This window comes from Sciurus vulgaris, assembly GCF_902686455.1.
Source record: "Sciurus vulgaris genome assembly, chromosome: 1".
Taxonomy (NCBI): Eukaryota; Metazoa; Chordata; class Mammalia; order Rodentia; family Sciuridae; genus Sciurus; species Sciurus vulgaris.
In genome coordinates, this window is record NC_136461.1 from 11,124,204 (window position 1) to 11,238,708 (window position 114,505).

Sequence of the window (114,505 nt, forward strand, 5' to 3'; positions counted from 1 at the left end):
GGGTTTGCCCAAGGTCACACAGCCAACCAGTGGCAGAATGGGGACTAGAACCCAGGGCTCCAGCCTGCCAGCCCCCCTCCCCCACGGGTGCCGGCTAAGACTGGGCCATGTGGGGGTGGGGAGCTTGTCCTTGCACCTTCACATTCACCTTCCCAGTCCTTGGAATTCTGCTGAAGCGGAGGAAGTCCAGACAGCTCCGAGACGTGTGGTGTCCTCCCTGGGGCAGGCTGTCCTTCCCAGCTCAGCCCAAGCCCATCTGCCCTGGGACCTTCCACTGCCCACCCGGGCCCTCCTGCCACGCTCACTCCTGGGAGGCAATGCCAGGCGGTACCCTTCACACCACATCCCATCTCCTGTGGTGTTTGGGGGATCCAGGAGAGGCCCCCCTCCTGCAGGCTGCCCCACTTGCTTCCTTTCAGCATCAGACATTCTCCAGCCCTGAGTATCCGGCGGCTCTGGGCGCTGGAGCGTGAAGGGGAGATGCTGCAGCCTTGACCAGAAGATTAACCAGCAGGCGCCCAGGGCACCAAATCAGACCAGTGCCTGCCTGGGCAGTCCTGGGGCGCTGGGGACACTAGAGGGAACCATGTGTGTAAATAACCCAGGGTCGGCCTGTGCGGTACCGCATGCCTCTGAGTGTGTGAGAGTCACTTCTGCCAAGGGCCATGGGGCAGTTTCAAGGCAACTGTGACCCTACACCTGGATTTTAAAGGTTCGGTGCGATATTGGCAGGCAGAGATGGCACAGGGCTCTCTGTGCACAAAGGTGTGGAGGCAGAGACGTTTGGGGACAATCAGGGCACTGGCACATATGATATGTGGGAGACTAGCAGGAGAATGTGAGGCTGTGGACAGGGGCTGGCCTTCCTGAGGTCCCTAGAAAAGGCAGAGCTTGACAAGCAGAAGGAACAGCTGGGCGCCTGGGTTTGGACCCTGCCTGCTTCCGTAGCAGCTGCTTGGGAAGTGTGTGGGGCCGACTGGCCCAAGGCCCTCAACTGGACAGTGGCTGCAGCCGAGGCTGGCTGGTTTCATTCATGCAGCAAATACTCCCTGAGCACCGTGCGCCAGGTGCTGTCTGGTGCTGAGGCGACCGTGCCAGTGGGGCAGACAGGTGCCCGCTCGCTGGAGTTTACGGCTCTGGTGGAGAAGGCTGGCATCTATCCAGTGATGACGGGCGTGCAGAGAACCACAGCCCGGGAAGCGCCAACGGAAGCGCCCTGAGAATGCAGGAAAGCCCTGACCTGCCTGGGTGGGAAGCAGCCCGGGCAGTGGGACTTGGCCCGGCAGAGATGGCGGCCCCCAGGCAGAGGACAGCTCAGGCAGCCGGCTGGAGCGGGGAGGACGGAGGAAACTAGGGACAGGCTGTGGCTGTCACAGAGCCCCAGGAAGTCCCATGACGTCCCTCCTGTGGGGGTTTCCCAGTGGACCTCTCTGTTTTTCGGGTGCCCTGCATGGAGGTCCTGGGAGGCAGAGTTTGGGTGCTCTCCAGGGAGCCTGAGAAAGAGGCCCTGACGGGCCTCAGGATGTCCCCACTCTCAGCTCCCAACTGGGCTGGACTTGCAGGTCAGATAGTCTTCACCTTCACCCCCAGAAGCCAGTTGGACTAGGCAGCTGGACTAGGAGGACAGAAGGTCAAGGTTGTCTGATGCAGGATACAGAGCCTTCGGGCATCTCCAGGTTTGATGGAAGAGACACAGCCACTGTCTGGGCCCTGGGATACAGGGGAGAGACCTGCCCCAGCCCTGGGGAAGCCTCCACCTTGGGGGGACAGAGGCCCACGGAGCCCATCCCTACAAAAGCCTGGCCCATGGCTGGGGATGTGGCTCGGTGGTAAAGAGCTTGCCTAGCAAGCATGAGGACCTGGGCTCAGTCCTCAGCACCCCACAATCGAAACAATAAAATACCTGGAGAGGACTGCTTCAGAGCGGCTGCTTCCTGACAGGACTCAGGCCTCAGGACCTCCACCGGCAGGCGGGAGGCCAGGTCCAGAGGCAGAGCCAAGTTCTCAGAGCTGTGAGTGTTGTGCAGCCGGTGGCCACCACGGGGCAGCCTGAGACAGTGTCATTGGAGCTGCTTTAATTTCCCTTCCTGGGCCAATGACTCAGAAAGGACCACGCTGGCAACTGGACCCAGCCAGGGCTCAGGCCTGTGGCGCCCGGCCGAGGGCAGGGGACTGAAACCCTGTTGGCTCTCACCACGCTCTGAGTTCTAACGTGCTCCAGGGCTGTGGCTGCCCCAGAAGAAGCCCCTTTCCTAGCAGGCGGCACCATAAGGCTGCGTTCACCGGAGGGAGGACTTTTCCTAAAGGCCAAAGCCTCCACACGGGCAGACAGCACCCTGAAACTTGGACACCTCCTGGTCCTGCCCCGACTGCTCAGATGTTAGGAGCAGACCAGGGACTGTCACCCCAGAGCCAGTGGACTTCCTGGAGTCTCAGGTGCTACTTCTGCAGTCCTGGCCCTGCCTGGGGGTCCCAGGCTTGGGCCCTTTCTAGGGAGCCCGAGAAAGTCACAGGCTGACCTTGAAACAGGCCCACTCCCAGCTGTGGGCTTGGGATCAGGGGCTTCGATCCCGGAATCAGATGTCAGATCACAGTCCTTCCCAATCGATGGGCTAAGTGGGTCCCAAGAGGAAGGGACAGAAGTGCACATTCCCAGTCTGATGGGGGAGACAGAGTTTCAGGGAGCGCCTGAGTCTGACGGAGGAGACACAGCCACTCTGCCAGGCCCTGTCCTGAGTACTGGGGACAGCAGAATGAGACCAGCCCTGCCCTGTCCTTCCAGTAAACAGGCACTGAGCTGCCCCCAGCACTAGGACAGACACTCAGCTCCTGCAGAGACCACCACGGGAGACAGCCCTGCTGGCCTGGTGGGGTTGTTGGTGGGAGCCTGAGGGGCAGTTTCGGGTTAATGGAAGCCACAAGCACCATCCTAGAGGTGGAGGCCCCGTCTAAGCCTCCAGTAACCCCAGGAGGTAGAGCCACACCGGCTACTCTGGGCCATTTTTAGACTCCAGTATTCTCTATTGTGACCCCGGGCAACTCCAAGCCTGGTAACAGTGGCCTAAGGACAGGTGGCAACTCCCTATTCCTGCCTCTCGATGTTAGCCCAAGTCAAGCCTCCCCCATCAGTCCACACCACACGCGCCTGTCCTTCGAGTCCTACCCGCAGAGGTCCGTGTGTCTTGCCCCTCACCCACGGCTTCCTTCTTAAAATACAGACTGAAGTCACACCTGCAAGGTGCCCAATGTCCAAACAATGGGATGTGGCCCAGACCAACAGGTGCAGTCCATCCTCCTTGGAGACTGAAGCTGGTGTTGGTGGACTATGGCCCACTGCCTGAACTTTAAATAAAGTTTTATTTAAACACATCCATGCTGCCTGTTGTCTATGGCTGCTCCACCCTATAACACAGGAGTTGTGGCAGGGATGGTGTGACCTTGAAGGTGAAAATGTTTGCTCTCTCCCCTTTTGCAGAAAAGGATTGCCAATGCCTGACTTGGAGTCTGGCAGAGGGACAGGCATTAACAAGCTGGTGGAATAATTTGGTGAATAAACTTAACAAATCACTAGAGGTGCCAGAGGGGGACCTGGGGGCAGGAATGGAGACCTAGGGTGAGAGACTTGCTGTTTCTTCTCACCTCCCACCCTTAATACTCTTGGGGCAGGCCAGCCAGGGCGGGGGGTGGGCAGCTCACAACAGCTGGACCCTCTGAAGGGCCCAGAGCTCCTCCCGAGTGGTGTTCATGCCAGGCAGGGCTGAGGGTTCTGCTGGAATCTGCAGGTCGGGTCAATGCCCTGTCCTCCCGTCACGGCTTCCCCTGGCCTCCCGGGGTCACAGTGCCTTTACCTGGAGGCAGGCAGGAGCAGGAGGTACATTTCTTTTACAAACAGGAGCACAGCCCCTCACGTTTGAGGAGCAGGTCCTCCACCTTCTTCCATGTCTCTGCAGGTAGATCTGTCCTGGGAAAGCCCCTTATGGCGTTTAGGATGCCGGGTTTCTAGCCCAGGACTCGTGTGGGCAAGTCTGTGCCCCCTGGGCCTCAGTGTGTCCATCTGTAACCCAGAGGGTAGAATGAATGACTCTGTGAGGTCCGCCAGCTGCAGGCTGGGGCTCGCCCCACCCACCTGCAGGCCTTGGTTTTTCTCTGTAAAGTGGGGAGATGAATACCGGGTCCTCCCACACTCCTGGGGCTGGTCCCAGGCCATGGAGATCACAGATGGGAAAGTGCTCTGAGCTCGGTGGAAGAAAGGGAGCCCTGTGAACCTAGGGGCTTATTACCTGGAAATCCCATCAAGCATGGGCGCGGGGCCAGGGGCCCTGGCCGTGTTTTGTCTGACCAGCAGAGGGCACTGTGGGGTAGGGAGCCTGGGCCACATCCTGAGCAGGAATCCCCTTGCTTTTACCTTGCCAAGGCCCTGGGGGACACCAAGCTTATAGCATAGGGTGTGGGGACATAGTTGTGAATGAATGTGAGGGACCCAAGGTACCTCAATCAAGTGATGGGGTGGTGGGTAAGGAGGATGTGGAGCAACCTGGTCTTAACTCAGTGAGTTGGGGGTGAGATGGGGCAGGTGCTAGGCAGGCATAGTGACCCCTTGCTTGGGAGCCCACAGGAAATTGGGGAGAGGTGTCTCACCTGAAGCTCAGGTCAGAGGTCTGGGCTGGCAAGCCAGAAGGAAGCACAAGGCAGTCAGGCCTGTGGGCTCTGGGGCCTCGCTGCCTGGCTTTGAATCCTGAATTTAGAACGGGGCCTGACCCTCCACGCTCCTAAAATGTCATATGTCAGTGGTCTAAATGTTGGTGGCGGAGGCCACCAGAGGGCCGTGCCTCCTGGAGTGTGGTGAGGAGAGGGCTGGGAATGAGGCCACCTGAAGATGGAAGAGGGGCTCAGGCTGAGAAGTTTGGAGGAGGGGAGCACAGCCGGAGGCAGGAAGGGTGGTCCTGGGGTCGGGGAGGGAGTGTGAAGGAGAAGAGGGTGGCCACACACTGGTGCTGTGCCCGCCTGGCTCTCCTACGGAGTCACCCCTCCAGCCCACTCCTCTGTTGTGTGCCCTGGGGCCTCTCTGAGCCTCAGTTTCTTCCATAAAATGGGGAAGGAGCCCCTATGTCACAGGGTTTGAAAACTTCCCTAAGACAGCCCAGATCTGGAAGCAACTTAAATGCCCCCCACCATCTTCTACTGAAATCCCCTTGGTCCACTAGGGGCTGGAGCTGGCTCTGTCCCCACAGCCACTGGGCCTTTTGTTTAGGAAACCAGTCTAAGAGGAAACCCCCAAAACAAACAGAGCCCAGCTGGCCTGCCCTGCCCGGCCCTGCCCAACCTCCCAGCCCCAGAGCAGGGGTGGGAGGGGCGAAGGAGCAGGGCCAGCAGAGGTGTGGGGGCAGCAGGGCGGGAACGGGGGCACTGGCAGAGGGCCCGGGACACGGGACTCTCCTGGGAGGTGGGATCTCCTGTCTGGAGGTGGGACGGTGGGCACTGGGGTCCTGGGGAGTGGCTAAACAAACACATCCAGGGAGCTCCCCTGCGACCCTGAGGCCCTAAGTCTGGTAAGGAGCCTGAGTCCCCTGGGGGATGCGCCCCCTCCGTGGGCCTCAGAGGCCTGTTGGGAGGACAGAGCCAACGGTGGGGCTAGCAGGGCAGAAGGACGCAGGTTCCAGGCAGGTCCTGACAGAGATGGGCAGGACCACCGCACATGGGCACCAGGAAGCCGGGCAGCAGGAGGGGCTGCAAGACACTGGATTCGGCCAAGACGGCAAGTTCCCGGATCCTGCACCTGGGGGCGGGGCTCCCCGTGTGCACCGCGCCTCTGGAGCCCCCACCAGCCTCGGGCCCATGGGGAAACCGAGGCTCTGAGGCCGCGTGCTGGGACTCCCGATTCCATCTGCCTCAGAGCGCCAGGGGGTCCTGCCACAGCGGCTCTCTACGTAGGAGGTGGCGGCCAGGACGGGGCGGTGGGGTTTCACCTGGGGCTGGCGCCTCTGGGGACCTTCGGTGACGTTCCTGAGCCTAACTGGCCTGGGTGGAGGTCAGGGCTGAGCAGGACTAAGGGTGAGCCTCCAATCCTGGAGGGCTGTGGGTGGAGGGCAGGAGGCATGTGACTGGTGAACCCAAAGAGCAGGGAGATGTGGCTCTGGGGACAGTGGCCACTTCCCCTTCCCCAGCCCTGGGGGCCCCCGAGGTCAAAGAAGGATGCTTTCTCCCTGTCTCCCCAGTTATCCCTTGGAAACCTCCTCAGTGCTGCAGAGCGCCTTCCTTTGGGGACTCACTTTTTTGGGGACACAACTCTGCAGACCTTGACACACTGGTGGGCCGGGGGCCTGGGCTGCTTGTGCGTGTCTGGGTAGACGTCCCGTGAGGCAGTGTGGCCTGTGCCACCCCACAGAGAGGCTCCCACCCTGGTCAGGCCCTGGTCCCCGGCTTTGGGTCAGAGAGCCCCATCCAACTTGGAAACAAGAGCCAGACTGTTCAGGCTGAGGGGGCGGAAGGGGAGGCAGGCGGGGAGGCAGGCGGGGAGGCAGGACTGGACTCCGAGGGCTCGGACTCCCAGCCTCCGGGGCTCCCTGGCAGGGGCTTGTCAGGTGTCTGGGGCCACACTGCTGGCTCCCTCTGGATGGGCCTGAGCTCATTCTCAGCTCTGGGAGCCTCTCCTTGGACTCCGCCCTCCTTACAGCCCGTCCCTCCCCTGCCAGCACTCTGACCTTTTCCACCACCATCTGGAACACCTGGGCTCAGCTGCCTGCCATCTAATTTGCACCTTGGGACCCTTCCTCCTGTTTTTCTACCCCAGCCCAGGCTGGGTGGGAGGGCCTGCTGGGTAGGAACAGGGAGAGCAGTTTGCTGAACTGGAAACTGTGGAGAAACTCTGAGATTTTGGACCAAAAAGGGAGATCCAGCTGTGGCCAAGTGAGTTAACCTCACGTCTCCGGCCAGGCGGCTGTGAGCTGTGGGTTTGCTGGCGTACATTTAACCTGGGGAACATTTGCTGTTACTGTTATTGGAGGGTGGCCTCACATGACCTGTCTTCCCCCTCACTTCTCATGAAGGAAACTCAGGCTCAGAGAGGGTGTGGGTCCTGTCCTGGGTCACACAGCGCTCTGAGATGGCTGGGCTGGTGCCTCCCCAGGGCGGGTCCCTTGGGGCAGGCTCCATTGTGCTCTCCCCAGCAGGAAACCGCTGCGCTCAGCACCCTGGGCAGCGGAGAAGAGGAACGAGTTTGGCTACGTGACTGGCCCTCCCCAGAGGCTGAGCCAGGGCCAGTGCCCGGAAAACAACCTGCTGGGGTGGGCAGAGGGTGGAGGCCTCCCGCTGGAGAAGGGGAAGTGGCCCAGGGCCTTCCCCCGGATGGGGCTGGGAGGTGGCTTCAGGGCCCTGTGCCCCCAACCTGCCTGAGGGGGTGGCTGGCTGTCTCGATACTTGTGGCCTCTGAGGTGCAGCGGAGCCAGTAGGCACACATGGTACCTGGGGTGATCCTGGCAGGATGCCTGCCACTCCTGGCTCAGGCTTATGGGGATCAGGGCTCAGCCCTGCTGAGGGCCCCTTGGCTCCTGGGGTCCTGGTACCTGCAGGGCCAAAGCCCAAAGCAAAGGGGCTGAGCCCCTGAGGAGCTGTCCTGCCTCAGAACTCCGAACTGGGAGCAAAGCGGAGTCCCTCAGGCCTCCCAGAGCCACGGGCTGCCTCCCCTCTGCACGCAGCGCTGACTTGGGGCCGGGAAGCTAACTGGCTGTGAGGAGAAGGCCCGGCAGGCCTGGGGAGCCACAGCTAGGCCAGGGACCCCAGGGAGGGTGTTGGACGTCAGACCCACCGGAGCCAAAAGGGAGCCACTGAAGGAGGCAGCACAGCACAGGAGGGCATCAGATGAGGCTGCTGAAGGGCTAGACTGGGAGGCTGGGAGGCCAGAGCCAGGTGGGTAAAGTCCTGGCCAGACAGGAGGCCACAGTGAGACAGCAGCAGGGGGGCTGGAAGGCGGAAAGAGGAAGAAGGTGTGATGGAGACGCCGTGGATGAGGGGAAAGAGGAACAGAAGCAGGAGGGCAGGCAGTGCGGTCAGGCTGCCTGGGCCCTGGGCCTGGCTCCCCCTCTTCCCAGCCGCGTGGCTCCCGGTGGACCAGGTGGCGTGGTTGACCCCACTGCCTCGTTCCCTGAACGTGAAACAGAAGTGCGGCTAGGAGAGAGGGCACCTGGGCCTCCGCCTGGACACCCCAGCACTGCCGCCCTGGGAGTGGAGGCCCAGAGCCTGCTGGCTGGGCCCAGGGACCCAGGGAACTGCTTCAAGCCTGGGGGCTGGCAGAAGCGGGGCCAGCAGGAGGCAGGTGTCCTTTGAGGCAGGCTGAGGGGCCCAGGGTGGGCCTGGGAGCTGGGGTTGGCGGGTGTGGGGCGGAGCCTCGCCTGGGGACCTGGACACCTGCGTTCCCACGGCCTTATCAGTGGAGGCTGACTCTGCGCCGTGACCCATTGCTTAAGGAAATGAAACTCGGGAAGACGACCAGCAGAGAACACCCTGCCCAGATTACAAGATCTGCCCCAGCAGGCAGCCGCAACCCTGGACCCAGCTGTGACCGTCTCCTGCTGCCACAGTCGGTGACTGCCTCTACTGCCTGCCCTCGGAGAGAGAAAGACAAGGGCTGCAGCACAGACGGCTCCTGCTGACCTGGGGCTCCCGGTCTCCCCCAAGGCCCTCATTTCCCATCTCTAAAACGGGGCTCTAGGGCGCGTGCTTCAGATCACCGGTGGCAAGAATAAGAGACCCTAAGCCGGTGAGGTGACACACGCCTGCAATCCCAGCTGCTTGGGAGGCTGAGGGAGGAGGAACACAAGTTCGAGGCCAGCCTCAGCCACTTAGTTCGAGAACCTGTCTCGAAATAAAATAAAAGGAGCCGAGGGTGCAGCTGAGTGGCTGGGTGCGCCTGGGTCCAACCCCCGATACCACAGGGGAACGAGTGGGGGGACCCTGCGTGGGACGAGGGGCATACGTGAAGTCCCTAGAACTTCTGGCAGCCGGCGGACACTCTGATCTTACACAGCCCCGAGGGGCAGATTCAATCTACCCACCACGCGAGGGGGGAGGCCGAGGAGAGGGGCGGCGGAAGGGGCTGGTTCACGACCACCCTGCAGTTCTAACCCCCCAAATCCAGTTTTCTTGTTTTAGATTTTTATTATATTGATGTATTTTTATGTGGTGCTGAGACTCGAACCCAGGGCCTCACACGAGAGCTCTACCGCTAAGCTAGACCCCAGCCCCTCAAACCCGTTTCCTCTGCAGTGTGGAAGGATGGGGGCGAGCGGCAGGTAGAGAACCATGTGCCCCTCACTTAACCTGAGAGCGAGGACACGCCGGTCGCTCCTCCCATCTGCCCTGGCCTCCTTCCCCGCCTCTCAGTCCCACTGAAGGCAGGCCCTGGAGGGGCCCAGGGAGCTGCTCTCTGACCAGCACCATCCCGGGCTGCAAGGACTCGGGGTCTAGCCTGAGTCCTGTCTGCCTTAGCCACAGTCTGCCTCCTGTCCAGCTGCCTTCTGGGATGACAGACACCTCTCATACCCCGCCCGTCCCACTGCTGCAAAGGAACAGCTCACAGCCCTCCTCTCCAAGGCAGGGTCCCCTCTGTCCCCTGCCCCGGAGGGGGAGCCACGGGCCTTCCCACCCAGGGGGCTGCTGTGGGCCAGGTAGGACTTGGTCAGCGGCTCCCAAGAGGGACAGGCGTCATCCCCCTCCAGTCACACTTTCTGCTGCCCAACCCGGCAGGGCCCGGGCCTCAGACGCTGGCTGGAGTCAGGCAGAAGCCAGCCAGCCCGTCCAAGCGCACCTGGCCAGGTGAGCAGGCCGGGAAGCCAAGAGCCAGCTCATCGCTTGGGTGTAAACAGCAGCCAGTGGGAAGTTGGCAGGCGCCTCCTCGGCCGGCCCCCAGCCCCCTCCCCGGAGCCCCGCCCGGGGGAAGAGGGTGTCCCGACTTGTTGGAGGAGTTGACGTCCCACACCTGAGCCCACGCTGGGTGTGTGCGGGGGTGACTGACAGGGGCCACAGAGAATCTTTGTCTTCCAGACCCACCCCTTCCTTTCTCTCCCTGGGTACTGGGAAGCTCCGGGGCTGGATGAAACCCCCATCTCAACTCCCCACGCAGATGCGTCCAGGACCCCCGCCAGCAGAACGGAGCCAGGACAGGCAGCACGGGACGGTGCCCTGAGCGGGTTCCCTTGCTCCCTGCTGCCAGCAGTCGAGAACTGGGTTCCTGGGAAGAAAGACCTGCAGCCTTAAGATTTCCAGAAGGAGAAAGAAAACATATCTCTACCGAGCTCTTGACCCAATGCCCCAGTGCCCTGGCACCTCCACTTAGAGATGGGGAAACTGAGGCTAGACCTCCAGTGTCAGGAGGGCTTGAACTTTCTTATGTGTCCCGGCACGTAGAAATACCTTCGGATGTACTTGTGTAATGGATGGACAAGGCTCAGAGAGGGCAAGTGACCCAGCCAAGACCACACAGCAAGAAAAGAACTTGACGGGAATCAACCCCAGGCCAGTTTGAATCCTAAACCCAGACCCACCCACTGAGGTGGGGGCATCACACACACACCCACGGTGTGCTCCCACACTTCTGTCCGAGTGTGGCCCACACACAACACACCCCCAGTGGGGCACCCGGCCCACTCACGCCACTCAAGCCCGGGTGCAGGGTTCTCCCCCCGCCCTGCCACCTCCGGCAGAGACACAGACTTCCTTCTGTGCTGGCCTCACACCCTCCTCTGTCACCACCCCCTCCTCCACACCCGCAGCAGGCAGGATGGCACATGCCCGCTTCCACCCCCACAGGCCTGCTGCCCTTTCTGCCTCGCTGGGCCCCAGTGGCCGCACGGGTGCCACACCAGACTCTCAGGAGAAGGCTGGAGACCCACAGAACACCGACGCCCGGTGTGCCCACAGGGTGGGACGGAGGCAGGAGTGGCAGTGTGCAGCCCGCACTAGGGGATGCCTGGGTGGTGTTGGGACGTGGCTGCCAGCAGGGCCATTCCAAGATTTGGGGTCCTCTCCCTGCTGTGCCACATGGTTTGGTCTCAGGGAGCAGCTTAAAGTGCAGGCCAGGGGCCAGGACTCCGGAGCCCACCCAGGCCTATGTGGGACCCAGCCGGGGTCTCAGGTCCCTGGGCAAAGGGGCAAGGGACTTGCTGTCCAGAGCAGGACGGACCTGGAATGAGTCCCTCCCACTTCTCTACTAGCAAGGGGCCCATGGGGCAGAGGTGGTCAGGGCGGCTCCCAGGCTCATGGGAGGTGCAGATGGCAAGTGCCCAGCCCGCTTGAGACTCTTCACACGCTGTTTGATTTGATCTCACAGCAACCTGAGGACATGGGCACTAACACATCTTAGGTACCAAGATTACTCCTATTTTCTTTTTGGGGAAGTACCAGGGATCGGACTCAAGGGCACTCGACCATGGAGCCACACCCCCAGCCCTATTTTCTATTTTATTTAGAGACAGGGTCTCACTGAGTTGCTTAGGGCCTCGCTTTTGCTGAGGCTGGCTTTGAACTCACGATCCTCCTGCCTCAGCCTCCTGAGCCGCTGGGATCACAGGTGTGCACCACTGTGCACGGCATTATTCCTGTTTTCTAGGGGCATAAACTGAGCCCCAGAGAGTTAAGGCCCTGGCCCCGGGTCCCTGACCCCAGGCACATAGCGGGCACCCCTAGCATTTGTTGAGAGGATGGAGCTGAAGGGGGACGGGACCTGCACTAGGGCAGGAGCCCAGGATTTGAAGCGAGGTCTGGTGTCAGAAGTTTGTGGGCTCCCGGCCTCGGCTGAGCTTCCTCTGCAGCACTGGGGCCCACACACCAGGCAAGGCCGGCGCCTCACGGACACCCAGGCGAAGTGGCCTGCCTTCCAGAGCTCCCTACTGTTTCCTCTCCAGGGAGAACGTGAGACCGCCAGGAACCAGCCCAGCCCTCCCAGCCTGGCCTGGGCGTCATCCCGCCACACGGAAGTGATTTCAGTCACTGATGACAGACGAGGCCACTCTATGGCCAGGATGGATCAAGACAAAGCATGGAGACCACACTGCCATCGTGTCTGAGTTGGGACAAAAACATCAACACGCTCCAAACCACACACACGACCAAGAGTCCTCTCTCTTGGTGGCATGAGTGACAGCAGCTTTAGCATCCATTCATTTCTCTTCCCTTTCAGATAAAAGTCACTAAGCTCCCCGTCACGGAACCAGCTCTGAGAGCAAAGCCCCTCTTCCTCGCACCCTTCCGGAGGCAGCCAGCCCAAGCCCTGTTGTGCTCAGTCCTTCCTGGGACCCTGTGCTCAGACGCCCCATAATTCCCCAGGTGTACATCCTCCTCCGTTCCCACCACCAATCAGCCCCCTGCGCCCGGGTAGGTGACTCTAGTGGCCCGTGGCTGGGACCCTGCATGGAGTCTCACAACTGAGCCAGACTCGGTTTGTTCAGCCCATTTCATTGATGCCTCCGGAACCACAGCAATGAGTCAGCCCCAGAGCATCAGCCTCCAGGGAGGCACGACAGGGCCAGAGAGCAGCCTTGATCTCCTCTGTCCCCCGAGGCCAATTTCCAGCTCCCTGGCTGCAGAAGGAGGGTCAGCTGCTTGCTGGTCCTGCCGACCGCCGTCCACCCCGCCCCAGCCCCATGCCGGGCATCGGCATCTGCAGGAGAAGACGGAGGCAGGGAGGGCCTGGGCCAGGAGCCCTGGGTCCAGCTCTTGCCTATGCCTCTCATTTGTCATGTAACCTGTGCTTCCGTTTATCCAGCAGGACAATGGACTGGGCGAGGCCCAGTGGAGTGAAGGACCTGCCCCTCCTGGGCCCACTTGTTCCCTTGCCACGAACCCGTCAGTGGGCAGGGCAGAAATCTTCTGGCCTCCCCTCTGCCTTGGTTACCTGAGGGTTAATCCTGTCTTCACCTTCTAGAACGGACATCGGGCTGACCTGAGACCCAAGTGAGCGTCTGGGGGAGCCATATGTCCCCAGCCACTGGACCCCTGGCTGGGTAGGGAGCAGTGTTGCTCTGACTGTTCCTGAGAGCTTCGAGTTCAGGGCTCCGTGTCCTTCCAGCCCTGTCCTTCCTCGTCCCCTGGATCAGGGATCACATCCAAGCCAAACAGGACGGTCAGAACTGAGCCGGAGGTGGCCCAGGGCCCACAGAGCCTCGGGGCTCCTAGGGAGGAAGCGGTGGCAGTTGAGGAAGACGGTCTCTGTAGCTTCATTCAGCTCTAAATCCTGCTGTCTGGTGACAGGGGATGTGGCAGTCTCCTCTCTGCCCCAGGCAGGAGGAGAGGAAGGAAGCAGGAGCTGGGGACAGAGGCGTGAGCCAACCGGGGTGCCCTTTCAAAACAGGAATCCTTTGCTTTCCCTGCAGCCCATCTCTAGGAGGGAAGAGAGAATTCAGAAAGCCTGCTGGCTCCTGGTCACTTCACGCTACAGTCCCTTTTCTCCCTCACACTCTGTTCACCCTTCCAGGCCCTTCCACCTCCCCTGTCCCAAATGTCCTCCCCTCTGCCCAGAACTCCCTCCCCTCCTGCATCCCCTTTGCCTGGAGATTGCATCCGTCAAGCAATGTCACTTCCTCCAGGAAGCCTCCCCTGGTTGGATCTTGGAGTACCCGTGTCTCCCTCTGCCCCTCCCTCCCAAACTCCACCACACTAGGTCGTAAGGCATTGTCCGTGACCTCCCTCCAGGGTAAGCAGCAGCCTGGCTTGTTCACCACTGAATCCCCACTGCCTGGGATGAGCCTGGGCATACAGTGGGTGCCACATACATGTTTGATGACGAGTGGCCACAGTGATGGAAATGCACACGTTAGGGGCCAGAGCTGAAAGCACGGTTTTGGTGGCAAAGCTCCGAGCAAGATTTTGAGATTAGGGTGCCTAAGACAAGTAGAGAGGGGGTTTGCCCTGACCTAGGCACAACCTGGGCAAAGGTGGGGAGAGGGCAGTGGAAAAGATGCTTTGCTGGGGCTTCTACCTCGAGCAATGCTGGACAGGTGATTTGGACCAAGGCTCCTGCTGAGGACAGCTAAAGCCCCGAGAGCAATTTAAAAAAATCAATCATCCTCTTCAGACCATTGAAGGGTAAGTGGGTAGAAACCAGGCAGCATGGCGCGCCTGCCGTCCCAGCAGCCACTTGAGAGGCTGAGGCAAGAGGAACCCTTGAGTCCAGGAATTCAAGACCAACCAGGGCAACACAGTGAGATCCCGTCTCAAAACAAAAACAGAACTTAACAAGGTAGCAAAGAATTTTCTAACCAGAATTCAGAAGGCAAAAATCCAGAGGAAAAAGGCCAGTATCCTAGACCACATGTTCCCTGGAACATTCGCCAATATGAAAGAAAGAGCTTTGAAACCAACCTGGGGTCTTGATGACCTCACGGGGTGAGAGAGGCAGGGGAAAGATAAACCCAGCACTAGAGTGTGCTCAGCGGTAGCATGCTTGCCTAACAGGCAAGAGGCCCGGGTCCGACCCAACACCACAGGAAAAACGAAAGGAAGGAAGGAAGGAAGAAGGAAGGAAGGAAGGAAGGAAGGAAGGAAGGAAGGAAGGAAGGAAGGAAGGAAGAAAAGAGGTAGAAAAGATGAAGAATCTAGCCCTCTACATCACCCTTAGATTAAAATGTCCTTAAATAAAGGTGAACCAAAAGAAAACCAAAACACAAACCCAGTCACATTGGGTGATTCAAGAAACTCAGCCCTCAAACATGAATTAAAGTGCTTTGGATTAGTAATGACCCCAGGTGCCTGGTAGACACAAACAAAAAACTTGTCTGGGGGGAGATGCTAGCATCGAGGCCTCAAATTACTCCCACAAATAATTTTCAAATGCACAAAGATAACCAGGTGTACAAGGAGACAAGACCCCATGAGCAAGAATCAGCACAAACAAAAGACAACAGAGATTGACCACAGTGAGTTCAGATAGGGGGATTATCAGAAATTATGACCTTAGAGTCACAGGCTTATGGATCCTCATGGTCAAGCTGATCTTAAAATTCACATGGAAATGCAAGGAACCCCTAATATTAGCCAAAAGAATCAGGGGGAAAAATGTGGAGGACTCAAAACTCCTAATACCAAGACTGCATGCAAAGCTACAGTAATGGAGACTGAGCAAGACTAACCTTGAGACAGACAAATAGACCAATAGACTCGAGGGCAGGAGAGATAGCTCAGTGGGTAGAGTGCCTGCCTCGCAAGCACAAGGCCCTGGGTTCAAGCCCCAGCACTGCAAAAAAAAAAAAAAAAAAGAACATACTTGAGAGTTCAGAAAGAGACCCACATGTTGGTGCTCAATTGAATATTGACAAGGGGACTAAGAAAATTCAATGTGGGAGGACAGTTTTTAACAAATTATCCTGGGACAACTGGATCTTTACATGTGAAATAATGAAATTGTCCCCCTACCTCACACCATATACCCCAGTACACCATTAAATCAAAACGAGGGTGGAGGCCTCGGGAAGGAGGTTAATGTCATTCTAAGATACAAGAGAGTTTTCTCCCTCTTTCCACACCCCAGTCCTAGCCTCCTCTCTTTTTTTTCTTACAATAAGAAGATAGCCATCTGTGAACAAGGAAGAAAGTCCTTATCAGAATCCAATCATGCCGGCACCCTGATCTCAGACTCCCAGCCTCCAGAAGTATGAGAAAACCTTTCTGTCTCTCTGTCGCTTAGGCCAGCCAGTCTATGGCATTTTTGTTAGAGCATCCCAAAATGAGACAATATCCTTAGTCGTGAGGAAAATATAAATTAAAACCACCGTGAGATTCTGCTGCTCGCCCACTGAGATGGCTGCACCAACAGCAGGTGTGGTTAAGGACTTGGATAAATGGGACCCTTACATACATACAGAAAGTGGGCCAGCGATTGCTAGGGTGAGGGGTGACAATGAGGTTTGGGAGGATGGAATGTTCTAGAATCAGACTGCACGAGGCAGCGCTCTACCACTGAGCCGCACCCCCAGCCCTGTATTTAACAAGGTAAATATTATGTATGCGAGTCGTACCTCGGAGCCAGCGCCAGCGACGGCCAGCTAAGGGGTGTTCAGCGCTCACTACGCAGCAGGTCTCCTAAGTGCCCCCCACATCCCTCCAGGCCTGGCGCTATTACTTTTCCAATTCACAGATGAAAACTGAGCCAGGGGGCTGGGGACGAAGCTCGGTTGGTAGAGCGCTCGCCTCACAGGCACAAGGCCCCGGGTTGCTGAGCCCGAGAGGGTCACTTACCTGAGGTCAGTTAGGAAGTGCAGTCGGGATTCAAACCCAGGCCGCCTTCTCAAGTCCTGCTCCTCTGAGATCACCAACTGGTCGTTGTTTGGAGAGCCTGACGGGGGGAGGACTTGCCCAGGTCCCCTGCAGCCCTGCGCCCAGTGGGGCCTGGGGCCAGGACCCCGCCCAGTCGGCTCTCAGCATCAGGGTTTCTGGGGCCGAGGGATGACCTGACTTTCTAGACATTAGAGGCCTGTTCTTGCTCTGCGTGTCTGGAGGGAGCTCAGGGAAGTTTGCTCGGAATAAGAACACGCGCCACGCATCCCAAGCCGGACGCAGAGGTACCCGCCCTCTGTGCCGCGTCCCAGTGAACTTTCCAAAGTCCCTGTTTACCTTGCTCTTTTAACTGCGGCTCATTTGGGGGTTCGGAAATGTGATGAAGGGTCTCGGGTATAGCTCAAGGGTAAAGTGCTTGCCTAGCATGTGTGAGGCCGTGGGTTCAAGTCCCAACGCTGAGAAAAAAAGATAAAACAGAGACGGGATGAAAGCTGCCCACGGTCACACAGCTAGTAAGTGGAGAAGTGAACATTAACTCAGCCACGCGGGCTTCGCATCTGAGATTAAGCCATCACCCTTGAGTGGCTGGGCCAGGATCCCCGGCAGATCCCAGGCCCTGGCTGTCACTTGATTAGCCCCATAGAGGTTAAGAGAAAGACAGGGGAAGGAGTTTGGGGAGCCTGGGGCAGGATTGTGGGGTTGGGGGTGGTCGCCTGGCGGAGGGGAGTGAGGTATGCCAGGAGGGGTGGGCAGTAGGCCCAGGGCCGGTTCCTGCGTCCTTGTCACCCCCACAGGCGAGGCCCCAGCTCACACCCCTGCTTCCTGGTGACGCTCCTTCTTCGCTGGGGCTGCCAGTGGGGGCTGCGGGACCCCCCTTACAGCACAACCCCGCCTCAGCCGGTGCCCACCCGCCTCGCCCGCCAGGCGCACAGGAGGGGGCGCCTCTTCCCGGTCCCCACGGGCCCCCTCCTCCTGCCGTGCTCCTGGCTGCAGAGGGCAGGGCCGGCACATCCAGGGGTGGTCAGCTGCCGCCTCAGCATGGGCACGACGCCTTGGGGCTCCCCCTGGGGAGGGACCCCACTCCTGAGTCTGCCGCTGGCCTGGGTGGAAGGGCCCCTCCTTCTGTCTGGCAGCAGCACCCCAGACCTGGCTGGGGAGGCTTCTCAGGGAGAGGGAGAAATGGGGACCCAGGTGCTGGGACATGCCTCCTGGTGACCGGTCGTGCACACGTCAGATCCCACTTACCGAGAAGAGAGCGTGTGGGGTGAAGAGAGGGAGTCGGGAGTCCAGCTGCCTGGGTTTCAATCCCAACTCAGACATCAACTAGCTGTGTCACTTTGGGCAAGTCACTTGACATCTCTGAACCTCAGTTTCTCCACCTGTGAAAGGGCACATGGGGAACCAGGGTGTTGATTGCACAGTGCTCTCAGCAGCACTTTCTGGCTGTTCTAACTGAATGCTAGATCTTGTCACCTTGTACTTGCCTTCTGAGCAAGTGGCAGACAAGTCCCCAACCCTCCTGGAGCTCACAGACAAACTGCAAATAAGGATCCAAATACAGAAATAAGATCCGCACGGCGCGATGGTAGAGACTCTGGGAAGGAAGAGTGGAAGTCCGACATAGAGTGTAGGAGGGGTGGGGTGTCGGAGAAAACTGCCTGAGGAGGTGACAGTGAGCAGATGCACCCCAGATGAGGAGGTCGCTGTGGGACAATCTGTGAAAAGAGTGATTCAGGCAGGGGAGCAGCAAGTGCAAAGGTCCTGGGGCAGGAATGAAGCAGCCTGCTGGGAGCAGAAGAAGGCGAGCTCACAGGGGACCCTGGTCACTGGATGCCAGTAGTACCATCCCACCCCCAGTTGTGACAAGAAGGTCTCCAGACAGAGACAAATGTCCCCGGGGGGTAGTAAGCCAAAATTGCTGCTGGCTGAAAATTACTGTGTGAAGGAGAACGTGACCAGGGGGGCCCTACAGGCCATCAGGAGTCGGGTGACGAAAGGGGTCAAGCTGGCCCTGGCCTGGCCCTGCACCAGCCTTCCCCACGGTCCCTCCACACTCCTGGGACCCCTGTCACCCCTCCTGAGCATGCTCTGCCTCCCCAGGACTCCCCACCAAGCCTTCCCTCCCAGACGGCCTCCAGTCTGTTACACAGACCTTCCAAAAATTGCCTTGGGGGAGGGTGGTCCACAGAGCCGCCCACCAGAATCACCAGCCACAGAGTCTGTCCCTCGGTCTCCCACTCAGGGGACGGGAGTGGGAAGCCCCAAGGCTGAGCAGCCCTTTCCCTGCACCTGGCCCGTCCCACCGCTGGTCTCTGGGTCCCTCCTGTCCCCCCACTGCCCACTGGGACACCCTCCGGGGCCCCGGCTGGCCGGCCGCCCTGTGCCGGGCTCCCTCCTCTGTGCCGGGCCCTCGCCCGCCCGCAGCCTGGCCCAGGCCCTCCAGCCAGGCCCCCCCAGCCGTCTCTCCCCAGTGGCTCCAGTGGTTTGGACCAGCTCGGCGGCCTCCTGCCACATGACCTCACTCCCCACAGGCGCACTCTGCACGCGGGCCGCGCGAGTGAGCTCACACACACACACAGGCGCACACGGACACGTGGAGCAGACCTGCACCCAGCTGGGCTGGGTGCTGTCTACCCGAGGAGGCCCCAGCAGAGGGGCAGCACTCAAAGCCACATGGGTGTCCTCAGAGGGCGAGCTCAGCCCAGACTGTCCACGGCCTCAGCTGCCCGGCCTCTGCACAGGGCAGGGGCCCCTCTGCGTCCTCCTGCCTCCATCTCTCCTGGGGCAGGGGGGCTGATGGGGTAGGATGCTGCCCCTCTCCAGGTGGACCCACCATCTCCTCTGTCCCCCACCCACCTTCTGCAAAGGTGGCCAAGCTGGCCGGGAGCTGGACCCCCATCACCCCGGGAGGCCGTGGGCGTGTGCCTCAGTTTCCCCTTCGAACAGGAGGCTTGCCCGTGGTCAGCCTGGTGCAGGACGGGCACCGGGATCCTGTGAACAGCCCCCTGCCCTTCTCTGACCCCTGCGGCCCCGAGTCTGGGCATGGGGACCTCTGCAGTCAGCCCCCCACTGACGGTCTGTCTCCAGGAGAGCTTCCCAGCAGACTTGGGGGTCGGCAGGAGGGGGAGCCGGCTGCTGCCTTCTAATTTAGATTCCTGGGTTTATGGCAGGAAGCTGAGCTAGGCTGACGCTGTAATTAAGGCGATTCCTGAGGCCGCGGGAGGAGGCCAGGAGAGGAGCCAGCGGCCCCCACCTCAGAGCGCCCTGCTGTGGAACTCCATTCTGCATCCCAAGAAACCAGAGATGGGCATCTGCTTCCGCAGGGTCACACAGCACCCAGGGGGCTCCCTCTGCCAGCTGTGGTCCAGCCCAGGGAGGCAGGGAGTCCTGACGCGTGACTTCTTTGTTCCCTCCGCCCTGGACCCCAGGCCCATCTTCAGAGTCCCCCTCCCCCTGCATTCCTGAGGTGTCTGGGCAGAGTCTGGCCAGGGCTGTGGCAGGAGGGGCAGCTCCCACCCAGGGGTCAAGACCAGGGCAGCAGCCTGGGCGTGGGGATGCGCTGGGTCCGCGTGGCCAGAAGACCTGAGGCTCAGCATCTCCGACCCTCCCTCCCATCCATGGGCCCAGGGCTGAGAGTAAAGTCTCGCTCTGCTCCCGCCAGTGCCCTGGGCCTCAGCGTTAGCATCTGTGTAAAGGGCACACCGTCTGTGCAAAGGCCAGCTCTGCTCCTGCCCCAGCTGGGCTCAGGGGCTGTGGGAGGCCCCGCCAGAGCTCTGGGTGACGGTGAAGTCACCAGCCCCACGTTTCATCCCCCCGCAGGCTCTGTGGCCTCCCTCTCTGGGCCTCTCAACTTTCCTTGGTACGGAGAGGGCTTCGGGGGAGCGAGGGTCTCGGACTGGAATTTCACAAGCTGATCCCCATCCGACGTCAGTGAGCAGGCCTGGGTGGGTTGTGACATTTCGTTTTGCCAAGTTGGGACGGTGTTTGGGACATTGTCACGCACCAAGGCACAGGAGTAGCAGAGGTGAGATGGTGGCTGCACTCCAGCGCTCAGTGGCCTGTCCTTCCCACTGGCTGGGGACACCTTTGTCCTGTGGGGCTCTGGGCTCCAACCCTGAGGTTGTCAGTTTGGGGACATGTGTGTCTGCATGTTCAGGTGGGGAGGGTGCGCTGCTGGGGCTGAGGAACCGCAGCCTGACTTCCTCCAAGAAAATCCTGGGGTCCAGGTCCGGTGGCAGGGCCAGCAGGGGGACGGGCACTCCTGTGACTGGGGAGAAAGGGGACTTTGTGCCCCAAACCGAGCCACCCCCAGCCTCCCTGCGTGCCCGGGCGCTCGGCCAGGGATGCAGAAACCCACGCAGCAGAGTCAGCCAGGCCTCTGCCGAAGCTGCTGCCCGTCCCTGGCCGGCCATGCCCTCCTCCAGCTGAGGCCAGACATGCGCAGCGAAGGTGCAGATGCCCGCTGGGCGGGGCTCGGCCGGGGCCTTGCCTGAGGAGAGAGGGCAGTTGGGGTGACGGTGCCCGGGCTGTGGAAATACCCCAACAAGCTGGGGGCCAAGAAGGGCGGGCAGATGACAGTCCGGATGTCCCTGTCCACGCCGCCTGGCCAGCCTCATGACCGCCCTGGAGGGTCTGCTGACTGGCCTCGACCACAGAGGATAAACAAAGGCTGAGTAAGGGAGGCTCAGAGGAGGGACACTGTCAGCCCTGACCCCACAGCTCCAGCCTCCGCAAGTCCTGCCCCTTCCTCCCAGCTTCCAGGAGACTCGGGGACGCTTTGGAGAAGAGCAGCTGTCCCCAGACTTGGGGACCCTTCTCTGGGTGCACATCCACCAGGGTGTTGCCCACCACCTTCCCCGCTAGTGAAGATCAACGGACCCCAACAGAACAGGGCGGCTCTCAGGAGGTGTTTAATAAGTGCTCATTGATATGCTGGGTGACCAGCCGGATGGGCCTGTGTGCCCTCAGCTGTCCCCCAGGCCTGTCCTTCAGGCACTTTGGCCTTCTCTGTCTGGCTTCCACTGACGTTGTGTCTCTTCCCCGGTGACCCTGGGAGTCCCCGGGGTTGACTCCTCATCCTAGGGGGGACATGGGGACCCGGGTGCACGCTCTGCTGACAGCCTCCTCCTCAGGCCTCCGGTGGCCTGTGTGGAAGGCCAGCCACTGGGCTGGAGTTGTCCGTTGTCGCCTCATGGGGGAGGAGGGTTGGGCTGGAGATGGCCCCGGGTGGTGGCAGCAGGGCCTCACTGTGACCCGGGGCCCCGCTGGGGGGACTGCCAGCTCTGGAATGCACAGCCTCTGCCATCCCCTCCCTCAGACACGGGAAGACACAAAGCCCCGTCCTTTGTGGCAGCAGGGCTAATAGGATTGGGCGGGGGCGGGGCGGCCTCTGGTAGGGAGCACCCCCCTGCTCGGCCACAATGGGCCCCGTGACATCATGCCGCCCCCCGCCGTGATGTCAGGGGCTGCCACAATGGACCTTCCCAGACGCCCAGCCCGGGGGCGGGACAGATGGCTGGGATGGGGCCGTGGGGGCGGGGCGGGGACACCTGCAAGCTCGGTGGCTCAGGCTGGGGGTGGCTCTGAGGGACGGGACAGACGGCGGCAGGGCCAGGCGGGCAGTGGCTGCAGCCCACTGCGCAGAGGGGGGCAGAGAAATCCCCATGTCCTTCAAGTCCCCACCCACTGCTCTCCGCGGCTGGGACGGGGAGTGGGGGAGCCACTGACTTGTCCCCAGCATTTGGCAGCAGAGGTCTCTGGAGAGTCTGGGAGGCCCGCAGGGTGGCCTTGGTTTCCCCAGGCTGGGCGGGCCGGGGATCTGGGTGGCATGGAGAGGACAGCAGCTGTGGCTGAGGCTCCCTGAGCTCAGACGGCCCGGGCCGGCCCTGGGGAAGGGCCCCTCCGCCCAGCAGGAGACCTGGTCCCCAGGCTGCCTGTCCCTGCCAGTCCAGTGTGGAGGCTGCGTCCGTCCACCGCTGCCCGCTGGGAATGTGATGCGGCTGCCGAAGCTGCTGGGCGCCGCGGCAGAGGGGCGGTGGGTCCCGCAGGGTGGGGTGCGCGGCAGCTCCCAGCAGCCCGGCCGGCCCGCGGGGAGCCTGGAGGCCGGGTTTGGAGTGAAGAGCCAGACCCGGGCGGGAGCGGGGCCTGCGCCCAGGGATGGGGCGCCGCGGTGGGGAGCGGCCGGCGGACCTCCTCCAGCCCTGCGCGTCGCAGACCGGCCGCTGAAGCCAAGACGTCGGCACAGGCCCCACAGCCAGCGGACCCTGCAGCAGGGCTGGGCGTGGGGGCGCAGCCCGTAACCCCGCTGGGGGGAGGCTGAGGTGGGAGGATGGCCAGTTCAAAGCCAGCCTCCGCAACTTAGCGGGAGCCCGTCTTAAAATTTAAAAAATTATAAAATAAGAAGGTCTGGCAGGGCAGTGCCCTTGGGTTCAATCCCCAGTACTGCGCACGAGCGCGCACACACAAAAACCCCAAACTGCCTTTTTCAGCCTCAGGCTCTTCCCACTGGATTGTGAAACTCCCAGGGCTTCCAAATGCCCCTCCAGGGCAGGTGGTGAGATGGTCTTTGTCTCATATCCTACTCTGTCACCTCCTAGCTCTGGCATCTTGGTCTCATGACTATGACCTCGCTGAGCCTCAGTGTTCCCATTCATTAAATGGCATTCAGTGCGAATAAATTCATGCCTTGCAGGGTTGCAAACCTTCAACAAAACAACATGAAGCCAGGCGCAGTGGCACACACCTGAAATCCCAGAGGTTTGGGAGGCTGAGTCTGGAGGACCACAAGGTGGAGGTCAGCCTCAGCAACTTAGTGAGAGCCTATCTCTAAATAAAATATTAAAAAGGGCTGGGGATGTGGTTCATGGTTGAGCACCCCTGGGTTCAAACTCTGGTACCAAACAAAAAAGACAACATAAGTCTCAGGCTTGGCCCTGTGACTGGCACATAGTAGGTGTTCAGAAATGTTTTCTGTGGTTCTAGCCAGCTAGCAGGAGCTGAGCCATCTGCAGCACAAGGAGCCCCTCCCCAGACCTGGTCAGACAATGAACAATCTTCCCTGGGCACCCCCAGGACCTCAGGTCAAGCCCAGTCCTCCTCCGTTTTCATTTGTCCATTTATTGAGCAAATATTTATTGGGAGGCCAACCAAATTGGGGAGCCAGTGATCCGGGATAATGTGCAGCACGGCGTGGCGGAGGGCCCGAGCTGCAGATCCAAGTGCTTTCCAGGTGCAGGCCCCTTTGCTTACCTCTGTTCCGCGGCACCTATTTACGGCTCACCTGCCCATCCTAGATCCTGGGCCGCAGCCAGGACTGGGCTGTGAGCAGGGAGGAAGGGCAAGAGCTGGCCGGTTCCTCTAGGATTTGCTAATTAATTGGGGAGTCGAAGGCCAGTTCCTGGCGAAACTGTTTAAACTTGCTACCCGGACTGGGAGGCTCGGGAGAGAGGGCGCCTCCCCTCCCAGGGCCCTCTAATTGCTGCCTCGGCCTCTCTCAGGGCTGTGCTGGGTGTATGAAAAGACGGCTCAGGCCCTGCAGCTCAGAGCCTGGGAGGGCAGCAGGCCCACTTCCCAGCTGGGAAGACCGAGGTCGCTGGTAGCAGGGCTGGTGGCCTAGAGCCAGCGTGGAGGCAGAGGGCCTGTCATGGTCAAAGGAGGCCCAGGTGTGGAGCGGGGGTTCGGGCCCAGCCACAGGCCTGGGGTCAGGCAGGCCAGTCTCTGGGCACTTCCCCTGCCTCGCACCCGTCACAGGCTCCCACTAGATCTGGCCCGGGCCGGAACCTCCTCCGGGAAGCCTGCCTGGACCCTCCAGACTGGGTGGGGTGCTCCCCGCTGGTTTCTGTCACACCAGCTCCTCTGCTGCCTCTGTGGCCCCCACCAAGCTCACATGGACAGAGAGGGTCTTCTGCAGCTCGGTGGCCCCAGTGGCTGGCCTGGCACAGAGCCAGAGATGACCACTGAGGGAAGGGACAGAGGAACAAGCACTCCAGGGGCCTGGGGTCTGTGGCGGTGCGGCCTCCATGTCCCCAGAACCTGCGCTTCCCAGGCCTGGGCTAGTGAGGTGCCCACCACAGGAGGGAGGCTGGGCACAGCCGCGTAGTCAGGCCTGTGGCGCAGGCGAGGGACTGCGATGGACCTGGGCAACCTGGGCTCCACCAGGCTCCCTCCTTGTGCCTGTGAGCAGATGGCTCTGGCAGCCTCAGCCGCGTCTCCAGCCTCAGTGTTCAAATCCGTAAGATAGGACAGTAGCACAGTAGCCCTGGAGGGTCCTGGGATGGCGAGGCAAAGCCCTTGGGTGCCCTGGCGGGCGGCAGACCCAGGGTGGGGGCGCTGCTGCGGACCTCATAGCAGGCGTCTTCCGCCCCTTCCGCCCCGGGTGGCTTTGTTTGCTTTTTCACTCATGAAGTTGACTTTGATCACTTGGTCGGAGCTGCTGGCCAGGTTTCTCCGTCTCTGATCACTTTGGTCGGAGCTGCTGGCCAGGTTTCTCCGCTGCTGTGAGGTTACTTTCTTACTTTCTCATTCTTTTCTTTTTAAATTTTTAACCCTTGCCCTGCTTCCGCACTTCCTGTCTTTCTGCAGGACTGGAGGCTCGGCCACTGAGCCTCATCCTCAGCTCGTTTGATTTTTATTTTGAGACAGGGTCTCACTCAGTCGCCCAGGCCGGCCTGGGACTCGCTCCAGCCTCAGCCTCCCAAACCCCTGGGCGTGCTGGCGTGTGCCACCGTGCGCCACCGTGCCAGGCCGTGCTTCCCGGCTGAGCCACTGGGCAGGGTGCGGGAAGGGAGCCCCACCCGCCAGAGGGAGGAGGCTCTGCAGGGGCGGCAGGGCCTTCTTCTGGGCAAAGTCCGTCCTCTCGCTCGCACTCGGTCCTCGGTCTAGGTGGCCGTGCGTCTCCTTCCGTGCCGTCTCACGTGGCTTCATTGCTCATTTATTCCAGGCTTGGTGCTGGGTGCTCCTCGGGTCAGCTGTCTGGCGACCTGGCCCACCTGGGTGCATAGCCCTGCCTCCCTCCCTGGCACTGGGAGAGGCTCCCAGCTCCGACCCGGGCTCAACCATTTCTCCCAGGAGCCCCGGTTCCTTCGGTGGGAGATGGACGTTGAGGAGCCCAGGCCAGCGCTGGGTGCGCTTGTTATGTAGGGGAGCGGCCACATTCCGGCCCGCTAGGGGACAGAGCTGGGCTTGCTTCCATTTAAAAATTGCAAGTTTCCTCTTGGGTCAGTTGTGGGGTCTCTGGGGCCTTGGAGCAGGGGTCCAGGCCCCCCTACCCTGCGCAGCCCCAGCCCTACCTGACACAGGCCCGTCTCGCTGCTGCTGCTGCTCAGTGGGCTGGACCAGCGGGGAGCCAGGGCAGAGCAGCCGTGACACCCCAGGGCAACATGACACCCCAGGCAAGCGGAGCACTCCTGACTGCCGGCGTCTCTTCTGTCTCCCCACAACTGCAGGCCGAGTCGGGACGCTGCCTCTACCAGGGTCGATCATCACGCCTCGTGCTGCTTAAAATCTTCACTGGCTCCCTGTTGCCCTGAGTGGAAAAGCCCCACTCCTGGACCTGCCAGGCCTTGGTGACCTCTGCGGCACCGCGTGTCACCACCTGGGAACGCAGGCCGCCGCCGGCTCCCTTGCACAACACCCAGCGCCTGCCCTCCAGCCCCGCCCCTCCCACCACCTCACGGGCTGACCCCTCCCATTCCCTCAGGCCTGGCCCTGGGTCGCCTCCTGCAGGAAGCCCTCCTGCAGGTTATCTCTGCCCACCTGGCCATTCCCTGGTGGCCTGTCTCAACCCCTGCCGAGCTCTGCCACCAAGGGCCTCTGACACTCAGGGCAGTGGCCTGGAGCAGCGGGGAGGAGGCAGGCCCCGGGACTCGTTCATTGAGGAATTTGCTGTGTGGCTTAGGGTGAGGGGTGGGATTGAGTCGCCCTGTTCGCGTGGCTGGGGGCTGGCCCCCTCTCCCAAGGTGGCCCTACTGGGTGGGAGAAGGCAAAGGGGAGGTCAGTTTGGAAAGTCACAAGGTCTTGGCGGGGGCTCCTCCCCAGGGGATGCTGGGAGTGCATTGAAGCTGGCTAAGTGCTTGGCTGCGTCTTTCGCAGGGGACGAGGCCCCGGTTGACATCCCTCCGTCTCCTCACCTATGAGAAGTGCATCTCACTGGGATTTCCAGCTCTGCCTGCAATTCTGGCCTCTGAGCCCAGCTTGCCGTGTGGCCGTGGGCAAGCCTGGTCACTGGGCTCAGGCTCAGTTTGCCTCTTCTGTAAAACCCGTAACAGACCGCTAAGCTCAACAAGCCAAAACCTGTGAAAAGCTTTGGTAAACCCCGGAGCTCCAGCCGGATACCTGGAGACTATTTCAACAACCCTGCGGAGTCGTGTGGGAGGGAGGCCCCCAGCTGCACCCACCGCGCCTGCCTCTCAGCCCAGCCCAGGCCTGGAGATCAAAGGTGATCGGGGCCTGCTGGCGTGGAGGCCGGGCCTGGCGGGGCCTGCGCCCTGGCCCCCTGCCCACCTCCCACCCACCCCTGTTCCCAGAGCGACAGGACATGCCCGCCTTACGCAAGAAGCTCTGTTTAAACGCTCAGGGTTGGTGGGGAGCCCGCACCCCCAATGCCCGCACCGGAGGCCTCTGCATCCCCAGCACGCGCCCAAGACCGAAAGCCAAGATCAGTTTGAAACATCTGCAACTTTATTCCAGAGCAGAAATAAGTCATTTTCTAACAATAAATATAAAAAAAATAATAAATTAAGGTTCCAAAAAATATCCAACAAAACAAAATCATTAACACTGACATTGTGGGAATGTCTAGAGGGCGGGAGATGGGGTGGACGGGCCGAGCCCCCCAGCCTGGGCGTGTCCCACCCAGGCACGCTCTGCCCAGCCCTGGCAGGGCCCTGCCACACACGCATTCTCTCCATGAAGTACAAAATATATATTTAAAAAACCTCAACACAACCAAGCGTCCTGAAAGGGCCCCGGGAAAGCAAGAGATCGGCCTGTCCCACCCGGCTGAGGACAGGGCCGGGGGTCTGCAGAAGGCACTGAGGACGGAGCACCACTGCGGGGCTCACCCAGCCAAGTTCAAGGTCTGCCCCTTACAGCAAGGGTGGGGCTTGCGGTGGCCACCTGCGTAGGTGGCCAGGGCTGACCCCCATCTCCCAAGGTGGCTTCTCCCAGGTGGGAGAAGGCAAAGGGCAGTCAGTTTGGAATGTCCCTCGTGGATGGCCAAAGGTCTTGGTGGGGCTCGCCCCAGGGGATGCTGGGAACTGGATGGTGCCTGCTAAGTGCTGGGCCACGTCCCTTGCCAGGGACAAGGCCCCGGCCAGCACCCCCGAGCGCCTCGTCAGTCCAGGGCAGGATGTCATCCACGAGCCCCGCAGAGGCCTCAGGGTGCCACCAACAAGAAGGACTAGAAATAAATAAGGTCCCTGGCGGCCGACCGCAGCGCTGGCAGGAAGGCCACTGGGTTCCTTCAAGTACTCTTGGCCGAGCGGGCTAGGCCAGGCTCAGATGGGGATGCCCACCGTGTTCACCTGGTCCTTGAGGCCCAGCAGGCTGTAGGCAATACGCTTCTGGTGGCCGGGCAGCCGCACACCGATCCTCTTGATGTCACTGGGGCAGGGAGGCAGAGAGGAAGAGCTAGGGGTCAGAGCCACGGAGGGAGGCTGACGGGGGAAGGGAGGGTAGCGGGGGCAGGAGGAGACCCAGGGCGCCTGTGGGGCGAGAGAGTTCCTGTCAGGGAGCCCGAGAGGAGATCACCATCCACAAAGTTAGGACAACCACTGAAGCACCCACTCTGTGCCCGTTTTAATCTAATCAAACCTTCACGATTATCTAAGAGGTAGGTGCTCTTTTTACCCTCTTATTGGCAATTCAGGAATTGAAGCTCAGAGAGGTGGAGTGACTTGCCCAAGGTCACACGGCTCATTGGTGAAAGAGCTGGGGATGAACCAGTGGTGAACAAATGCCTCCCCTCCCTGGGGAGCTGGGGAGCTGAGGCCCCTTCTCCAGGTAGCATGAGGCCACTGCCAGGTGACTGGTTTCCAGGGACTCTCTAAGGCTGGTGCACAAAGCCCTCCACTCAAGGTCTCTTCCTATCTATCCGTTGCCTCATTTCGTCCTCTCTCTCCAAGTTCCTCTGCTGGCAACTGAGGAAGGGCTCAGGAAATCACCTGCTGAAGGACCATCCAGCCCTAAAGCTCTGACGCAGAGCAGGACTTGCAGGTCACCAGATCCAGGGACGAGGTCGCCCAAGGCTGCCGTCTTCCCTAGTGGGCACCCCATTCCCTCCCCTACCAAATGGGATGGCAGCGTCCTACGGCAGGCAGGCGACCCGAGACTGGCAGAGGGCGCGGCTTCAGGGCTAGGTGGAAAGCCGTTCCCAGGAGTGCCAGCCTCTCCCACCGAGAGAGGTGCGGGCTCCCTGCCTCTCCCCCGCCACGCCCCCCATCCCCTCGTAAAACCACTTATGCTCCCGGCAGCCCGCAAGCAGGCCGTTGATTGCTAACTTTGGGAGTTTTCTCCTCTACTGTCCTCACCCATCAGCCCAAACCCATGAAAACACCCAGGTTTTTACAGCCGTCTCTTGGCTGTAAACGGAGCTAATTATATGGTATGAGCTCCTATTTGCAATTCCGGAGACATGACTTTCCCACAGGCTCCAGGAACCCTCCGAGAAGTGCTGAGCAGGGAAGGGCAGACCCAGGTGAAGGAGGTGGCTGCTCATGCTGCAGCAAGAAAGTCAGGAGTTAGACTTTAGGGAGAACTTCCAAACCTACCACTTGAGTGACACTTTAAACCTACATAGCTGGGAGCATTTTCCCACCCCTAGAGGTGTCACAATGTGGATGCTGGAAAAGCACTTATGGAGAGCAACCAGGGTGGTGGCACACCCAGAAAAGGCAGAATCCTGGGCGACCCCAGACTCGCTGAGCTGAAGTGCTTAAGTCTGCATGTGATTGGGTCCCAGAAGACAGTGACACTCAGTCTAAGAGCCACCGGGTCTGTGAGTTCCAAGAGGACAAGAGTGGAGGCTGGTTCCCTCACACGGCCACCCAGGGGTCCTGGCACAGGCCGGGTCCTCGGGGAGGGTCTGCTGAATGCAGAATGAGCAGAGGAATGCTTTGTGAGGACTGAGCCCCTGCCCGGGCCACTGGGGCCCCTCTCCCTGGCCACAGCCGCTCTGGGCTCCTCCGAAGCCCCGGGCGGGTCCGGCCTGGTCTTCGTGCCTCGGTTTCTTTCTGTGTAGAAGCGGCCCAGCCCCCCACTTTCGCTCAGTCCCGAACCTTCCCTTTCTTTCCTAACCAGGAGCAGAGCGAGGCACTGGGACCCCAGTGCCTGTGACCTACCGCAAATCCCCCAGCCTGCCCCCCAAGCCGGAGCTTCCCCTCAACACGCCACCTCTGCACTGTCCAGTCTTCCTCCCGAGCACTCACAATGCCAGTCCTGGCCCCAGGAAACTCCAAGGCCACATGCCCAGTGCACACCTACCGTGTGCGGCTCTGGACGCTAGGAGGGGGCACAAGAAATGGCCTCTGGTGCCCGCAGGTCAGTCCAGTCCTGTGCCCTGTGGTACTGCTTCTGTACAGAGCCTGTGTTGGTGGCACAGGGGACCTTGAGCCGTGTGCCTGTGCCCCAGCTCACACGCTAGTCACCACTCGCCGTGGCCTTGACACTGGGTGTTTTTGTGGGGTACAACACCCACCTGTCTCATCACCCCTCAAAATAACCATTTAGAACCACTAGTCTAGAAACCCGGCCAGCGGAGCGAGTGGCAGGCCCTCGGAGGGGAGGAGGGAGCAGAGCCGGGGTGCTGGGGCGGGAAGCAGAACCCTGAGCCCCCCGGGCAAGGGCCCACCTGCCGCCAGCTCCCGAGAGCGCTCTGGCCTGTGTAGACAACACACTACAGACTCTGAAGTGTGTCGAGATCCCCACTTACTCGGGAAGAGTCAGAACAAAGGGAGTCTCTGAGCAACTGAGTCAGAGGGCCCAGCTCTGAGGCCACCGCAGGCTGGCGGGAGGAGGGGAGCTCGGTGGCTTCCTGGCTTGAGCCAGCTCCTCCTGCACAGCCGCACGCGTGCAGCACAGCCTCCGTCCATCCAGAGCCCTGTCCCCGCTCGTGGGAAAGGAATTGGCGAGGAGCACCCCAGGCTATTTCGGGACATTTCCAAGAACATGTGTTTCCTGTAACCCCTTCTCGGCCTCAGCTCTGGTCACCAGGAGGGAAGCTGCACTGTCCTGCTGGGGGACCCCTGGAGGGAATGAGGGGCCTGACCCAGGTTCCCAGGGAGAGCTCGGGAACCCAGGCATTTGACCCTGGTCAGAAAGCCAGGGGGACATGGACAAGAAGGCTCCAGTGAAGCCCCTACTGTGTGCTGGGCATGTCCACCACCTCAGACCCGTGCAGGCCCCCCCACAGGAAATGGCCACTGAGGTCAAAGTGAGCCTAATGTGCTCAAAGTCATCTGTTAGGAAGAGGTGGGACTGGAACCCAGGTGTGATGGCAGGACCCTGCTGTTGGCTGGGGGCAAGAGAGACCCTGGAACCTGTGTCCCCTCTCGGTGTCCCTGCACCTCCCTCCGGTTAGCTCTGTCCTTGCCTGATTCCCATTGTAGGCTGTCCCCCAGGGGCTGGCCACGCCAGCAGGTTGGAAGCCCCACTGAGCAGTTTCCAGAAGCCCCAGAGAATATTCAAGCATGAGTCCAAATCCCAGAGCTTGTGTGACCCAGAACTGTGGGAGGCCAGTTGTCCCCCCCATGTGGTTCCCAAAGCCTCCCAGGCCCAGGGCCTGCTCTGGACAAGACCTTGGACCCTGCACAAACAGGGCTGTCGGGACTCACCACTATTTTTAGAGGCACAAAAGGCTGAGAGGATAATGTCCTCTCCCTGCAGGGACCGGAAGAGGTGGCCCTGCCAAGGCTGTGCTGGGAAGTCACAGTGCTGGGCTGCAGAGGGCAGGGGCAGCCAGAGGGGCCGCCAGAGGGCGGGCAGACCCAGGACCGCAAGCTCTGCAGGCTGAGCCGCAGCATGGGGGGCTCCCTCTCCAGGGCTCCTCTCTGCACCTGTCTCCCCTGCTGGTGGGACGTGAGTAGGCCCTACTGCCCTGTCCTAGTGCGGACGGTGTCCCAGGCTCCTGTTCGGTCCCCCTGCCAAGCTCTCTCCCCCAGAGAAAGAGAAGCAGCGAGGGAGGCGTGCCGGAGGGTAAGGAGTGGACGGGGCATCGCAGCCGCCTCCAGGGAGCGGGGCGGGTCGGGTGGGCGCTACTCACTCGCTGGTCATCTGCACCACTTTCTCGATGGCCGTGTAGCCAGCCGCCATGAAGTGCTCCGTGTACTGCTGCATCTTAATGGACTCCAGCCACTCGGACACCGTGCGGAAGGGCACCCCCTCGGAGCCGCTGGTGCTAGGCAGCCGGATGGACACCCTGGAACAAGAACCGCCCGCCTGCGGGTGAGAAGCCGCAGCGCCCAGCCTGTCTGGGCCCCAGCCCCACCGCTCCCTCGTCTGGGCAGTTCACGCAGCTGCCCGAGCCTCGGTTTCCTCATCTGGACAGGCAGCGGCACAGCGGAAGCGGTCAGCCTCCACCTCTACTGCTGTTCCCCTGATCCCACCAGCAAGACCACCGTCAGGACCCCAAATCACTAAGTGCTAGGAGCAGAGACTCAGGGCCTGGGGTCACAACCCCAGCCCCGGCCACTGACCAGCCACAAAAGAGACGTAGCCCCGTGTCTGTTTCCTCATCTACCAGGGATGATTTCGGGACCTCTCTGGGAGGAGGTTCCGACGACTTAAAACACGTCAAGCGCAGAGCGGCGACGGCACAGGTCCCAGGAAGCTGGTGTCTCCCGCCAGTCAGACACCCCGCCGCCTCCACGGGAAGCCCACGCGACTTCTGAGCCCCCTCGCCGCCCTGACTCCCCCAGCTGTCCACTACACCCAAGTGGCTCAGGAGTCCCCAAGAGTGAAGCTGGGGGTCACCACGGGCCAAGGACGTGGGACTCACCGGGGGTCGAAGTCAGCCAGGGTCTTGAGGGAGTCGGGGGCTCGGATAAGCTTGTCGAGGATGCTGACGATGTCAGCGAACTTGGGGCGGCGGGCGCGCTCCTGCTGCCAGCATTGCATCATGAGCTGGTAGATGGCGGACGGGCAGTCCATGGGCGTGGGGAGCCGGAAGCCGTCGTTGATGGCTTTCATCACCTGGGTGGGAAGGGAGGGTCAGGGTGGGCCCACAGGAGCCACAGGGATCAGGGCACAGACCCCGGGACCCCGGCACAGAGGTGGGAGGGGGAGGGAGGGAGCCCCAGAGGCAGACGGGACAGACCTCCTTTGTTAGGTCCAATGCCACCCTCAGAGCCACGCACGGGCCAGGGGCCGGGGCTGGCTCCAGAGCGCCAGGGAGGAGGTACTGCAGCCCACCGTGCGCCCGGCGGCCCGGCCCCCCTCTGGACGTCCCTTGGCGAGGGTACTGCTCCTCACCACGCCCGGGTCAGAAAGCAGGCTCGTGGACACACATGCAGACGCACGTGTGTGTGCACACACCCCACCTCCTGCTCCTCATCTCTGTACCCTCTGCGCCGTAAGCAGGGACCAGGGCTGGCTTTGGCCGGAGCCCCGGCACAGCCCCCCTCTCCACTGCCTGGGCCCCAGTTCTTGGGGCTGGCGCTCGGTCAGCCCGGGGAGGCCGCCCACCTCGTGGTTGGACAGCTCCCAGTAGGGCCGCTCGCCATAGGCCATCACTTCCCACATGACGATGCCGTAGCTCCACACGTCGCTGGCCGAGGTGAACTTGCGGTAGGAGATGGCCTCAGGGGCCGTCCATCGGATGGGGATCTTGCCGCCCTGCAGCGGAGCCGGGCCCAGTCACTGCTGTCCCCTCTGGCCAGGCCTCTGGGGCAGAGTGAAGGCAGAGCAGTCCCCCTGCCCCACAGGGACAGCCCCGCTCCCCACTCACGCTGGTGGTGTAGGTGGCCTCGGGGTCGTCCTCCAGCACGCGGGACAGGCCAAAGTCGGACACCTTGCAGACCAGGTTGCTGTTGACCAGGATGTTGCGGGCGGCCAGGTCGCGGTGCACGTAGTTCATGTTGGCCAGGTACTTCATGCCCGACGCAATGCCCCGCAGCATGCCCACCAGCTGCAGCACGCTGAACTCGCCGTCCTTCTCCTGCCCGGGCACAGCCCTCAGCTGCCATGGGGCCCCGAGCCCACCAGGGCACCAGGCCCAGCTCCCTTGCCCACCACTGCCCACGTCCTTGCCCGCCAGCGCCCGCGTCCTTACCCGAAGGAACTTGTCGAGAGCCCCGTTCTCCATGTACTCTGTGATGATCATCATGGGTTTGTCTGCGGGGCGTTGGCACAGGCGTGAGGCAGGCAGGCCAGGCGTGGGGCGAGGTGGGCGCAGCTGTGGGCAGCCCCTCTGCCCCCACCCTGTGTCAGGCCCCTAGGGTCCCCCAAGCCTCACATTTGGAGACGACACCCTCCAGACGGATGATGTTGTGGTGGCTGAACTGGCCCATGATGCTGGCCTCGCTCAGGAAGTCCACACGCTGCTTCTCGGTGTAGCCTGCCTTCAGGGTCTTGATGGCCACGGGCACCTCCTTCTTCCCTGAGGACGCCTTCAGGGTCCCCTTGTACACCTCCCCAAACTCTCCTGTGGGCGGGGGGCAGGGGAGCCCAGTCAGCCTGGGTGCCGGGCAGCTCCACCCGAGTCACCCGGCGACAGGTGCTCCGGCTCACCTGCTCCAATCACCTTCTGCCGGGTGACACAGGACGGGTGGATCTCGGTGGTGAACTTGAGCACAGCCTGGTTGGGGTCTTCGTAGGTGTGAGGGTCCACGTATGTCTTCAGGGGCTTCAGCTGCTCTGGAAGGGGAAGAAGGGGCAGGGTCACAGGCAGCTCAGGGAGGGGCCCCTGGGAGGCGAGGCCCCTCAAGGAGAAGGAAGAAGCCCCGTGATCAGGCGCCTGGGAGACGTGGGCCCGGCTGTGGGGCCGGGGCCTTCTGGCAGAGCCCTGCAAGCTGCCCGGGGCGCCCTGCTGGCCTCGCCTCTGCCCCTGAGGGTGTGCTGGGAGGCGGGGCCGCAGCTCACCTGACTTGGAGAAGTAGACGTCCTCCGAGGGCTGGCGGCCACGCAGGCTCTTCCTCCTGAAAGAACCCACGGGGACCCCGACCTGGGTCAGCGGGGCCTGCCCGGGCCAGGGCACCGCCTGCGGGGCACTGACCACGCTCAGTGCCCTGCTCAGTCTGCTCTGGGGCAGGGGGTGCGGGAGCCAGAACAAATGCCAGCCAGGACTCAGGCTTTGGCATCTGCCCCGTCACGGCCCGTAAGTGGCCACAGCGAGGGCTGCCCTCACTAGGGGGCCAGGCCTCCTGCAGAGGTAATGCCCACGGGGTCCTGAGCCCCCCGTGGTGCCAGGCACTGCTCAGCCAGTCTGGCTCAGCACACCCCCACATCACCAGGGGGCCAGGGACCAGGCTGGACTGGAATCCTACCTGCGGTGGATGAAGAAGCCGATTCCTGCCAGCACCAGCAGCAAGGTGACGCCGACGGCCACGCCGCCAATCACTGCCATGTTGCCAGAACCTTCTGTGGCTGCTGGAAAGATCAGCTGATGACAGGAAGCCCCCCACCCAAATCACACAGCCCCACCCTCGCTGTACCTAGGACACCCGGGGTCTCCTTCGTGCTGGGGTTTGCTCCTGAGGCCCGTCCCGGACCTCCCTGTGGGCCTCATGGCAGGGATGGTCTGGAGTGGGCACTCAGCTCTGGCTCCGTCCGTAGTGCACAATCTGAACTCAGGTCTGCCAACACCAGAGCCCCTAGTGCTGCTCTTTCTCAGGACACTCCTGAATGTGCCTCCCTGGTCTACGTCCCACTGCAACCCTGCCCTCTCCCCACGAGGGGACAGTCCACGCAGGGCCGTCCCAGGCCCCGCTGACCAGGAGATTCGAGTTTCTCAACTTGGATCCGCCCCCCAGCCACGTCCTGATGGCTCAGTTTCAGAGCCTTGGGAGGACATGTGCCCGGGACCCTCAACTCACACAGCGTCTGGAACTCGTGCACCTTGCTGCCAGCACCCTGGCCCTCCTGCGTCAACGCCTGCACCTGGACCAGGTAGGTGGTGTCCGGAGCCAGGTCGTCCAGGGTCACAGAGAAGCCCTCGGTGCGGCGCACGTTGTAGCTGTTGGAGTCCCCCTGTGGGCGGGCGGGCAGGCGGTGAGGCCAGGGCAGGGCCTCAGCTCAGCGCCCCCAAGACACCCCTCCAGCGAGCTGGTCCTGGTCAGCACCTGGAGGCTCTTCTTACAGAGGAAGACACTGAGGCTCAGGGAAGCGAACTGACTCGCTCAAGGTCACAGTGAGGCCAGAGCCAGGACTCCCCCCAGGGCTGTCCGTCCCGAGACCCTGCCTTCCCCGCCCCGATGCTGCTTCCAGGATCCAGAGCACGCCACGGTCACTGCCGAGCTGCCCTGGGAGCCCCTCCACGGCGAGGCTGTAAACATCTATGTGGCCAGCCCACCGCCAGTCCTGGGCCCGGCCGGGGCCAGCACAGACCCCTCGGCGTGCTACCTTCTTGCGGTAGGTGACCTCGTACTTCCACACACGGCTCTGCTGTGGTGGTGGGATGCTCCAGGTGACGCTCAGTGACGTGGTGCTGCGGCCTTCCAGCCTGACCTTGGGAGGCTCTGGGCAGGACAGAGGGTGGGGAGGGGCATGAGCAGCCACTGCGGGCAGGGGGCAGAGGACGAGCAAACCGGCTGCCCCATGGCCCAGGCTCTCAGGCCCCACCCTGGACCCTGGACTGCCAGCTCTAGAGCGCAGATGGCAGAGCCCCGGGGCCTCACACGGGCCGGCACAGAGGTGCCTGCAAGTACTTAGAAGAACATAAATAATAAAAATGAAGCAATTGCTGAGTCCCGTCTGCGAACCAAGCCCTGCTCTAAGGGCCTTAGAGATAACAGTTTATAAATCCTCTCAATCGCTGTTATTCTGCCCACTTCACACATGAGAAAACTGAGGCCCAGAGAGGCTAAGTAACTTGCCCACCGTCACAGAGCTTGGAAGTGGCTCAGCGACATCGTGTTAAACTTCTTGTTCTTCTTGTGGCTGCCTATCTCTGAATGCAGCCACCACCCTGGCACTCACCTGTCTGGTTGATGCTGACGCTGGCAGTGCGGAAGCTGCGGCTGGTCACCAGGCCCGAGACACCGTTGCGGGCCTCGACAGCGAAGGTGTAGTTCATGTGGGGCTCCAGGTCACTGACTGTCACGCTGGTGCGCGTCAGCGCGTGGGGGGGCTCTGAGTAGCGCACGCTGGCCTCGCAGGGCCCGCACTCGCCGGACTCTGGCCAGCACTGTTCGCAGGTGACACTGTAGATGATGTCTTCGCGGCCCCCGCTGTCCTGGGGCGGCGTCCACCGCAGCTCCACGTTGGCGCCCATGCCCACGGCGGTGAGGTAGTGCGGGGCGGAGGGCGGGCCTGCGGAGGGGCAGATGGTGTCAGCGTCCGCCGCGCCCGGCTCACCCGCCCCCTGCCCCGCGGGACTCACGTGTGCAGGGCATGGACAGCGGGTCCTCAGGCGCCCGGAAGTAGCCCTCCTCGCACTCGCAGGAGCTGGCACCCTCGAGGGACGGCAGCGTGTGTGCTGGGCACGGCAGGCAGAGGCTGTCGGAGGCCTCGGACTTGAAGAATCCCGGTGAACAGGCTGCCAGGCAGAGAGGGAACCAGCGGTCAGCCCGATGCATCCCCCCACGGTCCCCCTCATCACCCCTGATCGCAGGGCCAGGTGGTCACCACCCACCCACCACCGGGCAGCAGGGAAGCAACTGCATTCGCTCCTCCACGGTGTCTGTTGCCTGCCCGTGACCGCCACCCACCTGATCAGCCAGCTCAGGGGCTCCCCCACCCAGGACCGGCCGCCTGACCGTTCCGGGCCGGCCCTCCAGGAAGCGGGAAGGCCAGGCCCCTTGCGCTCTCTCAGCTTCCAGGGCCGAGTCATTTCCACCGCTCACAGGGCAGCAGGAAGGAGCTCTTCCTCCCCCGGTGGAGGCTCCACCCTGGCCCAGCTGGCCAGGGGCTCCTGCACCTGCCCCATCCTGCCCCTGCCCGGGCCCCTTCCTGATCCCACAGCAGGAAGCGGCCCAGACTCGGCGCACCATCAGGGGCTTGGGTGGACGTGGAGCGGCCAGAGCGGGGTCACCCCAGAGACCTCTCCTCACCTCCCTGCAGTTGCCACCCTTAGCTTATCCTGAGACACTGCCACACCCATCATGTGGGTCTTCCCCACAGCGTGGGCCCAGGCGGAACATGGGTCCTAGGAGGACAACAAGGGCCCACCTTCAGGAGCACGGCAACGTCCATAATAGAGGTGGCTCATGGGACAGAGAAGGGAAATGACCTATCAGGGATCTGAGGAGTCAGAGGGGACATTCCAGCTGGGGTTTAGAGGCTGCATAGGAGTTCCACAGCCCAGAGACTGTGGGAGGTAGTTAGGGGTGGGACAGAACATGACTAACAGAGAAGGTACCAGCGGCTCTGGGGACTCAAATGGAGGAAGCAGCAGACTATGAAGCAGGCAAGTGACCCTGAATGGCAGGCCAGAAAGTAGACTTTACCCTGGGGCCAGTGGGGACCGCTGAAGGTCTGATGTCAGAAGTGACTGACACTCAGATCTGCACTGCCAGGAAAAATTCTTGGTAAAGCTGCCCAAGACCTGGGGCAGCCTGGCCCTTAATGGCCTGAGGACACCCCCCTCCAGGAAGCCAGCGTTGAGCACCATGGCCTGCTCGGGGTGAAGAGCACTTGGCTCTCACGTGTGGCCCTGGGTTCAGTCCCCAGTGCTGCAGAAAAGACACAGGTGACCTGGCCTAGGCACAGCTACAACCCACACCTGGCCAGCTCGCCCTGGGCGGCAGTGGTGCCACGCCCCTGCCTGCGCAGTGCCCTGTGTGAGCAGAGGCAGAGAGGGGGACAGGGAGCAGCAGCTCTGCAAGCTCAGACTGAGACCCCCAAGTCCACTCGGAGCCAGGGTGCACCCTGTCCTTGGCAGTCCCTCGAGGCAGCCCGGCCCCCGCCACCGTGGCCCGGGGCCAATGAACAGCCTCTCCTATCCCCTCTGCCCCCAGCACAGGCCAAGAGCTTGGGCACAGGGGGCTGGGGACACGCAGCAGGACCATGGAGGCCCAGGACCAACGCCTGATCTGTGCAGAGCTCGGACCCCCAAGGACAGTGGGCATGCATGAAGCGCCCACTGTGTGCAGGGTCTGGGCCAAGCACGTCACATCCGTTCGGTCCTCACAGCACAGCCTGTTAGGCACGGCCACCAACACACACCTCATTCTTCAGGTGAGAGAAGTGATGCTCAGAAGCAGAACAACTTGCCCAAGGTCTCCAAGCTCCCCGGACATGACACCAAAATGTAAATGGAGGATTCTGGCTTCAACCTCTCTCCTCACTGCCTCCCTGCCCAGGAACGCCCCGATTTGGAGTTAAGAGAAATCAGCGCTTTGCAATAAGCCCAAAGAGAGAGGAGCCGACGCCTGACCTGCTGCGACAGCCAGAAAATTCCAGGACTCGTTTCAGATCCCCTCCCAGGGGCACGTCTGTGTGTGTGGAAGAGCGCAGAGCCCACGCCAGGGGGCAGGGGGATTAGCTAAAGTGGCCCCCTGGAGTCCCAATGTCTTTGAAAGTCTCCCATTGGATTTACAAAATCCATGTGCATTTCCATTCTCCCCCTCACATACACAGAGCTCTCTCCTCCCCCAAATCTTCAAGTTTAAAAAATGAGACTCCCGGAAACCCAACTCCCCAAATGCTCTGACCTGACCACTGGGACCCGGGTAAGCTGGACCCGTGGTCCAGATCCGGGGGATAGGGGCCTGGGGCAGCGGGCCCGGCCCCCAGAACCACAGCCACCCGGGCCCTGGCTCGCCCGCTAGCGAGTGCACCCCAAGCCCCCAGCTCAGGCCCCAGACACCTGCAAACCCCCGGCTCCCCCAACTGGCCACCCTGTGCTCCCAAGCCCCTCACCCGAGGCCAAGAGGAGGAAGTGGGGGAAGAGATGGGTTCCATTCTCTGGCTCCAAAGCCTGGGGGTGGCCTGCCTGCTGCCGGCAGGAAAGAGGGAATTTGGAGAGATTTCCGCTGCGGATGTGCCAGATAATACAGCGGAGAGGCGGCGACAACAGGGCATGTGCATGCCTGACCAGAATGTGCTGCCCCTCCTCCAACCCCGAGGGCCAGGATCTCCCCGGGCAGGCGGGGAGTCTGCACGTGTTGGGGTCCCAGAATTCAGGAGTAGGACACCGGCAAGCTGCAACCTGGCATTCTGGCAGGCGAGGGGGGAGAAAATCACACACACAAGGGCACCCATGCCCACCATCCCTGGGCCAACCAACAAACTCCTATGCATCCTTCAGTACCCAGCTTAAGCTCCTCCGCACAGCCCTCCCGGACTAGCTGCCCCTGGCCCCCGCGGGCCCCATTAAGGCATCTGTTACTCAACCTCATGTTTACCAAACAGAAAGGAGTGCGTCCTACGGGTCTGGCACAGTGCTGGGACGGGAGAGGGTGATGACACAGATAAACATCTTTCAATTCCAGGGGAATTCACAGCCTGGCTTTCGCATGTCATTTGAATTATTTCTGCACAAATTGGGATCCTCGTCGAGACTGGTCGCCCCAGAAGCAGGAAGGGAGTCTGATTTAGGGTCTGGCACGACAGGATCTCATCGTGTCTCTTGGCCGCCTGGCTGGGGGCTGCAGCTGAGCCTGTGCTCGGGGGCCACAGAGCTGAGCAGCGCCACACTCAGGGACTCCCCCAGGGGCCATACGCTTGGACACCCCTGGCCTGGCACCAGAGCCTGGTTTGGCGCACCCTGGCATACCTGTGTGGAGCGTCTCTGGCCCCAGCTGCCTGGCAGGCCCCGGCCACCCCAAGCAGGGGAACTGGGGCACGGCCGCTGCGCCCAGGCTGCACCCTGGTTTTTCCAGTTCCTGATGCCCGCCCCTCAGGTGGCAGCGTGGGGTGACTCAGGGACAGCCACCTTCTGCATGATGCAAGTCCAGCCCCCAGCAGAGCCCCTCCCCCCAGGCCTGGCCACCTCCTAGGCCTCAGGTGGCAAGGTCCTGGGGTTAAGAGGTCACAGCGGCAATTCACTTAGGGCCAGTCACCTCCCCACGCCAGGCCCAGAGAGTGACCACGGGCACCACCTCCGCACAAAGATGTGGAGCCTGGACTTTGTGCCCTGACGGCAGCAAACGAGTGACCTGCGAGTTCCTGGCCCAGCCAATGGGGGGATCGATAACTTCGGGCCCTGGTGACTTCCTGCTCCCCAGCAGACCTGCTGTCCCGGCGGAAGGGGATCCATTCCCAGGGCCCGTGGCTGCCAGCACCCTGCCCCTTTCACACGCGCCCAGGAATGAGCCACAGCACATTCCTCCACTGCCGCCTCTTATCTCCCGGTTGCCCTCCCGCCTTCCGCTCCAGGGACCCACTCACCTCCGGTGAAGGAGGGAGGGCCAGCCTGCCCAGCGGAGCTGCCCGCGCCCAGGCTCCCCACGGTGTGAGCTGAGGAAGGGCTGGCCAGGCGCAGAGGTCAGAGCCACCAAGGGGTGGGGGCGGGGCTGCCACCAGGATCTGCAGGCCATGGAAGTAAGGCCAGCACTGCCCAGGGAAGGGACGGGCCTGTGAGCCCCCAGCCAGGCATTGGCCACGTCCCAATGAAGTAGGGGTCCTGCAAATAGCCCAGCCAGGACCCAAGGCCACCCTGCCCAAGGACCACCAGCACCAGAGCTGTCCCCTCCACTATGGACTCAGCTAGGCCTGGGCCCCTCAGGATGTCAGGGCTGTGACCCCCCCTCCTCACTGCACCCAGTGAGCCAGAGAGTCCACAGCTGACTGAGCCAGAAAGCCACGGGAGCTGGCGCTGACCTCCAGGGGCCAAGCTCCTCCAGAGCCCAAGTACTCATTTTAGAAATGGGAGAACAAGGCCCAGAGGGAACTCGCCAAGGTCGCACTGCCTGTGGGTGGAAGGACACACAATCAGGGATGCCTAGGGACAGCAGACTGCCCTCCTCGTGCCAGGTCCCAGCTCTCTGGGTCACTATTTCCTCTCTGGGCCTCAGTCTCCTCATCTGCAAAATGGGGATAAGGTCCTCACCCTCTCCGGATCGTTTTGAGGAATGAAGGAGGTCCTGCATGAGAAATGTGAAGCACGGTGTGAGGAATGGGTGTCCCCACGTACTAAGACGGTGAAACTGGAGTCGGGTGGGACATCCCCAAGGGGCTGGCCTCCCAGCTGCTGGGCTGTCTTTGGCCATGGCCGCTGGCCACCTGCTCACCTGGCCAGCTATCTCCCTGGACTGAGGCGCCAGCCAGGGCCCCACCAGTGATGCCAACACAGGAAGCAGAGACAAGGCGGCCCCGGGGGATGGCGGCCAGCCGAGTGACTCCACTGTCCCCTGGGCAGAGCCTGCAGGGGGGCTGGAGGGAAGAGGCTCATTCCTGACATAGCTCCCGGAGCGGGCTGGGCAGCGTGCCCACCTGTCCACCAGAGGCACCTCCCAGGTGCCTCCCTCCCGCTATTGCCCACTTAACCCTTTCCAGGATCCTCTGGGCTTCCTGGGGAGAGACCAAGCGACCTGGACAAGGTGCTGGGTGGCCTTGGCACACCACGCCCCCCTCTGAGCTTGTTTATCATCAGTAGAAGCCCCGGGGGCAGAATCTGGGCTGCGGGCCCAAAGAGGGTCAACGGGGAGGGAAGACCCCGCCCCTCCCCTTCCCCTTACAAGGCCCTAGTCCCGTGCACCAGGACTGTCCCGGGGCCAGGAGCTGAATCAGGGATTCCAGAGGAACTGCCCATTTCCCATCCCATTTCCTGAACATCCTGCAGCCTGGCTGCCAGGATTCAAATCCTGACACAGCCACCTCCTAGCTGTGTGACGCCAGGCGGGCCTCTTGGCCTCTCTGAGCCTCGAGCTCCTCGTCTGTTGGGTGGGAATAAGAACACCCCTGGCAGATACAGGGCTCAGAAAGCACTTGTCTCCGGTGGTCACCACCAGTTTCCAGGGTCACAGTCAGACGGCTGTTCCGAGTGTGCAGCCAGGCTGGGGATTCCCGGCCACGGGGGAATGGGTTGGGTGGGCAATAGGTGGCCGGCAATTGGGGAGGGTCCCTCGGCGAAGTGAAATGTCCTTCTAGGGAACTGGTCCTCCCAGCCAGGGTCCTGACCCCCACCTCCAGAGAAGGGGAGCGGCCTGGAGAGACCCCCCCACCGGCTTCCACTTATCTCTGCTGGGCCTGAATCACAGGCCTGCAGAAAGTTTTCAGCTGCCCCTCCCCCCACCCCGCATTCTTGTGCGAGGACGTCATGTGGGAGGAGCCTGCGCCCAACTGGTGCCCCCCACCCCAGTCATTGTCTGGAGCTGGGAGTGAGCATTTGAGGTCACCTAAACAGGGGCCGCAGGGGGAGGGGGCCCCGGCACCGGGGAGCTGGGAGGACCAGAAGGGCCGGCGCGGAGACTCCACATACCGCACGCGCAGGGCCACCAAGATGCCTCGAAACTTCTCTGAGGCTTACGGGCTGGGTTAAGCAAGATTCTGAGGATCAGCCTTGGGGACCCTGTCTTTCTGACTTTGAGGACCTCCAACGCATCCACCGCTTCCACTGGTCGGCTGGAGGTCAGGCACCGGATCTACCGTGATGCCAAACCTTTCCACTTTCCTCACGGGAAGCCCCAGGCTGGAGCCCAAATGAGGTTCACCCGAGGTACCAGCAGGAATGTGCAGGGACGAAGCCAATTTCCCAACACCCGGCTTATCTCAGCAAGAGGCTCTCAGAGAGAGGGACACGTGGGCCTGTGAAGGTCGCCCGCTTTCCCCAAATGCCCTGCCCCACGGCCACTTCCAGAAGGCCTCATCCCTTGAAGAGTCACCTGGCTGTAGATTTCCGCTGTCACAGGCCTGGCCCTGCAAAGCGTGGCCTCCTTAATGTGAGCTCACTGATGCCCAGGCCCTGTTCCCAGAGTCTGATTTAACTGGTCCCTTTTCTAGGCTCATCTGTGTTTGTGGCCTGGGGAAGGTCAGGCGAGAAGGGTGGACCCCGCGTCCCCCTCCACCGCTCCTTTCACGCAGACCTGGTTCAGAAACTTCCCAGGTGAGTCTAAGGCAAAGCCTGGGTCCAATTCAATGACCTCTAATTACCAAAGAGAAGTCTGAGGCCCAGAGAGGTTAAGTAACTTGCCTAAGGACACACAGGGAGTTAATGACAGAAATGAACTAACTCCTGGGACTATTCCACAGAGCTGGTGCAGAGCAGATACTCAGGAACTATTTGTGGGAAGCACCAAAAACAACAGCTACGCTTAAAAGTATGTGTCAGGCACTGACCTAAGCACTTTATGAGTATTAAGTCATTTGATTATCATAACCACCCTACAAGATAGATACTAGGATCATCTCCATTTTACAGAGGATGAAACTCAGGCACAGACAGGTTAAGGAAACAGCCTGAAGTCACACAGCTACATGCAGAGCTGGGATTGGAAGCCAGGCTTTCTCTCTTGAGAGTCCTGCCTCACAATCTCCATGCAGACTGTTTCTCAATTCGTTCAGTCTCCATCATTAGGCTAATCCAGTCATGAATAAGGAAACTGATGTATGCAAAGGCCCTGCAGCTTCCAAGAGGAAACCACCACATGTGCCCCTGCCCAGCCACCCGGGGAGCCACCACTCACCCTGGCAGGCGTCCTCCACCTTCTCGTAGCCTGCCTGGCACAGGCACTGCCCAATGGGCACCAGCCACTCGCCATCCACCGCACAGTGCATCCGGGGCTCTTCGCCGCCTGGCGGCACCACAGCGTGGTCCACGCAGGTGCCCGCCACGGTGGCCAGGGAGGGGGCATCGGAGCCCGCGATGGTCTCGGGGAAGCGGGCCAGGCCCTGCAGCAGCTCGGGGCACTTCTTGTAGTAGACGCGGACCGACAGCAGAGCCACGCAGGCTCCGATGTCCTGGAAGGCCAGGTAGAAGCCCTTGCGCCGCAGCGGCCCCACGGAGCGCTCCTCCACGTTCAGCTTCACGTTGCGCGCCTCGAAGTCGCTGCTGACCGTGATCTCGTCGGGCGCGATGGTGTCAATCTTGGTGAACTGGCGCTTCTGGAAGTTGGTGCCATAGTCCACGTCAGACTCGGCGTAGTAGAGGTTGAAGGTCTCCTTGCAGGAGCTGGCGCCTCCCGGGAAGCTGTTGCAGTCGCGCACGGTGAACTTGAGCTCGATGAAGATGCGCTCCGCCTCGCCGCGGTACACCCAGTTGGTGCGCAGCCAGTTGTCCTGGTCGCCGGCCACCACGTTGCACACGGAGTACATGTAGATGGGCATGTCGTTCATGATGTTCTGCATCAGGTCCCACTGTGCGGGGTGGACAGGTCAGTACGGGTCGGTGCCCGGGGACACGGGCCCAGGGGGGACAGCAGGGGACCAAGGGGGTGACTGAGGCCTGGAGAGGAGCACCAGGAGCAGCGGAGACAGGCTGTCACCCTTGGTCTTTCTGACCCTAATGTCAGGGTGCTGAACCTGAGACCCTGAGCCCGGGGTGGAGGGGGCTCTGCGTGACCTCAGGCAGGTCACTTAAGCCGAGGCTCAACGTCCCCATCCCTATAACGGGTGCAAGACCCCCAACCTCACAGGGCTGCTGTGAGGATAAATGACAGGATGTCTACAAAACGCCAGGCACAATGCTTGGCCAGGAAGCCATCACTGCATGATCGCTGCTATCTGTCACTGGTCACGTGCCACATGGGTCAATGTGTGTGAGTGGCAGGGGGGAGTCAGAGCGGCGGGTGAGCCTCCTTCATCCTGTTTTGGCCCAGAACAGACCAACACATATTCTCCCCTCCTCAGAACAGAGCCCAGTCTCCTCTAGGAGGGCCTCCCAGGCTGGGCCAAGCACCTCTCCCTGGCTCCTACCGTCCCCACATCCCCTTTATCACAGCGCCTGGCACACAGTGACGCCAGATTCTGAGCTCCTTGGAGCAGGGCTGCATGTGATCCCTCTCTATCCCAGGGCCTCCGTGGCAGAGCAGGTGCTCAGAGAAGTCCTGGTTAAGTGGCCGAGTGACTGAGTGAATGAAACCAGAGGGGACAAGGAAAGAGACTGGGCCGCACTGGGTGACGCTGGCCCAGGCCCGAGGCCTGCAGGACACTCCAGGACCCCTGAAACCCACTCGGAGCCACGCACGCCCCAGGCCTTGCTGGAGCTGTGTGGAGGTCACCAGCTCCAACCAGCTGTGGGAACTGTTCCAAGGAGCCCCCTGCAGATCCCGCCTCCCTGACTCAGGGCACCAGGACAAATTCAGCTGGACCCCACTGTACTGAGGAGGAAACGGGGGTCCCCAGAGCAGCAAGCAGTTCTTCCAAGGTCCCAGGGCAGTCACAAGCAAAACTGGGCCTGCAGTCCTGGTCACAGAGGGGCAGCCCGGGTGAGAAGGAGAAGCAACAGCAGGGATCGGGGAGCAAGGCCAGGCAGGAGCAAACGGCTCCCGGTCCTGGAGTTGTGGGGCGCCCTCCTCCCGCACCCCTCACCTCCTGGGCTGGTCTTCGAGATGGGGAGCCATCAACTCTATCCCTCCCCAGAGGCTGAAGGAGGAAGCCAAGCATTCCCTCGGGCCATCGGCCCTTCTGGGGCACCCCCTGCCAGCCCCTCAGTGTCTCCCCAGATCCTCGACCTCCCGGCCCCTGCCCTACCTTCCCACCCCAGCCAGCGCTGGCCTGGAGGGACTGGACTCAGTGCAAGAGGCAGGACTGAGTCGGAAGCGCGGCCCGGCTGCTGGATCTGGCCAGGCCCCAGCCTCCCTGAGTCCCAGCATCTCCCTCTCTCAGGGGACCTGCCGCCCTGTTCTCACACCCTGTTCCAGCCCCGAGGCCGACTTACCCCTTTGCCATAGGGATGTGTGAGCCAGCCAAGTTCCCCTTTTGCTGCCGCAAAATCCAGCAGGACAACTGCAGGAGAGAGAGGAAGGGGTCATGAGAGGAGGACCAGGACAGAAGAGGGGAGAGGCCTCCCAGGAGCCCAGAGACCTGGACCCGAGAAGGGACGGGACTGTGGAGGTCACACAGCAGGTCGGGGTCAGGACTGGGCCTCCCCTCTCCCAGGCCAGGGCTCCAGTCACACTGTCCCCTGAGGCAGCCCCGGGCAGGACAGAGACTCAGCCCAGCGGGAGAGCAGCAGCTGGGCAGGGAGCTGGGGTGAGCAGGGTATTGAGTAACGCCCGCCAGCCCCTCTGCTTCCTTGAACAAGGCCCCCCCGCAGCCCTGCACACATGTGGACCTTGGGGACACTGGTTCAGGGACTCTGGTGTCTGCTCCTGTGACATCCCCCTGGCATAAAACTCCCCAACCCAACCAAGGCCGTGCGGCGCACACATGCGCACACGCATGAACACACGTGTCCTGCGGGCTCCATCAGCGAGCTCTGTTAACAGGTGGAAAGAGCTCTGGGGGAGGGGAGGGCTGGAAACGGATCTTCCCACTACAAAAGCCACAGAGCGGGCGGGTAAAGCCCTGAACCCTCAGGGGCCTCTAGGAGGGGCCCAAAGGTACACACAGCTGCGAGGTCCCCTCCCTGGGAAAGCTGCTCCCGCTGCCCCTGCCAGGAGTGCCTGGGGAGAGCAGGGAGGAAAACCCTGGTGGGGGACTTCCAGGCCCAGAGGGACCAGGTGCCAGGGCCAGGCAGAGGGACCCACTGCCAGGGGCTTCCCTAGAGCCGGCCCCGCCCCAGGGCACCTCCCAGGGTCCCCCCGCTTCTGGCCCAGTCAGTGGCTGCAGCCAAGACCCAAGATACTGGGCCTTCTCCATTTCCAAGTGAAGTCCAGGTAGTAGCAACAAGGGCCGCCCTCCCTGGAGGCCAAGGAGTTGGGGAAACTGAGGCTTAACCCTACAGGAGCCCCTGCACGCAGAGGGTAAGGCCTTAGGCGGAGGGGAAGGGACCCAGGAAGCACTTCTTTTCAGCCTGGGAGCCTGAGAACTGGCCTCCTCCAGCCCAGGGCCGGGGAGACCAGGCAGGCTGCAAGACAGGGTACCTGTTTGGGAAGCCGGGAGGTGTGTTGAGGCCTTGGAGGCCTTGAGGGCAGTCTGGAAAACCCTTTCCGGGGGCTGGGAGTCGCTCAGCAGCAAGGCACTGTGCAAGGCCCGGGGTTCAATGACCAATAAAAGGAAAATAGTATAAAATAAAAAGGCCACCAGGCATGGTCACACACACCTGAAATTCCAGCCGCTCAGGAGGCTGAGGCAGGAGGATGGCAAGTTTGAGTCCAGCCTGAAGAACTTAGTAAGACCCAATCTCAAATTTTGAAAAAGGGGCTAGGGATATTGCTCAGTGGTAAAGCACTCCTGGATTCAACCCCCAATCCCACAAAAAATAGTGATATAATAATAAACAGAGAGCAAGCCCTCCTCTGAGGTGAGCCTGCCCTGTCTGTACTGCAGGCTGGAGATCTGGCGTGAGGCCCTGCCACCCTGATCACTGGCCTCGTCCAGATCTCTCTAGGAAGGGTCCAGCAGCCCAGCCAGGGAGGAGGAAATCCGATGTGGCACCAAGCCCCATGGCATAGGCGGGGGTGGGGGCAGCTCCGGGGGAGGGACAGGGATTGGTTCAGACATGTCCAGGGCCCAGCAAACTCCACTAGCAAATGGAATGTTCTAGCTACACAGGAAGGAATCTAGGGGTTCCTGACTCCAACTGGGTAGGGAGGAAGACAACATGGATGCCCCTGGGGGCACGCGCACGTGCCCAGTGCGCAGGAACCTGCAGTCCACACCCCAAGGAGTGAGATCATGGCTCCCAGGCTCCGAAGGGTTAACCTGGCACGGAAGCCCCGCCCCTTGCAACCTGGTCCTGGCTCTAGAAGTATCTCAGGGCTCAATCTGAGAAGAAAAGAAACCTTCATCAGGAAGGAACCTCCCCAGGGGCTTCCAGCCCCAGCCCCCACCCAGGAAATTCCCTAGAACCAACCACCAGGAACAGGGGAGCCCAGCCCGCCCCTCGGTCCTGGCTGGTTCCTGATGTATAGGGCTCCTTCCCTGAGCTCCTCCAGGCCCATAGGCTGGGCTTCCAGGGGGAGCCTGAAGCCCTTCAGCCACCTAGAGTTTCACTGAGAGGTTGGCCCAGTTGGCACCTTACCCATTTACCCTCAACCCCCTCGCCACCCACCCCTGGAAGAACTGCCTTCTACCTGAAGTCCCTCCATAAAGGCCACCCTGTGGTCCACATTGCTTTCTTTTCCCACAAATGCAGTACTAACACCCACTATCCCAACGCCCTCTCCCTACTGCCCCATCCCTCTGTACCCAAGACTAGCTCACCCTAAAGCCTAGGAAAGCAGGGGGCCAGGACCCTGGAGGGAAAACGGAAAGGGTGGAAGGGTAGACCAAGGGCAGAGGGGGCCCCTGCGGAACTAAGAAGCCCAGGGCTTTCACTGGCAGTGCCTGTGGTCAGCCACGCTGGCCACCAGGATCCTGGTGCTAGCTTCCCACCAACATCTACCATGAAACCAAGGGCAAGCGAGAGACCCTTGCCCAGGTGCTGGGTCTGACCCTCTGTGCAGAGGACCCTGGCTGGCAAGTCAGGCCTCCTCAGTTTCCCCTCCTGTAAAGCAGGGTGGACTCAATGGGCAGGAGGAGAGGACCCAGCAGGCTCCACCTGGGCCTCCAAATGCAAGCATGGGGCAAAGAAGAGAGAACCAGAGCAGCCTGGGCAGACAGGCCTGGGTGCCCTCCTACCTACCCTCCTAACCTCCCCACGCAGACACAGCACAGCCAGTGGGAATCCCAAAAGGAACCCAGGGCTGGGGACACAGCTTAATGGTAGAGCGTTTGCCTTAGCACGCACGAGGCCCCAGGCCCCGGGTCCAATCCCCGGCACCAAAAAGAAAAAGGAAATGCAAGTAGCAGCTGCCAGCTGGGTGAGGAGCCCTGCTCTCATCCTGAGTAGGCACAGACCCTAGGAGGCTGCTCACATGTCCCCACCCGGTTCAGAATGCACCCCTTTCCCCTCTGACCCATGCGGGGTGGCAATGGGGAACTGGACTAGTGGCATAGGCCGGGAGAGACGCACACAGGCAGAGCGCAAGGCAGTTCCAGGCTCGGGGAGAGTGGCTGGGGGTTGGGGCCCAAGTAACAAAACAACCGTTTAATCCCCCCACCCCCTGGCAGCCCAGGATAGAGGCCTGTACTGATTCCAGCTGTCTCTCCCCTTCTCTCCAACCACAGTCCCCCTGGAGGAGGGAGGACCACGAGAGGGGGGTACCCAGCGTCGCACCGCTCCCCACCAGAGCTCTGAGCTGGGACCAGGGTTCTTGTCTGCCCAGGGACTGAAACAGGGATGTGACCCCCAAACGCCCAACCACCCGCCCCCCAGAGCGCTGCTCGGGCCTCTTTATCCTCCCAACGTGGAAGAGCGAAGCCTCCAAGACCAATTTGGAGGCGGAAAAAGATCGCCAGGCTCAAGGCAACCTCGCACCGGCCCAGGATTTCCTCCGGGCTTCCCCCTGGTGGAGCCTGCGGGAGCCGCGCTCAGCCTGGGCAGGCGAGGAAAACTTGTTTTCTCTGTTGGGAACCGCAGCCGCTCTCGGCCGGGTGGACAGAAAGGTCCTCGGTCAAGGGCAGGGCCCCCATCCTTTCAGCGACCCTAGCTGAGAGGCAACGCCCCCATCCACACACCTGCCCCGCCCTGGACAAAGTCTCGGCCCCTCACCCAGCGCGGCTCCAGAAAACGCTGGGGCGGAGGTGGGTGATTCAATCCCCCACCCCCAGGTGTCCCGGCTCCCTGGTGGCCCTGGGGTGACGACTCCACACCTCGGGAGACCGCGCCCCCACCTGCCGCATTTCCTCGTCCTGAGTCACCCCTTACTCAGAACACTTGACTTTGGGACTTCCTGTCCTCTCTCCCAGCTCCCCTAACCTGTCCCGGAGTTCGGGACTGCGGCTTGGGAAGGAGGGAAGGGCGTGCGTGGGAAGGGGCGACCCCAATCTTTCCCCGTGCTCACTCCTGGGACTGGAGGCAAGGCGGAGCTTGGAGAAAATCTCCAGGAGCAGGAGCTACTTGAGCCGGGAGCGCCCTCCTCCAAAACGGGGGCCTCCACAGATGCCTTCGCAAAATCGGGACAAGGGAGTTAAGTGAATTCAAGCCACTAAGAAGCTGATCCCACGGAAAGACCCCCTAGACATCCCCTTCTCCATGGGACCCCCGCGCCCCGCGCCGGGACGCGTTCCTGAAGCCGGCTGCAACCGCGTGGCCCGCGCCGTGTCCCTTTCTCCCAGGCCTCCAAGTCCCGCGCGCCGGAGCCGAAACCCCTTGGTCTCCGTAGCCCCTATAATCCCGGCGAGGAGCCCCAGGCTCGTCCGGATCGCAGCCCGCGCGCCCTCCCGACCGCAGCGCGCCGAGACTGGGCAGCCCCTGGTCGGTTTCCAAAGTTGCGCGCATAGGAGTGCGCGCTCCAGGAGGAGCAGGGGTCGAGGGGTCCCGGCGCCGGGCAGGTCGGGCCTCCGCGCGCACACTCACCTTCCTTGCCCTGAGCCGCCGCGGCCACCAACGCGCAGCCCCACAGCAGGGCGAGGCAGGCGCCGGCTGTCCGGCGCTCCATGCTGCGCTCCTCGCTCCGGGACAGATCCCCGGCGCCAGGCTCCCGCACGCCCGCACGCGCGTACGCAGGCCTCGGTGTCCGGCTCGCTCGCGCCCGCCCGCCCGCCGGTGTGCAACCTCTGCCCCTCCTGCCCCGAGTCCTTAATGGAAGTTGGGTGAGAACCCGCTCCTGTTCATTCATGCCCCGCGCTGACGTCAACGAAGCCACGCCCTCAGGAATGTCTTTAAAGGGGCCGGGCTGGCATCGGGAAGGGAGGGAGGGAAAGTCCAGAGAGGTTTGAGTAGGACTTTGGGGCCCTCTGGACTCGCCGGGGCCCCCCCAGGCGCTCCAGAGGTTGCGCGTCTCAAAGCACCAGCGCCCCCACGCGCTAGTCCCCGGGGATCTCTGAATCCGGGATGCTCGGCCTAGACGTGCGCTGAGCCATCCCTCTCTCGTCCTTTGCCTTCCAAGACTGAACTCAGCGTTGGCCTCAGTCTAGGCAGAGCTGGGCCGGAGGTTCAAGAAGTAGTTGCCTCTCTAGCAAAAATCCTGTGAGAGGAGCCCTGAAATAATCCGGATGACTCTTCTCTTGGGACCTCTGAAGGGCGCACCAGACCTCTGAAAGACAGGGAGAGTTTTTGTTCAGGAGCGTCTAAGCTTACTGTGATCCAGGAGCAGCCCTCTTCTGGGAACAGGTCAGACATGCCTATCTGATTTAATGCTCTTCTGGGAGGCAGCCATCATTGTCCCCACTTTTTAGAAGAGAACTCAGACTACCAGAGTTTGTGCCCAGGCCCAAAGATTACACAACTCCCAGGTAATAGAGGCAGGATTGGGGTCCGGTGGCCTCTGCTTTAACCCCTGCTGCATACTGGGGAACGGTGGCTGAGCTTAACACCCTTCATCCCGTGAACCCGGCAGGAAGAGCAAGCTGGTATGTTTTGACACTTTGGGGGACACCTGCCTCCTGCCTGTCCCTTCCAGGGGCCTCTCCTCAAAGGTTCCTCAAACATGAGTTCACAACCTCCCCTCCTGACAGAAGTGACTGGGGAACAAATGGGAAATGTCCTCTCATCCACCCGGCCACCCCCAGATGCCTATTGCCCTATCACCATTTGGCCAGGGTGGAAGGAGCAGCTGTAGCAAGCCTGGTTTCCCAGGCTTCCCTCTTCCCATCCCCTCTCTGACCCCAGCCTCTCCTCAACTCCATGGACCCCTGACACAGCAGCCACACTGGGCTACTCAAGTACCTGGGTCCTCCTGCCAGATGTGGACAGTTTGGTCTTGGCCTCTGCCCTTGAGAAGCGGGTCTGGACATCTCCCCTGGAGGGGGAGAGGAAGGGTTAATTATGGGTGTTGGGGTTAATTAAAGCCTATGATCAGGAAGATGAGAGGGGAGCCTGGGGCTTCCGAGGGAGAGCACAGGAGTGTGTGCGGGTGAGCATGAGAATGAGTCTGTGTGTGCGAGAGTGTGTTTGAATGTGGATGTGGTAGATGTAAGTACTGATGTGTGTGTGTGTGGACACGTGTTGGTGTGTATGCATGTGTGAGTGTAGACATAGTGTTGGTTTATAAGTGTGTGTGAGAGTATGTGGCCATGGGAGGAACTGTACATGAGTGCATGTGTGAGTGTGTAAAGTTGTCTTTGAGCCTGGGCGTGTGTGTGAATGTGGGTGCCGACATACATATGAGCGTAAGAGGGTTTGTTCTGAGGGCGCTGTGTGAGTGTGACTGGGAACTCAGGCTTGGACAAGTCGTTTCTGTTCTCTGAGCCTCTGTTTGCTCATCAAGAAGAGGAGAACCTCCTTGGGAGAGCTACTGTGAAGATCAGATAAGGTCACGTGTGCAAGGCACACAGGCAGGATGACAGAAAGCGCCAGTTCAATCTCAGCTGTTATTACTGGTACACGCGGTTCAGCAAAAGGAATTCACATCTGGAGAGGGCGGGGCATGCGTTGTGCACAGGGCTCTGTGGATGGGCACATGTGTGTGCATAGTAGGTGGTATGGGTGAGCGTTCTGCATGTGTACTGCATGTGTACTGGCTTACAGAAGACTTCATAGGAGTTGTTTATAACACTCCTATGTTACATGCCACTTGCAGGTTCTGTATGTTGACACATTCCAGAGGCCAAGGGTGTTTGTAGAAATTTGCTGAATGAACTAATGGCGAAGGGAAGTGTGGGTGTGTTCTGGTGCCCTGAAGCCTCTGCGTGCTGGTCCTTTGCGTGGCATGTGTGGGTTTCCACATACAGCCCCAAAACCCTGGACCCACGAACGCTACTGTCAGGCAGGCCCCCACGGCTGTGGCTTGTGTGCCCGGCAGTATGTGTTGGAGCCAGATGGTGCTCACTTACAGCAAGTGGCGTGAGCAGGGGCCTGTGGGAAGTGGGGTATGTGAGGTGGCAGGAGGGTGTGGGGTGGGGGAAGCTCACTGGCCTTCAGTCACCTACTTGGTAAACTTCCTCTTTTCTTGTCCCAAGTCAGTCTCTGGCTCTGGGTGACTGGATGCTAAGGAGGAAAGTTCTCCAGTGAGTCTTACAAAGCCGCACAAAAATGTGGTATTTATTGTGACATAATCAGCTCTAATGGAGATGGAATTACCTATAAAGGCCCCAAAAAGCCCTCAGGGCCTAAGAGCCATTGCAGCGGGCACGTCTTTGGTACAGGCAGGTAGAACCTGAGTGTGTGTATGTGAGAGAGAGACAGAGAGAGGGAGAGGAGAGTGCTCACCTCTGCCAGGACTTGGCTGGGAACAGGGCACAAGCAGATCAGCAGGATGAAGCCTTGGTTCACCCACCCCACCTTTGATCTGCACCTGCCTTTGGCCAAGAGCCAGACACTATCAAAAAAGATCGCTGCAGCCAAAACTTATAAAAGTGCTTGCTGTGCACCAGGCCCAGTTCTCAGCACACTGAACCACTTGGTTCTCATTACCCCCAAGGGGTGGGCACCGTTACTGTACCAGTTTTGCAGAGAAGCAGCCCTGCTCGTGAAAGTTGTAGTGGGGGTCCTAGTCTGGATCCAGCACACGCCCTCATGAGCACCTCTTTTGTCTTCTGTCTCTGAATTCTACAGAACCCAGATAGCAGCCCCTGCCCACTCTGCAGGCTAGTGACCACTTCAGTGAAACCCCCAGGGACCAAGCCTGCCCCTGAGCCACTAGCTACATGCCAGCCAGGACTCTGGTCTCAGCCACGTGAACTCCTTGCTTCCTGAGCCTCTGAATTGTATCCCTGACTCAACGGTGAAGATCGCTGGAGGCAAGGATGACTCTCGCAGCACTCTGCCTTCCTGGCACCAGTCAGTACAGTGCCTGTATGTCGGACTCACTGGATAGATACTCACATGTGATGACGACATTTTGAATCAGTTTCCTCCACTCATTCCAGTCCGTGTTTCTGCAAGGTCTGCTGTACACCAAGCCACTTCATCTGTGTGAACCCATTTAATCCTCCCAGCAGCCCTGGAGGAAGATCTAATATTGTCCCAACTTTGGAAAAAGTAGGACTCAGAGAAGAGAACCAACTCACTTAAGTCCCACAACTTCTACACCACAGAGGTGGCACTGGAGGGTTACGCATGTCTTGCCCCAGAGCCAGGTCTGCCTGCTCTTCTTGAACATATCATGTGCTGTCATGCCTGAATGCCATCGTCCCTGGACCCTCTTCCATCCGAGCAGCCTGCACTCATTCTCCCAGACCTGCCTTGGTGGAGCACAGGAGAATGGAGCCCCCAAGTGTAGCAGAGTGCCTCACCTGGTCTATATTGTACACCCTAGACAGATTTGGCAAGTGGACAGATGGATGGATGGATGGACGGACGGATGGATGAATGGGTGGAGGGGCCAGCAGACTTGAATTTTGCCAGGCAGCCAACTATGTGACATCAGCTGCATGGTCTGTAAAATGGGCAAGATAATAACGGTTTCCAGCCTCCAGGGATGCTGCTAGGATTAAAGGAGATCATGTAGCTAATGTGCTTAGCACAGTGTCTGGCACTCAGTGAATGCATTAAATCTTAGCTATTGCTGCTTTTACAATCAAAAATCACTTCTGAAAAGCCAACTGGTATCCCTGGGGCCAAATAAATAGCTTCACCCTGGAACACACTCTGCTCTCATAGTGTCTTATAACTCCCTCCCCTTCTTGCAGGGAGCTCCTGGAGGGACAGAGGTCCTGTTTACTCCATCTTGCCAGCCCCAGTGGTGCCCGATATACAGTAGGTGCTCAGCAAACGTTTACAGGTTGCACGCACACGCACCTGCAGAGTTCTCTGACTCTGGTGTTCACAAAAACACACAGTTGCCAAGTGCTATCGCGGCAGCCAACGCTTGAGCAACGCTCACTACGTGCCAAGCCCCGTTCCACACACTAGCCCTGCACTGAACCCCCTTTTCTCACTATCCCCCAAGAGGTGGGCACTGGATGCTCCACTTTCCAGGGAAGTTTTGCTGAGTAAAAGCTTGGCTCAGTACCGCGGCGCCCCACTCCCAGAGATGAGACGGTTGGGTGAGCGGGGGGCCTTAAATGTGGGTTCCAGAATTGGGGGCGCGCGGGAGGAAACCCTCGGTAATTGCGGGGCTTCCCCCACCCCTGCCTGCGCTGGATTAGAGGCTGCGCCGCTTCCTCTGGGGCTCGCTAGCGCTTCCTGGGCCCCTTTGAAGTGGGTTCTGGGCAAATCCTGCCCGCGGGGCCTGGGGGCGGGGTCTCCGGGAGGGGCGGGGCCTCTGCCAGGACCCGCAGCCAGGCGCCACCCCCAGGGTCTCTGGGGCGCCGCCCGCCCACTCCCGCCTGGTTTCTTAGTCCCCCTCCTCCAGTCCCAGGCTCTGGCCGGCGCCCCTCATTCCGCTCGGCCTCCGTTCCCCATCCGGCCACATCCTCCTCCCCTTCCAACTCAGCTCCGACCTCCACTCCTTCCTTGTCCTCCCGGACCGGGCCTTTCCCCATCCTCTAAGTGCCAGTCTGCAGCCAGGTGTTTTAAAAAACAGAGCAAAAACAATGGCCACTTGTTGAGCCTGAGTAGGTGCCAGGTTCTGTGCCCAGAGTGCTGCAGCCTCACCTCATCTATGTGCACAAGTGCTCTAGGTGGGGACTCTGTCCCCAGTTTACTGATGAGACCACTAGGTGTTTTTGTTTTTGGCAGGGGGTACTGGGGATTGAACCCAGGGGCACTCGACCACGGAGCCACATCCCCAGCCCTATTTTGTATTTTATTTAGAGACAGGGTCTCAGTGAGTTGCTTAGTGCCCAGCTTTTGCTGAGGCTGGCTTTGCAATGTCTCAGGCTCCAGAGCCCCTGGGATTACAGGACTGGGTCACCGCACCTGACTTTTGAGACCACTGAAGTTCTGAGAAGTTGGGAACTCAAGGTCAGAAACCTGAAAGGGCAAAAGTGTCTTCAAAACCCTGGCTCTGAGGCCGATTCTCCATGCCCCACCTCCACTTGACCATGTGCAGGACCTTAGGAGATGAAGAAGTCCAAGTTCTAGAGAAGGGACTTGTTTATTTATCTCTCTGTCCACTGCAGCCCCCAAAGGCTGTCAGTTCCCTGGAAAGTGCTTCATCACAATCTTGGGAATAAGGAAATCCACGGCACATAAATAGAGCCATCCTGCCCCGGGGTTCTTGCACTGACTTCTATCTGCCAAGTTACCTTGCCTGCATCCCCTGCCCCAAGGGAGAGGGCTGACTCCCTCTCCTCCTTCAGATCCCCGTTAGATGTTCAGCCCATCTGTGACACTTTTCCTGACCCCCCTATTTGAACTAGCAACACAACACTGGACCTCTCCCCACCCTGCGCCCCCTGTCACCCTTACTTCTCCATCAGTTTGGGGGATAACAGTAGTTCACCCTCTTAAAGTGGTGTAAAGATGGCACGGGTTACCCTGTTTCAAATCCCAAGTTTGGCATCATGTCTAGAGGCCCCAGATGAACTTCAGAGAGAATAACTAGTGGGGGATTCCCACTGGAGGGGGATCCAGAAGTGGCCTTTCCCAAGTCCCAGAATCCTCCACTCTTTCCACTGTGGCTCTGGGGCCTTCCAATGTGACATGCCAGGTGCTTTCCCTACATTATCTTATCTCATCCTATGACACCCCTGTAAGTGGAGTCACAGACAGGGAAACTGAGGCTCACCCTGGTGAAGTAACTTGCTCAAGGTTGTGCAAGTAGGTGACAAAGCCAGGCTCGAAAGCCAGCTCAGCATCTCCCTGGCTGCCATCATCACCACTGCAGCCTCCTGAGTTCATTGCCACCTTCTGTCTACCCTGGTCCCCTCCCTGACAACTGGAGTCCCCTGGGCAGAGGTGGAGAGGAAGACTGAGCCTTGGTTGGCCGGGACTCGGGGCGCATCTCTGGCTTCCCAGGGCCACCACGTGCTGTGAGACCCTGGTGGTGTGCTTCAAAGTTCTGAGTGGGGGTGAGAGTATCCAGTGCCCACCTTGTTGGGGAGACATGAAAGCATGAACAACCTGGCATGATGTCTAGCACAGGGCTGGTCCTCCCTATTGTCAACTGTGATTACTTCTATCACTGACACCATACTTGGGGGCCTCAGGCTGGTACCACCCGCTTCCTGAGTCCTGACAGTTTGGCTGCAGGCCTAGATGGAGGCTTGGGAGGAAGGGTTAGGGAAAGCTGCCTTGTTTGGTTTTTGCCTCTGAGAACCCCCGCAAACCTGCCCCGGCCCCTCCCCCTCCCTGCCAGCAGTAGCAAGGCCCCATTCAGCAGGAGATGTGCCCCAGACCCCTTCCCACCATGCTTCCTGGAGAAACCCACCAGGACAGCATCCAGCCACATGAGGAGATCCACATGCCAGGCCCCGTTCCCACACCACCAGGCCTGCACCTCACAAGCTTACACAACCCTCTGGGAAGTGCTGCGGACCCAGCCACCCGAGTGCCCTCACATGCCTGTGTGCACCCCCATGCGTGGGCACACACACACCTGTCCACGCACACTCCTGTGCCCACCAGCACCAATCCTGAAACGCGCTTTCCTAATGACCAGGTCTCAGGGCTCATCTCCGAATAGGGCTAGGGCTTTCCCCCTCCACCCCCGTGCCTCCTTCCTGTCCTGTTTCTAGCTGTCCATCTCTCTCCATCAGCCCATCCCAGGGGACCCTGCATAAGTCTGGCTGTATGTGATCTGCCTGTGACCAGCCCAGCAGTGAGCAGTCCATCCCCATCCCTGATTCTTCATCTGTCACACCCCAGCAAGACCCTGTTCCCCTTCTCAGCAGGGTCTCTCATCACTCGTCCAGACCCCCACCCATCCATCCCCCACCCTCTCATCTGTCTCCCTCATCTGTCAGTCAGTCCATCTATCCATCCTTCCTTCCTTCCTTCCCCCCTGGGCCCATCGATCACTTCCCAGACAGCCCTGCCCTACCAGGTAGTCACCTCCTGGCCACTCTGTTTGTCTGTCCACCAGCCCATCCATCCATCTGTCCGCCAGCCCATCCATCATGCAGGGCAAACCACTTGTCCAATCTTGCGGCCATTCATTGCCCGGGTCAGTCCCCCTAAGTTCCCCTCAGCAGGCCTGGGTGGGGGGATGTGTGTGCCTGCGTGTACAGAGCACAGGCACACCGGGACGCGCAGCCCTGCTGGAAGGACCCAGTGTGCGCCAGCGTGGGGACACTGGGGGCCTTCCTGCCGGCAGACGGGGTGGCTCTTCGACTGTGCCTTCCTCCTGTGCCCCGTGTGCACTGTCCACCACATTCATCAAGGGCCTATTCAAAAATATATACATAATCCGAGAGGCCATCCAGCCCCCACTCGTATTTCCTGACTCGTTAAGAGGGGCCTGAGCGACCCGCCCCGGCAGCCCCTGCCCAAAGCCACCAGTCCCCTCCCCCTAGGGCAGGCTCTCGCACCACCGCCCCCTCGCTCTTCCTGCTGCTGAGAGACAAGGGGCAGGCAGAGAGCGACCACCGCGGAGCCAGCGCGGCACACACAGGGGAAGGAAAGTGCCGGAGACCCAGAAGGGCCCAGGCGGGAGCCCGGGCCCCGTGCAGAAGCGGCGGAACCGGCGGGCAGGGCAGGGAGAGGCGGGTCAGGGCGACGGAGCGGCCGGGGAGGGACACCGGCCGCGGTGGGCGTGGGATCGGAGCTCCGGTCCCCCGCCGGGCGGCCGGGTCGCGGGGAGCAAGGCTGGGCGGGCAGGAAGCGCCCGCCCCCGCCCCGTCTCGCACCCGGGCGGCCCCGGCTTCCGACCCCGCAGGTGTCGCCTTTGAGGGTCGCCGCGTGCGGTTTACGGCGGGGCCGAGCCTCCTCTCCGCGGCGGGGAACCGCCTCTGCGCCTCGTAAACGGGGTGGGGGCCTGCGGAGCGGCGGCCTCGGTCGCCACGGCAACCGGGGCAGCCCTGGGGGCGGCGACGGCGACGGCGGGCGGGCGCGCGCTGCAGGTGGCGGGACGCTCCCGCCGCGCACCTTGCAGAGCTTTGCGCGCTCCTCCCCTTGGGCGCGACCACCCGCGGGCCCGCCTCTCTCCGTCCCACCTCCCGGGATCCATCGCCCAGGCTTTAAAGCCACCTCCTCCAGAAAGCCTTCAGTACCTGCCGCCACGCCTGGGGCCCCACCGGCGCTTCCTGACAATAAAAATTAATCATCGACCCGCTTCGTCTCTGCCAGGCGCGCGGCTGCGCGCGTCCCGTCCCTGAGATTTTGTCCTCATACCAACCCTGTGTGGACCAGCTACTTCTGTCCCTGTTTACCAAAGAGAAAACGAGAAAAAAGGCTGGCAGAGGGTCTTGCAGCTTAAAATCACCTCCCATCCGGTGGCAGTTTCACCGCGATCTGAGTGGTTCTCTCCGGTCAAGCTGCAAGGGGCCTCCCAGCTCCCACCTTCTGGAGACAGGCGGGGAGGTGCCTTGGTACTGCCTCACCCACACCAGCGCTCCCTGGGCCAGGGGCTTGTGCCTCTCCCATCAGACTGGGTTCTGCTAGGGGTCAGTACACCTCTGCCCCCTGGCCAGGTCTGTGGTCACTAGAAATGCCCAAACCAGGCTGGACGTGGTTGGCCACGTCCCTTCCAGGACAAGAGCATCCCAGGTTCCTTTTCAGTTCCCCACCTGGCTCCTGAGATCAGGTGTCCCCAGGACTGGGTTCTGGCAGGCTCTGCCATGGAAGTGGACTCTTGCCCCAGATCCTGAGGCCCCCACACAGGCTCAGAAGGAGAGAAAAGAGCAACCATGCCAGAATCATCATCCCTCCTACTTGGCCAGCTTGGCTAAGTGCCCAACACCTCTGAACATGGACAACAGTCCAGTGAGGTGGACATTTCACGCTCATTTGAGGGAAACTGAATCAAAGAGGGAAAGTCCCTTGACCGCCGTCACCCCTGGCAAGTGGCCCTTCTGTCCTTCCTTTGTGTCCTGTCTCTCCTGAGGTCCTCACACTGCCTGGAAACTGGCTGTTGACCCCTCTCCAGTGCTGGGTGAGCACTTTCAGGGAAGGGAGGGAGCCAGGTTTGGTTTGGTGGTTTTGCTTTGTTTTTGATCTTGGGCTCCAGTGCCCAGCTGAGGACCTAAAACATAACAGGTTTGTTGAATGCACCCGATAATTATCTCTCCTTCCACGTTCCAGGTAGGTTTTGCCTACTCACGTCAATCCACCCAGCATGTATTGAGCATCTACTACATCCAGGCACTTAACATCCATCACTGTTGTTAAAGACCACCTAATGGAATTCATTCCTATCCTGCCTGTTTCCCACCACATGACCTCCCAATAAAAACTCATTTCTTCCTTTTTCTTTTTCTTTTTTGGGGGCAGTGGGTATTAGGGATTGAACCCAGTGGTGCTTTACCACAGAGTACATCTCCAGCCCTTTTTATTTTTCTATGTTGAGATGATCTCAGTTGCTGAGGCTGGCCTCAAACTTTTGATCCTCTTGCCTCAGTCAAGTCTCTGGGATTACAGCAGTGTGTCACAATGCCTACCTGCATTTCCTCAGTTTTACAGATGAGGAAACTGACTCAGGAAAAATGTTGTCTTTTTTCTTTTCTTGGTTTTTGTTTTTTTTTTTTTTTTTGTGGTTGAAACCCAGGACCTCACACATACTAGGCAAACACTCTACCACTGAGCTGCACCCAGCCCCAGAGTTTGCATTTGAAGCCCCAACCAGACTGACCTTTCCCTGGGAGAAATGGCATAAGGGTTCCTGAGCCTGCAGACTCTGCAGGGGCCTGCTCACCTGGGGGTCCACCCTAGAGACAGGATGCTGCTGATGGAGTCAGTAAGGGCTCCCTTTGGGTTCTGGCCACAGCCCTTCAACTTTACATACCCACATGTGGGCACTTGTTTGCAGGTATACACGTGGGAGGATACATAAGCGTACTGTGTGTGAGTTTGGGGGCCCTGGGTAGGGCTGCATGGTTATGTGTCAGGTCACATATGTGTTCATGTCTGAGTGTCCCCGTGCAATGGAACAGGGTGGGGAGGAGGCACTGGTCTATGCAGACCCTGTGTACCGCATCTGCTTTTGTTTTTTGCGGTGCTAGGGAGGGAACCCAGAGTCTTGCACATGGTAGGCAGGTGCTCGGCCCTGAGCTACCCCGCAGCCCTCGCACACACTATTCTAATCCTTGTTTACAGATGAAGAAACTGAGGCGCAGGGTGGAGGAGAGGTTTGCTCATCTGCCGGTGGGCATGTGTGCACAGGTGTGTGTCGGGTCTGGATGTGCAGAGTGGGCAGGGTGGGGAGGAGGAAGGGCTGCCTGGGCTCCAGCCCTGTAATCCGCCTCCTGACTCGCCCAGCTGGAGGCGCACGGGTAATAACTGTTTTGCACCCTCCTGTCGGTCTGAACATGTGCCTCAGGCCTGTCTGAGGGAGACCCCCGCCCCAGTCGGGGCAGCTGGCAGCCTCCCGCCCAGGCCTGACTCCAGACTGATCCTGGAGGGCAGGGGTCTCTGGGCCTGCCCTGCCTCCTCACCTCCAGGATGGCCTCTGCCCTGGGACTGGGCGCTTCCCAAGGGGAAGGGTTGACCGTTCCTCCAGCAGATGAGGGGGATCTCCAGGAATGGAGCGTGTGCCCCGGACAGATTAGGAGCTACCGAGTGGGGGCAGTGGTTCCTGCACAGGGCTGAGGCAGCTTCCACCTTGGACCACCCTGAGCCCACCAGCTCCTGGGTGGGCATCAGCTTCCAGTCCCGACCCCCAAATCAATTCCATCCGTCCTGAGAGGGCAGCGGGGCCTCCGCCCTGGCCTGGGCATTGGAACACGCATGCTCAGTGGCCTGGGAGTGGGCCTGCTGCTCCACCTGCCCCAGCCATCCTGTTTCCCATGGACTCTGCCCCCCCTTGGTTCTTATCAAAACCACCAAAACCAACCATCGAAACTCCCAACCTCTACCTGCGCGCCCTCCCCCGTCCCGCCCCGTCTGCCACACCCGGGTACCCAGCACCCACACCCTGCCAATTCTGTCCCAAGGAGGCCCCTGAGGGAGCAGAACCCGCCTCAGGGAGCCAACATCCTGCACCCCAAAGTCCCGGCTGCCTGGCCCTTGGCCCCACTCCTGTTGCTCCTGGGTGTGCCGCTATTTACCGTCTAGATGCCCGCCTGGGATGGGGGGGCCACAGGTCAGCTCACCGCCCATAAAGATAAAGGGATCCTGAGACCGGAGGCTCTGCTGGGAGATCAAAGGCGGCCGCAAGGAGACGCCAGCCAGGGGAAGCCACTTGTCCCCAGTCTGGAGCAAAACGTACCAAGGAGGAGACCTTGGGACTTTCCCTGTGGCCTTCGCAGGGTCTGGAGAGACCCTGGGTCAACCCCAGCCAGACGTCCAAAGGCCCAGGCGTCCAGGCTCATGTCCCGGGGCTGGTGGGATGGGGACAGGGAGTCCCAGCATGGTCACAGGCCTGTCTGCCTCTTACCCGCCGACTGCACCTCAGTTTCCCCTTATGTGAAATCGAGGATAAGAAATGAGTCAGTTTTATTATCTGAGATAAGAGCGCAGCCGCTGCAGCCAGCACGGCGCCGGGCACGCAGGTGGTACAAGGCACCTGCTTCCCCCTGAGCCCTTCACCCTGACCTGGGCGTGTGTGGCCCCCACCCCCTCGTGGCAGGGTGTCTTCCCAACCACCCAGACCTTTGGGCCGGCCCTCCCCTCCCAGGCTTTACCCCCAGGTTTAAACCTGGGGTGCCCCTCCCTCCTCCAAGGGAAATGGGGTTTCCTTTCTGGCTCCTGCCACCACCTTCCTGGTGACGGTTTGCAGGCTGGGAGTGACGGGGCACCCAACCTGCTGACTCAGCGCCTGGAGCTAGCGCTTGCTTAGCAACGGGCAAGGCCCCGGGCAAACAGAGCCACGGGCAGCCACACCCCTGCCACAGGAATGCAGCGGCATTCCTGGGGGGTGCTGTGGCACTGTGCCTGGGACAGGGGGCAGGTAGGCACCTTCCCAGCTCTGCCACCTTGGCATCAAGCAGGAGGGAGCCCTCTCACCAGGGCCCAGGGGTCTGCAGCTGCCTCCGGCCCAGCCTGCAGGGGCCCAGCCCAGAGCGTGGACCTGGCCACCTGAAGACCGTCACACGGCTCTGAAAACTGGGTGACCTTGGGCCAGGCCTCTCCGAACCTCAGTTTCCTCACTGGTAACGTGGGGAGGAGGGTTGGGCGCGAGCCTGGACAGGCTGAAGGGGAAGCAGGTCCAGGGTGGAGACAAGCCTGCCTTCCTGAGGAGCCGATCCGTGAGCGGGACCCTGGGCTTGGAGAGCGTGTCCCCCCCGGGACAGAGTGGGGGAAACCTGGAGGAACCTGGAGGGCCCTGGACGGATTCACACCTCCTTAAGGGCCAGTAGTGCCAGACTAAGGGACCTGACTGCCCCTCATGCTGATCCTCCATCCTCTACAGTCACCCAGAGCCTCAGTGGCAAGAGCCACATCCGTCCTCCTGGGCAGGTCTGAGCCGCAGGTCAGTGAGGAGGCCCAGGCTCCTCTCCTCACACTGGCTTGGGGCTCTGGGTGGGGAAGCCTGGGCTTCTGACTTCTCTCTCCCAGGAGATCTGTCCCACTGGAGACCCCTGCCAGTCCCAGGCTTTTCTAGCAGACCAGGCGTTGGCCAAGGGCAGGCCCTGTGTCACTCCTGTGTCCCTGTCCCCTGCCCCTCCACAGGCCAGGGGAGGTTCTTCCCCCAGGAAACCTCCCTCTGGTGTCTATCCTGTCTGCCACCCCACAGGACAGGGGAAGCACAGAGGAACTCTTTCATGAAAAGAAGCTTAGACTTGGACTTCGGTCACCTGGACTTGCACCCTGACTCTGTTTCTGACTTGCTGTGTGAACGTGGGCAGGTCCCTTGCCCTCTCTGATCTTCCATTTCCCATTACAGGTAGTGGACCTTTTCTGAAATGCTTGAGACCAGAAATGGTCCAAATTTCAAGAGTTTTCAGATTCAGGAATATTTGCATAGACTTCACCAGTTGAACATCCCTAATCTCAATATCCAGAATGCTCCAGAATCTATTGAGCCTATGTTGGTGCATCAGATTTTGGATTTTCAGATTAGAGAGCTCAAGTCATGTCACCGGGACTGCACGTTTGATCATGATGTGCCCAGCACATAGTAGGTCCTTGGAAAATGAGAGTCCCAGGTGCTTGCCCCCGCTCCACATCAACCTGCTCCCGGCCCTTCACTGCCTCTTTAATCCCCCCAGATCTGCCTGCCTTTGATTCCCCTGTGGGCGGCTGAGCTGGGGTCTGAATAGGAAGCGGAGAGCTCCCGGCTGTGGGAAGCAGGCAGGGGCAGGGCCTGTCAGGCTTGGCGAGGGAGGGGACTGTGGGCCCCCAGGCCATTCACCACTAAGCCCGGATCCGGGCGCCTTTGTGCCAAGAACAAAACCCGGGGATCAGCTGTTCTCTGACCTGCCCCTCTCTTCTCCGGAAGGGATGGAAGTCTGGGCCTGAGGGATGAGCTGTGTTCCCTCGTGGGCCCTGGGATGCCCGCATGGGGTGGGGGACACACCCTGGAAGCTCCCCACCACCCCAGAGCGTGGGCAGCGGGAGGTGAGCAAACCCGGGATCCGCCCCACGTCCTGGCTGTGGTGGGTGGGCAGGTGTTCCACCCCTGAGCCTCGGCGTCTCCTCTGTGGGTGGGTGTGTAGGTGGGTGTGTAAAGGCTCCCACCTGGTGGGTTTGAGGGTCCATGAGAGGAGGGATGGGCCCGGCTTGCACAGGACAGACGGACGACAGTCACTCTGACTCGCTCCGGTCTTGCCTGTGGAGCCCAGGGCCCAGGCTGGGGCAAGTGTCAGATCTGAGTGCAGAATACACGTGTGTGCAGGTGAGGGGCTCTAAGGAAACCAGGACAGGTGTGCCTCAGATGCCCCGCCCTGCCACCTGCCTGCGCTCCCCCTGACACCTGCAAAGTCCCCAGGGCACATGTGTCTCTCTCTCAGCCAAGCGCCCAGGGCTGCAGGGCCGAGCTGTCGCACTCTGCTGAGGGGGTCCTCAGTTAAAGCTCAGCCTGAGCCTGGCCTCCAGCTGCCTGGTGGCTTCCCGCCCAGAATTGCCCAAAGGCCTCGGCTTGCCAGTGCCCGGGAACATCTGGGAGTGGCCTCAGGGGCCTTGTCTGCTTCAGGCTTTCTGCTGGGACCCTCAGAAAGGACGAGGTGCCCTGTCAGAAGTGGCCGAGAGCAGTCCACTCAGCGATGACTTGAGTTTCCAGGCAGGAGGCCAGGAGGCCGCGGTCACGTTCCTCCTGGGCCTGGGCTCTGGCCAAGCGTCAGCAGCAGAAATGGTGGGGTCGGTTTTATTTTAAACAAAAAAGAACTTTGAGTGGAAACATGTGTTTCCCCCTCGTCTTCCTCTCTCCATTACACCCTCCCACATTCTCTTTGGTGCCTCCCTTTCTTCCTCTCCCTCTTTCTTGATTTCTCTGTCACTCTCCCCATCTCTTCCCAGCTTGCAAGAGTCTGGAGTGGTGGGAGGCTGGGGACATGGCCTGGGCCCCTGCCATAAACCCCCCATCCTGCCCCTCCGGACGGGGTGTCTGCGCAGCTCCAAGGCCTCACTCCTCTGCCCTCTTGGCCTCCCTCTCTCCAGCCTGACTTCCATGATCTGCCCCTGCGTCTGTTTTCTATACTAGCCATCTCAGATATTAAAGCTCTTCAGCTTCAAATAAGTTTTAAAAGACTGCCCAGGTTGGGCACGGTGCACGCCTGTAATCCCAGCAGCTCAGCCCTGAGCCAGGAGGATCCCGAGTTCAAAGCCAGCCTCAGCAAAAGTGAGACGCTAAGCAACTCAGCAAGACCCTGTCTCTAAATAAAATTTAAAAAGACCTGGGGAGTGGTCAGTGGTTAAGCACCCCTGGGTTCAATCCCTGGAGCAGGGAAAAAAAAGACTACCCAGCCTAAGGCCATACCTCAGCCACAGAGCATCTGCCTAGGAGGGGCCCTGGGTTTGATCCCCAGCACTGCAAAAACAAAACAAAAAAAAAAAAAAAAAAAAAAAAGCGGGGGGCGGTGCAAAATCCAAAACCAAACACTGGTCTGGTCCAGATCCCTCATCCTGCAACCAAAAGCAGGTACCGGGGGACCACGGCCTGCCAAGGGAATTAGGGACAAGGCTGGACAGATGGGGGTCCCCTAAGCACGTAGCAGGGAGGTCTGCTTCCTCAGGGGGTGTGCCCCCTCCCCTGAGGTGGTCACCGGCATGAGGCTCCCCAGGGAAAGGCAGGCCCTGGTGGGCCACCTCTCCCCTCGGCACCGCCATGTTCTTGCCCCCTCCCACCTCCAGTTCCTTTGCCAGGCAGGGCTCAGGTTGCAGGGTAGCTCAGCTTCTGGGTCCTTCTCGTGACTGTGAACAGCACCTCGGTCCTCCTAGGCCTTAGTGTCCTTATCTTTGTACCTGAAGGCTTGCCTTTGCTGCTCTAATGCTTCACTGAGCTCCTGTCTCCTTTGGAAGAAATTCTAGAACATCTGGCCGGAATGCAGCTTCCCCTCCCTAAGTGAGAAAGACCCTCCTCAACGTGACCTCCACCTCCTGAGCTCCAGGCCTCTGGTGCCCTGTGTCTGAGGGCCACAGCCATGGAGGGGTGCAGAGGACCCCCACAATCTGGCATCCTGCGGCCAAAGCTGTACCCCTTTGCATACTCAGGGTCACGCGGGGCTCAGTAGGCGCGGGAGGGTGGCATTGCTGGCAGAGGGGCCTTCCTTTCCTCTCCCACAGTGCCAATTGCGAGTGCAGGTAAACCAGGGGGCTAGCAGGACGGGGCAGGTGTGCCTGACATCCCCGGCTTGGGCACACAGTCCCAGCACCTCGCCACTTGGCCAGCCCCTGCTTGGCCTCTAAAAGCAGCCGAGAGGGGAGGGCAAGGGGGCTTCGTGAGCGCCTCTGCAGTCAGCAGAGGACGAGCTGACCAGGAGCCCAGGGCCGGGAGAAGCACGAGGCCCCGCAACAGCCGGTGCTCCTTTCTGCCCCTGGGGGCCCCCCGGATGCCCAGACCTTCCTGGGTCCCCACCTGTGTCCCTGGTCCCTTCACCTCTGCCTTGGAGCACGGAAGTGACTCGTTCCATCCTGGCAACAGCCCTTCTGGCAGGAACCATCAGCACCCACTTTAGAGATGGGGAAAGGGAGGCAGGGGGAGGGTGGGAGGCTGCATGAGCTCACGCCGAGCCAGGAGCCCAAGCTGGCTCTCGCTGCTCAGGCAAAGAAGATGGTGACATTTGCATGGATTTTGCAAGCCAGGTGTCGCTGGTACCTTGAAATCAGCTCTGCGGCAGATCACACCACCAGGGCCTGCCGCCTGCCTGGCTGCCTTTCTTTTATTTCTTTTTTTGCTCTCAGAGGGTAGTTATTACGCACTCAGCTCACATGGACAGGAGGCCCTTCTACAGTGTCTCAGAGGGGTCCCTGACTTAGAAAGAACACGAGCCTGGCGAGCTTCAGTCCTTGTTTCAGGACCTGAGGCAGATCGGAGCCTGTCTGAATCCAAAACCAAAGAAATTCCTCGCTCCCTGGTGATGTCAAGAGGTAGCTTCTCTTTCTGCTCCACCATGACAACTTCCTGTCCAGGGTAAGAAACTGTTCTGACTGTCCCTTTGGGGCAGAAATGAAAGGTCCTGCAAGTTCAGAGCTGCCGGCAGGCGCACCCTGCCCTCCGACGCTGCACCATCAACTCCATAAACATTTACCGCACCTCACTTACCCTCCCTGAGCCTGTTTTCCCCTCGGCAAAGTGGGATCACGGGTCTTACCCATCCCTCATGGCCTGGGGGCTCCTGTGTAAAATCAGGATTTCTGCTCTGAGTCCTGGCTCACCCGTGGGCTTCCTGTGTTACTGGGCCTCTGTCTTCCCATCTGTACAATGGCATCTATGTAAGGGTTCCTTCCTGCTTCCCTGCCATCTAGGGCAATTGCAGTCCCAGGAGAGGGTAACTAGCCTGGCTGGACCCAAGGGAGCAGCTGAAGTTCACACCCCAGGCCCGACACACACCCATGTGATTCCGGCCAGCAGCGGTCTCTCCGTGGACTTGGGTCATGGTCATTGCAGAGTTCAGAGGACAGGGAGGTGTGGGGCCCTGGAGGGATCCCCAGGAGACTTCCCTCTGGGGCACTCACTGCATGGAGTGGGGGAGGGACCTCAGCTGAGTGCAGGCTTCACCTGACTTGTCAGGCGGGAACCAGAATGATACCCATTTTGTGGATGAGGAAGCTGAGGCCCAGAGAGAAACAGGAACCTGACTGAGAGTCTCCATTTATATGAAAAATATTGATTGACTGGGAATGTTTAGCAGGTCAGAGTCTCAGTTAGGGAGCGTGAAAAATGTCCTTAGAGCCAGTGTGATGGCGCATGTCCATCATCCCAGCAGGAGGCTGAGGAAGGAGGATGAGAGTTCAAAGCCAGCCTCAGCACAAGCAAGGTGCTAAGCAACTCAGTGAGACCCTGTCTCTAAATAAAATACAAAATAGGGCTGGGGGTGTGGCTCAGGGGTCGAGTGCCCCTGAGTTCAATCCCCAGTACCAAAAAAAAAAAAAAAAAAAAAAGTTCCTCCATTGGATTGTGGCGAAGCCGCACCAAAATACGAATCTACTTAGAGCCACCGACCTGCAGCTTTCAAACGGTTAAAATGGCAACATTTAGGCCAGGTGTGTTGTTTCAACTTTTTTCTTTGTTTTTGCTATGTGGATTTTACCACAATAAAACAAACAAACAAACAAAACGTGCCGATCCCCAACTTTGTTTTGGACACTGTGCTAGATGCTGTGGACACAAAAGTGAACAAAACAAATAGCTCTTCCTTTGTGGAGTGAACATTCTGGAACAGCGCTGCCCCAGAGAACTTTCTGTGAATGGAGCGGCAGAGGGACACGCGTTGTGTATCTGCTGTGCACAATAGGGTGGCCCTTAGCTACACCGGGCCATTAAGCCCTTGAATGGTAGCTAAATGCAAATGAGGAGCTGACTTTAATTTTATTTCTTTTTCATTAATTTAAATTCATCAGCCGCAGGTGGTTGAGGCCTACCAAACTGGACCGTGCAGTTTGAGGTAAGTCATGTGTGCATTGTTCAGAAGCCCCGTTCGCCTGACCCAGTCTCATCTTACTCAAGCTTCCACGCACGGTCTTGCAGAAGTTCAGACCTCTTGCATCAGAGTCTCCAGGGAAGCATGCTAAAATCCAGGTTCCACTCGGACCCACAGAATCAGCATCTCAGAAAATGGGCCCGGGAGTCTGGGTTTTTGTGATTTCCCGGGTGATTCTGAGGCACAAGGTCAAGTCTGAACCCACCACTCTTCTTGTTCAAGACTCCCAGCTAGGAAGAGTTTGCATCAGGTCTCGACCAGGCCTGCTTGGGGGAGGCACCCCTCAGGGCTTCGCCAGCCCAGCTAACCCAAACCTGAAGATAACTAGCTCTGGTTACCAGCCTCGGGCTCCTTGGAGCCTGTGTTCCTCCCCAAAGAGCGAACAGGAGGGCTTTTTCATGCTGAACCCAGAGGGGCTGGGAGGGCTCCCCCGTGCTCCAGTCCCGTGTTTTGCCAATCTCTGGGGCTCCGCAGCCCACCAGCTCCAGGCTCTGGGGAGTGGGAGGCAGAGGCCTGGCCTGGTGCCCCAACTTGCAGACCAGCCTGGTCAAGCAAGGAAGGAAGGAAGTGGAGGCAGCTTAGGGCCAGCGGACACAGGGGAGGGGTGACGCAGGCCTCAGGAATTTGAAAACAAACATTTAGCCAGGGAAGGAAGAGGCTGCTTCTGGCCTCTGAGCTAGGGCGGGCCCAGTTCCCTCCTTCCCGGGACAGGGGTGAATCCCAGCCCTGCTGACCGTGGCCCCTGGCTGGAACCAGTGCCTGGGGAGTTTCCATTCCGTCGGGGGGACAGGAGGCCAATAAGGGTGAGGAGAGGATGGGAACCGGGAGGAAGCCCAGAAGAAATGGGTGCTCATCAAGCTCTTAGTGAGCACCCAGCGTTCCAAGAACTCAGGGCAGAAGCCCCGCCAGGCTGGGGGAAGCAGGGAGGGAGGCTCATGCTGAAGAAAACATGGAGAGGAGCCCAGGACCCAGGGCTCCCTGAAGAGGAAGTCAGGGCAGGCTTCCTGGAGGAGGCAGCACCTGGACCCAGCCCCAAAGGGGGAACCTGGCAGGATAGGATCTAATCTTATTAATCTCACCCCTCCCCAAGCCAGTACGCAGATGAGCCAGCAAGCGCCCCCGGATATGCAGAACGGGTGGACAATCACTGCGAAGCCTCCAGTCTCCAGGCCCAGTCTCCAGGCTCCCTCCGCTAGGTCTCCTCACCGCTCTGAAGCTATGATCCCACTTGGTACCCAGAGACTCTGGAGCCAGCTGGCCTGGGTTCCAGTGCCAGCTGAAGTCACTTCCCAGCTATGTGACTCTGGACAAGTGACTTCAGTTCTCTGTGCTCCTGTCCCTTCTCTGTGAAATGGAGATAATAGTATCGCCTTCTCCGTGGGGTTTTGTGAGTTTACACAAGTAAATTGCTCAGAACAATGGCCAGCAGGCGAGTGCTCTTTGCTGATGGGGTGACGGGGTGCTTGCGTGTGTACCCACTTGTTCATTCACTGACTGACTCACCGATTCACTGGTTCAGTCCACCACTCGCCACTCCGCCCTGTTTGCCAGGCATCCGTTGGGCAATCCCCAAGTTGAGTGCCAGGCCTGCGGGTCCCCGCCTCTCCAGTCCCTCCGCCAGTCCTGGAAGGTGCTGGCTGAGCTGCTAATGACTGGAACGATTTCCTTAATTCCTCCCAGCCCAAAACAAGAGGAGCCGTCCGGGGCAGGGGCGACGTGCTAAGACCGGACCTGGGTGTGGACACTAAGCCCCTAGGATGGGCTCCTTGGCCAGGGGCCAGCACCCGGAGCTGCCTGAAGAGGGTCAGGCCTCCCAGCCTGCAGGTGGCAAGTCGATGTCCTTCCCAGGCAGCCTCACGCGCCCCCCTTGACAGCCAGGTTCTCCCAGGTCCAGACCGCATCTGTTCACACCTCACCTGGTACCCAAGCCTGCTCTGCCCAAGCCAGGGACCCAGAGCCTGCTTCGGTGACACTCTGGAGCTGGAGTCCATTTCCCCAGTGAACAATTAGAGTTGCGTGTGGAGCATAATGATTGCACGCTGATTAATGGTAGACAGCTTAGCCGAAGATCCCACGCTGGCTTCCTCCTTCCCCAGGGGCCCCAGAGAGCAGGTCATGCTGGGGAGGGACTGACTGGGATCCTGAGAGAGCTGTTTCCCGATTCCCTCCTTAGGCCAGGCTCTGAGCTGGGCTCTTTGGTTTTGGTACCAGGAATGGACTCCAGCGATGCCTAACCGCTGAGCTACATCCCCAGCTCTTTTTCTTTTTAAGACAGGGTCTCACTAAGTTGCCCAGACTGGCCTCAAACTTGTGGTCCTCCTGCCTCAGCCTCCCAAATCACTAGGATTACAGGTGTGGCCTCTGCACCTGGCATTATATGGCGGACATGCTGACTTGCATCTCAGAGACAAGGGAACTGAGGCTCAGAGAAGGAAAGGGACTTGCCGGAGGCCACACAGTCAGAGAGTGTGGTCCTGGAATTCAGATTCAGGTCTTCTGGCCCGCCGCCATGCACACCCAGGGCCAGGCAGGGCCTGGCATCTGTGGAATTGCAGAAAGTCTGGGCTGGGCATGAGGTGCTGTTTGGGCCAGAGGGTGGGGTGGGTGAGGAGAGTGAGAGGCCTAGCCAGGTGCCAGCAGAAGCCACAGAGCAGGGCGGGTAACGGGAGCCTGGCCAGGCTGGGGCCCTGGGCAGGCCCTGCTGGGCCCTGGAAGCAGCAGGCTTATCCCGTGGAGCCACCCGGGTGATGCACCTCCACCTGCTGACTCAGCCATTGCCTGGGCCTTTACCTGGAAAGCAGCAAACACAGAGGATATCAGGGAGGGGGGTTCCTGTTTGGAGACGGGGTGTGGGATGCCCCATCCCCCCAGCCGCTCCACACGGATTCCCCTCCAGGAGCCCCCTGCTATGTGCCCAGAGCCCCTGATCAAGGGCCAGAGCTGGCCGTGGGGCTGGGGCAAGGGCGCCGGTGGGGCCCCGAGTGACCACTCAGCCAAGCACACAGCCTGGCAGGCACGTCTCCACTTGCCTTCTGCAGAGCCTTGTTCGCCCCACCCTGAAGGGGGCAGGCGTGGAGGGGCATCTGTGTGACACCACTAGGTGCCACTCTTATTTGGGGGACCTCCATGCTGCTCCACCGTGGGGAGCAGCTTTAGAGACACCAAACGACTCTATGGCACGGGGACCAAGGCGTCCCACTGCCCTGCTGGGGTCAAAACTGTGGCTGGGCACAGGAGTATCTGCAGTCCCTGGGCCTCTGGCAGGGCCAGTCACGGCACTTGTCACGCCCTGGAGGGGATCATGGGATCAGGGGCTCGGAGGCCACCAACTGCATCACCAACTGCCGGGCAGAGCGCGGCAGAGGCATCTGGAGGGCGGGGGAGGGTCCTGGGATGTCTGGGATCAGGGTCTCCTGTTGGTTCAGTGGTGTGCTGGCGAACATTAACAACCGGTTCTGGGCCGGGCGGGGTCAGGCGTGGAGAAGTGGATTTCCCAGCACCCCAGCCCTCTCCCTGCCGCCTGCCTCCCCGGCCGTCGTGGGAACCGTGGGGCTGGCGGACGTGCACTTTGTGGGCTGGGAGCAAACACTTCAGGGAAGGCGCCCCTGGGTCAGGTGGACCTGGGTTCCCAGGGGCTCTGCCTCTTGCTTGCTCTGTGACCCCAGGCAAGTCACATCCCTTCTCAGAGTGGAACCTTGTTTTCCTCCTTTGTAAAATTTGGATGATACAAACAGAACCTGCTCTCAGTTGTGATGGAAATTAAAGGGGGTACTCAGCACCAATGAACTGGTGACGTGTGGCACTTAGTGTGGTGGTTTTTATGGTCCAACTATTCAGCCAAGAACTTGGCATGAAAGACTGAGACTGCACAGGCCTCTGGTCCCCAGAGCTTCTGGGAATGAGCTCCTTCCAGTCTTAGGAGCCCTCAGAGCTGAGACCAGGACCGGGCATGAACTCCTGTCCCCTGAGACCTGTGCCCCTGTCCCTTGTCCCAGGTGCAGCTAAGCAACAGGAGTACTCAATCTCAGGGACCCAGGGAACACACAGGCACAGCTCCGGGACCCCTCCATCCCTGCCCTGGCCTCTGCTGCCCCCTGGTGGCTGGCCTGAGAAGGATGCTGCTCCCACTGTGGGGGACCAAACCACATATATTACCATTAAAAACTAAATTAATAATAATAACAAGGCACCAGCGCTGTGGCACAGCCTGAAGTCCACCACTGGGAGACTGAGGCAGGAGGATGGTAAGCTGGAGACCAGACTGGACAACTTAGCAAGACCTTGTTTCAAAATAAGAAATAAAAAGGGCTGGGGATGCAGCTCAGGGGTCCAGAACCCCTGGGTTCAATCCCCAGTGCCAAAAAAAAAAAATACATATATATTTTTTAATATATTTAATTATAAATAAATGTATTTAAGCATGCAAACAAACAAAAAACCTCAGAATGCTACAGTTGCTGCCTCTGCTGTTCATCACCTTAGGTTTGCAGAGAGGCTCCCCAGCTGAGCATGGGCAGCACAGAGCAGGGGACAGGGTTCTGGGCAGAAAATCAGAGGGGGATTTAAGTCCTGAGCCAACAGGTTTGGTGACCTTGTGCAAATCACCTCCCTGAGCCTCAGACTCCTCATCTGTACAATGGGGTGACAAAACAAGGTTGTCATGAGGATCGAGGGACCCAGTGCTTGCCGGGGAGGTTCAGCTGAGGGCGATAACCCAGGCATCGCGAGCTAGTTACGCTTGCCTGGCGCCTCTGCGGAGTGCTCTTCCGGGCGTCTCCTCCTTCAATTCACATTACCACCCCTATTTAACAGATGAGGCAACTGAGGCCCAGAGAGGGGAAGCAACTTGCCTGGAGCCTCACAGCTTGTAAGTGCCACAGCAGGACTCAAGGCCAGGGCCAGCCTGCTTCCCATGCCCGGCTCCGCACTCTGAAGCACCTTGGGGTGCCCACATCCTTATGCCTCGTTTTAAACAGCAGGCCAGCTCCTGCCCCCGTCAGAGTGCCTCTCCTCCCAGCCCCACAGCAGCACCCAGTGTGCCAGGCCCAGCAGCTGACCTCTACCCTCCTGACCAGCTCCCCAGCTCTGGGCCGCTCATGAGCCCAGAGCTTGAAGGTGGCTTCCCAAGGTCATCCCGTCCATCCCCTGCACCCCACCCAAGCAGGTGGCTGTTCATCCTGTTCTTCACGCTGCTCAGGGAGGAGATTCCACAACCCTACTTCCTCCTCCGGCACAGGTGTTTGTGACAGTTCCCACAGTGGCAAACTCTAGGTGTCTAACCAGAGTCCTTCCTGCTGCAGTTTCCACCCACCCATCTCCTTTTGTTCTTTCTCCCAGTGGTGTCAGAGGAGGACACTTGACACCACAGAGAGGGACCTGGGACTGGAAAGCAGCACACAGGGGCAGGAAGTGAGAGGTAAGCCCAAGTTCAAGCCCAGGTCAAGGTGGCAAGAGCGGCTCAGCTGGTCTCCAGGTGGGGCAGCCTGACAAGTCCACCCTGCCATGCTACACCATGGGCTCCTGGTCCAGGAACTGTTGGCATCGGCCCTGCCACCCTTCCACACACGTTTGCCGAGCCTTCTTCTGTGCCTGGTGACACAGTTGGCACCCAGGTCACAGCACCAGGAAGTCACCAATGTCCCTGCCCTTGAAGACTTCACGTCCACGACAGAGAGCCAGCCCACAAGTGAACAGACCAGGAGTCCTGGAGGGGCCAGAGGGCAGCAAGCGACACTCAGCTGGAGGGCCGGGGAGGTGTCCTGGGAGGTGGCAGCGGAGATGAGGGGGAGAAGGGAGAGCCCAGGGCGGCCCTGAGAACCACCCTCCAGGCCAAAGCCCCAGGGTGCAAGGAGCTCCCAGCTGTGAAGCCCACCTAGGGAGAAGGCGGGGCAGCAGGCTGTGCGGCCCAGGGGGGCGAGAACGCACAGGGCCCCAGCTCTGAGCCGCCGTCTTCTCACCTGTCAGAGGAATCAATGGTCCCCAAGGAGGTGTTCAGAGGCATAGGAGGTGGACAGACAGGCCTCAGCCCAGGGCCCCAGCTGTGGTCAGAAAATGGCACTATTGACCTAAATAATGATCAGAGAGGTTCCCCAGGGCGTAATATCACCTGGGAGCAGCAGAGCAATGCCATGGGAACGTGCATCCAAGGAGGCGGAGGCCAGGGACGTCCCTGTGCTCCGGTCTGTTGTTTTGCAGTGCTGGGGTCAAACCCAGGGCCGCCCACACGCCAGGCAGGCAAGCGCTCTACTGCTGAGCTACCTCCCCAGCCCAGGGCCATGTTTTAAAGGCAAACCGGGAAGAAGTACATAGAATATTTTGAAATAATAATTTTTGGCTGCAGGGAGCAATAGAGGCGACGTCGGCCTGGATTAAACAGGCCAATGGGGGGAGGCGCCCCTGCGGAAGGCCTCTGGTGTGAGGTGCAGTGGCCTCTGTGGGAGGCTGTGGCTTGGCCGTCTTGTCTAGTGGCGAGCCCATCTGTGGTGGCCTTCAGGGTTTCACTTCACTGTCACTCCCCCCCAGAACGCTCCCCACCCTGCACAGGGGCTGCTCAACTCTTCCGTTGGGTATTGGGAGGTTTTTGATCTTCTGTGTGTTTACAGCACTTCACAGTTTATAAAGCATTTCCTCTGATCCTTGAAGTGCCCTGCGGAGTTTGATTGCTGCAAAATCTCCGGAGCCATCGGAGCCATCGATGGCAAAGTGTCTGGAGGCCACGGCAGGTGACAGGCTCAGGACCTCTGACACCGGCCCTGCTCCCTCCAACCAGGAACTCCTGACTCCAACGTTTTCTTACCTTCTTCCTTCATCTGAAGGAAGGATCACGTTCCATTCCAGAGAACCCCAAGCCAGGGAGGTGCTGGCACGTGGCTAAACTTGGTTGGGATCAGGAGGTGACTCTCTAGCCTGGCACAGTGGCACATACCTGTAATCCCAGTGACTCGGGAGGCTGAGGCAAGAGGATAGCAAGTTTGAGACCAAATTCAGAACTTAGTGAGATTCTGTCTAAAATTTTTTAAAAAATTAAGGTCTGGGGATGTAGCTCAGCAGTGATACAAAAAAAAAGTCAGGTGACTTTCCATTGAAATCCAGAGAAGCCAGGCATGACGGTGCATAGCTGTAATCCTAGCACCTCAGTAGGCTGAGGCAGGAGGATTGCAAGTTCAAAACCAGCCTCAGCACTTAGCAAGGCCCTGTCTTAAAATAAAAAAATAGAAAGGGCGGGGGATGTGGCTCAGTGTTTAAGTGGGTTCAGTCGCCAGCAACAACAGCAACAACACAAAAGGATCCTTGGGCCTTCCCACATGGAAGCAGAGCAGGAGCAGGCCAAGGTCAAGGTCAAGGTCAAGGTCAGATTAAGGAGGCAATCCCCTTCCCTCTCCCTGACAGGAAAGGGCTTCTCCTTGGGCCTCTGCTCCCCAGAGGAGGCAGCTCCTGAGCCCAGCTCAGCCATGTTCCTTCGTGCCACCTGTTTCAGTTCTCGGGAGGTAGGTTTGGCGGTACCACCTGCAGGGAGTCTGCCCTCACCCCTGAGGGCCATCTGCCTCCTTTATTTGCACTCAGCGGCCCAGGGGTTACGCTCCAGCTAGTGAGTAAGTTTAACTCACATGCAAAACTGCACAGATCGTAAGTATGTGACTCAGTGGGTCGACCCAAAGGGACCAGCCCCGGGCAAACAGCTCCTGCCACCTGCCCTTCTGGTTGCGTCCTGTGCCAGGGGCCTGGCCTATCAGTCCTGCCTGCTTTTGTGCTTCATGCAAATGTGATCACCTGAGCCCTCTTTCCTGCCTGGTTTCCTTCCTTACATGTGGTTGCACATGCTCTGTGATTGTCATTTATCAGTGGTAGCACTTGGGTCATTTCTCCTATTTTGATGATTATTGTTAAGAACATGCTAGTTCATGTTTTTAGGGGGGCTTGAGGGGGGCACTGGGGATTGAACTTAGGGACACTGTACCACTGAGACACATCCCCAGCCCCTTTTATTTTGAGACAGGGTCTTGCTGAGTTGCTCAGGCTGGTGGGAACTTGCACTTCTCCTGCCCCCGTCTCCCGAGTTGCTGGGATTACAGGCATGCGCCACTGCACCCGGCGCTAGTTCCTGCTTTTGGGGACTTGTACGTGCTCATTTCTGCTGGGTGTGTAACAAGAAGGTGGCAGGACTGGGGGCTCTGCGTGTGCTCAGCTCTAGGATGCTGCTGGGCTGCTCTCTGGAAGCCGTGGGGCCCATTCACGCCCCACCTCTGCCTGGCTGGTTGCTGCCCAGGAGCCCTGCACTTCCTGTTTACCCAGTAGGGGGCGCCACAGAGACTGGGACTGGGGCCTGTGTCCCCTGGTCCTGAGAAGGAATGAAGGAGGCTGGAAAGAAGGAAAGAAGGAAAGAACTGCAGACGGACAGAGGGGGCAGGAGGGAGGAGGGAGGCGGAAGTATGCGGGGCTCTGCTCTGCCCAGCTTGCTGCCCCAGAGACAAGTGCCCACTGAGGTGGAAGCTGGGCTCCTCCGTTGCCAAACACCAGGCTGTGCCATGGAAACAAACCACTGAGCAAATTTCTTCCCCTTCCTTTTTCCTTCTCTTTCGGTACTGGGGACTGAGCCCCGGGCCTTACCTATACTAAGTGCCCGACCACTGGTCTGCACCGCCAACCCAAACACATTACTTTCTCAATTATTTTTCAGGACAAAAATCTTCTAAATAGGCTCAGAGTGTGGGGACCTGGGGAGTCATGGGGCAGCAGAGAAGGGCGTGGACGCTGGTGGGGAGAGAGTCCCTGGAAGCCATGTGTGCTGACTCCCGCAGGCACGTGGCTTGGAGACTGGCTGACAGCCCCAGGGCCAGCCCTGCCCCAGACATGCCCGCCTCCACCTCCTGCCCTGTCCAACACCACCCCCTCTGGCCTCCTCCGCCTCAGCAAGCAGGGGCAGGGCCCTGGGTCCTCGGCCAAGGCCAGATACCAGCACAGGGCCTACTGCGCAGAGGCAGGGCTGCTGAGAGAGGCGCCCCCAAGATGCCTGGTCCGGACCTACTTTCTGGGGGAGCAGGCGGGGATTGAGCAGTGGGCCCAGCGAGCCTCGCGCTGCCCTGCCTCCTTGCTGGCAGCACCATCTCAGCTAGCCCCTGGGGCCTGACAGTCCAGCCAGCCCCAGCGTGGGCCAGAACCCAGATGTGCCAGGGCAGGTTAGGCATGGGAGAGCCTGGGCTTTGCCAGCTGGTGCCAACGTTAGCTCATCCCCCTGCAGACTCAGCACTGGGGAAGCGCAGGGTCTTGTGGTCTTTACTCCACACAGGAATCCCGTCCTCGCCCTCAAGGGATGGAGGCTGCACCACCTCACGAGGCCCGTGCTGTGCCGGGCAGCTCTGATGCCATCAAAGTCATCACGTGTTTGAGTCTTTGAAGGACGTGAAGCCCAACGATTTATTTTACAGAGGTTCCAGAAAGTAAGTACCCCATTTTTCAGTTGAGGTAATTGAGGCTCAGGGCCTTAAAGACCCTCGAAGAAGCTTGGTGCCTTGTCTAAGATCACACACACACACACACACACACACACACACACGCTTCCCACTGCTGATGAGAGGGCCTGGGCCGAGGCACCTCTGCAGCCATGAGCACACCCAGCACCCAGGTCTTGGTGTCTAAATACCACCGTCCAAACGAGCGGAACCTATACTCCTTGGAGAAACAGCAGAGTCCATCATGGAGGCAGGAGACCCACAAGATGAGTCTAGAATGTCCTGCAGTGCCCCAAACCAAGGAAATACTCAAAACCGCAAAGGACGTGGGCGAGGCAGGCAATCATAGGAGCTGACCTGAAAGAGACCCTGGCAGAAAGCTGGAGCGATTTGAACCACTGTAACACAAGCCCCATAGTATTAGATTATAACCCAGAGTTTAAAATGCATAGACACACAAGTCCATGCTATTAGAAATAAATGGCTGACTAAATAAATGAAGGGAAAGAGACAAATCCTCCATGCAGAGGAATTTCAAATAACACATGGAGTCACGTCCCCCAGGAGGTGGAGCATGCCCTGTGTGCTCTACTTCCTTCCAAAGAAGTGTGTGGAAAAGAGGGGGGAAAGTAACTTCATAGCAGAAAACATGGCAGACACTACCTTACCCACATAATCAAGGTCAGCATGGCTGGGTCTGTAGCTCAGTGGTTAAAAAGAAAAAAAAGAAATTTCAAAAGGCCAAAGGCTGGAGCAGTGGCACACACCTGTAATCCCAGCTACTTAGGAGGCTGAGGCAGGAGGATCACCAGTTGGAGGCCAGTCTCAGCAACTTGGCAAGACCCTGTCTCAAATTAAAAAATAGAAAGAGGTGGGGATATGGCTCAGTGGTAGAGCCATATCAAAATTAAAACAACAACAACAAAAAAAACCCAAACCAACTCACGTGGCAAGTCCCGTGGCCACCACGTGCCTCCTGCTGTGATGTGGTTTGTCTCCCCGCAACCCCATTACTCCAGTCTAGTCATGAGGAAAACATCAGATATGCCTCAGCTGAGGGCTAGTCTGCAAAACCCTGACCAGAAATCCTCAAAATCTACAAGGTTGTGAAAAGGAAAGGCTGAGAGACCATCACAGACCAGAGGAGACTTGAAATGTAACAACCGGAAGCAACGTGGGATCCTGGAGAAGAAAAGGGCGCGTGTGGGGAAACTGGGAAACCCGAACAGCGTCTGCAGCTGAGTGGTGATGTGCCACGTGGGTCCTTAGTTTTGACACGCGTACCCCGGCCACGTGAGACACTCCAGTGAAGGGTTCTGAGAGAGGACTGGACTCCGCTACCCTTGCAACTTCCCCCTAAGTCTAAATGTATTCAAAAATTAAAAGTGGGAGGGCCGGAGGTGCAGCTCATGGGTAGAGAGCCTGCAGGCATGAGGCCCTGGGTTCCACCCCCAGTTCTGCAAAGAAATAAATAAAATAATTATAACAATAAATAAACATAAAATGAGTTTAAACTTTGAAAGTGGATCTGGAGGTGTTAACTCGGTGGCAGGCACTTGCCTAGAATGTGCAGGTCATTCCCCTGCACCTGCCCTGGATCTGAGCGCCCCTCCATCGCCCAAGTCCGCCCTCTGAGACCAGGCAGGCACCTCTTTCCCTCCCAGCGACCTCCTTTGGAGAGCTGAGGGACGCCTCCTGTCCTCCTGTCCACAGTGGCCACATCTCCAAGCTCCTCCCACTCTCTTGTGCGACTTGGACCTCAGCTAACATCGGCCTCCCCAGCATGGACACTGCTTCACAGCAGCTGCCGATCCTGCCTGGGGCCGATCCTGCCCAGGGCCAGGTGGGACTCCGGGGTAGCCAACCCCAGCAGGGCTGCAGGAATGGAGCATGTGGCTAGTGTGCTGTAGTGTGGATCTGGAGGGTCCATCCAGGCCCATGTGTTCCAGGCTGGGTCTCCAGTCTGTGGCTCTGTGGGGAGGGGGTGGAGCCTGGTGGGAGAAAGTTAGGTCACTGGGGGGGGTGCCCTTAATGGGGACACTGGGACCCCAGCCCCTGCCCCTCTCTCTTCCGTTTCCTACTCTTCTACACACTCCCACCCTCATGCACTGTGTGGCCACAGGTCCAAAGAACCTGGACTGAAACCCTCAGTCAAGATAAACTTTTTTCCCTTTTAAATTGATTATCTCAGGTATTTTGTCCCAGTGGTGAAAGCTGACTGACACTTAGTGTAGGCCAATGAGCACAAACCATCCCCCATACCAGTACAGGAAGCCAAGCCATCCAAGCTGCTCCAGTCAATAAGAATCCCAGGACTTTGGGAAAATGGAGACAATTTTCTTCCATGTTAGGTATGAATGAAGAAGCTCCTGGAAGCTTTAGAAGGAAGATAACACCAAGGACAGGAATAGAGAAATAGAGAAAGCTAGGTCCTCAGTGACATCAATAAGCCATCTGATCAAGCCTTGCCTAAAGTCCATCTTGCTTCTTCAGGGCTCAGTTATTAAAGCTATGGTAGGCTAAAATTGACCCTCAAAGTATATCTATGTCCTAATCTCTGGAAACTGATTTTTAAAACATGCGGTGGTACACACCTGTAATCCCAGCAGCTCAGGAGGCTGAGGCAGGAGGCTAAGCCAGCCTCAGCAACAGCAAGGCATTAAGGAACTCAGTGAGACCCTGTCTCCAAATAAATACAAAAAAGGGCTAGGGATGTGGCTCAGTGGTCGAGTGCCCCTGAGTTTAATCTCCAGTACCCGCTCTCCCCCCAAAAAATGATTACATGATTTTTAAAAATAGTAGATTAGGGGTATCTTTGTGAATGTGGTCTATTCATTTATTTTGAGGGGCCTGGCACATGCTAGGCAAGCACTTTACCACTTTTCTATACTCCAAGCCCCTTTTATTTTAATTTTGAGACAGGTCTTGCCAAATTGCTGAGGCTGGCTTTGATCGTGTGATCCTCCTGCCTCAGCCTCCCAAGTCCCTGGAATTACAAGCACGCCCACTGTGCCCGGCTCTGCCTGTTTTAAGTGAAGGATGAGAACTTGGGGGATTATCTGGGTGGACTCCAAATTTTAGGAACAATCACATTTGTAAGCCAGGGGCAGAGAAGACTTGATAAGGGCACACAGAAGAGGCAGGGTGATCACAGAGACACACTGGAATGACGTGGCTCCAAGCCAAGGAATCTGGCAGCCACCGGGAGCCGGAGGAGGTAGGAGCTATTCTCTCCTGGATCCGGGGTGGAGCCCAGCCCTGCGGACACCTGGACTTGGGCCCAGCGATTTCTGATTTTTAGATTCCTGGCCTCCGAGCAGTGAGAGAGACATTTCTTTTGATTTAAGTCACCCAGAAGTCACAGGAAACAAATTCAAGAACTAATAAAATCTCTTTAATATTTCAGCCTGCTTGAATCTGACATCTCATGAGCGCAGCTGCAGGCAGCCTAACTGATACTCAGCCCTCTGTCCCCAGCCAGCCGCCTCACGGAGAGAATTCTGGAAGCAGAAACCCACAGGGAAGCAGCCAGAGATGCTCCTGGTCTCAGGCTGGGGAAACAGGGCTGGGCAGGGTGCGCACAGGCGCGAAGGCTCCAAGCAAAGGCACCGAGGAGTTATTTACAGGCAAGTCACAGTGGCCGGTGACTCCCAGGTGCTGGTCAGGGAGGTGGCAGAGAAGACTCCAGAGGCCCAGAGGTCCCAGCACCCACCAATCAGCCCAGAGTGCTCCTCAGCAGGGGCCCTGCCAGAGGGACCGGAAGGTGGGCAGGGTGGGGGGCACAGAGGGAAGGGCCCCCGTCCTTGCCTGTCATGGGCAGGCCCCAGGCCAGAAGAAACCACACTGGCCCTGAAGTGTGGACACCCGGGAGCAGGACAGGGAAGACCCTTTGGAGGCCCCCACTCCTGGGTCCAGCCTGTGTCCTTGATGCCAGGGCCAGCAGCAGGGCCCAGGGCAGAGACACTGTGGGTCTTCAGACCTGTGCAGGAGCCAGGTACAGAGCTGGCCTCCCAGGGCAGGGACGCCAGTCACGCAGGGGGCTCCCCCAGCTTGCTGGTGGCACTGGTGACCCGCTTATTCTCCCGGAGGTTCCGGAGGCGGGCGCTGAGGCTGCTGATCTCTTCCACGTAGGCCTGGGGCACCCACCCCTTCTCACCATCTGCCAGGCGGACCCCCTCCAGCCAGCCTAGGGACACAGTCAAAAGCAGCATTGGTGGCATCGAAGGCCTGATGCAAATCCAAGACCCAGGTGACATCATTTCGCATATCCCAGTTCCAGGAAGGATCCTGTCTCTAGCTGTCTTGATGAACGGAGCAGTTTTTATGGACACCTCTGAGAAGGGTATTTCCCACTCTCCCCATCACTCTCGATCCTCCAGCTTTAGGAGCAGGAAGTTCCTCTTCTTGTCTAACCTGATTCCCACACACTGTGGTTCATCAACCCTTGCGTCATCTTTCCCTGTGATGTCTGAGCCCAGGCAGGGAGTACTTTCCAGGAGACACTCACCGTCACTGGTGCGAGTCTTCACTGCCAGGATGTCAGTCTTCTCCAGGGTCAGCTCATCAGGCTGCAGGGCCTTGTACGTCCTGACACACTGAACCTGGGGGCGGTCTGCAGCCCAAGGGAGGGTCAGGGCGTCCCAGGCGGGATGAGGCAGGGAGGGGTGGTAGGAAGGAGCAAAGCAGGGAGGGTGGCTGAGCAGCTCCCTGTCTCTCCCACACCACAGGCCTGAGCAAGACTGGGCGCCCTCTGCCCCTGCCCCCACCCCACAGCACAGCCCTGGTGGAGCGAGTCCCTCCACAGGGCTGCTACTCTGGCCACGGCTCTTACCTCCCCAGCTCTGTCCCACACTTGGCCTTGACCACTAGACTACAATTTCCAGCTGCTTCAGATGCCACCCAGGAAACAGTGATGGCCTCCCAGGCCCCTGATGGCCCTCAGGCCTCGCTCCAGCCCACCTCCCAGCTGGAAGCCAGCCAGAGCCCTTCCCCTCCCCTTGGGGGAGAATCCGCAGACTCCCCCGGCCCAGGCTCCTCCCAGACCCTCCTCAGGGGTCAGACGCCCCTCCGAGGGCATTCCCTCGTCATCTGTCTGGAGCAGGGGTCTCAGCCAGTCCGTGTGGCACCCGGTCCAACCCCAAGAGCCTTCAGTTCTGGCCCTCCACCCTTTCCAACGGACTAGGTGGGCCAGGAGAACCAATGCCACAGTTAAGTGTCAGCTCTGCCAACTACTGGCTATGTGACCTTGTGCAAGTTACTTAACCTTCCTGGGCAGATATGAAAAACGAAAAAATGAGTCTCATAGAGTTGTCATGGTGATTAAATAAAATAAATGCAAATACGCGGGGCCCAGGTCTGCGCCGGCATATGGCAGGTGCTGGTGGAAATGCGGCTCCTTCCTCCCCTTCACTCCCTAAAGCTCCCCTCGACTCCCCTGCTCAGAGCCGCCGAGGGCGCCTGCCCGCTAGCAAGGTCCTCAGCGATGAGGCCGCACCATGGCTTACCAGCCCCGCGGCACACCCAAGGAGATGGCTCTGATTCAGCCAGCAGACCCTCGCGCTCCCACCCCCACAGCCCCCGGCCACCCTGGTATTGGTCCTCTTTGCAACTGATGCAAAAACAGAGGCAGACTCAGGCTCCAGACTCGGCTCTGCCACTTACAAGCTGGGTGAACTTGGACTAGTCACCTCACCACCCAGAATCTGTCTGGAACTTGTAAAATGGGCTTTGGAGATGCCAGGTGCTGCCCATGCACACAGGGCTGGCCCGTTCTGCGTCACTCCTGCCCAGCCTTCCAGGGCCCTCTGAGCCACCCCTGGCCACCCGAGGCTGGCCAGTCTCTCTCTCTACAGCCTTGCCAGCGGCATGGCACCAGGACTGGAGGAAGAGAAACCAGTGAGGTCCCCAGCCCAGGGGACATGGGGGTGGCTGGGGTGGGGGCTGCTACCTTCTCCCTCGCTGATGACCTCCTTGTCCTCCTGGGGACTGGAGGGGCACAAGGCTGAGATCCATCGCTGCTTCTCACTCCTAGGGAAGGGGGGCTGTACTGTCACAACATGCAAAATACCGTTGCTGAAACCAGGGCAGGAGGAATTGGGAATGACGTCCACCTGGGGCCCAGGCCATGACTGCTCCACCCTGGGCACACAGGCCTGCGCCCACCCATTTCGAGCACAAGAACTGCCATGTCCTGCCCCAGGCCCCATCCTGAAAACAGATTCAGGGGTAGTTGCTAGCACCCAGGAGATGCCCGGCCCCTGGGCCCCATTCAGGACACATCCACTGCTCTGTCCCGCATGCACTGCGGGGCCTGGGGGTCCGTCCTCCCTCCCCCTGGACCACTCACTCTGTGCGGGCCCTCAGCAGGAACTGGTGCTTGGCGTGCTGCCCGTGGAGGAGCCGGAGGAGGAACACGTGGCCGGGGATGCCCTGCAGCTGCAGGCTGAGGTCCCTCACCTGCAGCTCCGCCATCCTGGCGTGGACGAAAACCGCAAACCTCCCCAGCCTGCGCGACAGGGCAGGGGTCAGCTGGGCCTGGGCTCAGGCTCCTAGCACAGTCCACAGGACAGGGAAGGTGACCAAGGGAGAGCGGGTCTGCCCCCCAGCAGCCTCTTCTCCAGGGGTCAGCAAAGCCCCTCAAGAAACTGGCGGCTCCATTCCTGCCGGATGCCGACGGAGGTGGGAGGGGGCTGAACCTCTCCCGACTCCTATTCCAAGGCGCCAGCTGGATGGTCCCCTGTTTGGTGTCTGACTCCCCAGCCAGTAGAGAAGCTCCAAGAGGGCCAACCTTGGCCCTTGGCCCTGCACCCTAGAGCGATCCAGGTTCAGTAAGCACTTGGGAGAAGGAGGGCAGGAAGTGGGCGGGGTACCCGGAGCTTCTGCTACACCCAGCCCTAGTTTTTATTTATTTTTTTCTTGTTTCTTTTCTTTTCTTTCCTTTTTCTTTTTAGACAGGGTCTCATTAAGTTGCCCAGGCTGGCCTTGAACTTGTGATCTTCCCACTCGGCTTCCTGAGTTGTGGGGATCACAGGCATGTGCCACTGTGCCAATCTGTCCTGTAGCTTCCTTATCTCAGCATCTGCCACTCCAAACCAGTTCCCTTCTCTCTCTCTTCCAGGGAAGAACCCCACCAATCTGCCCCAGAGGAAGTCGTAGCTCTGTCCTGTCTTCCTGCCTACGTACTGTCCCCAGAATCCTCTTACCCTGAAGCACCTGCCACCTCTGGGGCATCTACACTCACCTGAGCAAGTGCAAGGGCTTCTGGTCTCTCCTGCTCCAATCCATCTCCAGATTGGCAGGAGAAACACGTCACCCTGCTCCTGGCTCTCCATGTTCCTTGCTGCCCTCCAACATCCTAACTTCTCTCTCCTGTCCTCTCTTCTACAAATTCAGCCTTAGCAGGTTCATCATTCCAAAACACACTGTCCTCAGGCTGGGTTGTGGCTCAGTGGTTCAGCACTTGCCCAGCATGTGTGAGGTACTAGGTTCGAGTCTCAGAACCACATATAAGAAAATAAAATAAAGGTCCATTGACAACTAAAAAAAAAAACCTGAAAAACAAAACACTGTCCTCTCATCAATTGCCATAGCCCTGCTGTGTACCCTCCTCCAGAACACCTCTCCACCTGGAAAGCTCCTATGTATCCTACAAACCCAACTAAGGTGCCCCTTTACACAGCTTTATCAATGCTCACCCCACACTAGGGGCTACCACAGGGCTACCACAGCACACCCTCCCATCAAAAACATAATTATCAGGGTGTGACATAATTATCAGGGTGTGTTTTCACTGCTCTGAGAGTCCTGTGAGCAGAGAGCAACTGTCATTCATATGTATGTCCCCAGTCCCCAGCAGAGGGGTCCGTTACAGAACAGGTTCAGTGAGAGTTAATTAAGTGAGCAAATAAATCAGGAATGAACTCTTCTCATGGCTTAAGATGCCCACTCTTCACTCATCCAGTCTCACCTCATCCCAGAGTGCTTCTTTCTGATCCCTACTCACCTGGAACAATCAGGTGCTCCCCAGACCCAGGCAGCAAGCTGACTACCATGCTAGATCTTGCTAATGGTAGCCTGTTTTACAGGTGGACAGCAGGGCAGTGCAGTGGGTAAGAACCTAGGCTCTGGTCCTTCATTCACTAGTTATCTTGAGAATAACAAGGGACCCTACTTCCCAGGGAGGCACCTGGAGGACCGAAGGGTGTCCACGCAGTATGCCTGGTCCAGACAGGCCCTGGTGAACAAATGTTGGCTATTATCGCTGACTCAGGGCAGAGCTGGACTTCAGGGCTTTGCTCATCTCTGATCTCACTGGCTGAAGTTCAGAGCAGTTTCACCTCCTCTGCACACTGCCCAACCCTTGACACTCCCATCTGGAAAATGGACCAGCCTGTGGAGAGCGGTGACAGGGGATGGGAGAGCAGTGACTGAGATCAGGGTCCCTGGTGACCTCATGGCTGTGGCATGCCTGGTGCCTGGGAATGTTCCTGTGCAAGGGCACAGGGTGCTCAGCCGCTGTGGCAACGCCCTGCACGAGGAGGCTCTGTGCAATGTCCTGTCAGCTCTGACCTTGAGCTCAGACACAGCTCCTGGGACTAGGGAATTCTTGTGCCAGACAACCACACTGGTTCCCCAGCTCTGCTCCTCCTGAGCTTGCCCGTCTATCAGGAACTTTAAACAGTGGACTTTCTCGAGAGCCACACAACGCTCCTAACCCTGCACTGTGCAACTGTGGATTGCAACTGCAGAAAAGCTACATAGATGTCTAGTTTCTGTAACTTTCCTGAATACAAGGAATAAAGCTTGCATCCTCTTTAACCTGATAACGAGACGTATATAAATAAAGACTGCTGGCGTGACTCTTTAGATCTGCTTCTCCATCAGAGAGTAGCACTCCACCTAATCCCAGCTTTACCTTCAAAATCCGCACCTGTGAGTCTTTAGGATTCCCTGTGCCCCTCGCAAGTTTGGCCAAGCTGGACACAACATGGGCCTCGCTGTCTGCCTTTGCTCTAGGAGCCTCCAAGGCTTAGGGTGCCCAAGGAGTTTGGCCTAGCACAGGTTGGTGGCTCCCAAGCCCCGTGAGAGGCCTTTAGCAGTAAGCCTGATGGAGGGGAAGAAGAAGCCTGGCTCTGATCCGCCCTCCTACCACCCAGACTCACTCCTTCCGCCGGGAGAGCAGCAAGCAGTCATTGAAGAGGTGCAGGTAGACAGCCTTGCTGGACAGCTTCAGCTTGGCAGGGGGCACGGCAGGCAGTGGTGCCAGTTCCACCAGCTCCCCATGCCGAACCAGCCAGCGAGCCTGAGAGATCAGTGGAAAGATCTGGCGGATGGAGTAGGCAAGGAGAGAGGCAGGTGAGGCTCAGGGGCAGAGAGCACAAGTTGGGGGTGGGTATGGGAATGACACAGGGTCCTCAGTCCCCAGGAGAAAGAAACTGAGGGGTGGCCAGGGCTCAGGGCCAGGGCAGAAGCCATAAGAGCCACGCACCTTGCCCTCAAAGTGGATCTTCTTGCTCAGGTGGATGAGCTCCTCGGTCCTCTTCATGGACTGCACACTGGCATTGCACCCTTGCACCAGCTGTGGAGGCCATGGGTAGGTCATGAGCCCAGCCTCAGACCCTGTCTAGGGATCAGAGACCCTCACAGCTGAAGGCTCTTTAAGGGACATGCTAGGAGTCCAGGACAGCCGGCCCGGAGCCCATCAGCCCTGTCCCACTGAGTTCACCTCCTTGAGTGCATTGAAAGCCTTGGTGGCCATGTCTTCATCTTGGGAGCCCTGGGCTGTGCGCTTCAAGATGTTCTGGAGGTGAGATTCCAAAATGAGACACGCCACACCTTCCCCCTGTGATCTTGCCCGCCCGGCCCGCCCCTCTGGGTACCTCCACCAGCATCTTCAGGCGGGTGATCCTCTGAAAGGGCAGGATGAGGAAGGAGGTGAGGGGCAGTCTTTGGCACACTGGAGACTCCTCCAGACGAGCCAGAATGCCGGGAAACTTGGGGTTTTCCAGGCTAGAAAATGGGGAGGGGTCTGGAGTCACCCCAGGGTTTACAACCCGGCCACTCCTTGGCTCTTTAGGTGCCACTTATCTTGGTCACAGAGGCCCTTGCAGGGACCCCTCCCGATTCAGAGTCACCCTTCCTCACCCCCTCCTCCGTGCCTACGCCTGCCTGCCAGCACTTCCCTCCCTCCTCCCCCTTACAAAGTCCCCAGCCCTACAGCAGGCGCTGGTAAGTGCGCTCCTGGTAGGCTTGGTTGGTGACGTAGGGCAGGTAGACACGGCGGAAAGCAGGGCAGTGCTGCAACACCACGTCGCACACGCTGAAGCGCAGCACGTCTGCCTCCAGACGCTGCTCCAGATCCTGCAGGAACCTGAGGGGTGGGTCAGGGCTCAGAGCCAGGGCAGGGGCCACAGATCCGAGGATGTACCAACCACAGGGTTGGTCCCCACCTCCACCAAGCCAGACCTCTCCCTCACCTCTCGCTGGTACTCTTGACCTCAGGAAGTTTGGAAAATAGCCATTGCTTGTCCTGCGCCCCCAGACACTCGTTGAGGTCAGGGGAGCCTAAGAAGTGACCTACGGCCACCGTCAGGCTGTGGATATATGAGGCTTCGGAGGTGATCAGCTCAAATTTGGCCTGAGGGAGGATGGACGCGGGATTTTAAGGACCAGGCTAGCCCACCTCGACGTCCTGGCCTGGAATCCTCCAATCCCAAGAGGCCACCTCCAGACACCCTGTCCCCGCCCCTTCCTTAGCGCCAACCTTAATCCGGTTTCTGGCAGGGCCCAGGATCCCACTCCTGCCGCCGGCAACAGCCGGAGCCAAAATGCGGCCCTCGACTCCACCCCTTCCTCTAGCTCCGCCCCCAGCCCCAACCCGCGCACCCCGGGGCCTGCCCCGCCTGCGTGCGCTCCTCCATCAGCCCCGCCCCCGCACTAGGCCCCGCCCCAGCTAGCTCTGCCTTCCCGGTGGCTCCGCCCCTCTTCAGGCCCTGCCCTATCCGAGGCTTCTCCCCTTGGCTCCGCCCCTCCCCGCCCCTCTCCGCCCCCCAGTCTAACCTCTATTTGCCTTGGCCCCACCACTTCTTAGTCCCAGCTTCCACCCCTCAGGTCCTCCGTGTGGACAGCCCTGCCGCAGGGCCCTTGTGACCGGTCCCCTCTAAGTCCCAGGGCCACCCACTTGTGGCCCGCACCCCCTCCGTTTTCTACCCTCTGTGGGCGCCAGCCCCGCCCACCGACCAAGGCTCCGCCCCACCCCGCCCCACCCCGCCCCGCCGGGTCCCGGCGCCCACCTCCTGCAGTTTGCAGTCACGCAGGCTGAGCGTGGCCAGGACGCCACTGCCGCGCACGTCGGGGATGTCCTGCCATAGCGAGAAGGTGGAGCCTCGCGCCGAGCGCTGCGCCCGGAAGGAGCTGCTCGGGGAGAGGTTGGCGCGCGGCGGCCCGGGCCCCTCCTCCGCGCCCTCCGCCTCTTCCCCAGGGCCCTCCTCTTCGCGCTGCTGCCGCCGCAGTTCGCGGGCGCTGGCCACGTCGCTGTATTCCTGGTACAGGACAGCTGGGAGGGGAGAGGGACGGGGAGGGACATGGGGGAGGGCCGAGGGACGCCCGCCGCTCCGGCACCGCTCCTCCCAGGTTCCCCCGAGAGCCTGCCTCACTCCACGAGCCTCTGCAGCGGTTGGACACAATGAATTCATTCATTCACTCATTTATTCAGTCCTTAAACACTAATTGAGCACCAACTGCGCGGAAGCACGGTGCTAGATACTGAGAATTCAGTTCTCCCCCTTTCACACGATCTCAGCCTCCCAGCCCTCCATACCCTGGTGCTTCCACACCGCCAGCCTCTTCCCCCGCGACCCCCTCCCAGAGACCCTCTCCACTTACAATTAAGGAGGAATCGTGACTGCCGCCTCTCGTTGGCGCTCCTGGGATCTGGAGGCGGATCTTCCTGCGTGTCCAGCCTAGGAAAGAGTGTCAGGACTCTGTGTGCACCCTGCCTTGGACCCGAGCCCGGAGTAAGAGGTGGTTACCTGGGCTCCGGCAAGCCCCCATGGCTCTCGCTGGGGTCAGCAGGTGCTGGCGGCGACATGCCGTTCACTCTCATCTCTGTGCTTCGAGGCTCCCTTCCAGATGCCTTCCCTACAGAGGTAAAGAGCTGAGGGTGGGTGGTCCAGAGGGCACAGGGCACCACACCCAGTGGCAGGTGTCCAAGGTGTCCAGTGAGTTGGTGAAGCCCCACCCGGCATGTGCTCACCCGCTGCTCTCAGGGACCAAGGGAGTTGTTGGTACCTTCTCGGGCTGCTCCTGAGGTCAGTGCCCTGGCTGAGGAATTCCGCCCCAGGCGCAGAGAAGAGTGCAGCCGGGTCATCAGCTCTGAGGCTGAGAAGCGCCTCCGCTCAGGCCCCTCAAGGCCTGCCCGGGGAGTCCCAGACAGCTCCTGCGGCCTGGGCGCCTCTGTGCTCAGGTTCTGCTCCTGCGCAGCTTGCCCAGGCTCCAGGAAGACAGCATGGGCCTGGGGGCTGCCAGGGACCTCTTCCCGCTGGTACACCCGCATCTTGCGCCCTGTGGTTGTGAGGCACAAAAGCACAGGCTGGCACCTCCCTGAGTCTCTCCCAACCCCTGTCCCCTGCTGCTGCCCTGTGGCCCGGAGCATCCTAGGGAGTTCAGGCCCCATGCCCAAGAGAAAGGCTGATGTTTCTGTGAGGATCTGGTCCCCAGGGCCATGGGAGCAACAGGAGGAGTAGAGAGCATGGGCAAAGGGCCCAGGACAGCCAGACTTGCTGCGTAAACTTGGACAAGTCACTTGCCCTCCCTGAGCGCTGTGTTTCCCTAATCACTAAGATCTGCCACTTGTCCTGACTTTGGGGAAACTCTGGGGCTTAAAGGGTTCAAAAAAGCCACCCAGCCCCTCCCCTATCTGCCCCACTGGGCCATCCCCCCCAGGGTGACTCACAGGCTGACTTCTTCTCTGAGCCATGGCTGGCCCGTCGCTGTGGCTGTGTGTGCTGAGAACTCCAGGGTCCCTCCAGAGCTGGGGGCTGGGCACCAGGACAGTGGGGCCAGCTGCCAGCCCTGCTGGGCCGCATCCCCCCACTGGTGGTATCTGGGCCTTCTGGGGATGGTGGCCATAGCAACCTTTGGAGAGGGGCAGGGGTCCCCAGGGACCAGCGGCTGCCAGAAGCCTGTAGCTCCTCCGGGGCGACGGGGAAAAGGTCCAGACATACAGGGCTCAGGGGCTGCAGGGTGGGCAGATCCACAAAGGACAGACTCTCCTGCTGGCACACAGCCACTGGGCGGCGGGCAGTACTAGGTGGCCCAGCCAGGTGGGGCTGGAGGGTCGCAGGTGGCCCACAGTCCATGCCTCCTTTGCTGCGCCACCCACCTGTGCCTGCAGGGGAGAAGGTATCAGACCCAGGCACAGGACAGCTGGACTGGCCAGTAAGCCACCACATCCTGGAGGACTGGACAAACCCTCATGTAGGCTGTTTACACACATCTGTACAAACACACACCTAATTATCTAGTTAAGAGCTAATATTTGGCACTTACTGAATGCTGGGCAAGTGTTTCCACATATCATCTCATTTAATCCTCCCAACAAGTTTATGAGTCGAAGCTGTTATTCTGCCCATTTTATAAGTGAGGGAAGTGAGGCAGAGAGGCGGTTATTTGGTGAGTGGTGGAGCCAGGATGCTCACTCAGGCATTCCAACTTTCAGGACTGTGTACATTCTCTACTACGCTGATGCATGACATATACCTTGCCACACAAATCCATGTTCCAACAAATACATCCACACATTTCCCCGAGTACAAATAGTGACACACATTTCATAGATACACTCAGACTTTGAGATTCAGGGTCACACCTTCAGACATATTTTTGATACACTTTAAGAAAGAAAAAACACCTATAGATGTTTTCTCCCAGACACGCACTGACCCATCTGATGTTTCCACACCCGCCTACCCTTTCTCACACTGTGCCAGGCACACGCACACCCCAGGATGCAGACACAAACACACGAGCCCACTAGTCCCTGCTTTGATGTTACCCAACCCCCCTCCCATACCCAGAGTGGCGGCCTTCAGTGCTGAGTGATACCCACACCCATGCCAAGCTGGCTGGGAGGGTCACAGGCTGGAAGGCGGGCCACCACCCGGGTGAGGCTGGGCCCTCCCAGGGAAGGGCAAAGAGGTGGCCTAGTCCCCCGGCTTGGGGTCAGAGGGGTTTTCTCCCACCCCAACTCCTAGCCCCTGGATCAGGCAAGGCTAAACGGATTCTTTCTGGGCAAGATGTCATCCGGGGAGCCTGCCAGAGCCTTGGGACAGGATCATGATCTGAGGGGTCTAAGTCCCCACAACCTTTGCCCTGGCGCCTCTACCCGACACCCTCCTGCCCCTCACCTCTCAGCTGAGGCCGGCTGCTGATGCTGTTGGGCTGCTCTGCAGGGGAAGCCCTCTCTCTGCCCAGCTGGCTGGGGGAGATCCCACCCAGACAAAGAGTTTGATTCATCAAACCCTGTGGTGAGGCAAGCGGGGCGGGAGGAGGGAGCAGGCAGCGGGCTGGGCGGGGGCCTACCCTAGCCTGGCCTCACTGTGGGCAGGCTGGGCAGCAAGGACCCCCCAGAGGTCCCTTCTGGCCAAATGGGCAGTGCCCAGTCTGGCAGGGCCAGGAGACCCAGGAGACAGAGTGAGACCCAGAGAAATGGAGACCATTTAGACAGAAACTCAGAAACAGACCCTGAAGACTGACAAACAGAAAACCACAGATGCTAAGACATTCAGGGACCCAGAGATGGAGACAGAGACACAGGAAATTTCAGACAGTCCAGATACTCAGAGACAGACATGAAGCCCAGAAAAAACCCGGGAGACAGATGGACAAACAATTCATGCCCCGTGGGATTGCCAGTCTGGTGGGAGAGCCAAAAATGAAAGCAATTACAATCCAGATTGGCAAGAGCCAAGCCAGAGGCCCTCTCTGAGTAGTGTGCCAGGCTCACTCAACTTGAGAATCCTGGAAGGCTTCCTGGAGGAGGTCATGGTAACTGCTGGTGCAAAATCCCCAGGACCCAGAGCACCTAGAGAGGAATAATCTGGCTGCTTTCCATTCTCACCCCTGGCCAGGAGCTGGGTGGGGACCACTGCTCCTAAGGAGCCTCCCTGAGGTGGCAGCTCTAGCTTGTTCCTGTAGCCTCTGTCCCTCTGAGGATGCTTCCCTAAGCCTCAGTTTCCTCATCTGGCAAACAGGAAAGTGGCACCAGTGTCATGGTGCTAATGTGAGAACAGACAGTGCAGGTGAAGCACCTAGGACAGAGCGGAGCTGTGGTTCATGGCCATTCCTTAGAGTGTCATTATTATTATCATCAGTCTTTCTCTTGTTGGGGTGCGGCCTGCGTCATCAGCCAGGTGGGAAAAATGAAGATGCACATGGCATGGTAGGAGTATGCGGGTGGGGACCCCGGTGGCCGCCGTCCTCCAGGTAAGTCTCTTTCTCTCCAGGAATCAAGTCCTCAGCACAGAATTCCCGCACATGCCCCTGCTCCCTTGTATTAGAGGAGATTCTCTACTTGAGTTCTAGAAGCCCCTGGAAGGCAGGGAGAGGCAATCCCCTATAATTTACAGCAATAAAGAAGCAAAACATTGAGCCCTGGGGCAGAAGCATCTCCACTTGAGGCCTTGGGGGGAAGTGAGGGTGAGCCAGGGAAGGTGGACGGCAGTGAGCAGGCTGGAGGGAGCCCTGAGTGAGCACCAGGAGTGGGCGCCTCCGCCTATGCCCAGGCCAAGGGGCGATGAGAACCGTCCACCTCGCTGAGCTGCCGGCCCCTGGTGTGGCCCACCCACCCTCAGTGCAGGGGATCAAGTAGGGGCAGAGCTGCGTTCTTATTGTGTAGCTTATCTCCGTCAGAGAAAACGGAGGCAAACCTGAGGAAGAGAACTGGCCCCAGGCCGCAGGGACACTACCTGCCCAGGACATAATCCCAGGAGAAACCAGTGGCCACTAGGCTAGGGTCATTCTAGAATCCAAAGGGGTGGGGGAAACCTGCCCAAGGTTCAAGGCCCCACATTGGCACTTATCAGCTCTCTGTGAACTTAGGCAAGTCATAACCCATCCCTGGGTCTCAGTGTCCCCACCTTCAAAGTGCCCCAAAGCCTCCCACCCCAGCTGCTCCCTCTAAGAAACCTGTGTCATCCTAAATGTCTCTGCAGGACAAAAAGGACAGGCAGAGGCCAGGGAGAGTCCTATCATTGGGCACTGCCAGTCACAGAGGGCAATAGGCCACTTGGCAAGGCTGGCAGTGTCCTCGCACACTACTATGGTCTTTTCCCTGCCCCTACCTAGTGCCCCTTGCCCTGCTGCCCACAGAAAGAGGGACCCTGCCCCTTAAGGACAAAACCAAGTGGGAGGTCTTGGCTGGAAAGGGCCAAGCAGTCTGCAGAGCCCCAGGAGGCCATAAGTGTGTTGGGGCCAGGATCAGAGGCCAGGCAGGCAGCACAAAGGACTCACTCGGAAGACTGGTGGGAGGCGATGGGGCTGCTGGCACCCTGGGGGCCCTACCTCAGCCAGGGAGCTCCGTCCAGCTGCCGGCACAGTCCAGGGTTCCAGGCCACCCTGGGGGCTCTGGGGTTGCAGCCAAGTCCTCAGGGGGCGATGTCAGCATGGCCCCTGAGCCCAGCAATGCAAGCTGCTGGGTATTGTGTGGGGCAGGGCGGTGGGGGGGAGGCGAAGGCGGAGGGAACCTTGCAGAGAGGCAGGCGGCTGTCTCAACGTGCCTGCTCCCCGCCCCCCTTCCCCAGAACCGGTTTGGCCAGTCTGGGGTACGAGAGGGGGGCTGGAACAATGGGAGTCCTATGCCTGCAAGAGGCTCTGAAGGACCCCAGACAGAAGTCCTAAAGATGGGGGAGGCACTGCCGCTTCTCCTAGGAGACAGGTTACTCCTCTTCTGGAGCTTCTCAAATGCAAGGTGTGCTCAGGGGGCTTCTGGGGGCTGGAGAGCATCCTGGGAGCCTCACAGAGAAATCCCCAAGCCCTGGACTCCTCAGGAACTCTGAGACTCCGCTGACCCTCTTTGAGCCTAATAAATACATCTACAAAATGGGAACACTCAGCTCTATGTTGGGATGTGGAAATCAGTGCCGACTGTCAGCAATGTGGCATCTGGCATCATCCTGGAAGGCCTCTCTAGCACGGTCACTTCTCACAAATCGCCACTTGGAATGACACACTTCACCACCTCCAACAGCCCCTCCACCACCAAGCCTTCTCAGACTCTAGTCCACACTGACCGAATCCTCAAAAAAGCAATTCAGAGAGGCAGAATGGAACCAGCCTCCGTGAGGGGGGCCTGCTCTGTACCTGGCATGTAATTTTCCAAAGCCTGTGAAAAGGGAAACTGCTTTCCCCCTGGCACTACCTGCCCTTAATTTGAACACTGTGCAAATGCCAAGCCCTTAATATTACATGAATCAAGCTGGGATGGTGTTCAGTGGTAGAGCTTGCCCCGGGTGTGTAAGAGGCCCTAGGTTTGATCCCCAGCACTGGGGGTGGGGTGGGGGGGAAAGGCATGTATCCAAATAAGAGTGTACAGGAATATTAACACATTGCTGATTACTTGTATTGCACACTTACTGTGTGCCAGGCACCCTTGTGAGCACTTTACGTGCATGTCTTCATTCACTTCATCTTCACCAGGACACTTTGAGGTAGACACCGATACTGCTGCCACTTAGCAGGTCTGAGGCCTGCACAGGTAAATCACAGGCAGTTATCTCATTTGAATATCATCAGTGCTATGAAGATTCTATCTTACAGATGATGAGACTGAGGTTAAGGGATTAAATAACGTGCCCAAGGCCACATAGTAAATAAGAACTAGTAATGAAACCTAGGTTCGTCTGACCCCACCACCCACATATGTCCTTAACCACACCCCTGTACTGCCTCACCAGGGCTTTGGGAGGGGCGGATGAGCGGTGTAAGTCTGCTGACCTAGCCCTTTTAGGGTGGTTCCTACCCCATGGGCTTTGATGAGCTTACAGGGCAGGGGCTTCATGGCCCAGACTCCAGTGAACTCTTTCCCCAGAGTAGTTCCTTTAGCAGCCAATGAAGACCATTGAGCTCGGAGTTTTTAGGACCCTTCTGCTCCCTCCTGTCCATATCCACCTCGGCCCCTAGAGCAGCATCACATAGTGATGAGGAGGCACTGCCCAATGCGGGTGGGGTCCAGGTGGCCATGGAAGGTCGCACAATGGGACACAGAGATAGATTTATTGGCAGCATTGCACAGACAACAGGAGGCAGGGAACATGGAGAAAACGCCAATAGTTTCATCGTTGGCCAAGGCACTGCTCAGACCCCTACCTGGAAGTCAGAGAGCCCCAATTGAAAGAGCATACTGGGGAATCTGGGGTCCTCAGTTGCTCCTGCGTCCTGAACTCGGGGGACAGCACCCCCAAGGGAGTACAGCCTGTCCAGGTTGCATAGACTTACGCTCCAAAGCGGAAAGCCTCCTCAGTGCGTATGTAAAAGAAGGGGGCGTGGTATGGGCGGGGTTTCATGGAAGGCGGGACCAGGCGGAAACTACGGGGAATCCAGCCAATCCCTCCAGGGAAAGGACAAGCAAGAGTGCGGGATTAGAAGAGGATGATCTTGAGGGGGTGGATTAAGGGGCGTGGTCAGCCTGGTGGGATTCCCCGGGCCCTGCAGACAGAATGCAGCACCTCCAGATTATTCGCCTGCACCTGCTTGGCTAGGTAGCGCTCACGTTTATCTTGGTAGTCAAGGAGGCTGGTACATCATGCACGAGCCAGGCAATGAGGCGCAGAAGGAGGAGCACCACGTACTGGGGAAAAGAGGGAAGGAGCGGCCAAAGCCAGAATGATTGTTTTAGTATTCTTAATTTATGGTGAGCTTACCATGTACGAAGTAGTAATCTGAGGATTTTTCTGGATATTAAATCATTTAATCTTCACAAAACTCTATGAGGTGGTTATAATTTATACTCCCATTTTACAAATGAAGAAACCGAAGCATAAAGGGGCGATTTGTCCAAAGACACAGAGGTATAATTCAAACCCCTTAGCACTCACTAGAGACACTAATGGGCTGGTGAAAGGGGGTCTTAAGCAAACCTGGAGGGAGCATGCTTCCTCTCCTTTCTCCATCCCTTTTATTAGCGGAGTTAATTCATCTGTACCAACAGTGTGCCAGGCACTGTCCAGGTGTTTGACACTGAGTTTTCATTACGACCCTATGAAGCAGATTCTCATTATACAACATAGCTCCATTTACACCAGACCGGCGACAGTGCCTGAATTCGAACCAGATCTGAGAGGCTGAGCCTACCTCGAAGGCTACGATGAAGCCCGGACGCACAACCAGCAGCTTCCAGGAGAAGAAGGTGAGGTTCCCCTGCACGAAAGGCCTTGAAGCTGGGTTGAGGGGTCGGGGCGAGCTTTCAGATGTCGACTCCGAGTCCTACATTCCGGTCCCTCCAGGTCCTAGAACCCGGCCCCGTCCCTTCAACACCAACCCCATCAACTGAACAACTGTCTGTCTAGCTGACCCAGCTTCCGGGCGTCCAGGCTAGGTCCCTCGCTACGGGGACTCAGCGCCTCGCCCCACCCAGGCTCGGCGCCGGGCCCCGCCACACCCCCTACCCGGGGCCCGGCCCCGCCCAGACTCGAGCTCCGCCCCATCAAGACGGCACCCCCGCCCCCAGCCCAGGCTCCTGCCCCGCGGTTCTCAGACCTTCCCGCCCAGCTCCAACTCAGCGCCGACTCCTCCTGGGCAGGCCCCGCCCCTCAGACCGGCCCCGGGACCCTGGCCTAGCGCTCCGCCCCTCCGGACCGGCCTGTCCCTCCCAGGTCAATGCACCGCCCCTCCAGCCGCTCCCCTGCTTGGCGGCCAGACTTATCTCCCACCTGCTGGGTGTGCGGCAGCCCTGGGGCCAGGTAGGCGAAGGGCGCAGACACCAGCATTAAGTTTACCTAGCGGACAGTTGGCTGGGGTGGTCATACTGGTACAGGAGACCGGGCAGGATGTCCGAGGCGAAAGCGACAAGGAAAGCCTGCAGGGCACGAAGGCCTTCAGGGCCACATCCTCTAATTCACCCCCATTCGGGTCCAGACCTGGATGAGCCTGCCCTCCGAGCTTTCCCAAACCTGTGACTGCTATCCCAACTCCATCTCCCACTTCCCTATTTCTGTGGGCCCCGCCCCCTCCTCTCCCCACCCCCATCTCTGACCTCTGTCTCCCCCTCTGTATCCCCTTCCCCTCCTCATCTGTGCTTACATTCGCCATGGCCGACAGGTGGGCCATGGCATCTAGCAGGAGCAGACAGATGCCCAACACCCGGCGCCTTTCAGCCGCTGGCTGCGGATCCTCACGGATGGAACTGTGGGCATCCAGTGGGATCTCCACCCATTGCTGGGCCACCACAAAGATGGTGATGAACTCAAGCTGCGGCACTGGGAGACCGGAAGCATCAGGCCAGGTCCCCCAGGCACACGCCCTGTGGTGTGGGCCACTGGTCACCTACCCCCAGGTATGCATCCAAGGGGCCCTTGCACTGGATGAGCTCACAGTCCGCTGAGTGCTGCAGCTCCTGCCTCGTCTAGATGTCCCACATCCCTGCCAGCTGCCACGGCGCATCTGGGCCTTCAGCTTCCTGCACAGAGGCAGGGAAACCAGAAAATAGCCGTAACAGTAGCCTGTGCAAGGAACGACCCTTTCTATTCCTCCAACACTCCTTAGAGTCAGTCACCATGATTATTCCCACCTTACAGAGGAGAGAACAGAGACCTAGAGACTTTACCCAAGCCTCCCCAAATTTCGAGAGGGAGAGCCAGGGTTCAAATTATCTGTTGGCCTGTGGAGTGCAGTGCTCTTAATTCAGGACTCAGTGCATCCCTACATAAACATTCTCAGTCTCTGGAAGCTTCTCTTCCAAAAATAGTAATCAGAAGCCCTCCATTTACAAAGCTCTTTCCTGTTCAGCATTGCATAATCCCCTTAGCTCTTTTGGAAAGGTATTATTGTTCCCATTTTTCAGGTGAGAAAACTGAGGCTCAGAGAAGCAAAGACACACAGCTTACATGACAGGACTAGGCCTTGTGCCCCATGGACTGACACCCAGGTGAGGTTTCCTTCTGCTTCTCTGTCATAAAAGCCCTGCCCACAGCCTGGCTAGGCCAGCTCTGTCTCGCTCTCCTATCCCCCACACTCAGAACAGGAAGCCCTCGCCGTTTGCTTCCATGATGATAAGAGCTGCTGAATCAGCTCAGGGAGGCAACCATTAGGACTGCACCATTGTTGGCAGACACAGGGTACCTTATCTGGGACTTAGTGGCTGCAGAGCGGTGACTACCTCTCTGCCAGTGCATGCAACTGGCACCTGCTCCTTCCACCCATCTTGGAGAGCCCAGAGGCAGATCCTACCCCTGCCACACTTGAGGATTGGATGACCCTCGCCTTTCTCCAAGAGCCAGCTACAGAGGGGTGCTCACATCCTAATTCTGCATCCAAGCAAGGCTCTCTACTCACCCGGGCACCCTACACCCCTGGAGGCCCGCTGCATCAGTTGGCAATGTGCCCTCCCTCTCTGGAGCAGGGTGACCCCTTTCCCCACTTTGCTGCTGATCCTCTGGCCTCTTCCCCATTAAGGACTAACCCTGCTGACAGGAGAGCCATGCCTGCCTTGCCCACCACGCCTAACCCCAGGCAGCCATGTCCCCAAGGGCCTGCTAGACCACTACTCAACATGATTGCCAGTGGGGCTCTTGTGGCTCAGGAAGATCGAGTCCTGATGCTGGGTGTTATGGTTTGGAAGTGAGGTGTCCCCAAAGACTCACGTGTGAGACGACGTAAGAAGGTTCTGAGGAGAAATGATTGTTTTTGTTGTTGCTGTTGTCACCATTGTTATGCTTGGGTTTTGAGGGTCTTAATCAGTGAATTAATCCCTGATCGGGTAACTGGAGGCAGGTGGGCTGTGGCTGGAGGAGGTGGGAACTGGGGCGTGGCTTTGGGGTATATATCTTGTATCTGGAGCGTGGAGTCCCTCTGCCTCCTGATGATGTGAGCTGCTTCTGTCTGCCACACTCTCCCACCATGATGTTCTGCCTCACCTCGAACCCCGAGGAATGGAGCCGGCCTTCTGTGGACTGAGACCTCTGAAGCCGTGAGCCCTAAATAAACCTTTCCTCCTCTATAATTGTGCTGGTCGGGTCATTTGGTCACAGAAGCGAAAAGCTGACTAAAACACTGAGTAGGATCTTTCATGATCCTCCTCCCATCCTGACAGTGACTAAGGTAGTCACACAGTAACAGCAGCTTGGAGTCTGGCCCTTTATGATTTCTAAACACTCCTCCTCCTTGTTCAAGATTAGGAGCTCCCGGGGTTGGAGAGGCCAGCTTTGAGCAATTTGTGTCCCCAGCATCCAACCCAAGATGTGTAGCAGGGAGGTCCCCACAAGAGATGATGATGAGCTCCAACTGCAGCAGGGGGAGGGGGGGAGTCAGGCCTGGGGCCCCTGTGAGGACTGAGTGAAGGAATGAGTCCAGGCACCAGATGTTCACAGATGAGAAAACTCTAGCCCAGGAAAATCAAGAACCAACTTCAAGGTCAATAACAAGACCTGGGTAGAGAAAAATGCAGAGCCCAAAGGGTACTACTGGGACTGCATAGAGCCCCTTGGTCAGCAGGCAGCAACCTCAGGGGCAGCAAATGTCCTCGCCTGCCTTTGAAAAATGCCACGTGTAAAGGAGAAGAGTAGAAATTGACACGCTGAAAAATGAAGATACTGAAAGGGAAGGCATCTCATGGAGGGTCTGGGTCCTATGCAGCTCTGGACAAAGGACAAAGCTGGTCAAAGTTCTGTCTGGTGTGAGGGGCAGGCACAGTCCACCAGGTCAGCCCCTGTGCTCCTATTCCCCACTATCCCCTCATGCCAGCCACGTGACCCTGACCACCCTTGCCTGAGAGTGTTGGAGCCGACACCAAGATGACAGCAAGCCCTGGGCTTTGCTCACCTGAGCTGGTGAGCTGCTCAGCCACGGAGGGGTACACGGGCTGCAGAGCAGGACTGGCACTGGGCTCAGCACAGTGTGCTTCTGGAGAACCTGAGGTTACAATGTGCACTACCATGTCCAATCATTTTGAGGTTTTGAGGCCTTTTTCCCCAGGCCTGGTTAAGGATCTGTGGATGGACAGACAGGTAGGAAGGAAGTTGGACTGGTAATTCATAGATTCATTCAATCAACATTTATTGAGCACCTCTGTATGCTGGAGGCTATTCCAGGCACTGGGGATAAATCTGTCAACCCCACTCACAAAGGCTCTCCTGGAGATCACGTTCTAGTGGCAGAGACAGGCAATAAGCAAATCAGCAAAACGCTGGCCAAGAGCCTCCTCAGATTAGGCAGTCAAGGAAGACCTCCTGACGGAGGCGGCACTCGGCTGAGGCCTAGATGCCCGTGCAGCAGGTCACATGAAGTCTGGAGGAAGAGGATTCTGGCTGAGAACAGCTGGTGCCAAGGCCCCAGGGTAGAAATCACCTTGCCCTGTTCAAGAACCAGCGGGCCAGTGGGAGAGAAGCAGCCAGAAGCCAGATGGCACACGCTTTGCAGGCCACTGTGAGGGGTCCGCGTGGTTTTCCAGCTGCATTCTACGTGAGAACCCACCGGAAGGCTTTGAGCAGGATATTGTAGATGTGTCTTGTGTCTCCACAGATGCCTCTGGCAGCTGAGGATGGACAGAGCGGGGCGAGCACAGGCAGGGGACCTGCTGGGGGACTTTGCTATTGTCCAGGTGAGACAGAATGGTGGGTGGGTCTGGTGTGGGGGATGGGAGTGGAAGCGGTGAACAGATTCAGGATCAGGGTCAGCTATTTGGATGGACAGGCAGTAGCCGGCTGGCTGGGTGGGAGAGTCAAAAGCTTCTTCCCTTCTTCCCCATTCTAGGCAGGAGCTCTCTGAGGCACCATGGAACACCCTGAATACTCCCTGGCAGCCCTATATCATCCTGATGTCAGGAGAGGGTGGAAAAGCAACCCAGGAGTGTGGCAGGAAGCCAGAGTGGGATCCTGGGATGTTGAACAACAAGGCCTGACTCTTTCCCTTACACCTGATAGCCTGAGAACCCTGGGAGCTGGGATTCTGGGCCGGGAGGCCTGAGAAAAGTATCACCTCCTGTCCTAGAAGTTGCTGCAGTCTCAGAGGGGGGCCAAGGTGGCACTCTTGTGCTTCCTGTGCTCAGGGATGCCATGGCCCAGAAGGACAAGAAGATGCTGAAAAACGCCATCCCTGGGTGACCAGAGAGCTAGCCCATCTGCACAGGGAGAGGGCACAGTGCAGGGCAGAAGCCAGGCCCAGGCTGACCCCAAACACCACTGTGGCCATGGAGCAGATCTCAGAAATACTCCAAGTGGCACAAATATGGCAGAGGGCACCTGAGGAATGCACCCCTGCTGGCACCGATCTCTGATCCTCAACCCGGCAGCTGACCCAGCCCACCAGCACATCCCCCAACTCGCCCGCCACTCACACTGGTATGTTGCTGCTCATGGTGACAAGGCCTGAGATGAAGACCAGGCTGTCCATGAGGGTTGTCTTCAGGCAACCCAGCCATGAAGAAGCCTGTGCGCCCCATCTCTGAACTCCAGCGCAGCTCCTGGCCCTCATCCCCAGGCCAGACACACCTAGGCAGGCAGAGCAGATGGCCTCCTTGTCTCCAAAGAACGCTGGTACGTGTTCCAGGGGCTGATACATGTGCTGGCATAGCGAGTGATCCCAGTATGAGTACAGCCATCAGCAAGGGCTGGGGTCTGCACCAGGCACCTCTCCCCCAGGCAAAAAGGGGCCATAAGGCAGCGAATGACAGGGTCTCTGCAGGAAGTTTGAGAGCTCTCTTCTGGTGCCCCAGCAGTGCTATGCTGCCAGGCCTGGAGGAGAGAGGAGACTGAGCCGTCTCAACCCCAGCAGCCAGGCTGCCTGTTCACTCCTGGGCCAGCAGGCAGGCGATGCCCACCTATGCACGTTTTTGCTTCCCACAGACTGTGTGGAGTATAACCCCTGCCACCTGCCAGCCTTGAGATCCCAACCGGACCCCCTCCAAGCAGCCTTCTCACCTTTTGGTGCCCTCACGTGTTGAAGCAGGAGACGTGGGAATTGCTGCTCCGCATCTGTGAGTGGAGAGGGAGTCAGCAGCCCAGCCCTCTGGCCACTCAGAAATCGAATGGGAATACAGCATCTCTCAGTAGGGTCAGGGGGTGCCAGGTGCTTACGACCAGAGAGCCCATCTGCCCACAAAGTTCAGCCTGGCTTGTTGGGCACATGCTGCCGCAGAGAATTGCGCAGGTGCAGACCCCGCGCAGGACCCCTGGCCTGGAGACTGCCCTGGCTGACCCTGCCGGCCCCACCTGCAGCTGCGCGCTAACTCAGTGTCTTGAAGTTGAATAGTCAATCCCTGGGCGCGCTCGGCTTGGCCAAGCGCACCGCGCTGTAGCTGCACTCTGGGGACTTTGCGTGTGGCAGGCTCAGATCCCAGGGTGGGCCCGACTCGGCCCCTCTCATCACAAGCTCAGCCGCAAGGTGACTGATCTCGTTCGGTGTGCGCGTTCTTGCCATCTTCAAAAGAGCCTCGGCGCACGTTTCCTCCCGAGGAGGGAACTAGCACCCTCATCTTTCAGACGTGGAGACAGACGCCGAGTGGACCGGTGTCCTCTAGCGGCTGCTCTTGACCGTTTTGGGGGACTTCTCCCAACGAGCCAGGTCCTGGGCTGAGCGCTTCATGCACTTCGCCCGTTTTTATCATCACGGTCCTTATGCGGCTGACCCTCGGGCCAAACCCATTTTACCGACGAGGTGCTGAAGTCCTCGCACAGGTCGCAGAGCCGGTTAAGGAGACCCGTGGGCCGAGCCTGTGCAGCCCTCCCCGCCGCGCTCACCTCCGGGAGGAGCAGCCGAAGGCCAGCAGGCTCCGCAGCGTCTCCTCCGGCCGCGGAGGCGTGGGGTGGACTTTTAGGAACGGTCCTCCCCACCCTGTCTCACTTCCGTCTCGGGTGAGGAGCGGGGTCTGGGCTTGTCAATCTCACTAAAGCGGGAGCTAACGGAAAATCGCGGCGTCAAGAGCGATTAAGGTTCGTTCCAAGGAGGCGCCAGCGCCGCCCACCGCCCAAAATGGACAGGGGTTGCTGCGGGATTCCTGGGGAGCAGAGAGGGGATGTACAGATGCACTACTCTGGCCACCCGGGTGGAGGAGGGCCGAGAGTCCCGCCTGGTTCCATCAATCTGGGTTTTCCCGTCGCCAAAAAAATGTCGGCCCTGGAGTCTGGGGTGCCTAGATACAGTGGTTGCCATAACCGTCCTGGGGGCAACAGGCAGGTAGGCGAGGGTGAAGGGACAGGGCGCAGTTGCAGGTGCAGGGATCTTCTCGACCACCCCACGGGGCCACCTTGGTTAAATACAGCGCAGCAGGCCAGGCACTGCTGACAGATCTGCCACTCCCAGGTTCCTCTACCAGCCACTGTAACAAGGACAGTGACAGCAGCCATTTACTGCACCCTTACTTGTGCCTGGCACAACACCAAACACTACATGTTCGCTTCTGTTATCTCCACTGCACCAGCATGTCCACTGAACACCTGGGAATTACAAGGACAGTCAAAGGTCACCCAGCTTCCCTTCACCCTCCTTCTGGGCCACCCCCAAGGCAAGCGTCCTCCGTTCCCCCCTATGCTGTTCCACCTTTCTAGAACAGGGTAAGGATACCGCCACCCTCCAGTCTAGCCTTCAGGGTGCACCTCCGCACACCTCCAGAGTGCTCTGGACCCTGAGCCCGCTGCTGGGCACACACCTCCCTCTCCTGGTCCAGGTCTGGTATAAGGGGAGGGCTCAGCTGACCAGGATGCCCAAGGAGGTAGGAGATCTAGGGCAGGACCAGGAAGCCCCATCCCACCCAGGACTCACCCAAGTCCCCTGTGGCCACCCAGCAGCCTCTGCAGGTCTGGCTTTGTATCCCCTGGATACAAGGCTGGAGTGACACGGGGCTGGGCGGCAAGAGCTGAGAAGGCAACTCTGGGATGATGGAGGCTGGACTCTAGGCCAGACCTCTGCCCTCTCCCCACTTGGTTCTCCCTCGGGGAGACATACTGGAACTGTTCACCTCTTGATTTGGGGTGAAGGTGGGTGAAGGGGTCCCATTAACCAAAGAAAAGCCCACACCAGAGGCAGTGGTGGTGTGTGAGCACCTGGTCACCAGTGGGCAGAGTGCTGGGGGCGGCCTTCTCCAGAGGGGTCCCAGCTGGGTCCGGGTATGGTAGGGTAAGGACGCCAGGGCCCCTTCCCTCGCGCCTCCCCTCACCCCACTCTGGCCCACTTCACCGGTGTCTGGCTGACGGGGCACGGGGAACCCAAGGCTGCCTGCTCACCACTTTGCTGCCCTTTTCTGCAGAGCAGCCTGTGAGGACACCTCCCCTGACCCCCACCCAGCATGGCCTGGTCCTGCTCAGGGGTGCTTTCTGACTCCTGGGCTGGCCTGACAATTTTGTGAAATGCACCAGAGTGAAGGGATTGCCTCCTGGACCCTCGGGTGGGCTGCATCTCCCAGCCTCCCCCCAGCTCCAGGTGACCAAGTGACTGGATGCTGGCCAATGGAATGTGGGCAGGAGGTGCCCGCCCCAGACCCGGTCCACAGGAACCTGCTGTGTGACTTACCACTAGCATTCATTCCCTGTCTGCGGCTGTTGATGCCCAGGACCTCAGGACCTCAGGGCCTGGGTCTCAGAATGGAGTAGACACCAGGCCCCTCACCTCCTCCTGAGGTGAGAACTAAGCAGGAAAATACACTTTATTACAGAGTTAAGCCACTGAGGCTGCGGGGCTTGTCTGTTACAGCAGATTGTGTGACTTTAATTAATAAGGTGCCCGGATGAAGGCACATGATGTCCAGGCCCTGCTCAGCCTCCCTCCCCCTCCTCACCCCAGGCACCCTTAATGGGTGCTGCAGGGGGAAGGGTAGCAGGAGGCTGGGGAGTCAACTGAGCTCCAGGCCCCACCTGGAGTCCTGTGCCCACCTCACTGCCAAGCATTCTGCAAAGAAAGTACCGCTCGGTGGGCCGTGCCACCAACCCTCAGGAGGGTCAGAGTTCCACCCCAGCAGAAGGTCCCAGGTCCCCTGCCCTCTGGCCTGAGTCACATAAGGGTTGGGAGTGGGGATCACTGGTGTCCTCTCATGGTGCCACCCCTCAGCTGGGGGTATATTCTGCAGAGGTGGGAAGCAGGCCAGCGGCCACCTGGTCCTGATGCCACAGCTGCTCAGCAAGGCCATTGAGCACATGGGCAATGTCAGCCAGCCCAGCCCGTCCGTCCAGCGTGCGTCCATCAGCCAGCCGCCGCCCGGGCACACTCTTCACTCGAAGCAGGGGCAGGTCCCAGGCCTGCCGGAAGGCTGCGAGGTCCCGCTCAGGCACGTCTGTGTGCATATACTGGTCAAATCTGGAGGAAGGTCAAGGAGCCTGGCCAGGCACCTCTGCCCACTGCCCCATCAGACCCAGCCTTTGCCCTCTTGCCTAAGGGCTAGACCCCACGTGGGGTCCCTGAGCCTGCGCTTTGTGCTTTGTCAAGGGTGGCCTCTTACTGTCCCAGGGACCACCTAAAGGATACTTGGAACCAATGACCATCCTGACAACACCAGGGGCCTCACTTGCCCTATGGGCCAGCTGCCTAGGCAGGTCTTCGAAGGAGGCACGGTCAGTGAAGGAGAAGAGGAGGAGGAAGGCGTCTGCTTTCTCCTTGCAAGCCTGGGGATGGAGAGGCCAGCTCATGGCACAAGGTCACATGACCACACCATCACACACCCATGGGACCAGAACCTCGGAGCTGGCTGCAAGAGCCCAAGAATCAGGAAGCACTCCTGCTTTCCCAGGGTGGGAAACCGTGACTGGTCGTATGGCAGAGCTCAGCTGGGACTCAGCGCCCATGCCAGTTCAGAGCTCTCCCACCCAGCACACCGTCCAGCTCATCATGACCCGCTCAGGGCCCTGCAGACGGTGGGCCCAGCTCAGAACTCCTCAGACACCCGCCCCCCCAGCGCTGCTGGGCCGGCCCTGCTCACCGGCAGCATGTGATCGAACTTTTTGAGCGCAGACTCCCCACAGTCCCAGAACTCAAAGCGGAACATGATGACCCGGTTGCTGGCCTGTAGCTTGGCTGGCCAAAACACCACTGTGGTCTGGATGCCTGAGGAGGGCCAGGGTCAGCCATTCAGGATGGGAGAAGTGTAGGGGGACAGGGGAACAGGAAGGAATAAGAAAAGGGATACGTCCCTGCCCTGGTGGGTCCCCACCCTGATCCGAGAGGCACAGTCTGTGACCTGGAAGAATTTTTAATTTCTTGGGGGGAGAGAGACTTGCCCCGGAGGAGCCACTGGTCTACCAGGAAGGTGCATCCCCCGCCATGACAAAGCAGTTTCACTGCCTGTACAAGAGACCCAAAGGTCCAGGGACATTGAGCGTGTCGCACACGATGGACCAATCTGTCCAGCAGAAAGAAACGAGACGGGAGGAGTAACATCTCCTGATCTCCAGCCCTGTGGCAGCCCGTGCTGGGCATGTTACCATCCCCAGTTCCAGCTCCAGCCCTGTGACGTTCCTGTGGGGCTGGTACGATTGTCCCCTTGGGATGGAGAAGACACGATGGGCTCAGAGACATGAAGTGACTTCCCAAGGTCACAGGGGGAAGCTTCCACCTTCTGTCTTCCGGCCCAGGGAAGGCCTCCAAGGATGGGCAAAGGGTGGGCCACTCACCAGGGGTCTCATGGTGCACCACAGGGACCTCCAGGCCAGCCAGCTTGGCCACCAACGCCGTCTTACCCACACCACTCTTCCCGGACACGAAGATCTTGTAACTGGCCGTGTCGATGGCTACAGGCGGGGGCAGCACTGGCCGCTCAAGCAGCCCTGGGGCAGGGAGGGAGCCAGGGAGGGTCAGGGGTCAACCCTGCCCTTGCCCCAGTGGGCAGCCTCATCTCTAGGGCTTCTTGAGGGACAGCCCGCCGTCCGTGGTTCCCATACTTGTTCCCTTTCCACAGAAGCCTGGGACACACAGAGAAGGTCCAGGTGCTTCTTGTTCCTTCGCTGATACTTAACGAGGCCTGGGTATGACACCCTCAAGTGGGTACGCCCAGCTGTTAATCCCCAAAGAGGAATTCCAATCAGCACTGCTGGCCCTCTGACTTCTGGCTGCTGGGTACTGCTGTGACACAGGTAATGAGTTTGGTGGCTCTAAGCAATTCCTAGAAAACCTGCTCTACCTTAACTCAACTCTTCCCCCACACACAACTGATGACATAGCGAATCCAATAAAAACTGACCCTCTGGGCTGGGATCATGGCTCAGTGGTACAGTGCTTGCCTAGCATGTGTGAGGTGCTGGGTTCGAATCTTAGCACCACACACAAATAAATAAATAAAGGTTCATCAACAACTAATTAAAAAAAAAAAAACTGACCCTCCATGCACACCTCTGCTCAGTGTGATCCCTACACACTTCTTCGCTTCCCCTCCATGAGGCAAGACCGTGACTCTCCCCCTTCCCAGAGGAGGGACCGAGGCTGGTGTTCACTTATTCAGTCATAGGCTAGGCAGTGGTGCAGCCTGGGTCAAGCCTGGGTCCAGATGACCCCAGCCACCATGAGATGGAGAGAGACAACTGGCCATATTAGAGAGTCATACTTTTTCTTGAAGGAAAAAAAAAAAAAATCACACCAGGCGTGGTGGCCGCCACCTGTAATCACAGCTCCTTGGAAGGCTGAAGCAGCAGGAATGCTTGAGCCCAGGAGTTGGAGGTCACCCGGACAACATAGTGAGACCCTCATCTCTTTAAAAAAATAGTGAAGATATTCGTGGTGGCACGCTTCTGTAATCCCAGCTCAGGAGGCTGAGGCAGGAGGATTGCAAATTCAAGGCCAGCCTGGGCAACTTAGCAGACCCTGACTCAAAATAAAAAATAAAAAGGACTGGAGACGTGCTTCAGTGGAAGAGTGCCCTGCATTCAACCCCCAGCAGTAGCCCCCGCCCCCCCAAAATTGAGATGTCTACAAACGCTGGCCTGCTAGCTCTCAAGAGTAAGGAATGACTTGGGTCTGACCCTCTTGTGTGCAAATACCAAAACGAGATTCCTGGGATTATGAGGGATCCTGTCATCTTCCATGTCTCATTTGGACTGAGTTTGGGTCCAGAATCTCAGAGGACCTTAGTCCTGAAATCCTTAGTTCCTTGCTGCTCACAGTATGGTCCATGGACCTTCATCACTGCTGTCCCTGGGAACTTGTTAGAAATGAACATTTCAGCTGCCCAGACCCACTGGCTCAGAATCTGCCTTTTTATTTATTTTTTCTTTTTCTTTTGTACTAGAGATTGAACCCAGAGGCACTTAACCACTGAACCACATCCCCGGCCCTTTTTAGCATTTTATTTAGAGAGAGGGTCATGCTGAGTTGCTTAGGGCCTCTCTAGGTTGCTGAGGCTGATTTTGAACTCCCAACCCTCCTGCAACAGCCTCCTGAGCTGCTGGGATTATAGGCGTGTGCCACTGCAGCCTGGGCCAGAATCTGCATTTTAAGAGGATTCTAGGTGAGAGGCTCTGCCTGGAATTCTGGGGTTCTGTGAGCAGGGTCTTGGGTCACTCCAAATAGCACCCAGTTTGGGGGGGCTGGTTTTCCTGATACTATTATGACATGCTCTGGATTTCCCACACACAGGAGCAAGGTTTCTCACAATTCTTTCTTAATAGGGAAGTAAAAGCAAATGTGTTTTCAATTACGACAAATAAACCCCATACAGCCAATCTATAGGGATCTTTGGGGGGGGGGGCTTTAAATTTAAAAATTGGAAGGAAAAAAAAAGTCAAAATCATGACACATCTACAGGCTAAGGGCCTGGAAGTCCCTAGCTGGGGACTGCCCTCTTGTTCTCTGCAGGAAACCTGTTGGCGCTTGTTCTCTCCTGGCCACAGGTGAACTCAGGAGGCTAATGCCAGGCCCCTCAGATGGCTGTTGGAAAGTCTTGCTTGGGTGAGCTGGCTTCAGCCTGGGGGGCACCAGTGTCTTATTCCGGGAGCAGGACGTGGAAGAGCTTTGTGCTCCCGAGGGTACATACTGGGCAAGTCTGTAAAATGCTCTGGTACTGAGGCTTAAATGGGAGTCCGCTGTGAAATGCGCCCAGCAGAGGGCTTGGCGCCCAGTGAGGGCTCAGTGGACAGCATCTCTGGTGACGGGCGGCTGGCAGGCTAGGTTGTTTCCATGTTCCTGGCTCTGTTGATGGAAATAGTTCTAAGGAGGTTTGCGGGTGGGGGTCCAGGGGTCACCAAGGCCAAGGAGTGCGGTGGGTAAAGCCGGTCCTCACTGCCCTGCTTCTATGCCCACCATCCCCCAAGCAACAGGTGACACGGTCTTCCCCAGAGTGACAAGTGACAGGCTGAGGGCGGGAGCACTTACCAAACACCCGACGGCGGCTCTTGCGCAGGATGCAGGCCAAGTACTCCTTACCCTCGGCGGTCTCGTGCCAGTCTGGGACAATCACCGAACCGTGTGCGGGAGGTCTGGCCATGGCTGAGCATGCCAACTAGGCAGAGAGGAGGCGGAGTGCTGGGAGTGGGCGTGGGAGCGGGGGTGACCGCCTCAAGCCGGACCTGGGATCCCTCCTCACCGCCGCCTTCCCCGTGGAGCCCCAGCTCCCCACCCGAAGGTGCGATTCCACTGCCCCCTCTCCTCCGCACTGCTCCCTGGGGACAGTCATCCAGTACTGCCCTGGAGGGTATTTACACGACCCGACTCCCGGGGCCACCTAACCTTCACCGCCCGCAGTCCACGCCGGCGAGCGGGCTCCGGGGGAGGTGGTCCCTTTAAAGGCCCGCCCCGCGCTTCGCCGAGCCGCGCCGCTGCGAGACCCGCTTCCGCCCGGGCTTCGGCGTGCACCTCCCGCCCTCGCGCCGATGCCCGAGGCGCATGTGCGAGGCCGTTGCCACGGAGACGCAGGGGGCGGGGCTGAGCGGCTGGGTGCCCGGTGGAGTCCGTTGCTCCTGCAGTGTGGTCTGCGGGGCGCACCGCGCAGGGACACGAGGAGGACAGTGGCCTCTCTTCTCCACCCCTCCGCCCCAGCCCGTCTTTTCTCCCAAACTTGATCAAATTGTCCAGGAGCCTTCCTCGCCTCGCTGTGTCTCAGCTTCCTTTTCTATAAAGTGCTATTTTTTTAACCTCTTAGGGTTCTTTTTTTTTTTTTAATATACTTTTAGTTGTTGATGGACCTTTTATCTATTTATATGCGGTGCTGAGACTCGAACCGAGTGCCTCACACATGCTAGGCAAGCTCTCTACCATCGAGCCCCTCTTAGGGTCCTTTACAACGGTGCCTCCAGAGTTCGTCACCTCTGGCTTCACAGATGGGGAACAGCAGCTTGGAGAGGTCAAGGGACTTGCAGGAGGTCCTAAAAATGAGCCAGAGGTCACTCGTTCATCTATCGTTTCATTCTTTTCATTCAACAAAAAGAACTACCATGGGTCCAACGGTCTAGGTGCCGAGGATACGCCGGGGAAGGAGAAGCCCTGCTCTCCTGCAGCGGACTTTTCAGTCCGAGTCTGTGGTCCAACCGTGGTCACCCCACCTGTAACCCAGAAGGTGGGTGCTCAGTAAACACCCCTGGGTTGGAAGGGTGCAGGTGGGCTCCTACTGAGAGGTATCTATTACATTTAATTTTTACCACTTCCTTTCTGCAACATATTCAAGTCAGTCAAGTCCCAGTTCTGCAAGGAGTAAGCTAAGGCCAGACGGTGGGACTCTTCAGGGATTACTTCACTTAATTCTATGAACATTAAATTCGGTGTAAATAGTAGCATCCCTCTTTTACTGATGAAGACATACAGAGGCATAACCCGACTTTTCTGAGGTCACACCACACAGCTAGTCAGTGGAAAAGCTTGACTCAGAACCCAGTGGTACCTGACTGTATAAAGCACATAGCTGTTCTGCCAGAGTGGGTTTTGTGTTTTGAAAAGTTCGCTCCCAACCACGAGGAGGGCTGTTCTTAGTGAAGCTAAATGCAGCCAGAGGCCACAAATCCACAAATGATTGAGGCCATTATGTCCGGGGGGTGGGTAGGAAGGTATGAAGACATGTCGGACAGGGCGCTTCCCTCAACTGCTTACGCTGCAGCCAGGCAGAAGTTCAAGACAAATAACCCTCCCGACAGGATCCTCTGCCTACTTGACTGGGTCATACAGTTCCCTTCCTGCAGCTCTTCCTGCATCTGCCCACACTCAGGCTGCCCACCCACGTGTGGCCCTTTTCACGGGCCGGGTGAGCCCCGTGGCAGGGCTTGATCTGAATTGGCTTTGAGCATCGAAGCTTCCCGTCCAGCCCTGCCCTGGCTTGGCTCGGGAGCTCAGCGAGGGCGTGAGAAAACAAAGCGACTTGGCAGCTGCGGTTGTCAGTTAACCTGGAGGCTGGGTAAGACATCACATCCTCTTGGGCACAGAGAGGGAGGCTGGTGGTCAGAAGAACCCGCGGCCCCACTGTGAGACTTTTGGATGCTCCAAAGACTGCGGAGCTGTTAAACGTGGACTCTGGAACCCTTGGCCTCCAACCCTGAGAGGTTCTGCTTCTCGGGCTGGAGTGGTGTCTGAGTCTGCACCTTTAACAAGAGCACTGGCAGTTCTGAAATTGGGGTCTGTATTAGCTTGGGCTGCTGTGACCGAGGGCTTCAATAACAATTCATCTTCCCACAGTTCCGGAGACTGGAAATCTAAGAGCAGGGGTTGGTTTCTGGTGAGGCCACCACCTTCTCCATGTCCTCACAGGACCTCTTCTCTGGACTCCCCCTCCTGGTGTCTGTTCCTCTTCTTATAAGATCACCAGCCTTTTTGGATTAGGGCCCCAGTGTTATGGTCTCATTTAACCTTCATTACCTGTCTTCTCTTTTTGCAGTTGAACCCAGGGGAGCTCTTACCACTGAACTATAGTCCTAGTCTTTTTAATTTTTTAAAAATTTTTAGACAGGATCTCACTAAGTTGCCCAGGCCAGCCTTAAAACTTCTGATTCTCCTACTTCATCCTCCTGAGCAGCAGGGATTACAGGCCTGTGCCACCATATCTGGCTATAATCTCTTCAAAAGATCCAGCTCCAGCCTGGTGTACCAGAATACATTTGTAATCCCAGTGACTTGGGAGGCTAAGCCAGGAGGACCACAAGTGTGAGGCCAGCCTCAGTAACCTAGCAAGACCCTCAGCAACTCAGTGAGTCCCTGTCTCAAAATGAAAAACAAAAAGGGCTGGAGATGTGGCTGTGGCTCAGTGGTAAAGCACCCCTGGGGTCAATCCCCAATACTTAAAAAAACAAAACCAACCAAAAAATACCCATCTCCCAGTACACTCCCATTGGGATTAGGGCTTCAGTCTATGGATTTTGTTGGGGCACAATTCGGTCTGCAACAGGGTCCGCAGACCTCGTGTGGACAAGCTGCTGCTGAGAGCGGGGAGTCCGTACTGGCGGGGCCAGCTTGGTCCAGTAGGTCCCACTCTCCCTTGCCCTTCAAGCTGCTTCTCCTTCAGTGCCTCAGACGAGACAGGTGGCCCCAAGGTCCCTCCCAGGGTAGAGCCCTTGTTTGACCTCCCCACAAGTGTTTGC

General features: G+C 59.0%; 3 protein-coding genes and 2 long non-coding RNA genes across 11 annotated transcripts; 1 reads left to right on the forward strand and 4 right to left on the reverse strand.

Moving 5' to 3' along the window:
* Nucleotides 1-26,918: 26,918 nt before the first annotated feature.
* Nucleotides 26,919-50,990, reverse strand: EPHA2 (EPH receptor A2). Of its 3 annotated transcripts, none has more exons than XM_079148180.1 (17): nucleotides 50,798-50,990; nucleotides 46,172-46,239; nucleotides 43,980-44,649; nucleotides 36,794-36,949; nucleotides 36,391-36,723; nucleotides 35,815-35,930; nucleotides 35,289-35,442; nucleotides 34,740-34,839; nucleotides 34,336-34,391; nucleotides 33,985-34,110; nucleotides 33,710-33,898; nucleotides 33,527-33,588; nucleotides 33,203-33,412; nucleotides 32,941-33,090; nucleotides 32,255-32,448; nucleotides 31,520-31,675; nucleotides 26,919-27,864 (listed from the first exon to the last, which is right to left on the reverse strand). In XM_079148180.1, the coding sequence occupies exons 1-17, from the start codon at nucleotides 50,877-50,879 to the stop codon at nucleotides 27,759-27,761; spliced, it is 2,928 nt and encodes a 975-aa protein (XP_079004306.1). In that variant the 5' UTR covers nucleotides 50,880-50,990; the 3' UTR covers nucleotides 26,919-27,758. The 3 variants fall into 3 exon arrangements, with proteins under 3 accessions (XP_079004306.1, XP_079004305.1, XP_079004307.1); XM_079148179.1 differs by having other exon boundaries at nucleotides 34,740-34,842; XM_079148181.1 differs by lacking the exon at nucleotides 50,798-50,990 and adding an exon at nucleotides 49,757-50,425 and having other exon boundaries at nucleotides 34,740-34,842.
* Nucleotides 50,991-51,052: 62 nt separating this feature from the next.
* Nucleotides 51,053-53,906, reverse strand: LOC306666226. Its single transcript, XR_013765235.1, has 3 exons — nucleotides 53,311-53,906; nucleotides 52,109-52,181; nucleotides 51,053-51,476 (listed from the first exon to the last, which is right to left on the reverse strand). It is a non-coding gene; the product is annotated as an uncharacterized lncRNA (long non-coding RNA).
* A 9,345-nt stretch (nucleotides 53,907-63,251) lies between these two features.
* Nucleotides 63,252-70,754, forward strand: LOC306647906. Its single transcript, XR_013760212.1, has 3 exons — nucleotides 63,252-63,467; nucleotides 64,046-64,184; nucleotides 69,299-70,754. It is a non-coding gene; the product is annotated as an uncharacterized lncRNA (long non-coding RNA).
* Nucleotides 70,755-82,199: 11,445 nt separating this feature from the next.
* On the reverse strand, nucleotides 82,200-98,310 carry ARHGEF19 (Rho guanine nucleotide exchange factor 19). Of its 4 annotated transcripts, none has more exons than XM_079117327.1 (16): nucleotides 98,175-98,310; nucleotides 91,780-92,214; nucleotides 91,116-91,388; nucleotides 90,857-90,965; nucleotides 90,711-90,787; nucleotides 90,119-90,381; nucleotides 89,303-89,463; nucleotides 89,044-89,196; nucleotides 88,706-88,835; nucleotides 88,552-88,626; nucleotides 88,315-88,404; nucleotides 87,989-88,149; nucleotides 85,174-85,332; nucleotides 84,775-84,854; nucleotides 83,335-83,439; nucleotides 82,200-83,013 (listed from the first exon to the last, which is right to left on the reverse strand). In XM_079117327.1, exons 2-16 carry the CDS (start codon nucleotides 92,183-92,185, stop codon nucleotides 82,856-82,858), a joined length of 2,400 nt encoding a protein of 799 aa, XP_078973453.1. In that variant the 5' UTR covers nucleotides 92,186-92,214; nucleotides 98,175-98,310; the 3' UTR covers nucleotides 82,200-82,855. The 4 variants fall into 4 exon arrangements, with proteins under 4 accessions (XP_078973453.1, XP_078973452.1, XP_078973455.1 ...); XM_079117326.1 differs by lacking the exon at nucleotides 98,175-98,310 and adding an exon at nucleotides 95,388-96,033; XM_079117329.1 differs by lacking the exon at nucleotides 91,780-92,214.
* Nucleotides 98,311-106,645: 8,335 nt separating this feature from the next.
* CPLANE2 (ciliogenesis and planar polarity effector complex subunit 2) lies at nucleotides 106,646-111,827 on the reverse strand. Of its 2 annotated transcripts, none has more exons than XM_079101162.1 (6): nucleotides 111,675-111,827; nucleotides 111,321-111,447; nucleotides 108,632-108,784; nucleotides 107,941-108,065; nucleotides 107,490-107,626; nucleotides 106,646-107,321 (listed from the first exon to the last, which is right to left on the reverse strand). In XM_079101162.1, exons 2-6 carry the CDS (start codon nucleotides 111,430-111,432, stop codon nucleotides 107,072-107,074), a joined length of 777 nt encoding a protein of 258 aa, XP_078957288.1. In that variant the 5' UTR covers nucleotides 111,433-111,447; nucleotides 111,675-111,827; the 3' UTR covers nucleotides 106,646-107,071. The 2 variants fall into 2 exon arrangements, with proteins under 2 accessions (XP_078957288.1, XP_078957289.1); XM_079101163.1 differs by having other exon boundaries at nucleotides 111,321-111,470; nucleotides 111,675-111,821.
* Nucleotides 111,828-114,505: the final 2,678 nt, after the last annotated feature.

Bases quoted from the DNA above. Each gene is read 5' to 3' on its own strand.
- EPHA2 (XM_079148179.1), bottom strand. From the start codon at position 50,879: ATGGAGCGCCGGACAGCCGGCGCCTGCCTCGCCCTGCTGTGGGGCTGC. The intron at 36,724-36,793 runs GTGAGTCCCGCG...GCCCCTCCGCAG, and splicing joins GCTGTCCATGCCCTGCACAC to GCCCGCCCTCCGCCCCGCAC. The intron at 27,865-31,519 runs GTGAGTAGCGCC...TCCCTGCCCCAG, and splicing joins GTGGTGCAGATGACCAGCGA to TGACATCAAGAGGATCGGTG.
- ARHGEF19 (XM_079117327.1), bottom strand. From the start codon at position 92,185: ATGGACTGTGGGCCACCTGCGACCCTCCAGCCCCACCTGGCTGGGCCA. The intron at 89,464-90,118 runs GTGGGCGCCGGG...ATCCTCCCTCAG, and splicing joins GTGACTGCAAACTGCAGGAG to GCCAAATTTGAGCTGATCAC. The intron at 89,197-89,302 runs GTGAGGGAGAGG...CCCACCCCTCAG, and splicing joins GTCAAGAGTACCAGCGAGAG to GTTCCTGCAGGATCTGGAGC.
- CPLANE2 (XM_079101162.1), bottom strand. From the start codon at position 111,432: ATGGCCAGACCTCCCGCACACGGTTCGGTGATTGTCCCAGACTGGCAC. The intron at 108,785-111,320 runs GTAAGTGCTCCC...TCCCTGCCCCAG, and splicing joins GAGCCGCCGTCGGGTGTTTG to GGCTGCTTGAGCGGCCAGTG. The intron at 107,322-107,489 runs GTATCCTTTAGG...ACCTTCCTCCAG, and splicing joins AGGATGGTCATTGGTTCCAA to ATTTGACCAGTATATGCACA.